This window comes from Diceros bicornis, chromosome 17 (assembly GCF_020826845.1).
Source record: "Diceros bicornis minor isolate mBicDic1 chromosome 17, mDicBic1.mat.cur, whole genome shotgun sequence".
Taxonomy (NCBI): domain Eukaryota; kingdom Metazoa; phylum Chordata; class Mammalia; order Perissodactyla; family Rhinocerotidae; genus Diceros; species Diceros bicornis.
Genome location: NC_080756.1, coordinates 44,515,004 through 44,659,182, shown reverse-complemented (window position 1 = coordinate 44,659,182; position 144,179 = coordinate 44,515,004). Strand labels below are relative to the sequence as shown.

Below are 144,179 nucleotides of genomic sequence, written 5' to 3'. Positions count from 1 at the left end.
AATGAAATATCAAAAAGAGAAAACAAGAAAACAATCCCATTTACAATTGCATCAAAAAGAATAACATACTTAGGAATAAATTTAACCAAGGAGGTGAAAAACCTGTATACTGAAAACTATAAGATATTAAGGAAGGAAATTAAAGAAGACACAAATAAATGGAAACAATCCTAAAATTTATATGGAACCATGAAAGATCCCAAATAGCCAAAAGCAATCTTGAAAAAGAACAAAGCTGGAAGCATCACGCAGTCTGATTTGAAACTATATTACAAAGCTACTGTAATTAAGATAGTACGGTGTTGCCATAAAAACAGACACTTAGATCAATGGAACAGAATAGAGAGCCCCGAAATAAATCCATTAATATATGGTCCATTAATTTACAACAAAGGAGCCAAGACTATACAAAGGAGAAGGGATGGTCTCTTCAATAAATGGTGCTGGGAAAACTGGACAGCCACATGCAAAAGAATGAAACTGGACCACTGTCTTACACCATACACAAAAATTAACTCAAAATGGATTAAAGATATGAATGTAAGGCCTGAAACCATAAAACTTCTAGAAGAAAACATAGGCAGTAAGCTCCTTGATGTAGGTCTTGGTGATGATTTTTTGAATCTGACAGCAAAAGAAAAAGCAACAAAGGCAAAAATAAATAAGTGGGACTATATCAAACTAAAAGTCTTCTGCACAGCAAAGGAAAACCATAAACAAAATGAAAGGGCAACCTATTGAATGGGAGAAAATGTTTGCAAATCATATATCTGATAAGGGGTTAATACCCAAAATATATAAAGAACTCATGCAACTCAACAGCAAAAACGAAACAATCCAATTAAAAAATTGGCAGAAGATCTGAATAGACATTTTTCCAAAGAAGACATATAGATGACCAACAGATACGTGAAAAGATGCTCTCCATCATCAATTATCAAGCAAATGCAATTCAAAACCACAATTAAATATCACCTCACACCTGTTAGAATGGCTATTATCAAAAAGACAAGAAATAACAAGTGTTAGTAAAGATGGTGAGAAAAGAGAACACTTGTGCACTGTTGGTGAGAATGTAAATTGGTGCAGCCACTACGGAAAACAGTATGGAGGTTCCTCCAAAAATTAAAAATAGAACTACCATATGATCCAGCAATTCCATTTCTGGATATTTGTCTGAAGAAAATGAAAACATTAACTCAAACTCATCTTATGATACTATTACTAGACTACGAGAAAAGTACAAGGCTTTAAACACACAGCTGTTTCCTTGGCTTAAAGATATCTTCAAGGAACCAAGCTCCTTTGACTCTTCTACATTGTCATTTTATGGCCTTTGTCTTTGCACTTTCCCTCATGGGAAGTAAGACGGTTGTTGCAGCAAAAAGTCCTGGAGCCTCTTCTCAAGGAACATTTTTCATCAGGAAATTTCTTTCCCAGAATCTCCAAGCAAACTCTCCTTTATGTCTTTTTGGCTAGAAATGGTCACATGCCCATGCTCTAGCCCCAAAGCAGCACTAGGAATGTGAGAATCTGGAACTTTTAGCCTCTGTAGAGGAAGGTGGGCTCTGCCAACAAGGAAGAAGTATAGAGAAAGGTAATTGTGTGAACAGCCATATTAGTAGAAGAATGCTAGTTGCTGTGACAAATAAAAACAATATCCTGTGGCTCAAACGTGATGGAACCTTGTTTCTTGCTTATGTAGCATTCAAAAGAGTTGCCCTTTATGAGTGCTTAGCTTTTTTCTTAAGTTTCAGAGAACTAGGTTCTTTCCATTTTGTGGCTCATCAAGCTTCAACAAATGACTTGTTAGTTCACTGCGCCAGCCTGCATCAAGCCAGCTAAAGGAGAAAGAGAGTGGGGGAGGATACCTGCTCTTAAGCCCCTTAGCCTGGAAGTCATGTGTACCACATCCAAACTCCCTCCATTGGTAAGAGCCAGTCACTTGCCCTGTCTGCTCCCCACCCAGATGGCAAGGGTTTGAGAAACATAAGCCTTCACTAAACTGAACTTCCCAGCAGCAAGCAAATTGTGAACAGAAAGAGAATATGTGAGTAAGATAATCAAATAGTTTGATAGTGAAATGATTGTATTTCAAGAGTTCTGATTATGAATACATTATCACCCCAGAGGGATATCTCTAACAGGAAATTGCAGGGTATATCAGCATTTTTACTAATGACTTGTTTGAGGATATATGATGGCATGCTAATCAAATTTTTAGATATCTTGGAGTTGAGAGGATCTCAAAAAAAAATCATAAAAGACAGAAATCAGGGATCGAATTGCTAGAAATAAATACCAACTCTTATAGTTAGGTCAACATATTCATCAGCACAATTTAATTGGGCAAATATTTATTTAGTTCTATTATATTCAGGGCATTGTGCTAGGCCAAGTACAAAATATAGAAAATAAGGGTTAACAGAAAAACATATGAAAAAGAAAAAAATGCGTCTTAGGTGATAGAAAAACCAATACGCATTATTAATGTAGGGTCTCTCTCTCTCTCTATCCATATGTGAGAGTGTTTGTGTACACATGTGTGCGTATATATGTATATATGTTTATATATACACATTTGGTTAAATTAAAAGATTTATAATATACAGAACATTACAGACTCTTTGTTTTTTATTTATTTTTAATTTTTTTAATTTTTTAATTTTTTTATTTTTTGTGAGGAAGATCAGCCCTGAGCTAACATCCATGCTAATCCTCCTCTTTTTGCTGAGGAAGACCGACTCTGAGCTAACATCTATTGCCAATCTTCCTCCTTTTCTTTTCCCCCCAAAGCCCCAGTAGATAGTTGCATGTCATAGTTGCACAGCCTTCTAGTTGCTGTACGTGGGACGCGGCCTCAGCATGGCTGGAGAAGCAGTGCATCGGTACGCGCCCAGGATCCGAACCCAGGCCGCCAGTAGCGGAGCAGGTGCACTTAACCGCTAAGACACGGGGCCGGTCCTGGACTCTTTGTTTTTTAGATTTTTGTCTTTGTATAACCATTTAAAGAGGAAAATTAACAAACTTGATTGTTTCTGGAAGAGTATGACTAAGATGATAAGTAAATTTGAAATAAATTTTATGTATCCACTCATTCGTTGATTTATTTATGACTGAGTTTCCATTTTTTTGCCTTCAAGGAAGTAGAGTATGTGTATAAGTAACTGTAGTATAAGTTAGAACATGAGACATGCTTTAAAAATGCTGATAAAATTAGTGAAGTGAAAGAAGAGAAATTTCTTTCAGCAAAAAAGATAAGAAAAAGATCTGGAGAGCAGGAGATAATTTGAGTTGTTCTTTAAAGATAGATGGACTGGGACACAGTCAAAAGGGAAGAGAGGTGGGATTGTATTCCAAGAAGGAAGACAAAAACTGTAAAACAGAGATATCAGAATTGTAAACTCTGTTAAGCTACAGCCTGAGTTGCCTGAAGGAAATAATAAGGGGAAATAGCCATTAAATTATTTTGAGATAAAGTTGGAGGTGATCATCAATGTTGGGTTAAAACTTTTGAATTTATTCAGGAGGTAAGCACTTAGCAAATAATTGTTATATTTTTACTATTCATACAGTAGAGGCTATAAAGGTCATGAAAGTTTTACATGTGTTCATATGAGGAATGGTAAACCATAACAACAATAACAAAAAAAACCTGGAGATATTTAACCTATAGAAGAGAAAATTTATGGTCTGAAGGACTATTATGGTGAAGAGAGATTAACCTTAATCTAATTCTCTATTCTTCTTTTTTTGAAAGTTCCTACATCTTCCCATATCCTAAACAAGGACCAAGCATTAGAAATTACAGGAAGACTGGGCCGGCCCCGTGGCTTAGCGGTTAAGTGCGCGCACTCCACTGCTGGCTGCCCGGGTTTGGTCCCGGGCGCGCACCGACGCACTGCTTCTCCGGCCATGCTGAGGCCACGTCCCACATACAGCAACTAGAAGGATGTGCACCTATGACATACAACTATCTACTGGGGCTTTGGGGGAAAAAATAAATAAAATAAAATTATAAAAAAACAAACAAAAAAAGAAATTACAGGAAGACTATTTTTTGGGGGTAGGGTATGTATGTGGGAATCTCATTATCAACAAAAATACCTAAATGTGTAATAACCAAACTTGAGAGTGTCTAAACCTAAGTCTTTGAACTTTTGCCAGGGCAATATAGAAGGGTGGACAAAACATCTTCTGGAAAGCGAGATACAGGATTTCCAAGGTCTCTGTTCCAACTTAGAAAAACTATGATTTCATAAAATATTGAAAGTTTTCTCATATTTCTCCTTTTTGTGAAAAAATATATCATCATGTGGGATTTTAATTCACTTAATGTTTAGGATTTATTCTATCCAAAATGATTGACTGAATATTAGCTATTAACTGAGAGAAGATTCTATAGAGAATTAATAGAAACACGAAAGGAAACATTTACTTAGTGCTCCATCTGCTCCCTTTCTATAATCTGTGTAAAAAAGCCAAACATTACAAAACAAAGCAGAACTATAATATTCAAACCTAAGCAATATAGAACATTTATAGGATGTAAAACTAGCAAATGGTCACTTTTTTATAAGTCTTTTTAAGAGTCAAATGTTTGGAATTATTTCATTGCGTCATTATCATTTTAATTCTAGTTAGTGAAAAGAGGTCATTCACTATTGCTCCAAATCAACATAAACTTCAAACAATTCCTAAATAGTTGTCTTACAACAGGCTCTAGCTTATCATACGAAGTTTGAAGTCTTCATTGTGTTATTGGAGGGTGTCCAGAACTGACACACATCTTGCCTATCAAATATTATTCTCCCAAACTTCCAGCATAAACTCTCCAGTCACATCAAGGCTGCCCATTATTCACGCTAATTCCATTTTTACCTCTCAACATTTTCTTGGAATGTGCTTCCTCTTATTTCCTAAATATAAAAATCTGCTCATTCTGTAAATTTTCCTGAGGTCTTCCTAACTAGTCTAGCTTATGTCAGCTTCATCCTTCATTGACCTCGACATAGTAATTATTGTCTGTACTTCATATCTTGGTACTTAATCATATCTAAACTTATGCAACTCTTTATTTGCTCCCTATTGCTTTTATTTTTCTCCCCAGAGAGAATATATGTTCTACAATGTCAGAAGACACATCATACATCAATTCTGCATTCCCTGTAAGATGTAGAATGGTACTGGGAATTCAGTGATTGTTCTCATGAAATAACAATGAAATAGAGTTGGGTTGAATTGAATAAGGTCTCTTATATTTTCTTTGACTTTGAAAATATTGTCATCACAAAACAATAATTTTTATTTTATATATTCTTACCAAATTATTAAAAATCAAACCACATTTTAAAGACTTTGTTATAACTGTCTTCTCTTTTACCATTATTAATATTTTTTGCCTTTATCTGGTATCACTATCTGTTATCTTACTGCACTCTTGCTTTTATGGTGGACTTCCTCATAGAAGACTAGGATATGGTCCAGAGGGGAGAAGAGAAGAGTTTTATTCCAAGAAGGAGTATGAGCTATAATAAAAACAATCTGTAAAAGATGTCATTTTTTAACTGTTAAAGATAGTAGTAACATGCTTACTTATTTTATCCACAACTATGAAAACCATGAAAGGAATGATTGTCTGTGGGGTGGGGGAGGGGGTCTGAAAATTGAACGTATAACTTTTTTGATCAGGTTATATCAGAGAAAATTTTTTAAATCATATAATGCAAACCAATAATTTGGTTCTCATTTTTGACACTGAGCTTCCATGAAGTTAAATTTCCTGCTACTACATGATGGTTATTTCAAACTCTATGGCTGACTGTGAGCTCATGGAGACCAGAGCATCATCTTAACCACCTTGTCTCCAGAGTATAACAAGATAGCTAATGTATAATGGATCCTCACAAATATATTTGTTGGGTGAGTAGAGTTTGTTATTGCCACCGTTGTTCTACTTATTGATTACTTATTCACTTTTCTTCTATTGGTTGTCTTCCTATTGTTTTTTTATTTGGTTCCCTATCAGCAAAAAACAAAGCCACTTTATAAAAAGTTCTTGTGACTACTTTAAAAATCAGATTCTTAGGTGCTTCTTTGTAAATTTCTTCTATTTATAGTATCTAACTGGACTTCAAATTCCTTGAGGACAATGGGATGTGTCTCATTCATTATTGCATTTGCAGCTCCTAATCCAGTACCAGGCATAGATAAGGAGTTACCCAATAACAGGGGATGAAATAATATTAACCAAACAAATCACCATTTTCCCAATGTAATCATTGAGAAGTGATAATGAATAGTATTAACTGTTTTACAGTCCGATATAGCTGAGAGTGTCATCTAAAATAACATAATTCTTACGGGAAGGACTTGGGACTCAGAAGAATTTTGGATTAAAATTCTGGCTCTAACACTACAAGCGACGTGACAACGGACAAGTTAGCTAACCGCTTTATGTTTCAGTTTCTTCAATTGTCAAGTAAGGATAATAAGAGCATCAACTTCATAGGATAGTTACAAAGATTAAATGAGGTAATGTATGTACAGCTTGTCATATACTACTTGCACAATAAATATTAGCTATTGTTATTATAGTTTTCTTCCCATGAAACAGAAACAATGTGTGGAAACGATATCATACGTGAATTCGTTTATGTACCAGTCACCTCTAATCTTTGCACTTTCTCTACATCATTGTAATATCATGATTTATAACAAGAATATATGTCTAGTCTTCATTCCTTTTCCTGGCACAGAGCTCCTAAAACCCTTGGAATTTCCTAAGTAATAAGAGTGATAAGGTAAGGGAGGGAGGTCTTTCGTTTTTCATAATAAGCCCCTTTAAACCATACCTGAATTTAAGTGGTGACTTTTAGAAGCCCCTGAGGGTGAAGGCTAGTTGCCAGGGGAACTAACCATGTGATTAGAGGGTTCAGCCCCACCCCCTATCTTCAGGGAAGGGAGAGGGGCTGAGGTTGAGTTCATCACCAATGACCAATGCTGTAATCAGTCATGCCTATGTAACGAAGCCCCCATAAAAACCCAAAGGTCAGGCTTCAGAGCACTTCCGGGTTGGTGCTGGGAGTGTGGTGTGCCCAGAGAGGGCATGGAAGCTTCACACTCCTCCCATACTTTGCCTTACGCATAGCTTCCATCTGGCTGTTCCTAAATATATCCTTTTATAATAAACTGGTAATCTAGTAAGCAAAATGTTTCCCTGAGTTCTGTGAGCCACTTTAGCAAATTAATCGAACTGAGGAAGCAGTCGTGGAATTCTCCTATTTATAGCCAGTCGGTCAGAAGCACAAATAACAGCTTGGACTTCCATTGGCATCTGCAGTGGTGGGGGGGAGAACAGTCTTGTGGGTTTGAGACTTTAAAGTGTGGGATCTGACTTTATTTCCAGGTAGATAGTGTCAGAATTGAGTTAAATTATAAGGCACCCAACTGGTGTCTCTAGGACCTGAGAATTACTTGGTGTGATGAAACTCTCTACCAGCCCCCCAAAACACACACACATTTGGTGACCAGAGGTGTCAGAAGTGAAGTATTGAGAGTAGAGCCAGAAGAGTAGTGTGGAGAGCAAACACAGGAGGAGTGTGTTTTTCCTGAATACTCATTAACACAATTACAGCAAAAGGTCCTTAGTAACACAGTAAATAACGTCATCTATCTCAACCTCTTTAGAAACACGTTAATATCAATAAGATCAAACAATTTATCGAGTAACTAATATAAGTCAAGTATCATGTTTTATGCATTTTTTATGCATAGTCTCGTTGAATTCTTACAACATCCTATGAGATAAGAACTGTTATTATCCTAGTTTTACAGGTGATGATGTTTATGATTTCTCATAACATCTCATACGTTTTCCTCCTATCATCTATCACCTATACAGGCATACCTTGTTTTAATATGCTTGGCTTTATTGCACTTCACAGATATTGCATTTTTTTTACAAGACCCTCCACCAGCAAAAAGATTATGACTCGCTGAATGCTCAGATGATGGTTAGCATTTGTTAGCAATAAAGTATTTTTAAATTAAAGTATATACATTGTTTTTTTAGACACTGCTATTGCATGCTTACTGGACTACAGAAGAGTGTAAACATAAGTTTCTACGCACTGGGAAACCAAAAAATTCATGTGACTCACTTTATTGTGATGTTCACTTTATTGCAGTAGTCTGGAACCCAACCTGCAATATCTCAAGGTATGCCCGTACATATTTATATAATTTTTGCTTATTATTTGTTTAACTTTTGTCTCACCATTAATCTGTAAATTCCAAAAGGGTGTGTAGACTATGCCTTTTTTTTCCTTTAAATCACAGTTTACCTAGAGCTTTGCAGTTCTCAGCACATAGTAGGAATTCAATAAATTATGTTGAGTTAATGAATGAAATAAGTTAAGACTACATCCAAGACGACACAGCACTAACATGGTGAAGCAACGGCTCAAATCCAGAGCAGACTCTAGAGCTTGTGCTCTTTGCCATTACACTGATTCTCCTACTTAACGCCTGTGGCTTTAGATAGTCTTGTGCTTTACTTCCCTCTCTGGCAGAGGTGCTTTACCTGGTAGGTGTACTCGACCTTCCTATCTGGCCATTTCTTTTCAGTCTCCTGTGTAGGCCCTTCTTGTACCCTTCTCTCACCTTTCTATCATTGGTGTTGGGATCTGTTCTTAGTTTCTGCTCATCTTGCTCATTGGGACACTTCATCAAGCTCCCTAGCTTCAGTTACCACCCACATTCTGATGACTCTCCCATCTGTATCTCTAGCCCCACCTTCTATTTGGAGCCCCAGATTTCTACATCCAAAATGTATGACACGTTTATTTGATGCTGCATTTTATATTAAACCATGTAAAATTGCATTATCTTCCCCTGACAGACTTCATTTGCTGCTCTCTACCTTTGCGAAAGGTCCTGCATAATCCAGAAGCTTCCCTTTCTTCTTACTAAGACTATTTCTCTTTCTACATTCTCAATGCCACTCCCTTAGTTGCACCACTTGTTATTTCTCCCAAAGTTTACGGTATTGTCCTTCCTTGTGTGGACTTCTACATTTTCTCCCAGTACTCATTTTTCCCTCCTGGCTTCACGACTAATCAATGAGTGACTATATGTCTTAGTCTCTCCAGCAGGGTCTGGCTGGCCATGAGCCCAGGTTCAGTCCAATAGTCTGTGGGCAGAAATGATGTGTACAAATTCTGGATTGTCTCTTTAGGGAGAAATCTACTTCCTCTGAGACTTTCTGTTTCCTGCTTCTGCTGGCAGATAGTAAGAAATGCATCGGTGGCCACTTGGGCTCCCGTGTGACTTAGTGCAGGATGGCTGTCTCCCACCCTAGACAACCTGCTTGCTTTCAGATTGTTAGCTAAGAGGTAAGACTCTTCTATCTCACTTAAAACACTGAATTTTAGAGTCTTGATAGCAGTTTAGACTGTACTCCAAAAACTTCATGAAAATAATTTGCCTAACTCCAGCCTTGCTCTAATCCATCCCCCCACTTTTAAATGATCGTACTCCTTCTAAAATGCAAATACGGTCAGGCCAATCCTCTCAAAATTTGGAAGTGGTATTTGCTTTGTTTTATTTCCCAATTTTCTAAAATAAGCATATATTGATTTTATAATCATGAGGAAATAAATTAAATAAATCCATCAGTGACTCCCTGAAGCCTTCAAAATAAAGTTCAAGTTGCTTAACAGGGCACACAAATCCCTTCATGTTCTGCTTTTTGTCTATTTCTAGAGTCTTGACTTTTGCCACAGCCTCACAGGCCTCCAGGCACATGAATCTTTCAGTCCCTGGATGACGACAGGCCCTTATACACACTGTGCCTTTATGTTTTCTGCTCTGTCTGTCTGGATGCCTTTCCACATTTTCTGCCAGGCTAATGGCTACTCATCCTTCAAGACTTAGGTCTCAACTCAGGTCAAGTGTGGCACTCTCCGTAAAGCCTTTCCTAAGGCCTCAGTATCTATTAAATGCCCCTCATCTGGGTCCCCACAGAATCCTGTCTGTTTTTATCAGGCACCTTTCACATTAAAATCTATTTCCCCACCAGACATTGTCTATTCTTCCACTAAAAATGTACTGTCATTTAACTGGCTTCTATGCCATTTATCTACGTTTCCATGTATGTTCCAAAATTTTTTTGTTGAATGAAGAGAACACATACTTTTTTTTTAACCATCGGGGCAAAAGTGACTTTATCCTTTATCTATAATTTCTACATTTTAGCCCATATCAACTCCTTATAAAGACACAGGAGAGTAGGAATATTTAAATTGAAATTGAGTTTATAATTAATATAATTAGAATCTGATTACGAATGTATGTTTTCTTTCAATGTCAGTTTTCTCAAATGACCTTAAAACTTCAGTGCCTTGAAAGGATTTAAGAAGTTCCTATGAACAATTATTTTTGATTAGATTTTTGAAGAGATAACATTTTTACAAGAAATGGAGATTATAAAAAAAAGTTTGCAGTGTTTTATATAGCAGATAATCAATGAATGCTGAATGCATAAATGAATGGTTTGGCTTTGGTAAATATGTAGTTTATCAAATACTGAAAGACTGAATATAGTTTACAGCCACTCTTGAAAGCCAGTGTTCAGGTCCTTGGAACCAAAATAAATAAAATTTAACATTTAGCCATATTCTTTAGAATACTCTCAGTTCTTAGATATCTTTGGTTGGGAGAGGGTTTAAAAATATCCCACAAATGAGAAAAAGATTGTACTTCTTTTTTAAACATTCATACCCAAATTTTATAAAGATGTTTTTATCATTTATTCTAAAATTTCAGAACGTGAATGCTAAAGGAATTAATATTCCATTATTCAGGATTTTTTGGACATACGATGCTTAGTAGACTAACATATAACTTCGTGTGAGTTAAAAATGAAACTGTCCCAGTTATGGGTTGATATTTTAAAATTAAAAGAAGAATTCGTATTTTCCAAGACCCTTTATCCTTGCCTTAGCCTTGTTTTGTACATAATTAAGAGTTCAGTAAAAGTAAGTTATTTTTGTATGATTTGCATATATTCATTTGTTAAGCTATTAATATAACCACATTGATATGTTTTCTGCTGCAAATATAAAAGTGTATATTGGTCAAGGAGCAATTATAAAATCAGAGCCAGCTTCACGGGTTACAACTTGCGCAGTTACAAACGGATGGTGTTTAGAAGGCCCTTTGCTTGGTTTAATGCTCTGCTATCATCATGTTGAAATTGTTAATCATTTTTGAACAAGGGACTCCAGATTTTCATTTTATACTGGGCCCCACAAATTATGCAGCCAGTCCTATATATAATTTAAATAATTCTCTTGATTTTGAACAAATCATAGGGGAGTGCATTGCTGAAATGCCAATTTCTAAATAGCTACTGTGAACAACAAACCCAGGGTCCTCGCTGTCTGCCAGGTTCCACTCGGCCAGCTCAGCTGTCAGGAGCAGCACGCAGGTTAAAAGAGAAAGATTCTCCTAAGTGTCAATCCCTCCTGCTGGCTCAAGAGAACAAAGCTGGCAGGCAAAGTGAATCAGATAGCATACTGTGCACGCCCAAGCTTCAGAATCAAGCCGATAGGTCTAATTTCAGCTTTACCAGCCTTGGCAGTGTCCCTTTAAGTTGACTAAGTCGGATATACCTGTAAGCAAGCAGTCTAATGTTTTTGTGATCTTGCTGCTGTGAAAGTCTTTAATAATAAGCCTCAGAAGTTGGGAGGTAAGAAGGAAATCTATGATGTCTAATGCCAAGGTGGTGTTCAATGTGTTGAAAGTTGATTAAATTTCCTTTTAACGTCCCTTGAAACTGACATTTTGCTATCGTTTAAAATTTTTTCCCTCCAAACTATTTTTTATACCCATGATTTAGAGTGATATACAGCAAAGCAGTGGCTATGAATTGGCTCAAAATGATTCGAGGGGTAATGAGCAGGGATTGAAAAAAAGTCTGCTCCTGATCATTTAAGGAAAGTAAAGCTAACTTTATCCTGCAATTGCATGCCAAGGCAGGGTCACAGATTTGAGATTCCTCAAATAGTGCCATCCAAATTTTATCAGTTTGAAGTGGTAACTAGGTTCCAGAATCCCATAGACTGATAAAAGGAAAATATATTTAAATAGATTAGTGCGTTCTCAGCTATCAGTTGCAAAATTGCTTGCTATATTCACATGCTTCCATTTTTAAAGTTACATCTGTTTTAATCGAGCTAGTCTAAATTTGAAAATTAATATGGCATGCTTCTATATTTTATAGCTCAAGTATCTGATTTCTAAAGAGGATTATTGTTTCCATATGTGTATCTATCATAGGAAAACGTGGAAGCCAGACCTGAAACCCTACGAATGCCACTGATGATGTATTCATTGTCATGTATGATGTAGAGCCTTGCAAGTACTATTTGAATGTTCAAATAATACAGCACAGAATACGTCATAAATGGAGTAATGCAGTATCTTCTATGTAACTGACCATCAACTGTGACCATGACAAAAACATTTATTTAGCACCAGTTGTGTACATTCTTTTTTCTTGACATCATTCTATTTTTCTCCATATCAATAGTTAAAAAACAGAAATCCAACAAGACTTTCTTATAATAAGAGCGTGAAATGTTAACTACTTATTTTTCTTTTGTTTTTGAGTGTAACGCAATGGTTTTATCTTATTCAACCCAACATCTCCTTTTTATAACAGCTATTTTGAAATGCCATTCTGTGCAGGACACATAGGAAAATAAAAGAGCAGACTATCCCTGGGACACTAGAATTTTAAAAAAAATAAGTCCTAACAAACAAGATATATTTGTATATGATAATAGAAAGTGAGAAATGATCTTAATTTACGCAGAGAAATCACCCCTCCAAAACATTGAACAATGATATTCTTGTAAAATAGTTTTCTATATTAAAAACAGGATGGAATAATGTTAAAGAATCACACATAACTTATCATTTACTTTGAATTTCTGCCACATGTCAAGTCAAACAGTCAGACTCTATTACTTAAACAGACCTTGGGAACCCTAGCCTTTGATAGGTGACAGGAGATAGAGGACAGATTGGAATAAGAAACAGTGATATAAGAATAAGCTACAGTTGTGTGGTAGACCTCTATGGGAAGTATCAGAATAAAAGTGGGAAACCTCTGGTCACACAAGAACAAGTAAATCAATCCAATACATAATCTTCACAATGATTCTTATCATTGTGCAATAAATGAATATAAATGTGAATATGAACTATAAACATGCTTATAGTCTTTATTAATGCATTACCTGCATTTCGTGTATTTCTGCTGTTTAATAATATTCTTACAATACTGTTTAAAAGAGCCACAATTTTTCTTTATTTCATGTTTATATGTGACAGCTACAAAAGAAGAATGATACAAATGAAGACTAGTGACTCAAATACCATGAGTGTCATTGCCATAGGTGACTTAATTTTCAAATGTGGTGAACAATTCTTGATAAAATTCCAAACTAAATACAGTAAAATCTTTCATAGATTTTCACCATAGTTACATATCCAGAAAATTCAGTCTATGTAAAACTGTGTATATGTCAAATGGTGATAAGTTGTAGGCTCAGATAATTATAAATAATTTTTTCCTTATATGTATTTCTGATAGTATATTTAAAATTTGAGAAAAATGTAACGCAGTATACTTTATTGTGTGGGACTATCCTACTCATTGCAAGGCCGGCAGCATTCTGGTCCACACTCATCAAATGCCATTACTGCTCCTTTGTGACATCATTGTGACAAAATTACCTTTGCAAATTTCCAAAATGCCTCCTTGTGGGAGGTACCAGCTCCATCAAGAAAACTAGGCTTCCATCTGTTTAAAAAATAGTTTTGTGATAAATAAATGTAGACATACTTTCTAGTTGAGGTATTTACATTTAGACTAACACATGATTATCATTTTTATATGGATTAATAAGGTATTTGTTCACTTATGAAAATCCAACTTTATTGCTAATGAAGGTAACAAATTTTAAGTTGGAAATGTTAATACTAACTTACTAATTTATATGACCAGAGGTAGTGTAGTATTTGGTTAAACAGTATGATTTCAAGTTAGAGACCTGGTTCAAGTCTCAGTGATGTTTTTTACTAGCTATGTGACCTAGTACAAAATACTTTTCTAATCTCTCATCACCTCTTCTAGAAAGTGGAGATAATGTTTTTATAGAGGGAATGCAGATTTTTAAAAACCTACTTAATAATTAACCAAAATATATTACCTATAGTTATAAAAATAGTTTTAGATTTGGACTATATATTTCTCGACTTTTTGTTTATTTATGAAACAAGGACTTTTCAGAGGATATTCAAATGCATTAATATCTATCAAAGTAGGTAATTCAAAAAACATAGGTAAAATTTGCATTATAACAAAAGTCATAAGAAAATGTGTGAGATAGAAAACTATTTTCCTATTTCAGAAAATTTTTTTCCTAATTGTTACAAATTTTATACAGTCAAGTCTTTTCTTTTCCATTTATTTATTTATTTATTTATTTATTTATTTATTTATTTATTTTATTTTTTTTTTGAGGAAGATCAGCCCTGAGCTAACGTCCATGCCAATCCTCCTCTTTTTGCTGAGGAAGACTGGCCCTGGGCTAACATCTGTGCCCATCTTCCTCCACTTTATATGGGATGCCACCACAGCATGGCCTGACAAGCCGTGCATCCTTGTGCACCCGGGATCCGAACCCTGGCTGCCAGCAGCGGAGCACGTGCACTTAACCACTACACCACGGGCTGGGCTCTCTTTTCCTTTTAGTGTCATGATTTTGCTGTTTTCATTATTGGTTGAAACGTGCCACAGCCAAACTCTGCTTTTGTCTCCACACCAAGTAGGGATTGCACTCACAGCCATTGGTCATATGCTTTTCAAAAGCAGGCAAGTGCCTTAGCTTCCCTAGAGTCTACTTAGTATTTTTTAAACATTTTTTGAGTTAGAATGAACGCATGATTTTTTCTCTACTTTAAATATCTCAAGCACCTAAATCAAATTTATCAACCCAAATTATAGATATTCCCAGATGTGGCACACATGTAAAGTGTGAATCTATGCTTGTTTTCCCCTTAACCCTCAGTATCTAAAGACTTTTTTCACAATATAGAGTCATTTGGAGAGTGGAAGTGACGAAATGAGATACATTTCTCCAATCAGAGCTGTTACTTAAACAGAGGTCTTCTTTCTCCCAGGCCCTTCTTCTGCCCTTAATTCACTTCAAAGCAGTTGGGCTTCAGTTTGTTCAATATTTAAATCTTATGGATTGGTAATATGGTTAGCAATGTATTCTTTTTAACAAAATCTATTACAATAACATTTGAGCATTGTGCCAGGGTCGTTTATCTCTACAACTACAATATGTACTTAAAAAAAAAAACCCATTCTTTTGATGTGCCAATACCCCTTACAATTCTACCACTTTATATGATTAATGATTAGATTCAGAATAAATGAACTGGTTTGACCTGAATGTTAATTTTTAAACAAATCTGTTTTTACATAGACAGATCTCTTGGCAGGTTTGGGATTTTTCTACAAGATGGGGTTATTAAAAGGATCTTGTGGATGGATTTATTAGTCTCCCTTTTTGATCAAGTCAAATATTTGCTGAATCAGATGGCAGCTTTGTGCCCTGCCATCCCACCAACAACCCTATCTCATCGCCCCATGTGAAGGGTATGTGTACCAGCCCCTAACTTTCTCTGCTTTTTTCTCAACCTTTGCTCTCCTTTCCCTATCCCCCAGGCCCTATTTTCCTTATCCCACTTTACTTTTTTTTCATAGCATTTTCACCACCTGGAAACATATATTAACTTATTTATCTGTTTATTGTCTGTCTCTTCAATAGAAAATAAGCTCCTCTGGGATCAAGGCTTTGTTTTGGTCACTGCTCCAACCTGTGCCTGGGAAATAGAACACAACAAATATTTGTTGAAGGAATGAACAAAGCAAAGGCTTTTCTCAGTTTTGATTAATGTAATCAATTTATGAAACTCTTTTGTTGCTGTTACCTCAAGTGGTCCAGTCTAAAACTATACTTAAATAGAGAAGAGAAGATCAAATTAGAGATTAACTGAAGAGCAGATCATTATGTTATCTAACTCTAAGTGGAAATCTGGTAACCAAGAAATCTTGGGAGGCTAATGGAGAACAATCCTTAGGAGCTTTCAATATACTCTTTCTGCTTCTCAGAGAACGAAGATCTGAAACCCTTGAAAAGCAATACATTCACATTTTTATTTCCATCAGATGACTTTTTTAAATAGTAATGTCAATCCTATTTATGACCAAAGACACCCGCTCATATGCTACCTACATGTCTCCTGGGTAAGTTGGGATAGTTACGAATCATTTCCCCTGCCATTTCCAGAGTGGCTAAGGAATAGATAGTTGTTTTCTTCACTTAAAAGCTTGGCTATCAATTTATATTCCCGAGTCATCAAAGACCATCAGAGAAAAAAAACCAAATCATGAATATTGGCTCCCACATGGTACAATTGGGAAGTTAATAAGCGAGCAGAGAACAGAAGTCACCTATTTCAGGACATGGTACCTTATCAATTGCAACATATATTGTCAAAATTTCCTGATGCATTTTGTAAGGTAACCATATTTCCCCAGGAGGTCTGGGGATTCCTAATTGCATAAGCAGCCGTATAATTCATATATATTTGCATGTTATGCTTGAAACTCCTCTTACATTCACATATGTAAAATAAAATATCTAATGAAATCTTACAGTAGTTGCAGTCAGGCCAAATATTCAAGAAGTCTAGAGGAGGTAAGGGTCCAAATGGTCAGTGGAACAATGGGCCAGCTACTCTGATCTCCTTCTTCACATTAGAGACAGTTGCAGCGTGAACCAGAGAGCACAACTAGAAGGAAAGAAAGATGATCAGAATTAAGACTGCTCTTGAAAAGAGTTATGTCTGCTAATGCAGATATATTGAACATTTAATGGGTTGGAGGCACCATGCTAGGTCCCCTAAGAATTGTTTTTGAGATCTTAGATGGTATTGAAGTAGAATTCTGTCTCTATGTAGAGTGTTGGTGCCAGAATCTTTATATAAATGAACTGCTTCTAACTCTTTCCATTGCCTTCTCCCTCTTCCAAATAATACCAACATATATACGTAATTCAGAAAAGCATGCTGTGGTTTAAAGTTCTTATTAAAGCTTAGAAAAAAATTACTGGTATATAATTCTGAGCTTCATAATTTCCCTTTAAATAAGCTATGGGTTAATGTGTAAAAACCCCTGTGGATTTTTCCCTTTGTTTAAATAATATTCTGTAATTCAAGCTAATATACTTTACAATAGCATGTTAAAAGCAAATAGAAAAGCAGTTTAGCTCTAAATTAAGGTTCCTCCATCAGCATTTCTACTCACTCCGGATATTTTCTGTTACAAAGCTTTGGTCTCTCCTTTCATGATGTTATTCTGCAGCAGTAAAGCAAGTAACCACAGCTTCATAATGCTAAGCACTCCAGTGGGAAACACAAACAGAGTGCATAAACCAAAGTATTCATTGCATGAGGCTTTATTAAAAGGCTTCACCTCTAAATTGAGCTGTCATACACTGTTGGGAAACTTTTTACCACAGTTTATTTTAACTATGTAAAACATTAAAGGAATGGAATTTCTGCAGCTTTTCATATAATGGTCATGACCTCTCTTACACACTACAAGCAATCTATACTGCATTTAATCAAATTGGCTGGAGAGTAAAATCAGGCCATATGTTTTCCCACTTTCCCCAATTCTGAGACATGACCCCAACTTTGTTAACATGCTGTAGATTTTCATGTATACCCAGCAAGCTCTTTGGTGTCCTTCTTGAGAAACTATATTGCATGATTAAAAGATATCCTTCAGATGAGAAGGACATTGGGTAATTTATAAATCATTCATTTGTGATACAGCTTTATACAGCATTTCAAGGAATTGCATTAACTGCTTTTGCAGGTTCCTCAAATGTTGTTTTCAGTTGACGGTGTCACAGGTCATTATTGAGTTTTTCCTTATGTAAGCAATCCCAACTTTCTATTAAAAATACTAATTTCCACCCTACTACAGTGTCTTTTGAAGTAGCGTGTATATTAAAAAAAATCAAGTTGCTTTGAAATATTAAAGGAATATATTTAACTGAAGGGTTTTCAGACAGGTTGTTTTTCTGTATTCCTGATGACAGAAAGATTTTAGCCTACAAAGTCAATAGTAAATTTTATTAAAGTCATTATTTTCCTGTTACAGGCCTCATGCTTTAAATAAAGTACAGCTGACAATGCTATCTTACATACTGTCATACTGTAAAATGTCCCCTCTTTATTACCACGGGGACAACTCATTTAGAACTTTGAAAGTGTTTTCAGAATGGAGTTGCTCATTTGCAGAGCTGGCCTATGGCTGTGTTTAAAGAATGTGGTTGATACTTCTCTTGTCCTCTAAGTATTCTAGGGAAAAATATAAACTTGCTAACACAACATTTTTTAGATAAAGATTAATGTCCCTTCTCCATAGATAAAATATATCTCAATCTTTCCATATTAGTGTGCTCTGACAATTTCCGACATTATTTTTCCCATTAGCCCATTGTGTGTAAGGAAGAGCAAAGCACTTGACATGTGTATGAAATGTTTTGTTCCAGGAATTTTTATTTTCCCCCAAATTACATTCTTTAGTGAATAACCCACCTCCCTCTTCATCATCTTCTTGATCAACATCATCTTGATTATAAGAATGTATAATTGCTGGAAATTGAATAATCATGCAGAAAACATTTTTATGAAAACCAGGAGGAATATGTCTATTATTCTCGTGCGATGACATGTCATTTCAAGTTGTGCCCATTTAACTCCCTGTATCATTCACATTTTGTCTCATCATCCTTTAATATAGATTGCATCGTTTTTAAATAGATTTTCTTTTCTTCTCCACATGCGCCCAAACCCTTGTCTACTCACATATACTACTGTGAAGAGAATAGAAACAATCAGGAGAAAAAAACCCGAGAACTTGCCTTTATATTTGAAGTCAGATGTACTCAATGCCACTAAATCCACGCGTATTTCCCAACATTTTTTTCCTATATTAAGATATTTCTACAAAGTACATCTGTACTGTTCAGGACTATCAAAACCTGATGAAACTTTACTCTAGTCTTCAAGCTTATGGTCAGAATTGCTAGCCTCTCCTTTCTTCCCTTTGGAGAAAAGAGTAGAGCAGGAGAGGCCAGGTGCGGCCTCTGCAACTCTCTGCATAGATGTGGTCGGTCTTTTCCACCCTCCAAACCTGGCATTGTTTCATTTTAGCTCATGCTGCACTCAGACCCAGAGGAAACATGAGAAGATGTGTGTAAACCCTTCTCCTAGACTAATAAAGGCTTGATCAATGGTAAGTCTTTGATTTCAAATCCAGCTCTCTCCTGTTCGATCTTCAGACAGTAATCTTTGCTGCTGGTCTCTGCCTATGTTCAGATCTTGTTGGTGTCTATTTCTGTGGCCGTTTACATCAAGTGAAATAAAGTGGAGACCATAAAATGTTCTCCCTTTGAAAGGTGAAATAATTCCTTTCAAAAATATACCATAAATAAATAGCTAATAAGTGTCATCCTTATAAAAGGAGAAATATTCCTTAATTAATAAATGTCTGCAATTTTTTTCCTGGTTTATTTCTTCAGTATAATACTACAACTATGCTACATTTAAGTATTTTGTATTTAAATCACTCTCGCTCCCCACGCCACAGATACATACACACACGCACACACACATTCCACATCCACATGCAACACAACCCATGACCTAGTGAATAACTCTAACAACACTGAATTTTCCCCACTTCTCTTCTACACAGTTTAGAATCTCAGCTAAACTACAATCACTGGAGTTCCTTATACCACATGGTGTGAACCTAGATGGTATCAAAATGCCTGATTTGTGATGTGTGCTACTGTTCACTTAAAAGTGCCTTTACTACCTTTTCTTATCAATGGAAAACTTTCAAGATATTTAAAAGCAATGCCTTTAAACCTTCTGGCTGCAATGAAGCAAAAATGGCAGGTGGCTATATGAAAGAGGTAGACTACATTTAAAGGAAATCACTCATAGGGAAAAGGTGTAACATTGCTTAGAGTCTGTTTATACACTTTCTATTGGGAAGAATGTGTTTTGGGGTGATGTGGGATTCTTTCCATTTGCCCAGTGAGAACAGTAGCTGATTTATAGAGCAATGTTGTTATTTTTAAGAAAGATGGAAAAATGAAACATTAGAAAACTTTCCTAGCAATAAGAAGAGCTGAGTTCAGCAATGACAAATAAAGAGGCCAGAAGGCTAAACTTAAAACTATAAATTACATAAATAGAAAAGATTAAAATGCTTTACCATTAGGCAACCTTTTTGAGGAGCAGAGGAGAGGGAACCTAATGCTAATAAAGCAAGACTTCTGACTAATTAAGGAAACGGAAAAAAACAGATTGTGCTTGCTACTCTGAACAGGTTATCTAATGTGACTAATGCATACTTGTTAAAGACACAGAGAGATGATATTCTGACACTCTGAGAGAAAAAGAAGGTGAATATTCTTAATATAAGTTACTGAGACAAGTCTCTAAAACCTGCTTCAGCGAGCAGTTGGGTTCAGAATAAAAAGTAAACAAATAATACAGCTGGCCTCCTTTTAACATCTACAGTCTCCATTTTACTTCCTTTATGAAGAATAACTAAAGTGCCTCCCTTCTTCCCATCTCTCTTGCATTTAGTGCATTTAGCAGCAGGTGGGAACCTCAAAAAGTCCACATGTCATCAAGGTGAAACTTTTACAATTATGCCCATTAAAGGTAAAAATTCCCAAAACTTATCACTCTCCAAAACAGAAATTACTTATATTTAAGACTGTACTCATAATTGCCATGTAAGTGTGATGGTTGAATTGATAAATACTTTAGAAAGAAATGATTGATTTTCAGCGTGGAAGCTAAGTTTGTCTCTATGAGAGACAATAAACACTTGTACAGCCGCGCATCACTTAGGGACAGAGATACATTCTGAGAAATGCATCATTAGGCAATTTTGTCACTGTATGAACGTCATAGAGTGCACTTACACAAACCTAGATGGTACCGCCTACTACACAACTAGGCTGTATGGTACTAAGCTTATGGGACAACCATCAAATATGCTGTCCATCGTTGACTGAAATGTCATTATACAGTGCATGACTATACTGGAAAACAGTCGACCCACTGTCACGATGTCATAAATTCCTAGAATTTTAGAGCTGGAGGGCAAGTTTTCCCATTTTGCCTATGAAGAATCAGGCACTGACTGGAAGCATGACTTGCCTCAGTGATGGTACCCATCAGCAAGGGAAAGGTTTTTGACATATTTGAATCCCCACTTGAGGTTCTGAAGTTGTCGGAATTAACCCATTCTTCTATATGATTGTTGTTTCAACCTAAGTGCGTTCTAAAAGTGAGAAAGTATACGTGTCCCTAGAGGCAGAATAGGAAGAACGGCCATTTTCAGATCTTTTTGAGCAGAGAGAATACTGAAGCCTGATGGCTGGGAGTGAAGGTAATCTCTTGCTTGGAATTTTTTTTTAATCCCAGAATGATACACAGAGACAGAAACAGAAGCTCCCCTCACTCCTGTCTTGGGTTATACTGTGTCTAGTTATTATCGTTCATCATTGTCAGCCTTCCTTTGTCCTGGTAAACAATTAACCAGTATTAATTTCTAATTGTGGACTCCTCTTTCACTCATCCTTCTGATATTGGTAGCAGAGAGAAGAACATTGAATTAGATTGGCTATACAGCTGATTTGATTAATTGGTAGAAAATATTCATTAAAAAAGCAAAGAAAAAAGAGAAAAATGTTGATTCAGTCTTTATAAATATTGCTAATTTTGCAAATCATTGTGAAATAATTTGCCATACAAGGCATGTAAGAGTTACTTACTGGATTATACAGAAATATATAAGTATTATAATATATACTATATGTATATAGATGAAATATATAAATATATATTTATATTATAGGTAATATAAGTAGTACTCACTGGGTTATACAGAGGTATACAAACTCTAAAAGAAAATATATAAACCAGTTTGACACTGATCATGGGAAATAATGTTCTTCCATATAAACAAGAGGGTCCCATTGTGAAATGAAGAATGAACAGTCTTCAGGGCCAGGGCCCATCTGAGCTTTGCACCCACCCTTATATTTCATGCTCTTAATACCTAAGACCTTGGAATTTCTTGCCCAAATGGTCCTAATTCTGATTCCAGAGCCTGAAAACCCAACTCCCTGGGCCCAACCTTCTGAGGGCAGATTGCACTCCTCCTGTATGCACCTCTAAACCTGAGGGGTATCCAAGGAGCTACTGTCTGCAGAGGATATTGACAGAGTTTGGACTGGTTGTGTTCAAACACACGTGCATGAAACTCCTCAAGGTATAGGACCAAGTCTGGGGTTGCAAGAGACAGGGGGTGGGAGAGAAGAACAGTTGAGCACAGTCAAAGGACTGAGAGTTTCCTCATTCAGCCATCACATCCCTGTAATAAATTCTGAGAACTTTGAGAATTCTACATTTGAACATGGGCTTACAAGTTTTTATAGTGATAGATTTGTCCAGGTAGGTGGACAGAACACAGTATACTTAAGTGTATTGAAGAATTAGGTTTATATAACACTTTTATTTTTTTGATAAATAGTGTATGGGTTTCATAAATGTTAGACAATAAGCTGGCAATAGGTTGGGAACTCTTTATTTTACTTGTTAATAGAGACGCTTCCATCTTAATAATTTTGGACATGATAGATGCACTTTAAAATTTCAGGTCAACATGGAGGAGGCTGAGGAAAGAACCACCCAAAAGGATTAGGAGGGATAGTATCTCGTGCTCACACATGCTTTGGAACAGGGCCTATTCCTATCAGCAGATTGCAGAACCTCATAACAAAGCATGGGCTTTGATGAGGATACTCAGAAAGGTCTTGCCTCTGTAACGGGAATTAATTAGACCCAAACTAAGCATTGCTTCTGCTCTGCCAAACAAATCTTAAAAGCTAGACCCAATGGTACCAAGCTATTTCTAAATAACTTAGCTGCAGTCTTGAAGAAAGCTCAAGAATATTTATAGGAATAGAAAATAGCCAACACTCAAAAATGTAAAATTTATAATATGTGGTATTCAACCAAAAGTTACCACGTGTGCAAAAAACCAAAAAAAGATGACATATAACAAAGGCACAAAACTAGTCATTTGCAACTGACCTAGAACTGACATAAATGTTAGAATTAGCAGACACAGACATTAAAACATTATAGCTATATTTTACGTGTTCAAAAAGTTAAGTAGAGTTATGGAAATCAAACTTCTAGAGATGAAAACTGAGATGAAAAATAAACTGGAGGGAGTTAAAAGCAGATTGAAAATTGCAGCAGAAAACATTAGTGAGCCAGAAGACATAGCAATAGAAACTTTCCATAATGAAACAAAAGAGAAACTATCATTTAAAAGAATTAATAGATCATCAATGAGCTGAGTGTCAACTTCAAGCAGCCTCTTGTACATGTAATTGAGTTAAAAAAGGAAAAAAGACAAGAAAATATTTGAAGAAATAATGCACATTAATTTTCAAAATTTGATTAACACTGTAAACACATAGATCCAAGAAGCTCAATGAACCCCAAACACGAGAAAGGTAAAGAAAAGTACACAAAGGAATATCCAAGTCAAATTGTTCAGACTAGTAATAAGAGAAAATCTTAGAAGCATCCAGAGCAAAAAGGACATGTAATGTACAGAAAAGCAAAGATAAAGATAGAAGATTCTCACCAGAAACAACCAAGTAAGAAGACAGTGGAAAAACATCTCTGAAGTACCAAAAAAGCCCTAAACCCTATCAACTTAGAATTCAATACCCAACGAAAATATATATTTCAAAAATTAAGGCAAAATAAAGATTTCTGTAGACATAAAAAGGCAGAAGGAATTTATCACCAGCAGATCCTTAATATAAGAAATTTCAAAGTCTTTCAGGCAGAAGGAAAATAATACATGATTGAAATGTGGATCTACACAAATAAATGAAGAGCATCAAAAATTGTAACTACCTGAGTAAATATATAACATTTTCTTCCAACTGTTTTAATCTTTTAAAAGAGAATTTACTAAAAAGCACTAAATAATTCACTTTTAAATAACAATTGGGAAGATATCAAGAGGAAATTAGAAAGTATTTTAAATGAAATGAAAATGAAAACATCACATATCAAAATTTGTGATAGTCCTCTAAAGCAGTTTTTGAGGGAAATTTGCAGCCAGAAATGCTTACATTAAAGAAGTTTCAACTCAATGATCTCACCTCTGCCTTCAGAAACTAGAAAAAAGAACAAACGAAATCAAAAGTATGCAGAAAAATATAAATAAACCCAAAGTAAGCAAATAAAAATATAAAAAAGATCAAAGTAGAAAACACTGAAATAGAAAACAGAAAACAATAGAGAAAAATCAATTAAACCAAAAGCTGATGTTTTGAGAAAATTAATAGAATTGATAAACTTATAGTCAGACTGATCATGAATAAAAGAGAGAAGACACAGATTACTAACATCAGGGATGAAAGAGATGACATCAATGAAGATTATATATAAATTAAAAGGATAATAAGGGAATATTTTCAACAACTTTATGCCAACATATTCGACAACATAGATAAAATGGACAATTCCTTAAACACTATTATCAAATCTCACTCAATAAAAAATACATACATCTATTAAAAATTTGAAATCATATTTGAAAACTTTACCACAAAGATAATTCCAGCCCCAAACAAAGAGATTACAAAAAAGAAAAGTACAGAATAATTTCTTCATGAGCATAGACATGAATATTCTAAAGAAAATTTTAGCAAACTAACTTCAACATTATTTAGGAAGATAAATACCTCATCATCAAATGAATTTTATTCCAGGAATGATTTAACATTTGGAAATAATCAATGTAATTCACCATATTAATAGATTAATAGATTGAAAAAGGAAAAAACAGGTTGCCTTTTCAACAGACGCAGAAAAAGCATTTGACCAATTCCAACATTCATTTCTGATAAAAACTCGCAGCAAACTTCCTCAATCTGATTAAGGCCTGTACAAAAATTTCACAGCAAACGTCATACTTAATGGTGAAAGATTGAATGCAGTTTCCCTAGGATCAGTAATGTGACCAGGATGGTCACTCTTACCACTTTCAATCAACTTTGCAAGGCGAGTTCTAGCCATATTTTAAACCAATACACGAAAAAGAATCCAGATTAGAAAGGAAGAGGTAACACTCTTCATTCATCGAAAACATGATCATCTACTTAGATATCTGATAGGATCTACAAAATGCTAATAGAACTGTTAAATCAGTTTAGCAATGTTTCAGGACACAAGATTGACATACAAAAATCAACAGTCTTTCTATACACTAGCAACACACACAATTAGAAAATGAAATTTTGTAATTATCATTTATAATAGCATAAAAAATAAAATACCTAGGAGTAAACCTGATAAAATATGCACAAGACTTGAACACTGAAAACTATAAAACAGTACTGAAAGAAATTAAATAAGACCCAAATAATTGGAAATAAATATCATATTCATGGGTCAGAAGATATAATATCGTCAAGATTTCCATTTTCCCCAAATTGATCTGTTGATTCAACACCTAGTCAAAATTCAACCAAGTGTTTTTGTAGAAGTTGACAAGGTGATTTAGAGTTTAAATGGAAATGTAAAAGATCTATAATAACATAAACAATTTTGAAAAAGAAAAATCGAAGTTGGAAGACTAACATTACTTGATTTCAAGGCTTTTTATTAAGCTGCCATAATCGAGACAGCGTTATAGTGATGTGAGGATAAACAAATAGATCAATGAAATAGAATAGTGAATCTATTAATGGGCCCATATGTATAAGAAGAGCTCATTTTTGACAAAGATGCAAAGGCAATTCAGCAGAGAAATACAATCTTTTCAACAAATGGTGCTAAAACAACTGGGTATCCATACGCAAAAACATGAACTGCAATCCATAGCTAGTACCATATGCAAATATTAACTCAAAATTAATTATAAAAATTCATTTAGATTTTCTAAATCTGAAACAAAAACTGTAAAACTTCTAGAAAAAAACAGGAGAAAATTTTTTGACTTTGGATTAGGCAAATATTTCTTAAATATGACAACAAAAGCACAATTCATTAAAGGAAATACTGACAAATTGTACGCCATCACAATAAATAAAGATCTGCTCTTTGAAAGACACTGATAAGAGATTGAAAAGATAAGCCAGAGACTGAGAGAAACTTAACAGTAACAGTAACAATAACTCAACTGGGAGAACTCAATGACAAGAGTATAAATAACCCAAAAGGTTAGAAAAAAGGTTGAATGGATACTTTACTGAAGAAGATATAGAGATGACAAATAAGCATATGAAAAAGATGCTCAACGTCATTATTTATTAGGAAAATGCAAATTAAAAGCAGAATGAGATATTATTATATACAGTAAAATGGCAAACATTAAAAAAATTGACCATACCAAGGGCTGACGAGGCTATGAAGCAACTGGAATTCTCATAGAGTGCTTGTGGGAATGTAAAATGGTACAATCACTGTGGAAACCAGTTTGATATTTTATTAAAAATGTAAACGTATCATCCATATGATCCAGTCATTACATTCTCAGAGAAATGAAAACCTATGTGCAAACAAATACTTGTATATTAATGTTCACAGGAACTTTATTTACAATACTAGTGCCAAACTGGAAACAACCAAAATGTTCATCAATAGGTGAATGGATAAACAACTTGTGATATATCTATACAATGAAATTCTATTCAACAACAAAAAGGAATGAACACATGCAACAATGTGGGTGAATATCAAAATAATTATGCTGAGTAAAAGAAGCCAAACGAAAAACAATATCTACTATATGATTCTATTTATAAAAAATTCCAGACGATCAAACCTCATCTATCAGAGCATATACATGGTTGCCTGGGGATGAGAAAGGTTGGGAGGGAGTGATTCCAAAGGGGCATGACGAATGTTAAATATATTAACTTTCTTGATTGTGGTGATGGTTTCTCAAGTATACACATTTGTCAAAACATAAAATTAAACACTTTGACTAAATAGTTAATTAGACCTCAGTTGACCTGTTAAAAAATCGTTATTGAAATTGGTTTGATTTATTGCTCTTTCTTTTTTGTGTTCTTTAGACACTTGGAAAGTCAAAAGTTTGTATGCTTATTTTCGGAGTTCACCCTTAAGAGGCCTTGCCTTTCCAAGCTTATCAGAAGAATCCAAGAAGAGTTTATGCACAGAATCACTAGTCATTCTCACTCTTCTCTGTTGCTTAATTTTTATTTGTTATTATTAATGTGCCACATTTTGCGCTAAGTATTTTATTTACATACTTTTATTTAATTTTCTTCTACCTGTCTTTTTTTCCTTGACTATGACTCTCTGCTTAAGTTATTTTCCCCAGTTCTTTAGATAGTATATAGCCAACAATATACATAAAATTTAGGGTACTTTGCTCACCTAACTTTTCCAGGCCTAAGGGTTAGGTCAACAAAACAAGGTTTGGATTTCCTAACAATTATTTTACAAGAAAACCAATCGAGAAAATATTAACTTGTGAAAAAGGAAGATAAAGATAGGATTGCAAAATATAACTTTATTATATTACCTAGAGAGTAATTTAGCATATAGAGATTTCTGGACACATAAATCTGTATCTCTTTTCTGTTCTCATTTTCACTTACTTCTAGTAAGTCTTCCAAAGTGAAGGATTATTGTTATTAGTATTAGCTCTTCCCTTCAATGAATTTTGGCACCTTTTCCTGTTGCTCTATATTAGCATTTGCTTTGACTTTTATTAACTGTCCATGTGGCTTCTAATCATTTGATATTCTCACTTTGGTAACCATGTACCTCACATCTGCTTCTCTTTCTCCCTATTGCAAATGTACATCTTCTGTTTACATTCTGAGTGTCAACTGTAATTATTTACCTTTTGGTAGTATATATTGGTGAGTATAACCTAAATCAGTTGAATTTATCAGTTCTTCCCAATTCAGGTTACACTTGCTATTTCTCCTGGGGTTCTTTGAAGATGTATTCAGATATCCCCCAATTTGAATGGAGCATGAGGATGGTTAACAATAAAAATCAAAATTTTTATGTAGAGAAACACCAGCACTCATATATAATTATCACGTCATATTCCCAGGAAAAATCTTAGGGGATATTTTGCTTTTACTGATTGGTTAAATCCACCAAAGCAAGCAAAATTGTTTATAAATGTAGATAGAACTTTATTTCCTTAGAGTTTAATGTGAGGATGGTACCCAGGTGAACAGTAAAAACTCATGTGAATTCTCTACTTTACCTGCACCCTGTAAGTATTGATGAAAGCCATCAATTTGACGAGAAGTCATCCAATGCAACTTAGTTCACATTTAGTTTTATATAATAATATAGAAAATTTCATCTACAGATCTCTTAGCATTTTCGAGGTAGGCATATGATTGGTGATTGGTTATTTCAAATCTCAAGTGATAAATCTCAGTAAGAACAGCATTAATGAATCTAACTGAAAATGATCACTAAGTGAGGAAAGTATGCTTGCACCACACATCCCCATAGTAATTTCTTGCTATTTATCATCTGGACATTTCCATCATGGTCTAAATATCATCCCAGAATTGGGCCAGGCAATCTAGTAACTCTGATTTTGAAATCGTTTAATTCCAACAAGTAACAACAATCCCCAAATTCTATTCATGGAAAGTGTCTTTTAAGCTGCTTTTATATTTGTATATTGTCATTCTAATACCAACACCCATTTTACTGGTTCTTTTGGATTCTGGGTTTGTGTCAAATGCAAGTGAAAAAAAATACCTCAATATCAAGAAAAATTATGTAACAATGATCCCAAAAGGCACTAAATATAAACCAAAATGATTTAGTGGATTACTCAATAACAAAGCTGCCCTAAATAAGCCAGTATGAATGAGGAAGATTATTAAGATATTATCTTAACAAATATGATGCTAAGTCAGAAAGTCCATTGAGGCATAGGTTCTAAGTCAGCCGTCTTTTATCCTCACCAAAATTTAGCTAGTAATTACTACTTTCAAAACATTTACATTCAAATGTGATCTATACAAAGTTGGAATGCATCATTGGCAACGAATATATTAAAATAAGCTACTAGGTTCACTAACTTTTGTGAAGGCCTTAGATTGAAGCTGCTTCTGCTGTCTTTGCATACATTTAAAACTCAGGTAATTTTCCTCCCCTCTTCCCCATTTTGGCCTGCATATATCTGCATACTTAAAATTTTAAAATGAGTACTTTAATGTAGCATGTATAGACGAGACAAGGCTCAGCGTAAGCTTGTGTCACTGCAAAATCATCAATTGTAGGATAATCCATAAAAATGTAACACGCTGGTTACTTTTTATAATATTGAATTCTATTTAAGGCACTTAAATTTTGTGGCATTTCTTTCTGATGGATTAATTATGAAATTGCTTTAAATACTCCCGTGGCAGGATGACTTGATTAGCTAGGCCAACTTCACTTTTGATCTCTTTTGTCATTATAAAAGCAGGGATGGTTAATATTTGTTTTCTCAGCCTACCTTACAAGTAGAAGTAACCATGTTACATATTTTTAGACAATGAGACATAAACAGAGTTTTTTTCCTAAAAAAAAAGGGACAAATCTTGTTGCTACATACTCTCCTCCCTTCTTCCTGCCTTGATTTGTACATGCTGAATGGGGCTGCAGCAACAATCTTGTCACTATGAGGCTGGGCAACAAAATGTGCATGAAAGATCAATGTGCTAAGGATGGCAGAACAGAAAGACATGAAGATCCTGGGTCATTGGTGGCGTCGTTGAGCAACTGCACCTCAACTTGCTCTTCCAGACTTCTTGCAATATAAGATAAATATCTTTATTACTTAGGCCTTTCTTGGTTGGCTTTTCTAATACTGCAGGCAAAAATATTCCTAATTAATACCGTCATTTGAATTTTTTAAGAAATCCTACTCATGAAATTTCAACTTACAAACTTTCTTTCACTTGAACAAACTATGCCTCAGAGAAAACAAGATAACTATTCATCAACAGATAGAGTAAGTGGTCATACATGGTTATTTTAACATGGGACATAGAATGATTTATTAGTCAAGAATATACTTGTTCTGTTTGTGCTTAGTTTTGAGGTGTAGCATATTTGATAAATGAAAAAGCAATGAGTTACTTAAAGTGTTAGTTGGGAAGGCATATTACAAGAAAAAGAATTAGAATAATGAAACATAAAACTGGTGAGACATTAATAAATGTTGTACGAGGTTAATGGAATAAATAATTTTATAGCAGAAATGACTCTGAAGGACAAATGGCAAATCATGAAAGAAAATAGAAAAAAATGACTAGGTAAATTAAAAAAAAAATTCTCTTGTGTATGTACCAGAGATTTAGCATCAATGTTGGATGCCTCTCAAATACAATTCAATTCAGGAATAAGATTTGGAATTGGCCTGAGAGTGTGGTAAAATAGTGCTGCTGGAAATTTGTTACAAGTTAGGGTTGATTCACAAATTCAAGGCCCATTTGAATGTTAACTATATCAAACCATGGCAGATATGGTAGCTGCAAAATGGTTTACTTCACCCTTTAAGTGATAAAAGACAGTGGGTATGCATTATTTACCCTTCTTTCATCCTACTTTGTGGAACTTTTATGTGATAACTGGAGCTCTAGGGGCCATCTTGGATCATTAGGGTAAAATCATACTGTAGGGGCAGGCCCGGTGGTGCAGTGGTTAAATTTGGGGCACTCTGCTGCGGTGGCCCGAGGTTCATGTGTTCAGATTCCAGACCTACACCACTCATCAAGCCATGCTGTGGTGCCATCCCACATACAAAATAGAGGAATAGGGGCATAGATGTTAGGTCAGGGCCACTCTTCCTCAAGCAAAAAGAGGAAGATTGGCAACAGGTGTTACCTCAGGGCCAAACTTCCTCATCAAAAATAAATAAATAAATAAATAAATAAACTCATACTGTAGGACTGAGTGTACTGTGAGTTTGCAAATTTAGATACTGCTATTATAATTCTGACTCTCTCTGTCTCTGTCTCTCTCTCTGAACTTAAAATGAGAATAGTGTTGAAATCTGTTTTTTCGTGTGTGTGTGTGTGTGTGTGTGTGAGGAAGAGTAGCCCTGAGCTAACACCTGTTGCCAATCTTCCTCTTTTTTTGCTGAGGAAGATTGGCCCTGGGCTAACATCTGTGCCCATCTTCCTCTACTTTATGTGGGATGCCGCCACAGCGTGGCTTGATGAGCGGTGAATAAGTCCACGCTGGGGATCTGAACCTGTGAACCCCGGGCCACCAGAGGCGGAGCACGTGAACTTAACCACTACACCGCAAGGCCGGCCCCAAAATCTGTTTATTTTTTAAACACACAGAAAAGAGTTCATTATGGCTGCATCTCAAGACACTGATTTGTCCGGACCAATCTCAGTTGTGGTGGATCTAGCCTCAGAAATTACTCAATTACCCACTACTGTAACATTTGGTAGAATCCTCACTAATTGGAGATTGACCGATAACTCACATTAATGTCTGTCAACTGAAGAGTAAGTAGCTATAAATGTCTGCCACTAGTGAAAGCAGGTTAAAAAGTTAGGTGAATATGCGAATAGCTTTGTGCACACTGAAGAACGTACAATGGTAGTAACAGCATCAGAATTGTGTCAACTACTCATAAGCACGTTTCAAACTGTTACAAATACACCTGTGTTAAAATTCTAAACATTATCTGCCTGTTCAGTGAGTCCTGGTTGTCTGCACAGCCATCTGGAGGTAGCTGAGGGGGAGGAATGAAAGCAAAAACTTCCATGTGGATATTTGTGGCAAAATCCTAGTTAATAAACTTTATTTTTACCTTGCCTAAGTCTGTTCTTATAATTCAGATTTTATATTAGGAAAAGTATTCCTCTCAGTTATTTTAGAATCCTTGGAATCTCATTGCTCAGCAATCACTCCCAAGTAACACATTTACCTACTAGAAAGTTTAGTATATGGAATTTCCTCTTGTATATAGGTCTTCCATCCTTAAGAATTTTGATTCCTATACCTATGAACTGTAACTCAGTTCTGTTGGTGATAACCAGCAAATGAGGCAAGATTAGCATCAAGATGAAATCTATAAAGCAAATAGCCCAATAAAATAAGACTGTTAGAAGTGGAGCCCTGGGATCAAGGTAGACATGGGAAAGGATACACATATATTCCCGTATGACTTAAGTAGGAGAAACTGAGATGTTTAAGAGAGCTTGATAGAATGTGTTTTGGCCTGAAGTCACTCAGCTAGGACAATCACTCTGTGTTCTAGGGGAGGAGAAAGAGAACTGAGAAATCTGAAATAGGGGAGTGATGCCACTCTGTCCCTAGGACTATAGTAGGACACAGGAAGTATGGCCTTCAAATTCTCAAGTCAGAGAGTCGTTAAATATTGATGAAGACAAAAATGGGGAAAACATCTGCAGTTATAAAAATATTATCTACAACAACTGAAAATGTATGAGTATATTGTTAAAAGTGAGAGGGAACGAGATCTTAAAACAAATTTGGTCATCAAAGGTAAGTAAATTGAAATTGATTATACAGTATTCATTAACATTAATTTAAGATATATAAATTGGCATTTGAAAATTGGTAGGGTCTTAGTGTGTTTTTTTTACTGTGCTATATTAGTGAATATAAACTTTCATCTATATTTTAAACATTTATAGACTTCCATAGGTATACTTGAAATCTTTAATCTTCTAACCCTATTTTTCCCATAGGGTACTAAGTTTCTCATTCAGAAATTCTCCTACCAAAAGATTGTCAGAAACCCAGTTCTTATGGCTGAGAAAGAACTGATACTACCAACTTGGAAGCATCATGTATTCCTAAATAAAATACATCCATGTTAAAAATGAAGGACTGACATATATTCTAATACATATATTTTCTTTGTATTATTTCTTGCTCTGGATTATCCAATATTTTCCCTAATTAGCTCAGAGAGAGGAAAGCTAAGCATGCTAAGGCCGACCTATATATGACACTTCCAAGTGAAGCTTTTAAAGTAGGTTCCCTTTAATAGCAAAAACTATTCTGCTTAAGTCTTCTATGACCATTCTACTTAGGCTAGAACCTGTTTGCTTAATCAGTGGATAAAGTCTTAAGTGGCCTTTTAAAAAAAAAAGTCAGATTTTGTTTTGGTGGGGAGGAGGGGTAAAAGAAGACAGAGCTTAATTAACCAGACTGACAGGCTCCATAGATCTCTCAAGTGTTTAAATTAAGGATTGCAAGTTCTTGAAACTTGACAAGCCAGGCAGGATTGTCACCGCTGCTGTCTGAAGCAGAGGTAAGTACAGATTAGGCTTGTCCTATCTCTATCATAAGCATTTTGCCAGGATCTAAGAACTTCACACTGTGAGCAGACTTGAAGGTTTTCTTTATTATTGGAAAAGGGAGGCAATAATTAAATTCTCACATTTTTCAAATAAAGATTGTTCATTTAGCAATAAATATTTGCTATTTGGCAGAATAGCATAATTACTGTGTTAAATGTATACACACACACACGTATTCCTTTATTAAAGGCAAATACTCATTTGTACTGCATACTGGCTCTCAGGCTGAGGGTATTTACATCAAACATCGAATCACTGGCTCTAGTGCTTAGGGGCTAGTGAATGTTATTAGCTTCCACCCACCTGGTCAGAGCTTTCCTGTGGAATGAGATGTACCCTTTCAGTTCTTTATTTTCTCCATGTGCATATATTCACAAACATAAATATATACATATGCTTGGAGCATGTTCCACTACATTTGACATCTGGCAAGTCTCCATTATGGGATTTTCGAAGCTTCCAATGGGCAATAAAATGGAATTACAAGAAGGGGGCGAAGATGGGGAGTAAATAATGCAAATTATGGCCCACAAGTCTCTGTCTTTGAATTTAGGCAAGGATCAAGTGTATATCTTCTGTAAAACATCTAATTCTAATCTTTAACCAACTCCTGTTCAAATGCTGATTTCTAGAGGATCAAAAGCATTGGGATATTAGAAATACACCTTTCAGATATTTGTATGTTGATACCTCCTTGCAGAGGAAGCTTTTTCCCTGCTTATATTAAACAATGGCCTAAGCCTATGAAATATTTTGAGGTTTGCAGAATGGGTACAGACTTTATTCTTAAAAAGAAAAAAAAAATCTTTATTTTCAAGAGGAAAAATGTTTGGCTCTCTCTGTCACCTGGCTGAAGAATAACAAAAAAAAAGAGGAAAAAAAGTTACTGTGTGCAGTTAATATCGAACAGCAGCCATCTCCAGATGATCCCTGCTGCATCCAATTTCTGCCAAAATGCTTTCTGTTAAACCTCCATCAAACAGACACACGGCACACAAAAGAAAACCTCATCACCAAGGGAAACTAATCCACCGGTGCGCAATGTAAGCCTGTCAACTTTTTATTATAAGAAGTCATCACTCATTTCAGTGAAGATTAAAAGTATGACTAAATTGAGAAAATCCTCTTAGCCATTTGGAATTTTAATAGAGGAGAAAAGGGGGTGAGTAAAATTTAGACTCTGTGTGCGTGCGTGCGTGTGTGTATATATGCGAGGCTGTATGCATATATATAAATGTACACACAGTATACATGCCTATGTGTGTATGCAGATACATATCAACATTTGTATAGACACGTTATTTGGATGAATGTTGGTAATTGTGTATATAACTTCAACCCCCTAAAAAAAGAAAAGCTACCAAAAATTCATACATAAACATGTAGCCTTGTAGTAGGTTTTCTCAGTTACCACAGACAAACAGTTTCTGATTCAGAGGAGCTTAAGAGATAAGAATGGAAAATGAGTCCACACAGCTTTAATTACATCGCCACTGGCAACAAGGTGTTACAGTGGCAGAATGACAATTGCTTTTACTCAGAGTATAGATTCAGGGTCAATATGCTGTTTCATCCTAGTACACCAGAGCAGATGAGCACCATGTTGTTTCTATGTTGGCCTTGCAATACTCTCTCCCTGCAGGTAAAGTTAGTCTGATGTGCAATTAGAATTACAGGAGATGTATGCATCCATAGTCAGAGCTGGGTTTCACAGATTATGTTGAATGTGGTGTGTTTCACTTAAGCTGTCACTGAAAATGTGGGTAATCTTTTACATTTAAAGACCATAATCATCTTTCCATTCCAAAGATTTCACCTGTGTTAAAGCACAAGTATTTCTCCAGTCAATCTGAATGATCAGCTGTTATTCTTAAAGTCCTAAGTTACCTTTTTAAAATACACAGAGGGCTTTAAATTTATATAACTCCTCCCATGCCTTGGTGTATTCCTTTTCCCCTCTATTTTCACAGCACAGGAATAAGGTTACACAAGTTACACATTTGGTTATTAGTTTCTAGAAGTAATCCTCAACATAAGTCCATAGGATCATTGGAGAACAAACAAGTTATTCTCATCACTTGCCAAGAAGATAAACTACAACTGTATCTTACCTTTATGTAGTTACACAGGCACCCACTGGCAGTGAAGAGAGTTGAAATTCTTTCTGCAAATCACTCAAGACCACGCACGGCCAGGAAACCTGCCTCTTAGAGCATAGCAGAGCAGTGATGCTGACACCTTGGGAGAGGATGGGGAATCTGTCAGCAGTTTCAGCGTCTTCTAGCCCTTTGATTAAACTCTTCCTACCCTCACCCCCACTCCCAAACTAACTAAACCCTTTTGCTATTCAAGTAGTGGTAGACAACCACTGAACTGTTTCTGCTTTGAGAGCCTACTTTACTTTCCATAACCTTCCCTTCTATCCAATGAAAAGCAACTGTGGCCTTTTACTAAGTAAATGAGCAAATATTTTCCCAGTGTTCACCAGGTTAGATCCCCATTTAATTAAACTGGCTCATTATGTCCCTATCTGATTAGCAGAGTAGAATCAATTATTCAATGCACAAACATGGCTGCAGGAGCTAGAGGTGTATACAGAGCTGTTCATTTAATTCCAAGGACACTAATTAGGTACAAAGCAAGCAATAACTTTAACAATTGCAGGCACAAGCATACATGCAGTACAGGACAAGGGGAAAAAAAAAAACAGGCCTTCATTTTCTTAATAAGCTGGATTCTCTTCCCCCTAACAGGGTCAAGAAAAAACAGAAAGCGAGAGAGGATGAAATGTAGATCAAGAAAGCTAAGCATCCAGGAAATAACCCTTGGGATTTGCATATGTAATGGTGTGCTGCTACTTTTGTACTTTATAATCAAACAGTAGGCAATTATCCAAATTATTGACAGCAGATTTCTCATTTCAACTGCAAATTAAGGCCATTAATAAAGCTTTCTAATGCAAAAGTGACTAATTAACTAATGGAATGGAACTCTGAAGCTGTGATATCAAAACCAGTCCACCACATATTGTGGAAACACAGGGGAACTAATTAGTTTAATTATCAAAACAGCTAATTAAAATTACACAGTTGCCTAATTAGTTCTTTGCGTTTTTTCTCTGGTTTAATTGACAGGATGGAGTTAAATAGGTAACCGGTCTCAAAGAGGGAAAGGGAAAAAACCAGGAATAGCTTCTGCTGAATATTTTAGCTGATGTTATCTCATTCATGTGGCAGACCAGTAACAGGAAAATAAATGACTCTCATCCTTTTGGTAAGCAACTCCAAATTTTCCAGACATAAATCTGCCCTCAGAGTAAGCTATCTAAAAAGATTTTCATGAAGTTAAAGGGCTGGGATGTCTTGATGCCTCCAAAAGGTCAGGGCAAACACATATTTTGGAGGAGGACAGCGTGTGGTTTTTCTTCAGGAAGTTAATTTTTCACTTAGTTTAATTTATACTGTACTGTATGTGTGGTTCCGTAATCACTGCCAAGGGACATGTAAAAATGGCTTAGACAGCAGAGTTGCTTCTGAGCCTGACGGCTGAAGGTAGTGAGTGCTGGTGGCAGTGGTGACCAAATCTGAGATGCAAAATAGGTGCCTTTCCATGAGATTTGAGAACCTGCTTAAGCTAAATTCCTTGATTCTGAGAAATAATAATAATAATAGTCCTAATTCATGGGCTCTCAGGGCCCTTTCTCCTACAGGTCAGAGGAAATATAACCAGACGAGGCTTTGTCTATCATTTCAGCACTGTCGGTGCTGGTCAGCACCCACAGACCCAAACCCTGGTGTGCAGCGGTCCCAGAACTAGCAAAATCATAGAACTTTTTGACCAGAAAAGAGTTCAAGACACGGTAGAGCCCCTTCTCCTATGTATAAATGAATTGCATAAAAATTTGTCCTGCTTTCTCATATTTTCAGAAGTTATATACTATATTAGTTACTGGCCATATATGGAAAATATTTCAAAATAATATTTTAAAATATAGCATGTCTCTTTTAGCTTTGTTCTCAATGAAGGAGAGCAAAACGAGCAGGTGACCACTGTTTGTTGTTAATGACTTTTGTGAAGCTTTTATTATTCCGTATATGGGCCATGCTTTACAATCTTATCAACAAATCTTTGTTTTCTGCCCCAAGACAGCTTTGTACCTAAAATTATCAAAAATTTGGGAGCAGTTTGCCTTAGAAAAGTGAGGTATAATTAAGTAAGGGGGTCTTCTCATTCCTAGTTTTTGTGCCTTCATGTTAATTTTTTTCCTTTTGTCTATTAATATTAATTTTCAATTCATACATTGGTTGTGAGAACTAATGACAAACTAAATGGGAAACAGCACTATAACTAAAATTATATATATATACATACATATACTTAAAATACTATGCTATATTTGATATCTACAAAAGAATATGGGTAACATATATATAAGTGATGAACCATAAAATAAAATAAACATTCATAAATCCACCACACAGCTTAAAAGATAAAATATGACCAATACCTTTGAAGTTAACTGTGTGCACTGAGATCCCATCTCCCTGCTTCCCACCTCACCCCAGCAAGTTAAACACTACCCTAGATTTTGTATTTCTCATTCTTTTATCACATATGTATGTATCATTAAAATAGATTATTTAGTTTTGTTTAACTATATAAACACAGCATAATTAAGTATATAGTCTTTGGGGGCCTGCCTTTTTTCATCTAACGTAATTTTCTTAAGACTCATTTACATTATTGCATATCACATTAATGCATTTGCTTTCACATAATATTTCTGTACATGGATAAACTTCATTTATCCATTCCTTTGTTGATCACTTGGAGAACAATTTGGTGTTACCCTAAAGCTGAGTATGCACATATCCTGTAACCCAGCAATTTCATTTCTAGGAAAAAAATTCTTATACATTTATGCTAGGAAATACATAAAAATATGTTTATAGTAGAATGTTTATAAGAGTTTTATTCCTTAATTATATTATTATTTATAATTAATCTTTAACATTTATATGCCATTGTTTCAGCCAGCAGGATCAATAGTGTGAATAAGAGGGCAAAGAAGGGTTGTAGAGATGCCTTGCAGATAAAAAGGATTATTAGTTCAATGTTATCTAAATTATTTAACATTCAACATTCAATAAATATTTTTTGAGTACTCTCGTGTATCAAGCACTGTTCTATTTACAGGGGATATAACAGTGAATGAAATAGATGAAGTGGCTGCTTTCATAGGACCTTCATTCTGCTGTGGAATATAGAGATTGAACACATAAATAAATAGCATGATGTTAGGTAGTGGTAGCACTGCAGATAAAAACAGAGTAAAATAAAAGGAGAATAGTGGGTCTTCTAGTCTAGATGGTATGGGCAAGGTGTGCCTCTCTGAAGAAGTGGCATTTGAACAGAAACTTCAGTGAAGGCAGGAAAGAGGTCTTGCATATATCTCAAGGAAGAACATTCTTGGCAGAACTGCAAAGACCCTAAAGTGGGAGTATTTTTATTGGTTTAGAAAAGCAGTAAATATGTCATTGTAGGTAAAATGGAATTAGTAAGAGAAAGAAAGCTTGGACAATGTTGGAGAGTTAGGCCAAGGCCAGCTCACGTATGGATGTATGTCATTTAGTCTAGGTGTCACTGTTGGACTTTCTCATTTAGTCTTGGTGTGAATGAAAGGGAACCATCTGATGATTTTAAACAGAGGAGTTAGTTAAATGAAACATTTTATGTTTTAGGAACATCATATTGGGTAATCAGTGGAAAAAGCCTGTAGCAGGGCAAGAGTAGAGGCAGGGGGACCTCTTGGATAGGAGTGATTGTCATTCAGATGAGAGAGGAAGGTGCCTTAGGCTAGGTGGTAGCAGTGGAGCCCGGTAAGAAATGATCAGATAAGGGATATATTTTCAAAGTGGAGCCCAAAGGATTTGCTCATAGATTTCTTATAAATATGTGAGAGGAAGAAGCCAAGAATGACTCCAATGTTTCTGTTTTGAGCAAGTGAGTTAAAGATGATGCCATATATAGAGACGGAGAGTGATGAAGTAGGGGCAGGTTTGGGTGGAAAAAGCAAATGTTTCGTTTTGGGCATATTAAGTATGAGATATCTATTAGGCATCCAAGTGGGGTGAGCAGTCAGGTAAATATTAGATACATTAGTCTGGAGTTCAGGGTAGAGCTCAGGGATGGAGATTTAAATTTATATTTAGAAGTCAACAATAGAATTGATTATTTAAAGTAACGGAATTAGATGAGATCACCGAAGTGGTTAATACAGACAAAGAAGAAGAAAAGAGGGATGAAGATGAGCCCTGCTGTGGCTGATTGCATTCAAGGCCCCACATGTGTTCCCTTCCCTCCACTCATGTTCATTGCCATGTAATTGGGCTATCCCATCCTGACTCTGGGCTCAGCCCTGAAAGTTGCCTTGGCCTATGGGATGCTAGCAGTTGTGATACAAGCAGAGGCTTGAAAAACTACTTGTACATTTCTGCTGTGCTCTTACATTCCACCCTTACCATGAGAAGATATGCCCAGGTCCCTCTGGTCCCAGAAGAAAGACGGGAGAGACAGATTTAATCCAAGGTGCATGAGTGAGCCCAGCTGAGCCCAGTCTGTTAGTTGAACCCACAGACATATGAGATACGTGTCTATTATTGATTGACACTGAGTTTTAGAGTGGTGTTTTATGAGCATTATTATAGCAATATATTTGGGATACTCCAATATTTAGAGGTCTGGACCAGGAGGAAGGTTTCAAAGAATACTGAAGGAACTATTGAGAAAAACCAGAAGCAAATGGTGTCCAGAAACCCAAGAGACAAATGTGTTTTAAGAAGGGGGAAGTAATCAACTATGACAAATGCAATGAGAGTTCATGTAAAATGAAGACTGAAAATTGATCATTATATTTGGCAAAAGGATTTTATTAAACCTTTGGTAAGAGTGATGGTAAGAAAAGTCTAATCTAAGTAAGTTCTAGGGAGAATGGTAGGTGAGGAAGTTGAGATAAACAAGATTAGTGATATTGCTTTAAAGGGCGGTGGAGAACTGAGGTCAAGGTCAGAAGAGATTGTGAGTCAGGAGAGAGTTTTTGTTTTTCTATGGGCTATGTTACAGATTGTTTATATGTGGATAGGAATGATCTAGTTCAAGGGGGAATAAAATAGATGATGCAGGAGAAAACAGGGATAATTAGAACAGCAGAGACCTTGAGTAGGTAGGTTGGAATAAGATCTAGTGAACAAAAGATGGAGTTGCCCTTAGACAGGAGAATGGGCAATTCATTTGTAGTTACAAGTATGAAGGCAAAGTCTAGGAGGCATTTGGGTGAAGCTTGGCGGGTAGACTTGCAGTGGAAGGATGAAGATTTATTCTGAGTGCTTATCTTTCTTATTAATGAATTAAGAAGTTGTCAGCCGAGAGTGAGGAAGAGCAGTAGAGTAGACAGAATTCTAAGATGACTCCCCGTGATCCTTACTCTTGCATAATACTCTCCCCTTTGAGCATGGGTGGAACCCATGATTTGAAGAAATAACACTCCTGTGATTACTTTATGTTAAATGGCAAAAGGGGGAGTATTCTGAATGGACCTGACCTAATGAGTTTAGCCCCTTCAAAGCAGAATTTTCTCCATTTTTGTCTCAGAAGAGGAAATCAGAGGGATGTACTCTGGCCAGCCTCAAAGAAAGCAAACATTCATTTTGTGAACTGCCTATGGGGGCCACATGGCAAGGAACTGTGGGTAGCTTCTAGGAGCTGAGAGTGGTCCCTGGCTGATAGTCAGCACTAAAATGGGACCTTCATCCTACCACTGCAAGGAAATGAATTCTGCCAACATCCAGGGAGATTGGAAGACGCCCCCAGCCTTGAGTGAGAACTGCAGCCCTGGCCAACACCTTGAGATCAGCCTGGTGAAATCTTGAGCAGAGAATCCAGCCACACCACACCTGGACTTTTGATTATAAAACAGTGAGATAATAAATTTGTGTTGTTTTAAGCCACTAAGTTTGTGGTAATTTGTTATACAGCCGTAGAAAACTAGTATAGGGTGTCAGAGGTTTGAATACAAAGGAAAGGGCATCCCAGAGAATGAAGAGTGAACGGACTGCGCAACACAGGATTGCTGGGCAGCGTGGAGGACCCGTTTGAAGTTTGCAGTCATGAATTTAAAGTGAGACCTATCATAATTGGAAACTTGAATAGAGGCAAAGAATAGGTTTGGTGTTAGATTTAACTCAGATTGTGGATTGACCAGTTAAACACGCGTAAGGAGACGTTATATGCAAAGGAGTGATTACTGCTTTAGACCAAGACGTCCAACAAGGGACAGGAGGGCAGTGAGGGCAAAAAGAGTGTAATACACAGTGAAAACTCAAGTCCAACGGGCTGAACGTCCCAGTGGGGTTTAAGACTTGTAGGAAAGGGATACTTGTGGGAGTAAGCTGAAAAGTGGGAGTTTGCAATTGTAAATTACTTGGCGCTTAGATTTCATTTTGATTAGATCCTTTGTCCAAGCTTACATCACTTATTGGTGTCCTGAGTTTTGACCAAAGTGTACACTAAGCAGACTTCTTTGCCCCTGAGCCTCCCCTGTCTGAGTGCTGTTTCATCATTTATGAGTCCCCTCCCCCAACGTTTGGGATATGTTTCTCTGAGATTCATCCTCTTCTCGAACATGGAAGACTTCTTTCAGGAAAGGCTTGATTATTAGTCACTTGTACCTCACTGTGGATATTAGCAATCCAAATTTTCTTCACAATTTTGGAATAAAGCTTTTGCCTTTGATAAAGAAAATTTTGATCTCATAAGTTTAGAGAAAGAAGATATTTTTGTTTTCTGAAAACCAGAATACCTTCTGGTTCCTCTAAAATGGGGGCCAGCAAACTAGAGCCTATGGGCCAAACCTGTCCCAGCACCTGTTTTTGTAAATAAGGGTTTTTGGAACACAGCCACAGCCATTTGTTTCCATGTGGTCCAAGGCTGCTTTTGCACTCCCACGGCAGAGTTGAATAGTTGCAAAGACCATATGGCACACAAAGTCTAAATTTACAAACAGGTCTTTTTCAGGAAAAGTTACTGACCTATGCCCTAATATCACCTTGCACATGCCCGTTGGGTTTTATCATTCCTTCTCAGCCTCCGTGTTATAAATTTCTAGAAGTGGAGGAATAGGAGGAAGATCAAAAAATAAAAGAGAAAAGCATAGTATAGAAGTACTAAATGTTTTTGCCCGTAACTTTGGATAAGGTGAGGGAAACCAAAGCAAAGCACCTGTGGGCATCTGAACAATTGTACTCTTTCTTCTATTCTGTGCTTTATGAGAAGAGAAAGAATTGAAATTTGTGCAACAAAGAGTAATGCAATCACAACACTCTGGTATGTTCTGGCATGCCTTTGTGATCTGGGATACTGCTAAGGTTTGTTAACCCTTTGTGTAGGGGAGACAGAATTTTGTTTTTTCAGAAATTTATGTCTCACTGGTGACCCAGTGAGTGGCAAAATATAATTCTCTTGTATTTATACCTTATAGATATAATTTTTTTTCTGTTTCTATTGAACCACGAGTTTGAAGCATTGAGAGGAGCTAATTTTATGTTTCCTATGATAAGAATTTAAACACTAAAGAGATTCTCCTTAAGCTGGCCTGAGGCCAGCCCAAAACTATACAGAAAAACCTCAGTCATATCACAGAAGAATTCCAGTTGCTATCATCTTTCTTAAAATAAAGCAAAAGATAGAGAAATATAATTACTGTTAGTATTACTTTTCTTCTCTACTTTTCTGAATCAGTCTTACTAGAGATTTTTAAATATTTTACTAGTATCTTCAGAGAAACACCATTTTAGTTTTCATGATCAACTCCATTGGTTTTTGTTTTATTTGGCTGTTTATCTCTCATTTTCTGAATTTCTGATCTGAGTCTTTATGATTTCCTTTCTCTAACTTTGGGTTTACTAGGCTATCTCTCTGAATTTATTGTGTTGAATATTTTGTTGAGTTTACACAGCAGATGGTCAATGGTCATGAATGTTCCCTGTATGCTTGAAAATAACGTATAGCCTCTCTTTGTTGGTGACAGAGTAAAAAATTTAACAATTTTCATTATATATATATCAATTGTGGTTTGAAGGTTAATCACTATATTTATATTATTTTAGTGATTCCTTTCAAATTTTTGAATGTACGTTTAAGCCTAAAGTTATTTATTCTCTCTCCATTCTATTCCAAAATAACGAAAAATCCTTAAATATTTTAACTCCAATATTCCCCCCTTCCATCTTCTATGTTTCTGTCCAGCATTTCAATTTCACCTTGTTTTCTGAACTCCACAAAACTAACTTTTGTTTTACAGTCAAAGGTAGAAGCTTCTGTTTTTTTCTGTAGTCTTTCATTCTGTGAAAGTTGGGAATCTTCCATGCTTTCTCTTTCTTTTTTTTCCTTTCATTTATCCTCATATAAAGTCAAAATCACTCTTGATTTTATTTCTTCATATCTCTTGAATATATTTCTTTTTCTCCACTGTCACTTCTCCCTCTTCGACACCAGTAAAGGCTACCAATATCTCTGGCCTGGACCACAGTCGAGATTCCTCACTGGTCGCCTGCCTCCAGTCTTGCCCCTTTCTAACCCACAAGCAACCAGAGTGGTACTTCATAACACGAACATGACTTCTTGCTTAAAACCGTCCAGAGATTCCCACTGCTTTCAGAAAAATCTAAAGTCTTTAGCATGGCTTAACATGATGTTATCTCCATTTCTACAGCCTTGTTTCTATCCGCCTCTTCTTTTGTTCACTCTGTTTCTTGTTGTTCTGGGCATCTTGCAGTTTCCTGAGCACAGCAGGTTCTTCCCTCTCTGGGCTGCTACATGAGTAGTTCCTTCTAACTGGAGCACACTTGTCTGTTTTTGCTTGGCTAATTTTTATTCATTCTTCAGACCTCAGCTTTGAAGTCATTCTTTTAGGAATACCATTCTGAAGTAACTTCTAATCTAGGTGTCATCTTCTCTGTAGTTGTTTAGTATTATACCACCTCTTAGCAGCCTTTGGCTGACTTCGCTATAATTGTTTTTTAAAATTTTCTGTCTTTCCTGGTAGATACCAAAATCAGTGATGGCAGGAATCAGATCTGTAACGCTTGACATATAAAATCACTTAATAAATATTTGGTTAATTAATATTGAATGGATTTTTTTTGTGTGTGTGAGGAAGATTAACCCTGAGCTAACATCTGTTGCCAATCCTCCTCTTTTTGCTGAGGAAGACTGGCCCTAGGCTAACATCCGTGCCCATCTTCCTCTCCTTGATATGTGGGATGCCGCCACAGCATGGCTTGATAAGCTGTGCATAGGTCCGTGCCCGGGATCCAAATCCAAGGACCCCGGGCCACTGAAGCAGAGCACGCAAGCTCAACCACTATGCCACTGGGCCGGCCCAGAATGGATCTTTGAAAGCATAAATTATTAAATATAGGTGTTATGCTGGTAATATGCTTATATTGGAAAAACTTTTACTGAGAAATGCACTGGGAAATTACTCTAAATGGGCATTTGGTAAAGGGTGGGTTTATCTTACATCCTTCAAAGGGGACAAAATGGAAACTTCACAAGCCAATAAGGTGGCTAGGTAACCTGCGAGCTAGCTAATGACCCTAAACAGAGAGCACAGCACATTTTCTACAGTGATACAGTTGGCAAGAGAAGGTTGAGAGCTATAGCAAAAGATACGGAAAATTGTAGGCGACTCTTCCCTCTGGAACTCAGGGAATGTGTGATCTTGAGATAAATCACTTAATCTCTTGATGTCTCATTTTAACTATTGAGTGTATAATGAATGATTATTCTTAACTACTGCATGGGGTATTGTGAGACTTAATTTGCTAATGTTTAGAGAGTGCTTCAGAATGTCTGATTAAAAGTATGAAGTATCATCATTATTATACTATAAAAGAGTATGTGAAATTTTATTTTAATTTCATAAATATGAAATTATACCTTTCTACTTTCACTTAAAATGTTCTGAAATTCATACACGTAAATTGGTGCTTGTTTAAATCTAGATTCTCCAGGCACTGATGTTAGCTGTTCTTATTACTGCCTATAGACCTCGTCTGCATTTCTATTGTCCAGAAAGTTCACAAGACTTTGGCTAAAATAGACTGGAAAGATCACAACTCCTTTTTGCTAAATTATTGCCCATATAAGTCAAGAATGGTGTGTTATGATTACTTTTTCTTTCTTTTCAACCTTTTATTTTTTTGATGAATAATTATCTCATTTCTAAATGTGATTAGCTTTCTATATATGGCAATATTATTTCTACGCTTTTAAATATCTTCTCAACTACAATTTTGTGCCCAGTCGGTGAAAGTCTACAAGTTCAATTATTTTTCTGGGAGCTCCATGCCCCGTGTTTCCCTGTCCAGGTCGCTCTGCATGCCTGCTGCAGACCTTGGGAATTCAGTGTGACACTCTTGTGGTGCTTCCATTATTTCCTACATGCATTGCTTTCATGTTTCTTGGTTTCCTATCTGTTCCTCTAGAATCTTCCTTAGAAATCTGTATGGAAGAAATTTTGGTAATATTGCCTGTCTAAAAATGTCATCATTTTGTCTAAACTCTTAATTGATAGTTTGAATATAGGATTCTGGCATGAAGTAATCTGCACTCAAAATGTTACAGAATTTCTCCATTTTCTTCTAGTTTCAGTGTTGCCATTTTTATTTCTGATCTTTCATACTTTTTTTTTCCTGGATGGTTTAGGATCTTCTTTTTGCCCTCCATGTTATGAAATTGCATGATGATGCATATGGGTAATATTTTGTTGTTTATTGTCTTTGGCACTTAATCTGGCAAGTTATATCTTTTAGTTCTATAAATTTTATGTATTGTTTCTTTGAATTATTGCTCTTTTTATAATTTCTTTTCTTTCTTTGTTTTTTTTTTTTTTTTTTTCTGTCTGAAGTTCTTGTGGCTGGATATTGGAACCTCTGGACCTATTCTCTAATATTCTTATCTCTCCCCTCATATATTCCATCACTTGGTATTTTTTGGTAAGGAAGAGTGGCCTTGAGCTAAGATCTGTTGCCAATCTTCCTTTTTTTGATTGAGGAAGATTGTCCCTGAGCTAACATCTGTGCCAATCTTCCTCTATTTTGTATGTGGGATGCCGCCACAGCATGGCTTGATGAGCAGGGTGTAGGTCTGCTCCGGGATCTGAACTGTTGGCCACTGAAGCAGAGTGCGTGAACTTAATTACTGTGCCACCAGGCCGGCCCCATCACTTTGGCTTTTGCTCTTCATTCTGAATAGTTTACCCATGTTATCCAACTCTAACTTCTTTTTTTTAATTTTAGTAACTGAATTGAATACAGAAGAAATATACAAGTTTTGTCTGGTGTTTATTATGACATTTTGTTATTTAATGATTACATTAACTTTTCTTAGGATATTAAATATATATGTATGTGTGTTGTTTTGTATACACACACACACATATATACATATACATATGTATATATGCTGTACACTTTGTATGGTATATACTAATCTCAAATTTTTTATTCTCAAAAACCCTTTGCATTATTAAAGACTATTGAGGATCCCAAAGAGCTTTTATTTATGTAGGCTATCTATTAATATTTAACATATTAGGAAGTAAAGTGGAGCAGTATTTAAAATATTTATTTATTCAAAAATATCAATAATAAACAATACATGTTAACACAAATATTATTTATAAAGCACAACTGTATTTTCTAAAATAAAAATAATACAGTGAGAATAGTATATATATATATTTGCAAATCTCTTTAATATCCAGCTAAATATAAGATAGCTGGATTCTCATAGCTACTTCTATATGCAATATGTTGTGATATTACATATTGTGTAACCTCTGAAAAACTTTACACTCATGAGAATATGAGAGCGAATAAGGAAAATAATGTCTTACTATTATTATGAAAAGAGTTTTGACCTTACAGACCTCCTGAAAAGGCCTTGGGGACTCCCTGGGAACTCCAGATCACATGGTTTAAGAACTGCTGCTGTATGTACAAACACACTCATGTGTGCATGCACACATACCCTAAGAATTATTTTAAAGTTACCTTGTTTCCTTTGTTTTTTTTCCCTCTAGATTTTCTTTTGCAGCTCTCCTTTTTTTTTTTTTTTTGTTTTGGTCTCTCTTGTTTTACGCTAGAGGCTTTTTTCAAACATCTGATAACAGTCAGTCGAGAGTTCACATTTAAGGGTAAACTACTGAAATCCTGTTTGGACACCGTGTTTGGGGAAAGATTTGTCAACTAGTTAAGTTCATCCTAGGGCAGTGGCTCTCAACCCTATTAGATACAATGACCTCTTTTTTTTTTAAAGCAAATATTTTATAAATCTGCTTTTACTACCCTGACATGGAAAGCATAGTTAGTATAACTTTACCTATCAACACATATAATTTCACCAATAACAATGTGATGTCATAACTATAACGTAAAAAGGAAATAGCGAAAAGTAATTCATAATAAAATAATGTATATTTCAGCGTGTAAACCATCAGGCATGGCTACCCTACACTTCCCTGTGGACGTAATGAGGTAGTTGACTGCTTGCACATACTTGTAGAATCTCTAAAGGTGACAGCTTTACATACAGCCTGATACAATTGTGTTGGTGAGCAGTATTGACATCTTAAATACCATGAGCATTAATGTTCTTGGTGATGTGATTTTACGAAATAGTGAAAAACTCTTGGTTAAACTCCAAACCAAACAATATGCCATCTTGCTTCAATTTACAATTGCGTCCTTGAAAAATTCGGTCTATGTTAAGGCCATGCCAAAATACATTGTGTCTATATGCAAAAAAGTGTATTGTTTATATGCAAAATGCAGTTAGGTCCTAGATTCACATAGCTTTAAACATTTTTTCTTTTCCCTACGTGATTGTCTGCTGTAATATCCGAAAGTCTTTAGGGATGTGGGATAATTCTTCACTGGGAGGGAGTTTCATACATAGGAGGATGTCTGGAATCTGAGACTCTAACCCATTAAATGCCAGTAGTGTTCTTCCAATTGTTTCAACAACCTACAAATTTCCAACTCACCACTCCTCCAGGAATTCCCGCTCTGGGGTGATCCAATCAAGAGCCAGAATTGTGTCTGGAGAACCTTAAAGCCTGAGTCACCCAACAGTTACTTCCTTTGTTTACAAATCAGCCCCTCACTCCCTCTGAGACTTGTGTGCCTGGCCCTGAAACTCTCTGGTTCCAAGTCTTTGGAGAATGGGAGCTGAGAATGGCTGACTGTCTGGGTGGAGGTTAGTGTTTGAGAGGTCTGGATGCTAGAGAAGTGGTCAGGATTTACTTAAATGCCCAACTGTTTTTATATAAACTTTCAGACATCTCTCTGCTTATAAGCCCTTATGGCTCCTGCCTTTTGTTACACTTGGCACTTTCCAGTGTTCTGCAAGGAAAACTGGCTTCTTTCTCCTCACTCTCCTTCTGTAGGCACACAGTCTTAGTTTCCTCTGATCTTCTTAGTCGGTTAGCTCTTCTCCATTTACTTTCATTTTCAAAAAAATTGTTGACCTCTCTTGTCTGCTGTTGTCTTTTCTCTGAGTCTCCTCCTTGAAGTTTTAAAGATTTTTATTCCTTTACGCTTTGGGAAGGTCATGAAGTTTAAGAAACAGCATTTAATCAACCATGTTGAATTGGAAGTCCCCTGTACTAATTCTGTAATTAGAAAAATAAACATTGTTAAGACCTGACTGAGACAAAGGATTTATGAAAAGGTAAGCCTAAGAGACTTTTAAACTATTTCTCCGCATTCTCAAATATCACAAAGCTATATGTCTTGACCACATCATCACTGTCTCTATTCTATTAGAAGTGTCTTTTTAATAGAACTATGCCTTAAAATTACTATTTAAGTTTTCACAGACAGCTGATAAAAGACAACGGCCCTTTGTGGAATGTCTCTGCATTGTCGTAAAGACCGCTATCACGGCATTAATTCATTCCATTGATTGTTGTCTACTTAATTATGTTTTTTTTTTTATGCAGGGACAAGAAAACTTTGTACTGGTAAAAAGAAACTTACAATTTTCCTTGTGGTTTTTTTTTTGTTCTGAAGAAAGAAAGTTTAAAGATTGGTTTTGAACTTAAGTTTCTATATATTTCCTAAATCAGGATATTTTGAAATAGAATATTTCCCTGACTTTTACCCTTTATATTTTATGGACTTTCTTTTGTCTTTTTCCATACATTTTGTAAACTGCAGGAAATTCCACCATTAGAAGTAAGAGGTAATTCAAATAAATCAATAAAAATAATAAATAACTAAAATTCTGAAATAGTATGCAATGTTAAAAGACAGGTAAACAGAATGTATTTAAAGTAAAAATAAAATTATTCTTATCATTATGATTACTAATTGTACACAAATGGGACACAATCTTATTGATAATTGGAAATATTGTTATTTGCTACGTGCCTCATCTTCTATTATCTCTCTAATAATTTTCTGCTCACATTAGGAGTGAAGTAGCTACAATTAGTTTTGACCTCAGCAGTTCCTCCTCTTCTTTAGGCCCAGTCTTTGCTTTGTTCCGTCTCTGACTGTTGTTCCCTACTCCCAGCCATCTGGATATTTTGTGAAATCAATAGGGAGGTAAGTATATTTCAGCACTCTGCATGACTCTCATGAAATACAAAGGAATAAAGTATTTTTACACATACAGTGTACCATATTGACTAGAAAAAAATCCAGTCAAATTTAAGAAGAAAATAGTATATAGGCACAAAAGCTTTGCTGATCTTGAAACCAGTAGAATTATGGGATACTACAAATGTTCTTCCAGTTAGTGGAAGATTTTGTCCAAAAAGATCCTATCTCTTAATTCTTCTCTACTTGATCTAGAAAGAAACAAAATATGAAATTATACACATATTTCATGCTCACATATCTTTATCTAAAATCAGGAAAATGTACTTCCTTTATGGGGTACTTCATTATGCCAATAATGTGCCTTGCTGTTTTACAGTGCATTACTTTTTTATCTACATAATACCAATACAATCTAGAATAACATTTCAAATATTAATCAAGTTATTTTACTTTTATTATGTCGAAAGATTAAGAATGTAATGCTTACCAAATTGACCGTCATTATAAACAAAAGAAAATATACAACTCAATAGCAAAAAAGCAAACTATCCAATTAAAAAATGGGCAGAAGGGGGCCGGCCCGGTGGCGCAGGCAGTTGAGTGTGAGCGCTCTGCTGTGGTGGCCCGAGATTCACCGGTTTGGATCCCGGGCACGCACCGGCGCACTGCTTGGCAAGCCATGCTGTGGCGGCAGCCCATATAAAGTGGAGGAAGATGGGCATGGATATTAGCCCAGGGCCAGTCTTCCTCAGCAAAAAAGAGGAGGATTGGCAGATGTTAGCTCTGGGCCCATCTTCCTCACCAAAAAAAAAAAAAAAAAAAAAAATGGGCAGAAGATCTGAATAGACATTTTTCCAAAGAAGCCATATAGATGACCAACAGGTAGATGAAAAGATGCTCTCCATCATCAATTATGAAGCAAATGCAATTCAAAACCACAATGAAATATCACCTCACACCTGTTAGAATGGCTATTATAAAAAAGACTAGAAATAATAAGTGCTGGTGGGGATGTGGAGAAAGGAAACCCTTGTACACTGTTGGTAGGAATGTAAACTGATGCAGCCACTATGGAAAACAGTAGGGAGGTTCCTCAAAATATTAAAAATAGAACACCATATGATCCAGTAATTCCACTTCTGGGTGTTTATCTGAAGAAAATGAAAATACTAATTCGAAAAGGTATATGCACTCCCATGTTCATTGGAGCATTATTTACAATAGCCAAGATATGGAAACAACCTAAGTGTCCATGCGTGGATAAATGGATAAAGAAATTGTGGTATATATATATATATATATATATATATACACAATAGAATATTATTCAGCTATAAAAAAGAATGAAATTTGCCATTTGTAACAATATAGATGGACCTCGAGGGCATTGTGCTAAGTAAAATAAGTCAGAGAAAGACAAATATTGTATGATCTCTTTTATATGTGAAATCTAAAAAAAAATAAAATAAAATAAAAACCCCACAAGTTCATAGATACAGAGAACAGATTGGTGGCTGCCAGAGGCAGGAGGTGGGGGGTGGGAGAAATAGGTGAATTATTTTTTTGTTTTAGTTTAAATAAATTGAATTAAACAAATCTTATAACATAGCTACGGGAAAGCACTTAATTGAAAAGCATAAAAACTGTTACTCTAGAATTCTGCCAGAATAAAATCTTGCTTGATTATAACCCCAGAAAATTCACCCCCCAAATACTGACCTGAATGATTCTATAATTTAAAATTTTTAGATATTTTTTAAAATAAATATTTAGCACCATACCACTTTTTTATTTTAAAGTTAAATATCTATGTTAGTTCTGTGCAACAAAGCTGGTCTAAATTCTTATTTTTGCACCATCTAGGGAAATGCGTCAAAACAAAAAGTCCCTAAAGATTTTTGCATTTATTAAAAGGGACATTTAAGGTATGTCAAAGGATGATGAGACCATCATTTAGTATCCAATATCAAAAGGCAAAGCTGAATTTTTTGCTCACTATTGTAAGGGAGCTATGCTTGGATCAGGCAAAACCTCTCCAGTAGAGTAAACTACTGATCTTATGAAGGGTTTTAGGGAAGCTTGGAGTTCAGGAATTAGCAGATGTTCAAAACATGAGTGCGTTGATGTCATCTGTAGAATTATGGTTACTTGGGTGTGACTACCGCTGTTTGGTTGGTCCTCAGAGGTGTATTAGTTGGACTGGATTTGTACGTAATTGGCTACTTCAGAAATAAGGACTGTCATTGATTGGCTGGCTTTTAAAGTGTATTCAATAAAGCAAGCTGTTTATTGATTGAATGAATTTAAAATCAGTTCTAGTGGCTTGTTGTTACCATGGCTAAAGAACAATGAGTCTTTTCCTAGAAGTGTGGGAACATTTTAAATTCTCAGTTCCCATTTTTTTTTCCCTCAACCAAAACTGCAGGATAGCATAAGACCTTTCCATTGTTCATTCTTCTTGAAGAGGAGGTTTCATTCTTCTTGAAGAGGAAGTTTCTTCACTTGATAATCTGATTTTCAGTTTGTGTCAATGGGCATAATTTCATAAGTTTTTTCTTTGAATCATTTATTGAAACTCTGGTGGAATAGTGTCTGTGTCGAAGAATTTGAGAAACTGGACAATAAACATTAAATGACTATGAGATAAACAATAATTAGAAGTACTGTAAGAAAGGACCAGAATACACTTCACTACCATAGCCTAACATTTTTTAGGCATGACCAAGAAAACAAGTCCCAATGATTCCCTAGGTAGCCAGGCTGCCTTTTCTTTTTGCTTAGATACAGATTGTCTTATTTCACTTGTACTGTTAATTCAGGTATAACATGAAGTGTTAGCAATGGTTATAGTTGGCCAAAAGAAAGTCCAAAACTGTTCTATTATCTATAACTATAAGTATTATTTTGGTGGTCTGCAATGAAAGCTGTCTACTTTGTGTAGTCATCACTTTGTTCTGAGAATCTTGGGTTAATAGTCAACTTTCATGAACCATCTGCTTCTGGAAGTACTCTGGAGACCCTCAGTTTAGGTCCTCTAATAGGTATTACTTTCCACTCTGCTATTGTCCCTTCCATTTTTTTTCCAGAGGATAGCAGAGGGTGTTGCTAGTTCAGGCTAATTGAGGGATTATGTTTTATTCATCATCATAGACTCAGCATCAGCCCCTGCCTGAAACCGTAAATTAAAAAAAATAATAATCTTTAAAGTATAATTCTAGAATTCCCTCTCTTAATTTTTCAGATGAATTACAACAATATAGTTTGTTTAGTATCAATATTTTTTAGATATTGAAAAATACCTAAGAGATTTACTTCTTCACTAGATTTTTTTTATATGAATTTATCTTTAAATATTACTTAAAGCCCTTCTCAGTAAATCATGATTTCTGAAGTGATGGTTAGCATTACATATTTATTTACTAGGATTAGTATGAGTTGATTATTGGCAAATTTTTATATTACTGTGCTTTGAGTTTTTTGGAAATAACTATTTAGTTTAAAGCTTCTCAAATTATTTAAACAATAATACATTTTAATAAGTAATATTTCATATACTTATCATATGCTAAGGCTCAGAGATACACGAGATGTATCTCTGCATCTTTAGCAAAGATAAAACTGAATAAAAACTTAAAAAAAAGAAGTGCTTAAATTGAATGAATGTTTTTGAATTAGTGAATTTAACTTTTGTAGGTATAAATCCATATGTCTGTAATGCTCTTCCTAACTTTTTGCTTTAATCATTGTGGCTATAACCATATAATCGTACGTTTCTGTCTTTTACCCTGCTTAAAATTTTAGGAATAATTTTTATTTCTAGAAAATAAAACTATAAGATTTAAAGTAACATTTGATCAGTTTTTTTTACATTTACACTCAGTCCAAATATCCTTCCTTGTTACACTGTGAAAGTCCCTGCTGAGTATCAAAATATTTTATCAATGGCTGTTTTATCCATGAGAAGTTTCTCCAGGAAAGCAGAAACCATCATAATTATTCCAACACAGTAATATAGTGAAGTGATTATAGAGGTAAGGGGAGAGCTGAGAAGCCAAACGGGAAATGGTGAGACAATCCACTGATTAGGAACAGGAAGAAGCCACTACTAGAAGGTCAAAGGGAGGATGTGATGTTACAGCCTAGGGGACAGTTTCACTTACAAATGCTTCATCAGTGGGGCTGTGTGGGGGAAGCAGGAGCTGCTGAGGAAATGCAGCTGCTGCCAGAGACAACACTTTAGGCAGACAGGAAGGAGAACCCTGGATTATTCTTTCCTTCTACTCACCAATATTTTGCCGAGGATGCCCATTGGTTTAACTTAGCTAGAAGCCAGCAAATGTGGAATCCTGGGAAATGAAACCTGTAGATGTCAGCCTTCTTGTGAGGGGAGGCTGAGAAATAAATCTTACTGAGAATAGGCCCAGGATCAGCACTAGCCAGCACTCCTCCTGCTACTCAGCATCGATTCTCACCTTTCTATCCACATTTACATCTCATACAACTTCATAATGTGGCATAAGTGAGTCCATTTTAAAAACATGAGTCAACTTTCTACCATAAATAGAAACATGCTGTCAATCTCTCCTAAGGCAAAGACCTTACCACATCCACCCTTTGACCTTTTAATCTCATTCCTGATGGACAGCTCAAGTCACTCAGTGTCTCATGATTAATCTTTAAAAAGGTCCACTAGAGGCCAGAAGGTGCTTCTAAAAGGAGATCATTTATAGTGACAGGAAACCATGACTTTACTCCAGAATTTTAGCATCACAATTCTTCTTCGGGGGTTTTCCAGATGCTTCCTATAGGTTTTTATTTACTACCAACACTTTGAGCATCATCAGTATCTGCTGGATCATAAAGCTTGAGTGGTAAGGCAGTGTGGACCTGCTGGAGAGTCTTTTCCTGCTCCGGCCTCAATCAAAAAGTAGAAACCATAGCTTACTCAGTGAATGGATTAGAGAAACACACAAATGTGTGATGTGTATTGTTCATAACCAGCAAAACATCATATTCTATTCCTCTATGATCAAGTACATCTGAAACTCTTGTTCTTTTAGGAACTGTATTACTCAACCCTGGTTACTGGATTATGATAGATTGCGTTAGTCTTCCCAATTCTTCACCCCTTTCTGTAGGCTTATCCTTTGACTTTGCAGTTTTTGCAGCTAAATACAGGGTGCACTTCTAAAGGAAGATCCCATTTCCTTTACTTCTCCAGAAGTGTTCCTACTTCAGGTACTCCCCAATAAATTCTCTGTATGCAAATCTCCAAAATAGAGTTTCTTTCTCTGAGAAGTCAATCTAAGATGGTTGGTGTCTAGAGTGGTTCAAAGAAGCAAACTATAAAACGAGATTTTGGAACTAAAGCGCTGGAGATAGGTAAAGCAAATGCTGTAGCAGTGCAGTTGCTGAAAATTTCACTGGTGGTGACCTTGTATGAGATAACAGTGCAAGGGGATTCACTGGTGGGTGCAATATCACAGAATCTTGAGAGGCTGAGGGGAGCGCTAATTACAAGGACAATGGAATCAGAGGCTCTCTCTGAGGGCCAGTGAGGCATTCAAAAAAGACAGTGAAGAGTGAGGGTGATTATTCCACAATTGAAGAAGTATGAAAGTTAGAGGACCTCCTTAGTAGCATACAAAGAGACTCATCTTCTGCAGCCAGAGTGCAGAAAACGAGATGAACAGGACTAGGAATTAACTATAACAGTAGCAGAGCTCCTGAGAAGGTTGAATTCTCAACCCTGGACAGTCTACTAATTCTAGGGAAGGAAAAAGTGAGAACCTGAGAATTGAGATTGGGATATCTGGATCAATGCACACATAAAACTTGACTCTCCAGAACCCCCAAACACTTTGTGCTTTAGAAGTGGCCCCATATGTCATGTTAAAGGCCAGTGTTTCCTCTCAACATCGCTTGCTTGAGGTAGATGCAGAAGATTCTGCTTTGCAAGGAAACAAGTACTACGCACCTCAAGATCTACCTTCACTCACCTCTGTCCTGGCTACCAGACCAATAACTAGGGCTGAGGTACAACATAATTTAGCTGAGAAAGTTCTGTGTTTATTAAAGGGAAAGGAATTCAAAAGGAGTGGTAGAGCCTAGCCAACATGCATTAGCAGAAGCTGGGAGAATATATATGTGGTCTGAGGGTGCAGGATCAAGGGAACATGGGAGAAATCACTTAAACTGTGGGCGTGCTTTAAGTCAGGCTGGCAGGCCATGTGAAAGCTGTCAGAGGAGGCTGGAAAATGATGAGGAAACTGTTGTAGGAGGTAGGAAAATGTCAATCCATGAAATCTGGTTGTGTAACGTTCGGAAAGCTTTGGCCTATGATGATCTAGAGAATAGAAAATGGACCTGATCTGCAAGCAGAGTAGTGAAGGATTTCTGGAATCTAAAAGTTGAAAGCTTGACTGTGGTCATGCTGTAGTTGATAAGCGTCTATAAGAAATTTATGAGTCCAGAAGAGAAAGAATTAGTTATATGCCCTATATGTGCAGGGCGTATAGAAAGACCCAAAAAAGAAGGATTTAAAAATGAAATTGTTTCTCATGAATTCAAAGGCAAGACAATTAAGAGGCAGCCTTTAGGAAAAGACCAAATCCAGTGAGTCATGGCTACAAAATGAAGACCGTGTCATGATTGTGGTTATGAACTGAGAGAAAAAGGAAGCTGAGAGTATACGTGAGGTCAAAGAGCTGGTGTGGTTAGAATGAGTGAGAACTGAAAGCCCACAAAGTTTGGTTCTCTCCTCATTGCCCTCATAATCATGTCCAAACTTCTGAATATCACTTATAATGCCCTTCATCAACTTGTTTAAGCTTGGTTCTCTAGCTTCATCTCTCACCATTCTTCCTTTAAACTTTACGCTCCAGTCATACTGAACTCTCTGAAATTTCCCCTATGTGCCATTCCTTTTCACTTATATTGACCTCTGCACTGAGTTTGGACCATTATCTGTCTCTCTTTCCCACTTTCTCACTACTATTTGTTCTTGTCCTACACATTTAAACCAGAGTGATGGAAAATAGATTTTATAATCTGTAATTCTGATAGATTGACCATGGCTTCTTGGAGGGTTAGCTTAAGGAGTGTAAGGACAAGTCTCGGGTTCATTAGATTAGCAACATCCACCATATTGGGAGAATGGTGGCACACATACTATGCATTTTCCATCTGTTGTTGCCTAGATATTGCTCCTTCTCATAATCTTGCCTGATGCTATTCCAGGAATTGGAAAGTGCTTTCTTATGTGCTTGTGTACTATCATTTGCTTAGTTCTCTCATAGCACTCACGTTGCACTATATTTTCTCGTTACTGTATATATTTTCTCATTAATCAGAATTTTACTTGATAAAGAGATGATATCTTGTTTACTGGTATTTTCTCAGTGCCTGACACAGTGCTTTGCACATAGGAGTCAGTACATAAATGCTTGTTAACTTAATGTGCTACTGAATTTGAGAGAGTTAAGAAATAACCAGGCTTTGTTGTTGGATGGATTGTTCATATGTACACAATATCTTCTAGGTAATCAGAAAGTGTAATTTATAGACACATTGTAGCAATCTAATATGTATAGTGCAAGCACAAAGAACATGAATGAGCCATTGGATCTTTTTGTGCCTCTAATTATATTTGCTTGGTGTCTTAAGAGGAACAAGCATAAGTAGCTTAGAGATGCATTTCGAGTACCATTCTCTAATTCATGTCTATGGGTAAAACCCTTAGAAGGCCTGTTCTGGTGAAGATTATATAAATGACTCCATTCCATGAGGGCTAAACAAAGTGTCAACTTCCTAATTAGATATCCTTCTTTCTCTCTTCTTCTTCACGTTTATACCATAACCTTAAATTCAAATATTTTGATCATGTAACTAGCAATAATTTAGAAGTCATGATGTTATTTTAATTTTTTTCCTATCTGATAAACTGAAAAAAAAAGAGAAAAACCTATAAGCTTTATTAAACTAATTAAATTAAATTATTGCAAATAATTAATTAAAAAAATTAAAAATCAAATTCACAGTAAGGAGTGGTTGGTATTACTACCTAGAAAAATTAACTAGATGACCTAGTAATTGCCACTTTGATTTCTTTTTCTTTTTTTATAATTAAAATTATAGTCTCTTGAATCACTCTAATAGTTCTTCAGTTTTTTATATACCAAAAAAGCATACATGCAGACATCTTTATTTTCACTCATTCATTAATTCATAATTAAAAAAATGATACTTTTTGAATGTCTATTGCAATCCAGGCACTCTTCTAAATGCTAGGGATACAGGGACAACAAAACAAAGTATGCTCTCATGGAGTTACATTCTAGGGGTGAGAAATAGAAAATAAACAAATAAATCTATGCTATTACAAGTGGTGAAATGATATGAAAAGTCTGTGATCCACAAGGTGATCCCAGAAGACCTCTCAGAGGAGTTGACTTGAGCGTAGACCCACTGGCTATGAAGAAGCGAGGGAGTGAACCAGGAGCTGAATCAGCAAAATAAATTAGGTTTACCCTTTGGTATTTTAACCTTGAGTAATTTGATCAACTTGAGTCCACTCTAGTAGACCAAGGAAAAAAAATGATGTTAGCATCATTATTGCACAAGATCCTGAATTATAAGATACACAGGGAAAACCAAGAGTTTTCACAGTCATTCATGTTTCTTACTATGAAGTTGATTATGAAGAAAGTCACAGTTTATCCTATATCCTACCTTAATTATATATTAGATATTTAATACCTATTATTCAATTCAACACATATTTATTGAATTCTTGTGTATCAGGAAGATTACTTAAAAGACAGAGAGATTAAGACACAATGCCTAATGTCAAGAAAGTTACAAAGTGAGTAGAGATGCTGACACGTGTATGCAAATAATTGATAAAAGGATATAGCTAGACAGAAAATGCTATGGGAACTTAAAAGAGAAAATAAGCACATCAATAATAATAACAGCAAGAATTGTATTAATAATAGAAGCACATCAATAATAATAATATCAGTAATTGTATTAATAATAGTACTACTAATGATAACCACCAACTATTATTATTCTATCTATTATTATGCGCTAGGCACTTTGCTAACGACTATCTCCAAGTCCCAAGTCTGCAAAATTTCTCATAATTTTGTGTAACGTATAATATTAAAAACACTATTTGTTTTATTTCCATTGTATAAATTATAATTTACTTATGGGAGTAGAATGCCCTAAGCCGATCTTAGACATAGATTACCAATTCCACGTGTTCACAGATGGAAGAAGCATTGTCATTTGGCAAATGGGCAAGAAGCATCCTTGACCTATTGAGGATCATGCCTAATTAGGCATCACCATTTATCTATTTTACAAATAAAGAATCTAAAATTTAGAGAATTTGTGACTTCATCCACTTTCAAGTGTCAGAGTTACACTGTAAACCTGAGTCTGTCTGAAATCAGAACAAAAACTTTATACTTTGGAAGATACTAAAAAAAAAGCTTTATATTTGATATGATAGATTGATGAAAGGGGAAAAATCTGAACAAAATTTTAGAGAGGAGAAAATTGGGAAATAAGAGGTTAGAAAGCATGAGGTGTGCTTATGGATCATAAAATGGCTTTGCTTGGTTTGAGTGAAGCAAGGATGTGGTAAAAGATGACATTGAGAAACTTTGCAAAAATATATTTTTTTAACTTAATTTAATAGGCTTTTGGGGGACCACTGAAAGATTTTGAGGTGGAGTATTGACAAAACGAGAAATTTCTTTTTGTGGAAATGTATTGTGTATAAGATAGATTAGTGAAAGAAGACGTTAGAGGAAATATGCTTGATAACAAATGCCATACTGCAGCAGAGCAGTATTCTTTTCTGACATAAATTTAGGGAATTTTATTTTGGTTCTGGGGATAAATAGATTACTAATGTGTGACACCTCTTAAATATAAAAACATGCTGCCAATGCCTCTGTGTTGATTCTGTAATCTGTGACTGTACTCAAACCATACTGAAATGATTTTTCAATTTGATCCAAGGCTTAGGGTTAGATGGTTTCATTAGTTTGACTGCTAGGTGAAATCATTCTAAAATTCCTTATCCAAGTCTCAAACTGTTAAACATTCCAGATTTTTATGATCAAGTCCATAGTAACTACATCCTTATCTCTCATGATTTTTAAAATACTGCTCAATTATTGCCTTCTCTAGTCCCCTTCATTTTCATTCCTTTTGCATGCTGAGAGAATCTTGTTTACTTTCTCTCTTTTTTTACTTTTCGTTTTGTTTTACTATTCCTATTTTTGTTTGATCAGAGTTTCATAATCCTTAACTCTTATTGTACTTGTCATCTTGAAATTTTAACACCAAGAAAAATCCAATGCCATCTGAAAATATGCAGATATTAATATTAGATAATATTCCTCAGTTTCTGAGGTTACAATATCAATCTATACACTTTTTTGATCAACTAACATTTATTGAGGGCCTATTATATTATGAATTACATTGGAGTACAAAGGTAAATAAGAAAATCCCTAAGGCAAAGACTTATTATATAGAGAAGGAGATAGACAAACACATAAATTATTGTAATATACCATAAATGTTATGATAAGGAATGTAGAAAATGCTAAGGAAATACAGGCATGGGAATGTCAAACTCTCCCAGGAGATGCCAGCAAAGACTTCACAAAGGAGATGATCTGATCTTAAAATATAAGGGTCAATTCATGAAGCAGAAGTGTAGGGTAGGATACACATAGGGGAAATAGGATGTGTAAATGTGTGAAAGTCCTTGGACAAAAAACTTATGGAGATTTTGGGATATAGTGAAAAGCTTAGTGTGAATGCAGTGTGGAGACCCTGGAAAGATTGTCCTGAAGAGGGACTGAAGGAGAGGATACGGGTCTTAGAGTTGGCTTTGGACTTAATCCTAATTGATATAGAATTAATAGAAATTTGAACGGTGGAATAACATGATCATATTTTTTAAAGGAAGATAACTTTGGAATCCATTTGGGGACTTAATTAAGTATAAAAGATTAGTGAAAGTATATCAATTATGAGGCTATTGGAACAGACTAGGTAAAAAATCCTGAGGATCTTAAGGGAGATGGTTAAAATGGGAGAGGTGTGTGGAAAAGAAAAAATAAATTGACAGGATTTCATCATCACTTAGGTATAGAGGGAACAAGAGAGTAAAATTTCCAGGCTGCTTCTGGAATTTTTAGATTGAAGGAGACTGTTTAAATGCTGTGCTTTTAACCAATATAAAGGAGTAAGCATAAATGTGAGATGGGTGAAAAAAGTCAACCTCTCCTGGGACAGGTATTTGTAAGGTTTGCGTGAAAGAGATACACATTAAGTAAGTCAGAAATATATCTCTAGGTTGGAGCAAGTTTGAGATTTTAGAGCTATCAGTGTCATGGTTGAAGCAGGAGACTTGGTTGAGAGCACTGATGGAAAGCAGTATTTATTTATGAATAGCTTATGTTATTTTCTCTTTCATAGTTAGTGACAAATCTATGATTAAAATTCTTCCCAAATACCTTGGTGACTTTATAAAAAAATTAACAATTAGTGGTAACATTAGTAAATAATTTTAAAAAGTCTAAATAAATTAGTTCACTGAGTTTTCTTCATTTACAGACATTCTTCCTCAAAGGTTTCTAGCACTGAACATGATTTCCCCTTACAGAACCATTATAGCCTCTTCTCTAGATGAAGTTTCCTGCTCATGCATTCAGTTATGACACCCTTGATTCCATGAATTTTCACTTTCAACAAATTTCCTACTATCATTGTGAAATCTCCAGTTTGTAATTAATTCACTGTTCTCTGAAATTCTTTGTATGCATGGCCTACAGAAAAAGGTATGTCTTTCAAAGTGGATTTTTTTCTGGTGGCAGTTCTGTACTTTACACTAATCCACACCCATAGTCTAACCTGATTTCTCTTAGAACAATGACTTACACAATGCTGTTAGCTTGAATTAAGTGTTCTGACCATGGCACTGGATAAACTTAAACTAACGGGCTCATGGGGGGACTATAAACATTACTTTACTGTTATTAGTGTCTTCCTCCAAACAATTTAACTTATACATATCAGTATAGTCAGTAAGGTACTGATTAAGAACCAAAGATTTGAGGTTGAATTCTGACTCTGCCACTAACTACTTATGTGATTTTAGGTCGTAACTTATTCAGCCTCTCTAGGCATGAATTTACTACATGCAAGTGTGGATATTATATGAGACATTCATATAAGAAGACAATTTTTTGAGAAGTTATTCAGTTATTTAGGAGTGAATACATTAATTTGGAAGCCTCGTTTTTTCTTATTTATTTCTATTTTAATTCCATTATGGGCTTGCTTTATGTTCCAGCATATTGCCAGTTTTAGTAAATTTCTCATTTGTACCTGAGAATAGTATGCATTCTGTCATTTTTGGGTTCAAGATTTTATAATTGTCTCTTAGATTCAATAGTATGTTTCAGGCCTTCTATAATTTTTTTTTGTTGAGGTGCAAGTCACGTAACATACAATTAACTGTTTTAAAGTGTACAGTTCGGTTGCATTTAGTGCACTCACAATTTTGTGCAACCGTCACCTCTCTCTGGTTTCAAAACTTCTTCATCACTCCAGAAGAACACCCTTTACCCATTGAGTAATCACCCCCTGTTCCCAAGTCCTTTCATCTTCTGGTAACCACTAATCTGTTTCTGTCTCCATGGATTTGCCTATTCTGATATTTCATACAAATAGAATCATACAAAATGTGACATTTTGTGTCTGGCTTCTTTCACTTAGCATAATGTTTTCAAGGTTCATCCAAGTGGTAGCATCATCAGTACTTCACTCCTTTTTATGCCTGAATAATATTCCATTTTACATATATACTACAATTCGTTTATCCATTCATTCATTGATGGGTGCTTTGGTCATTTCTACATTTTGGCTGTTATAAGTCATGCTTCCTGACATATGTATAATGTTGAGTAAATAGGAAATGTCAATGAAGAGAGAAATTATAAAAAGGAACCAAACAGAAATTCTGGAGATGAAAAGTACAATTGTGGAAAAATTCACTAGAAGAGTTCAACGGCAGAGTTGAACAGTGGCCAGGTGAAAGAAAGAATCAGTGAACATGAAGATAATACAATTGAATTTATCCAGTCTGAGGAGCAGAAAGAAAAAAGAATAAAGAGAAGTGAACTGAACCTGAAAGACCTGTGGGACACCATTAAATGTGCTAACGTATGTATCATGGGAGTTCCAGAAGAAGAAGAGAGAGAGAAAGAGGCAGAAAAAAATATTTGAAAAAATTATGACCAAAAATTTTCCAAATTTGATGAAATATATGAATATATACATCCAAGAAGCTCGATGAACGTCAAGCAGGATAAACTCAAGGACAGCCACATTGCAACACACTACAAAAACAAAACAAATCTTGAAAGCAGCAAAAGAGAAGTGACTCATATCATACAAGGTATCCTCCATAAGATTAACAGGTCATCTTTCATCAGCAAACATGGAGGCCAGAGGCAATGGGATGACATATTTAAAGTCCTGGAAGAAAAAACTGTCAACCAATAATTCTATACCTACAAAACTATCCTTCAAGAATGAAAGAGAAATTAAGACATTTCCAGATAAACAAAACCTGAAGGAATTTGTTACTAGTAGACTCGTCCTATGAGAAATGCTAAAGGCAATCCACCAGACTGAAATGAAAGGACACTAGACAGTAACTTTAAGGCATACGAAAAAACAAGGGGCACTGGTACAAGAAACTACATAAGTAAATATAAAAGCCAGTATTATTGTACTTTTGGTTTGTAAGTCTATTTTTCCTATACAATTCAAAAGGGAAATGCATAGAACAATAATTACAAATCTATGTTAATGAGTGCGCTATGTATAAAGATGTAATCTGTGACAAAAATAACATAAAAGGAGAAAGTCTAAGATATATAAGAGCAGAGGGTTTGTATTCTATTAAAACTAAGTTTGTACTATTCAAACTATATTGTTATAAGTTTAATATGTTAATTGTAATACAGAAAATAACCATTAAAGAATTAACTATAAAACATACAGAAAAGGAAAGGAGACCAGAATGGTACACTACAAAAAAGATGAACTAGATACAAAAGGAAGGCAGTAACAGAAGAATTGAGGAAAAAAGCGTATAAAACATACAGAAAACAAATAGCTAAAAGGTGGAGGTAGTCCTTCCTTAGTAATTATTTTAAATTTAGATGGTTTAAACTCTAATAAAAGGCAGAGATTGGCAGAATGGATTTAAAAAAATGACCCATCTATCTGCTATCTACATATATATGTTGCACATGTAGATACAAAGACATGAAAAGGTTGAAAATAAAAAGATGTTCCACGCAAATAGTAACCAACAGGGAGCTGGGCTGGCTATATTATTACGAGACAAAATGGACTTTAAGTCAAAAAATTTACAAGAGACAGAGAAGGGTATTACATATTGATAACAGTTCAACATACAACAATGATACACTCCCTTCCAACAGAGCCCCAAGATATATGAAGCAAAAATTGACAGAATTGAAGGGAGAAATGAACAGTTCTACAATAATACTTGGAGACTTCAATATCCCACTTTAAATAATAACTAGATCAACCAGACAAAATATTACTAAGTGTGTAGAAGAATTGAACAACAATATAAATCAATTTTACCTAACAGACATATACAGAAGACTCCATCCAACAACAGCAGAATATACATTCTTCTTAAGTGGATATAGAACTTTCTCTAGGATAGACCATATCTTGGACCACAAAATGTCTTAATACTTTAAATAAGTTTGAAATCATACAAAGTATATTTTACCATGATGGAATGAAACTAGAGATCGCTAAACAACAAAAACTGGAAAATTCACAAACGTGGAAATTAAACAACATACTTTTAAACTACCAATGAGTGAATGAAAAATCACAAGGGAAATTGGAAAATATCTGAGACAAATGAAAACACAGCATACCAAAACTTATGGGATTCAGTGAAAGCAGAGCTAAAAGGGAAATTTATAAATATAAAATCTACATTATAAAAGAAAAAAATATCAAATCAATAACCTAACTATACATCTTAAGGAAGTAGGAAAGCCAGAGCAAATTAACCCAAAGCTAGCAGAAGAAAAGAAATAATAAAGATCAGAGCAGAAATCAATGGAATAGAGAATAGAAAATCAATAGAGGAAACAAACAAAACTGACAGTTGATTCTTTGAAAAGATCAATGACATTGACAAAACTTTAGTTATATTGACTAAGACAAAAAGAAGGAAGACTCAAATTACTAAAATTATAAATGAAAGTGGAGACATTATTACCAACTTCACAGAAATAAAAAGGATTATAAGAAAATATTATGAACAAATGTATGCTAACAAATTAGGTAACCTGAATGAAACGGAAACATTTTTAGAAAGACATGAACTACCAAAATAACTCAAGAAGAAAGAGGAAACCTGAATAGATTTATAACAAGTAAGGATATTGAATCAATAATCAAAAACATTTCCACAAAAAAGGCCCAGGACCAAATGGCGTCACTGGCAAGTTCTATCAAACATTTAAAGAATTAATACCATCACTTCTCAAACTTTTCAAAAAAATTGAAGAGGAGGGAATGCTTTCTAACTTATTCTCTGATACAATCATTACCATGCTACCAAAGCCAGACAACAACAGTACAAGAAAACTACAGGCCAATATCTCTTATGAATATATATGTAGAAATCCTCAATAAAATACTTAGCAAACTGAATTCAGCTACGTATTCAAAGGATTATACACCATCACCAAGTGAGAGTGATCTCAGGAATGCAAGAGTGGTTTAATACACAGAAATAGAATGATGGACCACATAATTATCCCAACCAACGCAAAAAAAACATTTGACAGAATATAACACTCTTTCATGATAAAATACTCATAAACTAGTAATAAAAGGAAACTTCCTCAATATGATTAAGGTAATATATGAAAAACCTATAGCTAACATCATACTCCATGGTGAAAGACTGAAAGCTTTTCCTCTAAGATCAGGAATAAGACAAGAATACTTGCTTTCATCATTTGTATTCCACAAAGTACCGGAAGTTCTAGCCAGAGGAATTAGGCCAAAAAAAGTAAATAAAAGGTCAGCAAAATAGAAGAAGTAAAATTGTCTCTATTTGTGAACAACGTGATCTTATATGCAGAGAGCCCTAAAGAATCTGCAAAAAAAACATTAGTGTTAATAACAGACTGCAGCAGGGTTGCAGGATATTTAGCATACAAAAATTAGTTGTATTTCTAAACTGTAGTAATGAACTATCCAAAAAGGAAATGAAGGAGCAATTCCATTTACAATAGCACATCCAGATTGTGTCATTCCACCCCTTTAATGGCAGCTTGTGATGCTGGAGCCCAAGCTCTGCTATGTGGTTGCCAGTGGAAGAAATAGCTAGAATCTTTGGGCATTCACTGATTGGCCTGGCTGTGTAGCAGAGGCTATGGGGGAAGAGTCCTATATTAGTAGTACAACACACTGGTTGTCACCAGGCAGCAGAGCTATTTGGGCCTGAGCAAGAGGCCATAGGGCATGGTTGGTGGCTGCCACAGAGTAGGTGGTTGAGGATACATGAGATGGACAGTACTGAAGAAATTAAGAGCTGGTAAGTGATATTTGTGTCAAATCTGCATATATACCTATTGGCATATAATTATAAACTTAGAAAATTATTGGGAAAAATCCACACAAAAAGCTAACCTCTGGGAAAAGTATGGCATGAACAGAAGAGACAACCGTTACTGCATCGCCTGATTTTTAGTAGTGATATTATGGGTATTTGCTGCATTTTTTTTTTTTTTTTTTTTTTTTTTTTTGTGAGGAGATCAGCCCTGAGCTAACATCCGCCAATCCTCCTTTTTTTTTTCGCTGAGGAAGACGGCCCTGGGCTAACGTCGGTGCCTATCTTCCTCCACTTTATATGGGACGCCGCCACAGCATGGCTTACCAAGCAGTGCGTCGGTGCGCGCCCGGGATCCGAACCAGTGAACCCCGGGCCGCCGCAGCGGAGCGCGCGCACTTAACCGCTTGCGCCACCGGGCCGGCCCCTATTTGCTGCATTTTAAGTGTGTGTTAGCAAAATTAAAAAAAGAATTGTTAGATTGAATAAATTATCATGCACACATATGATGAAATTACTTGTAACCATTAAAATGCAAGTTGAAAAAGATTACTTAATTATATAAAACAGCTTCTTGTTCATGATAGTAAGTGAAAAAATATTAAACAACTTATAAGGAAAGTAAGAATGTAGTGATATATAAGGATTTTAAATAGAACTGGCTTAAATGTCTTCTATTAGTGTTTGAACATGTAAGTGAAGCAATTGAAAAGTAAGACGAGAAAGAAAATAATAGAAGAGACATAAGGGAAAATACACAATTTACATGAGACTGAGTTGATAGCTACCATAAACAAAATAAATACATTTTAGAGAAATAATTCCATATGAAAAGAAGTTATGGAAAAAGCACTAGTTTTGGAAACTGACAAATATGGTTTTGAATCCTGCTACTGTCATCTTGGAATTAATCCTGTTTGAGTCCTAAATTTTTTACCTGTTAATAAGAAAAACAATACCTTGTTTTTAGAGGATCCTTATTACGGTGAATAACAACGATATACTTAGAAGACTGAATACATAGAAGGGGTAAGAATGTAATAATAAAGGAGAAAGTTTAAACAACTTTGGTGATAGGAAATGAAGAAAATTTGCTTACGCTGCTCTCGTCTTTTCCCATTTTAATTTCTTGATTGTTTTGGTAATTGCTTAGTTACTAGCGCTCTCTAGAAACTCCAAGAAAAATTCCAGGATTCAAAGCTAAGGCTCAGTATTTACAAAGGTAATGAGTCTGTCAGCCACGGGAAGTCAAGTGCTCTTGCTGTTTGGTATTGCTAACCTCAAACCTAACCTAAAGGGACACCTGTCTTGGGGGATAACAGTTCATTTGTCTTCATGCTAACTCTATCAAGGAATTTTCCTGTGCAGAAAGCAGCTAGTTTCACTAAGCTCCGCGTGCGCAGTGTTTTTTATGTAGTGCACTGACAGCCAGTAACCGAACCTAATCCGTCAAACTCATTTCACCTAAGACCTCAAGTGTAACTCCAATTCTGATCCTTAAGGGAAAGGCATCACTGAAGTACTTAGTTCCTGCCCTTTTGTTTTTGAACGTGCAGTACTCTGGGGTTTGGCGTAAGGAAAATGTATATTTCTATTTGTACTGAGAAATATTGTCATTATTTGGGGGTGTTGCATTTAAAAATATTATGTTTGCCCTATAATTTTCTCATAATAGCTGCAACATTGCTCAAGCAGCATTTGATGTAATTGCTTCTTTGTACTAATAGATTTACAGTTTAGTCAAATGCATGCATGCTTTTTATTCATTTTACAATTAATAGTTGAATATTTTAGAAATATTACATTATTTTTGGTAAGATAAAAATATCAGATATTTTAATTTTGTCTAAGTTTCAGAAAATAACCATAAGAATTTGGATGTATAGCATTGATTTAAAAAAAAAAAAAAATCATGGGCCAGCCCCATGGCTTAGAAGTTGGGTGTGCGTGCTCCACTACCAGTGGTCCAGATTCAGATCCGGGTGCACACTGATGCACTGCTTGTCTGGCCATGCTGAGGCAGCGTCCCACATACAGCAACTAGAAGGATGTGCAACTATGACATACAACTGTCTACTGGGGCTTCGAGGAGAAAAAGGGAAAAAAAGGAGGAGGATTGGCAATAGGTGTTAGCTCAGGGCCGGTCTTCCTCAGCAAAAGACGAGGATTGGCGTGGATATCAGCTCAGGGCTGATCTTCCTCACACACACACAAAAAAATCAACTCTTCTAATTGTGCCATGTATCTTTAAAACACGTTTTGTGCAATAGATGAACGTTAATACTTGCTCAATATTACTTCTGCCAGCTATTTAAATTTCTAATTATTGAGAAGGCACTAAAAGAAGCATTTGAGAACTATTTCTGCATCACGAAGTGGTTGCCCTTTGTTTTCTCACGTGTTTGTCGGATAATTTGGTGTTTTCTGGGAAACAGAGAGTATTTACAATATAGAAGACATTCAGTAATATTTGCTCTGCAAGTAGGTACTATGGAACAACAAAAAGAATGCGTAAAATCATTAAAACCTAGGCATTTCATCTATCAGTAAGTTAGTCGAGGTTACTCTGTTGTTAATGGTCCTACTTCAGAACAGTAAGACTCCTACCGTATAACTGACTACTGTTTCATGTGGGGGAGTTAATAACAACTTAGAAAGGAAACTGAAGACTTTTGGTCAATGCGTAAGTGTCTTTTTGATAAAAACAGCATTATATTACAACAGAAGCTTTTCGTTTTACTTTTAACACTCAAAACCACATGATGGATCAACTTTGACATTCAAAATTAGTCTCTAATATTACTTCAAAGCAAATGAGAAGAGCAAACATTCCCAGATTCAAACAATTTTTAGAATTTTATTAAAGGAAAAAGACATGATTGTAACTAGCATAAGTCATGTTACAAAATGCTGTCTACTTAAATTTCTTGGATATTTAAGGAAAATATAATATTTTATTTAAGGTTTATGTAAGAAGAGAGTTTTCTTGCCTTTTGATGATATTTCAATCTCTAAAAAAACTGAATTTTATATGGGTGTCAAAACTTTGGCATAATGATTATAAGAATAGAAGTAATTCTTCAGACAATAATATCTGACCATAGTTGTAACTTTCAAATCAATTACATTATAGTTATTACGTCTATCATCAAATTTCAGCTAAAATTTATTTTAATATCTTCAATATGAGTTGGAAATAAGTGTTTGCAGAAAGCCAAATTTGAATCATGAACATGCAAGTTCTTACTACATTGGTATTTCCAAATTTAAGTGTCTCATTTAAAGTAGGCATACAGATAATTAAAGCTTATGTAAGTTTTCCCGAATATGTGGGTCAATTTGGAAAATAGTAGGTATTTATTGTAAATAAATAATTTAGTCAATTAGTTGCTTCTTTTTCTTTATTATGATAAAATGACAGTTTAAATGATCTTTTACAGATGAATAGAATATTGTTTTGACTGAACAAACCCATTATTTTGGCATAATGTTCGATACAGCCTCCGAATTCTGTACTTAAATATAAATCTGTACCTCTAAACTCTTCCTCAGGATGCTAGTTTTCTAACTGCCAGATTTCAGATTTTGTTCACTGTTGCTTTGCCTGGATAGGTATAGTCTCAACTTTTATTTCCAGTCAGCCTTATTCATAAACTGACTAAATGATCTTCTAAGATATTTTGAAGGTAGTGGGGAAAGACCTTGTTGACCACTAGCTGTGATTCTCCTGTTTCTCATTCACAAATTCCTTTTTGTGGGTCAAAGCTATACATCTCTGAGAATTGCTTATTATCATGTATGTATCAGTAACATCAATAAACATGTGCTAAGAGCCTTTTTCTTTGTAGCAAACATAGAGTGCTGGGGGAAACAAAGAATGACGTTGTTTCTGCCCTCAAAGAGCTTACAATATAATGAGGAAGAAAAACCTTTAAGTGGATAATTTAAACATTCAAACATATACTATAGGAACACAGAGGAGATCCACTTATTACAACCTGGAGCTGGGGGATGCATGTTTGAAGACTGTGGAAGATGTGACCCATGATACCTGGGCTCTTAAAGGATGAGCCTGGTGTCAAGGGTGTGCGTGTGTGTGTGTGTGTGTGTGTGTGTGTGTGTGTTGCAGGCAGGGAAGTTGGAGCAGAAGGATGGTAGAGAGATGAAACACATTCCAGCCAAATTCATGTAACTCTTATTAACGTGCTTTAAAATGACGTGAGGTAATAGTGTATCTGAGGATTGAATTATAATTTTATTTATTTATTTTTCCCCAAAGCCCCAGTAGATAGTTGCATGTCATAGCTGCACATCCTTCTAGTTGCTGTACGTGGGACACGGCCTCAGCATGGCCGGAGAAGTGGTGCGTTGGTGCGCCCGGGATCTGAACCTGGGCCGCCCGCAGCAGATTGCGCGCACCTAACTGCTAAGCCACGGGGCCGGCCCTGAGGATTGAATTAAAAAGTCATTTAGTTCTAAGAAGAAAGCAGTGGGAAAAGGAACTAAAGAAGCAGATGAGTGAGGGTTCAATAGGCTTTATATTCCATCCAAGGGATTGTGGCCTTAATCCTGTATGTGGTGGAGTAACATTAAAGTAGTATAATGACAAGGTTAGATTTGTAGTTCATATCAGTCATTTTAGCTAAAATGCAGATGAATGGATTTCAGAAGGGCAAGTCTGGACTGTGGTAAGTATGGATTAGGAGGCTGTGGCAATAGTCTAGTCTTGAATAATGGCAGTGGCCAAATATAAGGAGAGCAAACGACAAATTTGAGAGAGAAAAGCCAGTCATGCTTTCTTTCCACCATTAACCTTTTAGTGTAAATTAATTTGTTGGATTAGAGGAGCACGGGACACAGAGAAGCGAAACAGTGTGCATGTGATAGAGTAGTGGTGAAGATTAAGTGAGTTAATATACATGGACAGTGCTATAAATTTTTTGCTACCATTATTATCATCAGGAGGCAAGGAAGAGTAAAAATCTGAATGAGTTACTGACCTCAACAGACAAGCATCAGTAGAGAGCTGCACTCATGGTTTGGACCCTGGGGACACGGATCTACTAGAGGGACATGTACTGAAAAGGGCAGCCATGCAAAAGAAGGAGTGTCAGTAGCTGTGGACAAATGGCAATTGTCTTACAAGATAAAACCAGTGCATCAAAAGAACACAGCAGAAGTAGGGTGTGCTCGGTGCCATTTCATGTAGAGATAAAAAAGGAGAGGTTTGGATTAACCACAGCTTCTGCCTCTCCCCTAAATTGCAGGAGGGTGTCTTCAGAACCCCCTGAAAATAAGTGTCACCGTATTCTGTCTTCTCCTGCCATGTTCTGAAAGTATACTACGAAGATGCATGTAGATAGAAATCCATAGAAGTGCCTCATGTACATTCCATCAGCATTTTGCTTTGCTCAAGGATTTTTGTTGGACCTAAAAAATCTCTGATCTGTTTGGAAAGAGGATTTGCATTTGCAAATAGATTTGCAGTGTGATCCAACAGGCAGCACTGTGCCATTTGCAAATCCACTTGAAACATCTGGGTCCCTGTCCAGCCCCCAAATGTTTATGTAAGTGGACAACCCTAAGATCATAGTTTGGACATGATTTTAAGAATCAAGATAAATGCTAAGTAATTTGCATAACTTTCGTTTTGAAAGCGCAATCTATCCTGTTAACAAAATAAAACACCAAACAGAAACTAAGCTTTTTCTGTTAAAAGAGAATAAGTGAAATCAATAAAGAAACAACAGTAAAAGCACCTTGACTTTGTTAACTGGAGAAAGACTGTGTGACATTTCAGTGAAACAAGTTTGCTAGTGAGAGTTTTAATTTAAACTTAAATTCTACCTATTCTTCTAATGGTAAAAGAAGTTTTTTAAAAAATGTATTGACCACCTATTTATTGTAGATCTGAAGCTATATTCCTTATGTAACTTTTTTTATATATATAAAAATAAACCAGTGAAATTCTTCTCTAGTTTAAAAAAATAGTATTATAATAAAATCAATATAAGATTTACTCAGGCTAAATTTAAACTGTACCAGTAGACTATGAGAATTCCATTAATGCTCCATTGATACCATCAATGAAGAAAAGGCAAAATGGATGCATTGCTTCTGCTCCACTGGGTCTGTAATGAAGCAGCATTATAGCAGCTGCTGTCTTTTAAATAGCTTTGTTTTGTTTTTTTCCCAAGACATCACTTGGCATATTGCAAGACTCTCCAGAAAAATATCTTTTGACCTTGTGGCCCTTCCCTTTTATTATTTGTAGTTTTTCAGGAACCGTGGCCTTCTATTCGCCACTGTGATGTTATGCGGTGATTTGAAATGTACAATGGAATTTTCAAATAGAAAAGAAGAATTTGAGATTGATACTGCCAAAAAAGCACCGGTGCCAATGAATCCTAATATTTTAGGAATGTTGTCCGTTAGAACGTCTCTTCGCCTTTAGCGATATGATGGAGATCTTGGAGAGAGGAGTGGAAATCTCAATCATTTTTTTTCATTTTCTTGGTTTAAAAAAAAAAGTACATGGAGCTTTCTACAAAGGTACGATTAATATTTTGCCAAACTGCCAAACTATGAGGATAGAACTGGATTCCCATCCAGATAACCTGTTTGTTTCAGCTGTTGGCATGACACTGATTGTCATCACCAAATCTATCGTGCAGCAATCCACTCCGCCAACGTGGCCTACGTGAACAGCTGGGTCTTTGAGGTAGTTCATTCTGTTCACACCTGCATGTGTGCTTGTGCATGTGTGTGTGTGTGATTTGATAACTTCTACACATCCACCTCAAAGGATAAAAGGCTAAGATTTTTAAATGAGGCTACCATTTAAGGCCAACATTTTTAAATTTTTACACCTCTGATATTACCATGCCCTGGCCATTCACATTAATAAGAAAAATGGACAATGACATGTAAAGAAGCACACTAAAAGTATAATGAATGCACTCAATTAGCTACAAAAAAGGAATAAAAGCACTGCTTGAACAGAGATCGCACTTAAGTTACCTTTCTAAAATGTAACCTCTAAAAGGTGAAGTTCTGGTTTTCCCATGATCTAAAAATATCTGGCACACTATAGATATTCAAAACATACTCTCATGATTTGCAGCCCTAATGCCCTGAATTCCCAAATTTCACATTGATTACTCATGGGATATTACTCTTAGATGATCTGGCTTAGAATTAAGATGTCCAAGAATGATTCTTCCCCAACCCTTTTATCCACTAAAACCCCTGCTTTTCTCCCACCTGAACTCTGCCAATAAAACATATTATTTCAGTGAATGGTACCACCATTTATCTATTGCCAACACCAGCCACTTGGATGCCATCCTGGATTTCTTCTTCATACGCCACATCAAATCAGTCACCCTGACCTACTAATTTTCTATCTGACACAGCTCTCAATTTCATTCATTATTCCTCATCATCCTGTCATTCTTTAAATTTAGACTCTCAGTACTTTCCTTTTCCTTTTGATTATTGATTATTCCATTTGATTATACATAAAAAGTTTATCTTTCTTAGTCTTGCTCATTTCTTTCTAACTAATTCTTTACACCATTGTTAATGACCTTTCTAAAATGTCAAACTGAGTATGTCACTCATCTACTTTAAAAGGGATCAATGATTTTCCCTTATGTTAAAGATAAAATCAGAAGTCTAGCTTATGCAAGGCCTTTCATGATCTGCCTCCTGGCCCTCTCCCAGAATTACCTTTTTCCCTATTCTTATTGGTTCCATACCAAACTACTTATAGTTCCTCAAATGTGCCATATGTTTTCTTGCCTCTTTGCATTTGAATGTACTATTCCTTATACATGGAATGTTCTTCATCCTCCATGATCAGTTCTAACATTTTAATACTCAACACAAGGCATCATCTCCTCTATGAAGAGTTCCCTGATCCCCACATTCTATGTTTAGTTTCTAAATAGCATCTAGTATATACCTTTGGCCTAGCAGTCATCATATAATGTTATTTACTTGTTTCTTCCACTAGAACATGAGCTTATTGAGAGTGGAGATTGTGTCTTAAATCTCTATCTCCAGCAGCGATTGTTATGCTTAACTTATTGAATTCATTCTTTCATTTATTCATTCATTCGAGAAATATGAGTTGAGTAATTATTATTTGTTAGGAGTTGTTCTAATCATTGAACAGGCAATGAACAAAACAAGCCCCTAGGTTATAGGTTAAATTTTGTCTACCAAATTTTAGGTAAGATTCTTTGGTTGGCAATCCACTGTGCACGTTGTCACACATCACATGTGGGAAAAGTTAGTGCTACCCATGATTCCACTGGGGGAGAATAACTGGAAGATCTGTACATGGTACTCTCCTGGACTCTGCCCCATGCTCCTCTTTCCCTGGCTGATTTTAATCTGTATCCTTTCCTTGTAATAAAATGTAACTGTGAGCATTACAGCTTTCAGTCAGTTCTGTGAGCACTTTTGGCAAATTATTGAACCTTAGGGTGGTCTTGAAACCCCCAAACTTCCAGATCATGTCAGAAGTGAGAGAGATCTTGGGAACTCCCTAACTTTTCAAAGGCTAACAAATGTAGGAGGCACATTAAATATTTGTGAATATCACTGTGCCTGCCACTTTCCACAGTCTATTTTCCTCACAGAAGCTAGAGAAATCCTTTAAAAAATGTAAATCATTTTACTTCTCTGCTCAAAACTCTCCAACGACTTCCCAGGTTTTATAGGATGAAATACAAATGTGTTAATATGGATTACAAAGGATATATTTAATATGACTTCTTGCACACTGTCTGATTTCACAGCCAACTGCTTTTCCTTACCATGCACTGGTTATAGCCCAACTGGCCTTCCTTGACTGTGCCAAGTGTGCATCTGTCTTAGGGATTTTGAACTTGCTATTCCCTTTACCGTTAATATTCTTTTTACTGTTTTCCCCGTGTATCACTTCCACAATACCTGCCCCAATACCTCCTACTTTAATGTACCCCTTAAATTCCCAAAATAATTTCTATAGGCCCTCACCCCATCACTTTAATAGTGTGGTTTCCCATTGCCCATCTGCCTGACCATTTGGCCAAATCATTAGCCACCACTTATGAGTCAGTAAAAACCCAAACATAGTGGTATTTCATCATTATTCAATTCTCCAATCACTACAAGGAAAACAGCATGCAAAATCAGCCCATTGAACTGATTTGTTTTTACCTTCTTCAATCAGTCTTTGCATCTGCTGATCTTAGTGCTGCAGTATTTCAAATTGGATGCTGTTTTTCCACCTTGAAACTGTCATTCATAAACCAAGCAGCTTTTTTTTGGTCAATAGAGATCTGTTCATAGGGCACCACCCATGTGATTATAGGATCCAGCAGCTCTTCATGTGGTTGCAAAGTCAGTCCTAGGAAAAAGAGGCTACCTGCTTGAGGATACAAGTACTTCCCTACATTCCCTTGGTAGCATGTGTCTGCACAGACCATTTCTATTTTATTATAAAATTCTGGGCACTGCCTTCTGCATGAGAGCCTTTCCCCAACATTACCCAAGACATTACAGGTGTTTCAGTTCTCAAGTTATTTTATGTCTTTAAGTCATTGGAGCAGTTTCGATTAGTGTCCAATAGCAAGCCAGGTATTTGTTCCACAAATAATTATATTGCATGGTTATGTAATATAAGAAAGAGGAAAATGTCATTAAAGAAAAAATAACGAACTTCACTTAGGAAGAGGAGTCTAAAAAGGCTTCCCTGAGAAACTGAAATCTCTGCTGATATCAGATTACTTTAGCCAGATGAAGAGTGTCTCAGGCAGAAGAAATATGGTGTGCAGAGACCCTGAACAAAGGGTGTTTAAATCTGGGCACACTTAAGGATCTGAAACAACAGCTCCAGTGTAGTGAATTTGGGAGAGTGGCTCAGCATGAGTCTAAAGAGATACAAAAGCCAGAAGTTTTGGGAACCTTATTCTTATTGCTATAATTTTTATATCAGCAACTTATTTTTATGTGCATTATAATCAATTCCAAAAAACATATTGTGACAGGGAGAGGCAAAATTAGGAAGTACATGCTCATGAATAGAATGAAATATTATTTCCTAGATGTTACTTATCTTCTGCATGGCAGACACATTTCTACATAACCCTGATCAGAGAGCTACAGAGAGAAGGGATTTTTGCAAGAACAAGGATATTGCAGATTCTCCTGGTGATTAGCCTGACTCCAGAAACTGTAGAATCCAAGAAGGGCTACGTTTTTAAAATTTGAAGCTTGAAGGCATCTTCCAAGAGTGTCTCTTGAAGGACAAAAAAAAAATTGAGAGTGAAATGTGATACAAAATCCATCAAATGGGTTTATTACTTCTACTTTTCCTTTGAACTTCTCCGTGAGTGAAAATGCATGGGAAAAAAATAAGCAATAAAAGAAAATAAAAATAAAAAAATGAAAAGGCATTAGGTCTATACTAACTTTGTAAATCTAAACTGCTCTCTATATATTTCACCTTTAGCTATTATAATGCTCAGCAGTCAAAATGAGTTATCAGTAAAAACAAGATTATCACTATTTAAATCAGTTTGATACACTTTTTACGTAATAGAAATTAGGCTAAATATTATTCTTGAAACAGACTGAAATTCTTTAAAATTATAGCCTTGAACAAAATCGTCCCATTTGCAACAACATGGATGGGCCTGGAGGGTATTATGTTAAGTGAAGTAAGTCAGAAGGAGAAAGACAAACACTGTATGATCTCACTCATATGTGGAATATAAACCAACAGATGGACAGAGAAAAGAGTATTGTGGTTACCAGGGGCAATGGGGGTGGGGAGTGGGCACAAGGGGTGAAGGGAGTCGTATATATGGTGATGGACAAACAAAAATGTACAACCCAAAATTTCATAATGTTAAAAACTATTAAAACATCAATAAAAAAAAAGTATAATGAGAAAAAAAAAATTATAGCCTTGAAAATATATGTCTCTTTTGCATGTTTACTTCAGCAAGTCTGTGGCTGTTTTCCACTCAAACTCTTTCTATAACCCAAGAAGCCTAATTCCCTTAATTCAGTTACTTTAATTAATTGCACATATCTCGATTATTCTCTCTCTAATTAACTAGTTTATATATATATATATCATAAATATTAGGTTCTTTACATTGTTTTCCTTAAAAAGTGGAAACATTACAAAAGCAAAAAAAATTAGATTACATTATCTGCCTGAAAATGGGGAATTATAGAACAAAGTGAATGACAAAAAAAAAAAGATAGAATGTAAAATGAAGTTGTTTTTAGATGTTTTATGATTAATAATCAAGAAGCAATTAGAGCATTAGCCTAAATTTATTCACTTATTCAACAAATGTTTATTAAATAACTACTATTTGCCAGAATTTGATCTAGGCACATGGGTTCAATCAGAGACCAATAAACAAAGACTACTGTCTTTGTGGAGGTTACATTCTGGTGGGCAAGGAGAATCAACAGATAACAGATATATTTAAAAAGTAAATTACATATTATGTTATAAGGTAATAAATGCTATGGAAAAAAATAGAGAAGAATACAGGGATACAGAGTTGTTAAGGGTAGACTACATTGAGAGGGTGACGTTGGAGCAAAAATTTGAAAAAGGGAGAAATTAGCCATGTTTACGTCTTGGAAGAAGAAGATTTCAAATAGTTAGAATAAACAGCTCAAAGTCCTTAGGATGGGACTGTGCCTGGTATGTTGGGGAACAGAAGAGGACAGTTTGCCCAGGGAGAGAGCAGCAGAGGATGAAGACAGGTCATAGAGGACCAGATCACTCAAACCCTTAGATGCCTTTATAAGGACCTTGGATTTAACTGAGAGTGATTTGAGGAGCCATTGGAAGGTCTGGAGGAGAATGACATGATACTGCTTATTTCTTAAAGAATCCCTCTTGCTGCTAGGTTGAAAATAGATTGTAGGGAGTAGGACATAGAAGATACAGTAGAACTAGTTAGGAAGTGTGCTGGTTAGTTTTACGTGTAAACTTGGCTAGGCTATAGTGCCTATATTTCGTTATTTATTCAAATACTAATCTAAGTGTTACTGTGAAGGCATTTTACAGATGTGGTTAACATCCAAAATCAGTTGGCTAACTAAAGGAGATTACCCTCAACAATGTGGGTGGGCCTTAACAGCAAAAACCGAAATTTTGCGGAGTAGAAGAAGTTCTACCTCAAGATTGCAGCATCAACTCCTGTCTGAGTTTACAGCCTGCTGGCCTGTTATTTATATATAAATATAAATATATACTATATATAAGTATATATAAATATATATTATGTGTAAGTATATATAAATATAAATGTATATTATATATAAATATATAATATATAGATATATACATAGAGAGAAACAGAATCAATAGGATATATAGGTATATATACGATATATACATATATGTTGACATATGTATACACACATATATGTATGTATATGTTTATATATATGTACACATAATATATACAAACATATTGATTATGTTTCTCTAAACAAACCTGACTGAAAAAGGAGGCTATTGCAATAATCCTTGCGAGATACAATGGTGGCCGGGAGCAGGATGGTAATAGAATGTGTCTATTCTATTAGGATGGTAGTGAGAATCATCTGGTTCTGGATTTATTTACCGGCATGATATCTACAGAAAGTACTCTAAGTATCATCTTCAGAAGTACTCCAACCGAAGTCTGGGAACAATTTGCTATGACGCCACAATTCCACCTTTTTTTCCTGGAAGGTGAAAGACGGGCTGGGCATTTTCCAGGCTGCAATTTGAAAGGCCCTTGGCGTCTACTCAGAATTGGTAGTCCTCCTCCCAACTCCCCGCCCCTACTGCTGAGTGAAAGGGAGAGGAAGGAGGCTGAAGGTATAACCTACGGGTGTCATCTGTTACTTATTGAACAAGAACGTGCATACACCGTGTCAGTGATGTGATTAATCACTCTCTGGTCCAAAAAGAAGGTTGTTCATGTTGAAATTGTGATTTATGTGTGCTCTTGCATTATCTCCTAAACCCTAGCCTCTTGCCAGCACGCGCACTGTAATGAGTTTGGCATTTGTGTAGGACTTTAGAAACATTAAATAATGAATCCCTTTAGAATATCTCCTTGTATTACTATATCCTACTCAATTTTTAAGTGGAGAGAATAAAGATGGTGTATAATTTAACTAAATCTTCATTTCAACTTAGTAAAGTAGAGGAGCAGGAATAATTAAATGTATTCAAACATTATATTATGGAATGATTAAACATGCCTCGTAGATCCCAACTGGACACTGTAGATCTAAATAACTGATGATTTCAAATTTATCGAGAAAAATTAGAGGTAGGCTGATCGTCAAAGGAATTTTTCTTTTTTATTTACTAGTATTAATATTATCCAATGTTCCTTGTGGCTTAGCCATAATCCTTCAGCTAGTGTCATATGCACTCAAAAATTGACTACTTTTTAATGGATTATAATTTACAAGTAAATTTTGATTCCTTTCTTTAAAATGCTCAAGTGCTCAATTTTAGAATACTTTTTGCTGTTTTTAAAAATGTATCTTTGATTTGGAGTTAAAATTCTTTGCTGTACTAGTAGGGTAAAATGCATTGTAGCTCTTGTGTCTGGCTTTGATCACCAAATACTAGTAAACATATCTGTGTGTCTGAAACTTTGCAAAGTTATGTTATAACCCAAAATGTTATAGTAATAATCTATGTGAAGACGGCAGCTGCTGAGATATTAAGATAAATTTTCTTTAAAAAGCACCGAGTTCTTTCGAGCTGATAAAGCACCTCATAGTCCAGAAAAAAGAAATTTACACAGTCGTAGCAGACAAAGAACATGAGATTTTTACTGGAAAAAAAATATGGATCCTGGAGCACCTGCTGATTTAGGCCAACTTGGGCTTTGGTTTTGGCTACTTCTCAGGTTTGGTGGTGAACAGAAATCAAGGTCCAGTTTTTTTGCAAGGTAGACACTCTAACATAAGACTGTACCACATTAAGTAGAGACTCCGGAGGACTTTGTTCTTAGGGTAACTATGGGCCAAACAAAACAAAAACGAAAGAGAATAATAAAACAAAAACAATAGACATACCCCCTTTTGAAGATGACTGTGAGAAAGGTTACATTGGCACTAAATAGAGTATGAGGAAAAAATTTTTTTAGTGTCCTGGAGAAGCGTTAATTACGGGCTGGCCTCTTATGGATTTGCAGCCTTGTTCACATCAGCTGAGGGCCAGGAAACGTCAAGCCTTACCTTGGTTTGTGGTGCTCCTAGATTGGTAGTGCCCCCTGGTGCCCAGCAGAAGAAAATGCAAATCCTCTAGAGTAAGGCTGTATCCATATTCCAGGTCTTCAAATAATTTCATGAGTGCCATCACAATAGAAAGTAAAAGCTAACTAGGTACCAAGGAAACAAGGCATCTGAATGAGAAATGAGAGAAAACAAAGTTGAAAAGATCCCAGCTACTGAAAATATCAAATATAAACACACATTAAAAAAATTGTATTTACAAAGTTTAAAAAAGAAAAAGGTAAGCTTTAAAATATTTTTAGGGTACATGAAGGAATAAAAATTAGCAGAATTAAAAAAGAGCAAATATAATTTCTAGAGAGGAAAAGAAAAATAATTAGAATTAAAAACTCAGCAAGTGCAAATGTACCAGATGAAGCACAGCTAAAGAGATAATTAGTGACTGGGAAGATAGGAAATCACATCCAGAATGCAAGATGGAGAGACTCCCTGCCCCCCCCAAAAAAGGAAACTATCTTGAAAAAGTAGGAGACGTGGTAGATAGAAGGAGAATGCTTAACATGTCTTTACTGAAGTTCTAGAAGGAGACAAGATAGAGAATGGGCTAGAGGCAACATTCATAGAGATAAATAGATTAGAATTTCTCGAATTAATGATAGACTAATGTACCAATCCAGATTTAAAAAGTCCAACAAATTTGCAATAAAAGAAATTCATACCTAGACAGATTGTAGTGAAACTGGAAAACATTAAGGCAAATAAAATGAAATTAAAAACAGCTAGAGAAAAAGAGCAGTTGCCTTCAAAAGACTGACAACCGACTTCTCAAGAGATGATGGAAACCCAAAGACAGGAAAATCATATTCTCAACATATTAAAGAAAAGAAAAATATGGAATGATAAAACCAATCAATCCAAAAGAAGAAAAGAAAGGAGACAGAAAGAGACACAGATCAAGTGTAGAAAAGAAAAAGGGTAAAATAGGATTGCAGATCAGTATGTACTTCACATTTAAAGAAATCCAATGTCTACTTAAAAAATAAGGATTGCATGACTGAATTAAAAAAGATTTTATGATGTTCACAAGAGTCACATCTAAAACATAGACGTAGAAAAAGTAAGAGAAAAAGGATAAAGAACATATGCTGTGAAAATACTAACCAAATAAAATTGATATGGTTGTATTAACATCAGAACTAAACAGACCTTAAGGTAAAATTTTTTTGATTGATCAAGATATGATAAATATTAATTGTGAAAATATATGAAGTAAAACATGACAGAAATGTAAAGAGAAATAGACAAGTCATTAATTGTAGTGGGAGATTTTTAAATACTTTTAAAAAAAATAGTAGGAAAAATAGACAAAAAAAAATCATTGAATATATAGGAACCTTGAATAACAAAAACATATCACAGACTAGGGGGCTGGCCCTGTGGCTTAGTGGTTAAGTCTGATGTGCTCTGCTTTGGCAGCCCGGGTTCATGAGTTTGGATCCTGGGCATGGACCTACACCACACATCAAGCCACGCTGTGGCAGCAACCCACATGCAAAATAGAGGAAGATTGGCACAGATGTTAGCTCAGGGCTAATCTTCCTCAAACAAAAAAGAGGAAGATTGGCAACAGATGTTAACTCAGGGTGAATCTTCCTCACCAAAAAAAAAAAAAAAAAAAAACCCCACAAAATAACATATTATAGACTGGATATCTCTATCTTTCTATCTTTATAGTTATGTATCTATAAATAGTGAATATTTATATTTTAAAATGCTGTCTCTAATAACTGGAGAGTGTACAATCTTTTTAAGCACATTTGAAACAATTATGAAAATTGACCATTTTCTGGGCTGTAAATCAAATTTTATCTAATAGCTAAGAACTGAAGTAATGACAATTAAGCTAGAAATAAATAGAAAAATGATAATTAGAAAAATCTTTTATTTGAAAATTAAGAATTAGACTTCTAAATAATCTTTGTGTCAAAGAAGAAAATAGGAAAAAATTTTAGCTGAATGATAATAATAATGGAAATTTTAACTTATTTAAAATTTGCTGAATGCAGCTAAAGATACATATAGAGGAAAAGTTATGTATATAACTTTATATATATATATATAAACGTTATATATACTTTTTATAACTTTATGTTTATATTTATATGTTTTTATGTACATATATATAAATGTATATATCTGAGAGAAAGAAAGAAGCATTGAAAATTAATGAGCTAAATATCCATCTCATGCAGTAGAAACAGAACAGGGAAAATCAAAAATAGAAGCAGAAATTAATACAACAGAAAATATACAATAAAAAGGATCAAAAAAGTCAAAAATTGCTCTTTTAAAACTACTACTTAAATTGATTACCTCTCAGATGAGACTAATTATGACAAAAGAGAGAAGGTCAGGTAAACAATATCAAAAACAAACTGAGAACATTTCTCCAGACCCTAAAGATATTAAAGAAATATTAAAAAGATAATATTAACAACTTTATAGTTGTAAGTTTACACCTTTAGATAAAGTAGATAAATTTCTGAAAAAAATATAATCATTCAAAAATGATTTTAGAAGGAAGAGAAAAGGTAAATAATGTATACATAGATATTAATAAATTAAACCATTAATCAAAAGCCTTCCCACAAAGAAACTCCCGTTCCAGATGGCTTCATTAATGGGTTCTGCCAAACATTCAAATAAGAAATAATTCCATCTTCTCAAACTCTTTTAGAAAATAGAAATAGAGATAACACCCCCCCAAACTCATTGCACGAAGCTAGTATAATCTTCACAATAAAACCTGACAAAGATATTTCAGGAAAACTAAAATAATGCCACTTTCATTCATGAATATAGATGCAAAACTCTTAAACCAAATATTAGCAAATGAAATCCAGAAATATCTAAAAAAGAATACTATATCTTCTTATGGTAGAACCCCAGGGGTACTGCAACACAGTAGTGGCACTAACCACCTGGAATTGGCGCAGACTCCAGGTTTAAAAAGCATGGTTCCCAATAGGACTGCCTGCACTGCAGACACCAGCAATACTTCAGAATCCCAGGCCTCCCAAATCCATACCTATAACTGACTACCTATAAATATGGGGGTTTCCACAAACGCTCTCAGGTTCAATAATTTGCTAGAATGTCTCAAAGAATTCAAGAAAGTGCTATACTTACAATTACAGTTTTATTATGAAGTATACAGATCAGGAGGCCCAGCCAAAAGAAGAGACACAGAGCAGGAAGGGAGGTTGGCTTACCATTAAATAAATCAAAGTAGTTTACCACAATAATAGGCTAAAAGAGAGAACTTAATTTTCTCAATAAAAATTTTCTTCAGAAAGAAATGCATCTTCCATTCATGATCAATTCAACTACCATTCATGGCAAAACCCTTAGTAAATCAGAACCTATTGAAAGTCATTGAAGACACCTCCCTGTCCCATGTTCAGTATATACAATTGGTCATTAAATTCTATCATTTTCCCCCAGCTTTATTGAGATATTATTGACATATAACATATGTAACTTTAAACTATATAATGTGATGATTTGATACAGGTATATATTGGAAAATGATTACCACAATAAGGTTAGTTAACACCTCCATCCTCTCATTTAATTACCATTTTTGTGTGTGTGATGATAACTTTTAAGATCCTCTGTCTTAACACCTTCAAGTATGTAGTGCAATATTGTTAATTATAGTCACTATGCTGTACATATAGCAAAACTTATTAGCTCTGTCATTTCTAAGTGCCTTTCTATTGGTTGTTTCTTTCTGTTCTGTTTCCGGCCTTTGTTATCTTTCATTGGAACTACTTGAATTATCTTTTTGTTGATCTATTTTATTTTAATGTTGCTCATCTTCAATTCATCCCTCGAACTTTCTAATATGTGTCTGTTCATTTTATGCCTTTGCTCAATATTTTTCATCAGATTTCCATGGTTTACAGCATGATTTACAGCTTCCTATACCACTGGACAAATAGTCTTCCCTCATATTAATTATAAGTTAGAAGCATCAAACTTCCAACTTGAAAAGCTGCCATACCTACCCATATTTTAGGAGTTTTTAACAGTTAAAAGCAATCAAAATAATGGCTTACATTTCCACAGTACTTAACATTCTGTAGAGTACTCATATTTGTATTGTGATATTTTATTTTATAACAACAAGTATTATTATAATTCCTTCTTTCTTTTTTAAAACTATTTTTTTACAGCAGTTTTAAGTTTGCAGCAAAATTAAGAGGAAGGTACAGAGATTTCTCATATACCTTCTGTCCCCACACATGCATAGCCTCCCTCGTTAGTGACACTCCACACCAGAGTGGCACATTTGTTACAATTGATGAACCTACCTTGACACATTATAGTCATCCAAAGTCCATATTTTACATTAGAATTCACTCTTGGTATTATACATTACATGAGTTTGGACAAATGTATAATGACTTGTATTCTTCATGATAGGAGCATACAGAGTATATCCACTGCCCTAAATATCCTCTGTACTCAGCCTATTCATCCCTCCCCTGTTCCTCCAACACCGGCTAACACCGATCTTTTTAAGCTCTCCATAGCTATGCCTTTTCCAAAATGTCATATAGTTGAAATCATACCGTATGTAACTTTTTCATATTTGCATTTTTCACTTAGTTATATGCATTTAAGTTTCCTCCATGCCTTTTCCTGGCTTGATAGCTCATTTCTTTTCAGTGCTGAATAATATTCCATGTACCACAGTTTATTTATCTATTCACTAATGAAGGATATTTTGGTTGCTTCCAAGTTTTGGCAATTCTGAGTAAATCTACTAGAACAGCCCTGTGCACATTTGTGTGTGGACGTGTTTTCAGCTTCTTTGGATAAAGATCAAGGAGTACAATTGTTGGCTCATATGGTAAGAATATGTTTAGTTTTGTAAGAAACCACCAAAATGCCTTCCAAAGTAGCCATATCCCTTTTTTCTTGATGAGGTAACCTTGGAGGCACAAGATGTAAGTCATTTTCTCTCACTAGAGGCAGATCTGGAAGTAGAACTCAGCTCTTGTGACTGCCAGTTTAACGCTCTTTCTAAATGTGAGTAACCTTCTCTGCATGAAGTTAGCCTCATCTAGTCGTTCCTCAATATCACTTAACTAATGGTATTTTGGCCACTCTCTGACAGTTTTTATTTTTTTTAATTTTATATTTACCTTTTCCCCTTGGCCATGCTGTCCTCTCATCCAGTTACTGGACACTTTCTCTTGCTTATCTTTTTTGTCTGCGCATGTGTCAGAAGAATCGTGGTGGAAGACAGCAGTTTGCTCTGCTCTTTTCTCCTTCTCTTAGTCTGGCACCACACACAGAATGTTTTACTTGTATCCACCCCGGAGAATCTGTATAACCATGCTCATGGCTAACTGATAACCAGATAAGTTCATTTTTATAATTTATCTAGACTACTTCTCTTTTCCTGTTAAAAAAAAAAAAGAGAGAGAGAAAACTTTTTTACCAATACATAAAGTTAGGTTTAAAATAATTTCACCAAGTAATATCTCTGAAAAGCATTTATTATCTTCTATCTTATTCATATTTACCTGTATTTTGGTAAATTGTACCTATAGGTAAAATTTATTGTTTTTAAATCTAAGAAGAGTTTATAACACGTGCATAGTAAATATACCCAAAAGAATTAAGCTCATACTTCAAGTCATTGTGTGCTGATGTCAATTTTCTAAATCAGCCGTTTTCATAGCATATTACTATTATCTTTTCTAATGTTTTAATAATCAGTTGGCAGAATTTCCTTGCATTGTTACTGAAATTTTCCAACATGTAGCTAATTAATATTTGAATTTTGATTGATTGCATATTGCCCCACATATGCATTTCAAAAACTTGAATCCTTTTAGTTATTTAGACGATCTTTAGTATTTTCAATGGTTTACTGCTAAGTGTCTATATTGCACATTATTTCATGTTCCAAATGATAGGAAATAAGAACAGACATGCGAAGTGTAAATCTATAACTTTGTTTATGCAAAAGTAACACACTGAATCATCCAAAAAGTACATTAAGTAAACCTGGATTGCACATATTTTTAAATTGAAAATATAAGAATTAATTTACTGAAAACCCCCATGGGAAGTAGCTATATGTCACAGGTGCCAAATTAGAAATCTCCAGGTTATAAGATCATAACCCCTAGAGGAATATTTATCTGTATGTTTACTTAATATCTAACAGCATGTGAAATTTATTTATTAATATGCCTGCAGGTTTCTCTCTAATCCCACTTCTCAAGGATGCACACACATAGATATCAAGCCAGGAGGGGGTGAATTGCCCTAGAACTGTTTCCATCTAAGCTGAAAAATATGGTTATAATGGGAAAAGTAAAAGTTGCTCTCCTTCTGACCTTGAAGATTTATATACACCCAAAGTAAAATATGTGGACAAATTCAAAGACTGTCTCTTCCATGGCATCTCCCTTGCAATACACTTAGTCCAATCTAAGGTAGCATTGATTGTGCTCTCTTTGATTAAAATTTACCTTATTTTATCATCCCGTCAATTATAGTTTATGTATATCCCTCTATTTCCTTTGAATGTTCTACATTGATAAAGATCTGGATGTGATAACTTGTTTTAATACATAGTATGTGGCAAAGTGACTTTGTACATTGTCATTTACAAAATATTTTGTTAAATGTATTTGGTTTGAATTGAATTATATTTACACGAGTGAAAACCTAAACATGTAAACCAATTATTGAGGGAAATGATATTAAAAAGGAAGAACAATTTTTTTTAAAAACTGGCAAAGAAATACATTTTATAAAGTTTTAGAATGGAATTTTCCAAAGTACTTTCATTTTTCAAGGGAAGCTATGATACATGATGGTATTAGATACATGATTATCTGACATAATTTTTATCTAAACAAAATAAAGTGTAGAATTGAAGCAACTGTCTGAATAATTTAAATCAAAACACTTTTGCTTCAATTTTCTATCTATTTAGGGCATAACTATTGATCTGGCCTGAAATATCCAGTGATAGCCTCACTGCTATACTTCATTTAGCATGTATGGACTTAGCCATAATGAAAGAAATCTGCTTGAGGCCGTAAGAGCTAGACTGTGTGCAATCCTAATACCAGACATTTGTATAATGCCTTACACTTATCATAAAACTACTTTTACATCAATTATTTCATTAGGTCCTCAGGCAAGGTGAGTGGGGGCAGGGAAACTGTGAGATAGGTGGGAGAGTTATTACAACTCACATTTAATGGAGATAGGAGAGGATTATGTTTGATATGTCTCTTGCAAATAGCTAAATATTTTGCACAAAAATCTCTTGTCTATAGAAATCTAATTGTTTTACAATGAAGGTAAAGCTTGCTATATGTAAAACCTATTTGTATACATATGGGACTTGCTATTCGCCTAATGTTGTCAAGTAGTAGAGGGTTCAAACTAGACTTTTCTAATTGTTAGCATATAGTATTTGTAAGTGTACGATGAGAATGTAGAAAAGAAAGTTATTTGTTCCAACAAAGAGATTGAGCGGAGTATGCACAGAAGAGACGAATTTTATAGGGTGAGTTCGACAGTCAGAGAAATGACTAAGGCCGTAAGCATCAGCTCTCAAATGTAAAATTACCCATCAGAGGTGACAAACAGTCTGTGGTGTGCTATAGCTTGATGGTAAGTTACAAGGGAGAAAATTATGGAAACTACAACTAGAATTGGGCCAGATTATGAGTAGCTTTGAATTCCAAACTAAAGATTTGGCTCTTCTGTTGTACGCAATGAAGAAATTTTTAATTTTTTTTCCCTCAGGATATAAAGGTAGGAAACATTACTCTGACAGGAGATGAGAAGGGTGTTGAGAATGGAATCTTAGGGCAGTGTTTTCCAAACAGCTCACAGTACACATACAAAGTGTTTACATTTGCATGGCACACTGGGCCAGACTGCCAAGGCTGCTCCTGGCTGTGGGCTACCAGTTCCCTGAGGTCTGACGTCCCAGCCTCCCTGATGGCTGAGAGAATAACTATAGTTTCTCTCACTTGAACCCATTAGCTCCACCAGCAAAGTGCCTTTTATCTCTGCTGGGAACTTCTGCTTTGGCAAAGGAACGAGGAAGAGGAGTTGATGAAGAAAGGTGAGAAAGGAGAAAAAGGAAACAAAATCAGAAAGGAAGCAGAAGAGAGTGGTATCAGAAGTCAAGAGAGGAGAAACTTTTTAAAGAGAGAGTGAACCAAAGACACTTGACTATTATTGAAAAATCATATGGTAGTTCAATTTTTACAGCCACTGTGGAAAACAGTATGGAGGTTCCTCAAAAAACTAAAAATTGAACTACCATATGATCCAGCAATCCCCTTCCTGGGTATACATCTGAATGAATTGAAATCAATATCTTGAAGGATATATGCACACCCATGTTCATTGCAACATTATTCACAATAGCCAAGGTATGGGAACAACCCAAGTGTCTGTCAGTGGATGAATGGATAAAGAAGATGTGGTGTATATGTATACACACATGATGGAATACTACTCAGCCATGAGAAAGGAGGAAATCCTGCCATTCGTGATAACATGGCTGAAACTTGAAGGCATTATGCTAAGTGAGATAAGTCAGACAGAGAAACATAAATGCTGTATGATCTCACTTACATGTAGAATCTAAAAAAACTCACCTTGTCAGAACAGAGAGTAGAATAGTGGTTACTGGGTTGGGGGTGGTGGGAATTGGGGAGGTGTTGTTTAAGGGTACAGACTTACAACTAGTAGATAAATAAGTTCTGGAGATCTAATGCACAACATAGTGATTATAGTCAACAACACTGTATTATAAATTTCAAAGTTGCTAAGAGACTAAATCTTAACTGTTTTCAACACAAAAAAGAAATGAAAATATGTGACATGATAAAGGCTTAGCTAATGCTACTATAGTAATCACATTGCAATATATAAATATATCAAACCAACACTTTGTATACCTTAATCTTATACAATGTTATATGTCAATTACATCTCAATAAAAACAAGAAAAATCAAATTGTGTGAGAGCTAAGAAGAGGACACTGGGTAGGACAATGTCATCCCTTATTGCTTGTTAGAAAGCAGTTTGAGCAGCAGAGAGAGAATGGAAGGCAGATTAAACAGTGACGAGGAGGTTCTGAAGAGGCGTGTGTGGGTTACTGTTCTTATAAGAAGCTGAGTGGGGGGAGGAAGGAAAGCAATGTGCTGGAAGGAGAGGCAAGGGCCTTTTGGGAAGTTGAGGACCTGAGTACGTATGTAAGTCAAAGGGAAGATGTCAGAAGAGAGAATGGGACTTAAAACATAAAAGAGAAAAGGAAATAATTGATGAAGCAAAATTTGGGCAAATGAGAGAGAACAGAATCAAATCCATGGGTAGAGGGATTAACCTTGCATCGGTTAAAAATATACGTTCCTTTTAATTGACAGAACAGAGGGAAGTATTGCTGAAGAGAGAGAGATTTTGAAGGATGCTGAAGAAACATGAGAATATTCTCACTGAATAGATTTTGTTTCCTCTGTATGATAGGATGTGAGAAGGATGGTCATCATTCAACAACTCCTCTTGGAGAAAAGGACAGGTGACAAGGTAGAGTGAGGTTAGGATCAGATGAAGCTATCAATCATGTTCTCAACATTGTGTTCAACAGTGTGCTAGGTGCTGCAGGGGATATAAAATATGTATGATGTGATTCCTGTCCTCAAAGGGAAACGCACACACATGAATGCCTATAAAAATAAGGAAATTTTTTTACCAACTAGACTATTATTTTCTGAAAAGCATAAAAAAGTCTTATGGAAGAATTGGGGGTGTGGGGGGTGAAGAAACTGAGAAAAGCTGTATATGTTGTTTGGATAAACAGAGGATTAGACTGTAAAAAGAAGCAGAGGCCAACATAAGGATGGCATGCTCACCAGTTAGTTGGGAGACCATCAGATAGTAGAGGAAGTGAGCGATGGAGAGAGGTAGGCAACGTGACTAAATAAATAGGAAGGGACGAGAGTATAGAGTGTCTGTAGGGAAGATAGAGATGTATGAAGATTAATTAGGTATTTACATGCAGGATGGAGGAGAGTGTGGAGATAATAGAAGTAGAAACATAACAAGCCAGGAAACTGTTATAGCAAACCAGATGTGAGGCTATGCAAGAGTAATGCCAGTGCGGGATTGAGGAGAAAGGGATAAATTTGAGAGATATTCTGAAGGAAGATTTGCTAAAATAATGTGACAGATTGGATATTGATTGGGATGAAGAAAAGAATAAACTCTGCTTTTAAGTTTTTCCTTCTAGGAGATAGAAAAATGATGCTATTGCTGAAATGGAACATCTGGGAAATCAAGGCAATTCTGGGGTAAAGATGATGAGTTTCAGTTTGCAACTTTTTGAAGTTTGGGGGGATAGCAGTGAAGATAATTGTGAGATTTTCAGCATTTCAAGTCTATGGTGGGGAAGTGTAGAGAATTATAATTTGAATTACTACCAAGAAGTCATAAATGAAGCTTTGGGAAAGGGTCAGCCCACTGAGAAAATGTGAGGAGAGACAGAGAATCAGAGAATTAAGACTTGAATCTCAAATGACGTTTCCAGTTATAAATGAAGAGCAGGAAGTCAAGCCTGATAAGGAGGCAGAGTAAACGGTCGGAGAGTATGGGGAACTAATGAACTGACATGTTCTGAAACAAGAAGAGAGAAGAAAACTTCAAGGAGCAAAGGATTTAATTGCAGTAAAGGCTGTAAAGAAATAGAATTGATAAGAAAAAGTCCACTGAATTTGACCAAAAGGAGATCCTCTCAAACATTCCAGAGATCAGTTTTACTGAAGTGATAGGAGTAGAAGAGAATGAAGGCGCCAGGTAAAGAGCCAGTTGGTATATAAATATGCTCAACTCTTTCCAAAGGAAAGCGTATTAGAATTTCCAGGAGAGTCCTGAGGAAGTGCTTTAGTGACCATCGCTGAAACTGACAGAGTGTTAGATCTTGCCGGTCCCTCACCACTTAGGCATCCACAGCAGCTCCATTTATATTGTGTGTGTCTATGTGTGTGTGTGAGCACATGTGTCTGTGTGTCTGTGTATGTTTACACGTATATAGATTTAGAAATTGCACATAATATTTTATTTTAAGAGGTGTTTGATGCTAAAATAAAATATAAAATTTAATAATTTGCTATAGAAGTTTGGCAATTAAAAAGAGAAAAATATTAGATGAGTGCTAGAAAAGATAGCAGGGTAATTTTAAACAGGATATTAATAACTCCCAATATGTTAGAGAAAACTGGCTGTGGATTCATACATCTCTCATTTTAAATTTTGGCTCTATTTGTGTGTGAGTTACTTAACCTCTCTTAACCTCAGTTTTCTCCAGTCTAAAATGTGTACAATGGGGGCCAGCACCATGGCTTAGCAGTTGAGTGCATGGGCTCTGCTACTGGCGGCCCGGGTTCGGATCCCGGGCGTGCACCGATGCACCGCTTGTCCAGCCGTGCTGAGGCCACGTCCTACATACAGCAACTAGAAGGATGTGCAACTATGACATACAACTATCTACTGGGGCTTTGGGGAAAAAAAGGAGGAGGATTGGCAATAGATGTTAGCTCAGAGCCGGTCTTCCTTGGCAAGGAGAGGAGGATTGGCATGGATGTTAGCTCAGGGCTGATCTTCCTCACCAAAAAAAAAAAAAAAAATGTGTACAATGGTATTCACGTCATGTGTGGTTGTTAGGATGAGACTGGCAAAGGCAAGGGTACTAGTTTTCTCTGTCTCTAATTTCCATTTCAGTGAGTGTGGTTTTCACAACCACACATTCAGGTGTATAGGAAATGAAACTTCATATTCCATAATGAAACTTGATCTCCATCTTGAGCTCCCATTCCTACTGAGGGCAAAAAACTTAGTTTAGTCATTTCCAGGTGAACTCAACAGTGCTTTTTTCCCCCCAGAGATTTCAGCTTTAAACCTAGGAAAATTCATGATTTACCTCTCCACACATTCTCTCCAGTGTGGCATCTAAGATCTCATGGATGCTTTTTGGCTTCTGGGTCAGGCATTTGGTCCTTAGCCATTTGGTCCTTAGCCATTAGCATCCATTGGGATTTGTCTTGAGGCTTCCTCCTGGTGCCCTTGGTGCTCTCTCTGCAAGGCACTGGTTGATGTGTAAACGTGGCCTGGTGCACCTTCTGATGCTGATGTATAAATATGCCATGCTTCATCTACTGCTGTGTAGCATCTTCTTACCCTGAACAAGTCTCCTATCTGTCCACAGACTGTTTCTACTAACTAAAATATATTTGTCTTTTCAGGACCATGTGAAAACATGGGTCTCTTCTGGAAACATGCTGAGGTTTGCATTGGTTTGGGGGATTGCCCTGAGCCCCTTTGGACCTGACACCTCATGTCTAGTCATTATTGCTGCACCACCTTTCAGTTCCCTCCTAGACACTTTTCTCTGAGACATATGTCCTTCCAGACTACACTTTGGGAAGCTAAGCCCTGCTCTTGAATTTGCAAACCAGCCGAGGTTTCTCTGCTTATCCCCCCTGGGAAACAACAGCAACGAGGGGACAACTTACACAGTCCTCTCAGAAACCCACACCAATGCTCAAAAGCTATTACTCTTGCTCTCTCGCTGTGACCTGCACCCACCCCTTCCCTCCTACCTATAGCATCTTGTGTGGATTGGGGCAAAACTCTGCTTGCACCTGCTCACTCATATTTACAAAACCTTTCTATCCTCAGCCTGGATCTATAGCAGGTGAAATGTCCTTGGATATTTCGCTGCCTTGGCAATCTTCTTGTAAACCTGCCCTTTGGTTCTTTGATACTGGATGAGTCAGCTTGACAAAGACCTGTCAAGTTGCTCTAGAGAGGCTGAGGTCAAGTTTGATGCCAAGCAATGGCTCTCAAGTCTTCGTCCCTGAATATTGTGTTCTGTTTTGTTTTGTTTGTTTTTATATCAAGCTACTCACACAGGCATGGCATAAGAATGAAACACATTTACTCAGATCTTGAAGGTTTGAAAGGTAATTACAGGTGCCCATAAGGGCAGCCTAGGCCATCCTACCTGCCTGGTCCTGTCATCCCAGTATTATTTAGTCCCTCTCCCAACATTTTAGGCAGATATGCTAATTAAGTTCTTAGTAATTATTCAAATGGAACATCCCTACTGGACTGCTTTTAATTCAGGCATAGTTTCCCAATATGGTCACTTGATACCAGAATAGCTGAGAAAAAGTGCCTTAACAGCTTCCCTCAGAGAGGGGCATGGAGACCGCTAGTTATTCTGAAATTTCCCAGGCTACTCACTGAAACTATGATGGTGAGTTTCTTACTTGGTTTGTGGAAATCCTACACACACACACACACACACACACACACACACACACACACACACACACGTCTTTGCTCATGTTTAAGCAATATAGAGTCATCACCCCTCCTGGTGGTATAGCCCTGGGGGCAGCTCATTCTTATGTTTAGCCTTAATTCTAGTTGTCTAAAAAGTTTGCTTTGCAAGACTGCCAGTCAACTCTCTAAGGATCAAATTCGTCCCTGTACCACAAGTTTTCTAAACCACACTGCTTGCTAGCGTTCTCTCTCTGTCTCTGTTTCTGTCTGTCTGTCTGTCTGTCTCTGTCTCCATCTCTCTCTCCCTCTGTTAGAGGAGGTCATCAAGAGGATGTGACCGCTGTTTACCCATGAGCTGAACCCCAGCAATTGGAAGCTCTTTACCTCCTTCTCTGACCTTGGAGTGTACATTCTGCCCACATTCTCACACTAGGAGCTGTTTCAGGGACTCAGCCTTGAAAGAAGAATGTATCATTGAGACCATCTGGACAGTGTACGTGACTTAACCTCTTTAGGCCTCTGTATAAACTTTTAAGACTCTGGTAAGGTGGGTGCAAAAATCTGCTGGTTTTGTGGCTGCCCAAGACAAGCCTCATATGTAGGTTTCCTTGCTTATTAAAGGTGCCACCTACCAATCTGGAGTGGTCTGCCTCTTTCTTGGGTCTCTCCTTGCCCTCTGTGTTCAGGGGCTAATGTCAAATTTTACCTGGGGAACTCGCTTGCTGGATCTTTTGGGACTGGCTCAAGGACTAACTCAATAGGGTTAATATTTGCCCATCAATCTATAATTTTTGTAGGATTCATACCAACTAAACTAAGTTTACGATCTCTTATTGCTTAGAAGTCCCTTTTCATGAAACAGGCATCTTTCTCTACCATCCAAATGCACAGTTTTTTAAATAGTACGGATATTGCTCTATAAAGACTTTCAGAACTCATTTTCCTTATTGTTCTAGATTTTTGGGAAAAATATTGTCATGAACTCCCTGAGTTTTTTTGTCCTGGAAGACCAGTGCGTTTAAACTCATGTTTCAATGCCTTTGGATTGTGTAAGGTTTGTTTTAAGTCATTCTTATAAAGACCACAGCCTAATTATGTTTAAGCACCAAGGATAAGACAATAGAGGAATGAAAGAAATGAAAGACACTGGGAGTAGGCCTCATCCCAAAGGAATTATGAAGGCACACGTTCTAGTCCTCAGATAAGTAGGCTTATTTGCACAAGAAAGAATGTTTTCCCTCCGATAGCTGGAAGGAAGAATGAAAGGCCAGAAAAATGGGAAATCAAGATTGAGGTAAAGACAAAGTGTTGAGGGCCTACTCATTGGATAGTTTCACTCCTTTCTCAGAAGAAGCATCAGAGAGCAAATCAGCATGGGCTTTGGCGTCAGATTGAAATATTTTATATTTGGCATGACACAAATGATAACTGAAATCATCATAATTTCCTGCCCCTTTGTTAAACAACACTGAATAAGTAAAAGTAATTTAATTATATGCTCTAGGAAATCCTTGCTACTGGAAGATAAGACTATGATCCAATGACAATAGCTTACTTATCAAGACTAACAGCTTGCTAATCAAGACTTGATTTAGGAATTTCTCCTTGCCCTTCCCACCAGCTCAAAGCTGCTTTGTCATAAACTTAACCCCATTCTAACCAGTTCACCACCTTTCAATATCCACCTTAAAATCACCCAATCCAGACCCTAAAAACCTATAACTATTCTCCCTTAAATCCCCATTTGGAGGTGCAATGAGATTCTGTCAAAGTGATGTTAGCCTTTTCTGCAGTAGATCTAAGAAACTTAGCTTGGCTTTATCAACAGGTTCATCTTTTGGCCTTTTAGATGGTTGGCAGTCAATCCAAAGTGGATTTCAATTGCTCCTTTAGATAACTAAAGGTTACTCATTTAACTGATTCCACATATAAAATGTTCATAGGCCGAGGGTTTTTCCCAATAACCTATACATATGGATTTCATAGTATTACAAGTAGAACTTGTATGAATGAAGTAGCAATGCACTTACGAATAATGTTCAAACAGTCTGAATTTCCTCATAATCCCAGTAAGGAGTTTATTATGATCTACTTCCAGGCTTTACAAATAAAAAGACCTAGACATATGCCTAGGTCTCCTTATTGGGGTGCTATCTGGTCTGCAGTTACTTCCTCTATAACCTTGGGTAATTCGCTTATCTTCTCAGAGCTTCAATTTCTTCGTTAGTAAAATGGGAGTAATTACTATATCACAAAGTTATCGGGAGGATTAAAGGGGTTCATGTAGGTAAAGATCCTAGAATAATCCCTGGCGTATAGTACAGATATAATCAGTGATGGTTCCATTCTTCCTTTTGTATATTTCCTTTAACTTGGAGATGTGTGATATGCTGAGAATAAGCAGAACTAGTTCTTGTTTTTCTATGTTGGCTGGGCAGAGAATCCAGGGAAGTCAAGACTCTGCGCATCTCCAGCATCCAGCAAATATTCCACTGCTTTTATTCCACTGTTGTTCTCACTTTGGGGGAAAAAGGCAGAATTTCAGTAGTGAGTGAGGGCAAAACAATAAAATGTTCTATGGCTCCTTAACTGCTGGGAAATAGCACCTCTACCTTTTTAATTCAGTTAGGAGCTACAGAATTTAATACTATTTTCTGGTAGTTGATAGTTCCTATCACATGTAGTGTTACTTGTAAACACTAAGAATTTGAACTACAAAATGACTTGTAAAAATTTTTTTAATTCAAATTAAGAATTTAACTATTTCTGAGTGAAATTCTAATTCCTCTTATGTTTGACTTACAGTGGGTTAATAGCTAGTAGGAAAAATTGGATGTTGCCATATTTTTGTATCCAAATTTGAGAATGTTTTTCATAGCTGGAATTTCCCTTTCTTTTCCTCTCTGTCCATTTGTATCCATCTGCCTCTTTCTCCCAAACACCTATCTGTGCCTGTACACACACACACACACACACACACACACACACACACATACTTGTCTTTCCTCCCTTCCATGTTTTCATGTCACTGAGTCTGAGTCTTACAGAGTCTCTGCTTAGGCAGTCTGGACAGCAGCAATCTAAAGACAGATTCCATCAAGTTCCTATCTGCTAGAACCTGCAGTGCTTGCATTTGGATCTGATATCTAACAATAATGTGGTATTTTATAAACATTAGTGAGGATGATTTTGCACTGGTCAGCAAAGGTAAAAAAATAGGTGCTTTGGGAAAACAAATAAAAAAGGAATTGGATCTGTCTCAATGAATTGCACAAATTGTAAATATCTCAAAGATGCCTCTGCTTACTCTGGCATAGGAAAATAAAGCTGACAATTATGTTTTAGAATGAATAGGTAAGTAATAACAGTGGCTAAAATTTTTCTTTACAATCTTTCTTTTATTAAGTACAGCATTGCATTTGTTTATTAAATATAGTTTCTGTTTCATCTGCCTGTTCAATTCTTCAGATATGATTTTAATAATTCCAATTAAGATTTACATTCAAGTCATGATTCTTTTCTATTCTGGTTTGTGTCTGCAGGTACACTTGTTCCATCAATTTAAACATAATTATAGAATAATCTTTCACAAATATTGTAGTTAATAGCATTAGGGCACTTATAAATTCTGGTCCTTAATTTATACACATTAAAATTTCATTTGAAATTAAAGAACTTTGAATATGTGAATACATTTTTAAGATATCCCCATAGGGTTTCAAGCATAGTGTGCATCAAAACCCTAGAATTGGCCGTGTTTGGTTGGGATTACACGGCCTGGACAAAGTCAGAAGCAACTTGAAAGGAATTATTTCCGGATTTAGTGAGGCAAAACTTAGTTACAGAGGTCCACATTCCTCTTTGGTTTTAGAGACCAGAACCTGTCAGTTTACTCAGGCTAGGGTCTGAGCAGAGATTTCTCTAAAGGGAGAAGTTATAGTCCTTTTAAGTTTTACAAGTATATGCTGATGTGCAGAAACTCTGTGTACAGAAACTTGCCGTTACAAAATGGATAATTCAGGGCATTGTTTTAACATGATTTAATGGAATTATCACATCAGAGAATTTTTAGTCTCCTCATTGAATAGAGGGTCCTAAAAATCTGCTGCTTAAACCAGCACTCAGGGCAAATGTAATCTCCCATTACTTTATTTACAGTTATATAAGTTCCAACAATTGTGAATGTGCAAAGGAAATTTATTGCTGTATTTTGAGGGACTGTCTCTTATTTTTGAAGCTTTTCCAACATTTAATCTACATCAACCTTTTTCATTTCTTTATGTCAGCACTTTTTATGAACTGTTATGAAACAAAGTCTCATAAACAAAAGAGAAGACATGTTCTGTTGTATAATGTTGGGTGAGAAATTTGATAAAACTTATTGTTTGGAACAAAGTGGTCTGTTTGATTAAAATGTTATTTCTTTTCCTTTATGCCTTGAAAATAATGTTCTAAATATTAAAACAAACCTTAAGAAACTTTGCACAATGTTGATTGTTAATGTTAGTTTGGTTAAATTTTCAGTAGATATATTATTTTTAAATATTTGGCATTTATAGAAGTAATTTTATTAAATGTGTGGGACTAGATATTTTTCAAGATTCACATCTGCTTTCATAATTACAATAAGAAGATAATTAAATTCAATAAATATTCACTTCATCCATGTCTTTTTAGAGATACATTTACTTCTACAAAACAAGATCCAACTATATTTCTCTAAAAACATCCTATAGTACCTCTGCAACTTGGTCAACATATTTTAACTTCATATGCTATGACCTTGATCTTTTGTACTGCCTAAAAGTGTAATTAGGTTTATTTTTCCTAATCATCTTTGTGAACTATATTTCTATATTCTCTGGGGCATGTTGATTATGCATTCTCCAGTGAAAGCACCAAAACATCACTCCCAACTTCATGCACTTAATTATAATACCATTTATTGATAAGTGACCATGTATCCAATATTGCCCAGGATAGTCTCAGTTTATCCTTTTTGTCCAGCCTTAATTATCAATTATGTACCTACTCCCCTTTCACAAATGTCTGGCTTTCAATGATAGGATCATCTATTTTGGACCTGTTAGGACCTCATCAAGATGGGTAAGATTTATATATTATAACAGAAATCTTCTCTTTTCCTCCTTCTAAAATTTTTCTCTTTTTTTTCTCTATAACTACACTTCCTGCCTACTTCCAGCTGTGAATAAACGTAGATATAGATAAACATTGTTGACGCACGACCTTTGTCCAGATGTGACGGTAGGTAGATGACATTGCATGGAGCAAATGAAGAAACCGCTGCTTGGAGCAGCACTCACTTAAGAGGAAAGAACATTTCTCCTTTCTTGCTATTTAGCCAAGTATTTACTGTGGGGATTTCCAAAGACCTAGTATTAGGGTTTCTGTCAGAAAGTTGATGGTCATACACACATATCTAGAAAGCAAATAGTTTGAAGTCAAAGGGCATAACATTGCATTTATTCCATACATGTTGTTAATTTAAGGTGTGTTTTCTATTTCAAAAGGTCAGGAAATATCAATTTGATAGCTCATTCTTGTTATACGTAATATTTTCTTTACTTTACATGCAAACACATCCAAGAGCCCAAAAGGGGCAAAGGAAAATCATGTAAATTGCCTGATCTTTGCTTAGTGCAAAAGCTGAACTTAGCAGCTCATCCAGCTTCGCAGAGAAATCAAACACCACGGGAAGTTTTGCCTTGCTGAATGGCCTTTCTGGCCTTACTATTGGACAACAGAAAGATATAAAAGTGATGAGGACTGAGAGCAGAGATCATATGCCCTGGTAATACAAGCCCTTATCTTGTGGTTATCCCCAATGGTGTGTGGGAGCTGGCTCCTTCTGGCCAGGGAGAGCAAATTGTGAACAGCTTTTTCCCATTCTGAATTCAGTGATATTATATTTCTAATGTGAAATCAGCATGGTGGGAATGTTTATTCAAAGATATTGGCAAATGCTACAAATCAAAGGTTTTTTTTTTCTTGAGGAGCCAATTGTTAAACATTTGCTAGTACACCATGGGTTACCTCTCTCATTAGTTTAAATTTACTGATTATTTTAATTCACTACATGATACTTATGATTGATAATTTGTATTTAGTTGTGGAAGAAGATATCTATACATTGTCCCATATTGTTTATGGATATTTTCCTTTGCACAAGTGGGATCGTTCCATTTCTATCTTTTTGCACCTCACTTTTTCTCACTTAATAATACGTCTTGGGAGATCTTCCTAAGTCAGTACATGCAAATCTCTTTCTTTTTTTTTTTTGCTGAGGACGATTTGCCCTGAACTAACATCTGTTGCCAATCTTCCTCTTTTTTTGCTTGAGGAAGATTAGCCCTGAGCTAGCATCCGTGCCAGTTTTCCTCTATTTTGTATGTGGGTCGCCAGCACAATATGGCTCATGAGTGGTGTAGGTCTGCACCCAGGATCTGAACCCACGGCCCTGGGCTGCCAAAGCAGAGTGCACCAGATTTAACCACCATGCCACAGAGCTGGCCCCCATTTTGGTGTTAACAGCTACAGTACAATCCATTGTATGGCTTCGCCAAAGTTTATTTACTGAGGTCCCTTTAATGAAAAAAATAGATCATCTCCAGTTTTTAGCTATTATAAAGAATGTTGCATTGACTATTTTTTTAATGCTCTATCTTTGTAAAAGCCACTTTTATATGTCTATAAAAGTGAAAATGCTGAGTCAAAATGTAGGTACATTTTAAGTTTTGATAGATATCATTAATTTGCGCTCCTAAATATATAGGTACAATTTGGCATCAAAATATCATTTAAAATGGTAACTCAGAATTTTCTTCTCCTTCTTCTTCTTCTCCACCTCTCCCTCCTCCTTCTTCACTTTCTTTAGTGGGAGGCTAGATCAGATTTGAGAATGCACTGTTAGGCATGTACTTTTCATCATTTCCAGGAGGCATTTCCAGTCAGAAGATAACAAAGATAAAAATGTCAGTGTTCTCTTAAATTTCAGAAAATAATTATGAAGTGCTTACCTATGTATTAGGCTCTATGCTTATAAGATTCCAGCCACTCAATAGATTAAAAAGGCAGACCTGTTCTCTGCCCTCATGTAGCTTACATTCCAATAGGAGAGCCAAAACAGAGAGAGTCAAGTGTATTTGATATTCTATTTTCTCCATATATTTGTTAGACTATTCTTTCTGTAACACCCCAGTCTACTTTTCTAAACTTGTTCTAAACCAGTTGCTCTCAGATATAATCTCATCCTTCTCTACCCTGGAAATTGCTTTTTCTTATGTATTGCATCTCATCTTCCTGTTTCTTAGTTTTTTCCCTCATTTTTGATACAGCACATCCTCCAATAGCTTCTTGAGAAAGGTGCATGGAAAGCACATTTTCTGACAATTGATTGTGTTAAATGTCATTATTCTCCCCTCATCCTTTCTATATTATAGCTTGGTTAAGAATTCTGGTTGGGAATAAATTTCTCTTAGAATTTTAAAGAATTCACTCTATTATTTTCTAGCTTTCATTGTTGCTGTTGAGCAATCTGATCGGTAGCATATGGCCTGTATTTTCTCTCTTAACTTTTTTTATCCTAAGTATTCTGCAATTTCCAAATGGCATGTCTCACAGTGGATTTTTTAAATTCATTTTGCAGAGCCTTTGGTAGATTGTTTCAATCTGGAAACTAACATTTTTCAGTTCTAGGAGCTGGAGTACCAAGAATGGGCCAGCGGAGCAGTCTACTTCACTGTAGGCAATAAGGAAGTGTCTGAAGACATTTTAAAAATAATATTAAAACTGACCAAAGATGCTGTGTTTTGATTACCTTGTGCCAGCAATTCTCCCCCCACCCCAATCTATTATTACCTTAAATTCTGAACAATCGCTGGTACTGTTGAGTTTTAATAATATATATGTAACCTGCAAAGTAGCACATTTGCATTACTTATCCTGTATTAAATATTGTATTCTGCATGAGGATTAATGTGGAGAACTCCTAGTTATAGAGTTGGCTCCCTCCCTCCCAACATGTGACGTAACTGCACTCATTCATTTCGAGAGTTAGTTTATAAGGTTTGGAATCATTTGAGCTCTCTTTGGGTGTAGTTTCTGTTTCCAGCCCCTACTGTACTACATATATCTGTATTTAAATAGTAGATTCAAAATAAATGTTGATATCATAGTGATTGTAAAGATGCAGAAATGGAGCTTGAATTACTTTCATCCTGTCATTCTATGAGACCAGTGGAATTTTTAATTTGGAGTTTAAAATTTTAAAAAGCAAAGGAAAGTGCGACATGTGAGGTGTAATATTTTTGTTTTGTAAGTGCAGATTTTAGTCCATGTATAATATTTTACTAAATTTAAATCTAGTAAGTTGACATTTCTTCTTCTTTTTAAATTGCTATTTACATTCAAGCAAAATAAATCAAGAAATTAATGGTTACTTATTATTGTATGATTCTGACCAAAAATAAATATGTTGGAGGCTGGCCTGGTGGTGTAGTGGTTAAGTTCGGCATGCTCCACTTAGGTGGCCCAGGTTCACAGGTTTGGATCCCAGGCAAGAACCTACACCACTCGTCAAGCCAACTGTGGCGGTGTCCCACGTACAAAATAGTGGAAAGATTGGCACGTATGCTAGCTCAGGGCAAATCTTCCTCACCAAAAAAAAAAAAAAAAATTAAAAATAAATAAATATGTTGATTATAGGAAGGTGGTATTAAAATGACTTGTTCCAGATGTCAGATAAACTAGGTATGCCAATGACTCTAGGAAATAGTTTTGTATTGTTCTCTTTGATATTTTCTTCACTTTTATTTTCTGTCTTTTTGTAACACTTTTTATTTAGATGTTGGAGCCCCTGGGCTTATCTTCTACTTCTTATCTTTCCTCTTAGATATTCTTTCTCTCTTTTTCTTTACTTACTTTCACAAAGATTTCTTCAACTTTATATTCTCATCCTTGATTCATTTTTTAAATTTCTACTATCACATTGTTAATTTCCAAGAGCTCTTTCTTGTTCTTCGCATTTTCCTTTATTAATAGCATACTGTTTTCATTTTATGGAAGTTTTCATTTTATGGTATATACATATTATACCATAAAAAATATATATATATATACATATACCACTCCAAGGATAGTGATTATCCTTTACTCCCTGCATTGTATCTGTTTCATTAGTAATTGTTTCAAACAGTTTGTTTGGTCTTGTTTCTCTTGTTCGAGTTTGAGGTTTCCCTAAATTGGGTAGTGATCCTTGTTTCTCTGTTCACGTTTAAGATTGAGGTACTAAAAAGCTAATTTTCAGGTCAGAATGCATGAGTGGAGCTTATTTTGGTGCGTCTCACAGAAGGATAATTGAATAAGAACCCAGCGTTTTTGTCAGAGATCTCAAATTGTCATATCTGTGGCCATTTCTCCTAGCTAGTCAATTTCCCCAAAGAGGAATCCTTTAATTCCTTGTTAGCAGGAGTGGAGAAATAGAGAGGTGAGATGTAACATGAGGTCAGCCATCTTTCTGAAAGCTTTAGGTATGAAAGGGGTGGGTAATCTTTTTGCCTGATGTCTTTAGAGTCAAGAAATGCTCTCATTTCAGCTCTCCAGAAAAATCTTGTCTTCTGTCAGGCTGTACAGTCTAGGAAAGAGCGGATCTGAGGTCTAACAGCTTATACACATCTCTAATAATCCATCTGTTTTTGGCTCCATCTTCAACTGTTCCTCTAGTTCTTGAGTTCTGTGGTGTGAATTGTCTTGCTTCTCACTGGGTTCCCTTCTTGCAGATGTGTTTCAGCACCCTCAGCTCTGATTCAATTATGGCCCATCTATCCTCTCAACATCTTCAAAATTTTGTTGACAACTTTCTTCTGCTGAAACCTATTTTCCCTTTCTCTGGCCTGTATACATATACATATATTATTCTGTTAATGTCGTTTTATGCATTATTGTAAGATAGGAAGGATAAAGACCTTGTTAAATCTGCCAAGCTGAACCACAGAGCTTTCTGATAACACACCCAGGCAGCCAGAGCTCAGCTTGCAGTGGACACGGCCAGCTTTCAGGAATGGCAGAGCAGGAAGTACTGTGGAAAATGGAGCTTGAAGAACATGCACACATATTCCTTCCTGCACCACAATGGGGAGGTTCCTTTTGTCCTCTTAAAATTCCCTGTAATAGAAAATATTTTCCATTTAACTGAAGGAAACCTTCCTTAACTTTTTAAATTTGTTTGTTTTTGTTTTAAGAGTTATACATAACTCACTATAGAAAATTTGACAAGTGAAGAAAAATATAACCATGTGTAAATTCTTACATTCTTGGTTCTAAGCTTTTTTCCAAAACTATAATTGCCATGTACACAGTCTTTCATAATAATTTTCTCATGTCCACTATATTTTTAGAATAATTTTTATTTATTATAAAATAAATATGAATACAAAAGAGTTCACATACACAATTTGAAGACAAATAATAAAACGTTCATTTACCCACTCCATAGCTTATGAATTAGAACATATTTGTATTATCTTATTGGCCAAATTATAAACTCCTTGAAGCTGTATAACATTGGATACTTAGGTTTGCCAAGTATTTTACACTTGCATGTATTTTTTAATTTAATCCTCATAATAGCCATATGAAGTAGGCACTAATATTAGCTCCATTTTACACATTAGGAAACTGGGGCTTAGGTAGGTTAAGAATTTTGGCCAGTTAATAAGTGGCAGAATGTGAAAATTATATATATACACAAATATAATATAAATATAAAATTATGTTACATACATATATGTACATTATATATATGTATATATAATTTTCACTTATCTGCCACTTATTATATATACACATACATATACGTTTATATATAAGTAGAGTAGGAGGCAAAAGGCAAAACCACAAATCAGTTATTTGAACAGAAAGAATTTAATATAAAGAACTGTTACCTAGGTATAGTTGTTAATTAGGTAACTAAAAGGATCAAAAGAAAACTCTAAGATGTCAAGCAAGTAGTAACTGTAAGAAACAGCTACCACCGCTAGAACTGAGGGAACAAAGAAAAGATACTGGAATTATTACAACCTAGAAACTTAAAGAAAGGCCTCTGTGGTTCCGAAACCCAGATCTCTGAGGAGGAGGTGCTGCTCAGCTGGTTTCAGTGTCTCTGACCATAAACGAGGGGTCCCACTGGCCTGGGACCCAGACCTCTGAGGAGCAGGTGCCAGCAAGGTGCTGGTATCTCTGGGGAGTGTTGATGAAGTTGGTTCTGCTAGTGTTAAAAATCTGCAAATTGGATTCAGCTGCTGCCATGGACTGGACCTGGGGCTACAGGGGTGAAAAAGTGTGGCTGGAATGATGCTCAGGAGAATTACACACAGAGAGCCGACAGAAAGTGAACAGTAAGAAGCAAGGAACATTGCCTTCTTCCTCCTCTAGCCTCCTAGTCTCCCTCTGTCACCCTCTCTTGGCAGAGTCTAATATGGAGCTACCTGGCAAAGCAGAAAGAAGTGTGGCTGGGTAAGTCTCGGTTTCAGCATCACAAAGTTGCCAATAGAAGGATGGACTTGGGGCTGAGAGACAATGAGCTGGCAAATGGTGTATTGGTGCAAAAGCTTAATTTGCAATTGAGGTGAAATTTGCATAAAGTGATGTGTGTGCTGTGTTCAGATCAGTGAATTTTGACAAATACATGTAGAGTATATCCATGTAACCAATATCTCAAACAAGATAGAGACTATTTCCATCACCCCAGAAATTTCCTTTGTGCCTCCTTTTAATCATTCTCACCTTCCATATGTCAACCACTATTTTGATTTATATTATCATAGACTAGTTTTGCCAACTTTTAAACTTTTTATAAAGAAAATTAACATAATATATACTTTCTTGTACCTTGTAATTTTTGATCTGCTTTTTTTCTTTACTTTCAAGACCCTAGTTTAACTATTATTATTTTTACAAATATTAAGATTGTTTCTGGGTTTTTTTTTGGCTACTATTAATAATACATTGAACATCCTTATTTTTAAATTTATTATGGATAATATAATGAACATCTTCATCTATAAATCTTATATCTCTAGAATAGATTTCTAAAGAAGTAGAAATATCTACTGTTTTTAGATTCTTGGTAAATATAATAATATTGCTTTATAGAAAGGCTAAGCCAATTGAATATAACTAGTTATTATTTTAAGTCATTCGATTAACAGCCATTAACCAACATATTAAGAGATTAAGTTAATATTATTATTCAAGAATGCACATCAGAGTATAGCACTGATAAGTTTTTTAAATTTTGTTTTGCTTGTTTTTTGTTGTTGTTTTTGTTTGTTTTGTTTTTTAAATTATTATTATTATTAATTTTGAGAGAAACCCCTTTTTTTATTTTTGAGAAAGATTGGCCCTGTGCTAACATCTGTTACCAATCTTCCTCTTTTTTTTTTTCTTTTTTCTCCCCAAAGCCCCAGCACATAGTTGTATATCATAGTTGTAGAATTGTAGCTCTTTTATATGGGATGCTGCCTCAGCATGGCTTGATGAGTGGTGAGTATGTCCGTGCCCAGGATCCGAACCAGCAGACCCCGGGCCACTGAAGCAGAACGTGCAAACTTAACCACTACACCACCAGGCCAGCCCCTTAAATTATTTTATTGATGTCATATTGGCTTATAACATTGTATAAATTTCAGGTGTACATTATTATATTTCAGCTTCTGTATAGACTGCATCGTGTTCACTACCAATAGTCTAGTTTTTATCTGTCACCATACATATGTGCCCCTTTACCCCTTTCACCCTCCCCCCACTGCCTTCCCCTCTGATAACCACTAATCTCTTCTTGCCCATGTGTTTGTTTATCTTCCACATATGAGTGAAATGATATGGTATTTGTCTTTCTCCTTCTGACTTATTTCACTTAGCATAATACTCTCAAGACCCATCTATGTTGTCGCAAATGGCACAATTGTGTCTTTTTTTATGACTGAGTAGTATTCCATTGTATATATATACCACATCTTCTTTATACATTCATCCATTGATGGGAACTTGGGTTGCTTCCACCTCTTAGCTATTGTGAATAATGCTACAATGAATATAGGGGTGCATAAATCTTTTTGAATTATTGATTTCATGTTCTTTGGATAAATACCCAGTAGTGGAATAGCTGGATCATATTTAATTTTTTGACAAATCTCCATACTGTTTTCCATAGTGGCTGCACCAGTTTCCATTCCCACCAGCAGCGTATGAGGGTTTCCTTTTCTCCACATCCTCTCCAACATTTTTCTTGTCTTGTTAATCATAGCCATTCTGATAGGTGTGAGGTGATGTCTCATTGTAGTTTTGATTTGCATTTCCCTAATAATTAGTGATGTTGAACATCTGTTCATGTGCCTGTTGGCCATCTCTATATCTTCTTCGGAAAAATGTCTGTTCATATCCTCTGCTTGTTTTTGATTGTGTTCTTCATTTTTTTGTTGTTGAGTTGTGTGAGTTCTTTATATATTTTGGAAATTAACCCCTTGTCGGATATATGATTTGCAAATATTCTCTCCCATTTGGTGGGTTGTCTTTTCATTTTGTTGATGGTTTCCTTTGCCATGCAGATAGCTGTGGTAAGTTTTAAGTTGTCGTCGTCATGGAGGACATAACAGAAGATAAATGGAGGAAGTCAGGGATCTGAAATCCTGTTTATTGGGTGCTCTGTGTGAAAATGCTGAATGGCTGGTTAGTGAGTAGATATCTAAAAACACAGAAGAGTCCTTATCTTTTGAATTATGTCAAGAGAAGCATATAAATAAATAAAATTGGCAATTACAAGACCAATACTGAAAAATAAGCTCACATTATTTAGAGAAAAGATCTTCAGATCATATGACCTCCCCCAAAAGTGCTCAAATAATTTTCTCAGGTGACTAAAATAAGTAGCTTTGACTTTGCTGGCTTCTATTTCCCACTATTCACTAACTAAACACATTACTGGTTGAATGTAGTCTGTGCTTATTCAACTGTCCTGAATTGTCATGTTTAAAAGTTGTTTACTGATGAAATAATTAGATGTACAGAGGATTCTGCTTGTCGGAATCCCTTTGGAATATGGTGACTTGAATCCATTAACTAACTCATATAGTGACAAAAAGCCTTGAAAAAAACATATTAAAGAGGCTACTTTCACTTTATATTTCCTCATCCAATTCAAATTTTGAATCTGTAATAAGTACAATCTGAGAATCTCGATGAAGAGGGTGTTTTGTATATAAAGATCTTGGCTAACCTTCAGTCATTGTTCTTTGTTGATTTAGCAGAAGCATAGCTCCTTTGACTTTCTGTTTGGTCTCTTGGGACTAAGCTCTACAGGGATTACTTGAACTCTCAAGTTCAGAGCTCAAGTGGATATTGCATGTAAATGCAGAATCACATGGAACAATGGGGTCTTGGAGTCCACTGGGGAGGAGCCTGAGCTCAGAATTAGTTCCTTCCAAACAAGCTCTCCGAGAGACCTTCTAAGATAGCAGTGTCCCAACACTGTGACATCTAGGAGGGAGACACTGGTTCATTGCTTCTCTAAGAAATAATTATAGAAAGTTACCAAATAGCACAAAAGATCTAGGAAATGATTTTCCTAAAGAGATCTGAATACCATGAAAGTTTATACAATACTAAATTCTAAATAATACCTTTCATCTTTCAAACTAATAATGATGCTTCTTACAAAGATTTTTTACACGAAAAAATATATATATACACAATTCATATTGGTGAAAATAAAAAATATTTTAACAAACATATTTTATAATTTGGAATTTATCATCTTACTTTCCCCTTTTTGTACTTATTGTTTCACTAATGGGAAGGACTGGATCAATGCCAGGCTCAAGGTTGGCACCTAATAAATATTTGATTGATAGGTGGATTGATTGATTCTGCCAACCAAGGAAAACAAAGGCTGATATGGCTTTACTTAAGATGTCTTTCAAATAAGATAATCTATGCCCATAATATCAGTTTTTACCTCCACTTAAAAAAATAAATATCAAAGTTACTGAAGAGTAGGATTGTTTCTGTTTCAAAGGAAGTCATAATTTTATAAATAACACATCATTCCAAAAATTATTCAAAGAAAAGTGGAGTGATTTGGTTTGCTCTATTCATTAAATAACAATCAAGATAAATTCTACATTGGCCCAACAGATAAATTATTTGCTATAAAGTTTTCCTTAAAAGAACATTGAGATTGAAATGAAAATTATATATATAAATAAAGCTTTCTTTATTATGACACATTTATTTAGCACAAATACCTAGCATGGCCCATACAAAGCTACATTAGAGAGCTGATTTTTCAGTGTATTCATAAATCATCAGGACCTGGAAGTTAAAATTAAACTTAATAATTTAACAAATAGTATAAAATAAGAACGTACGACAAGCACAAAGAATGATAGAGAGAAAATGAAAGCAGTATTTCTAGGATGAAAAAATATATGCATAAATTGATTGGATCTGCTTGGTCTATTCCAGCTGGTGCCAGCACATTTCACATTATGGTGATGAGCTGTAATGAAAACTTTTGAATATTTGGGGTGTTCACCTAGGTCTCTTTCCTCTCCTTCCTTTACATAATTCTGATTTTGACTTGGTCTGTGTCAGTCCCCTGGACTTGATTTTGGTAGATGTATAAACAGGACATTCATTTTGTAGGAATGGAGATCCACTGAAAGATTTTAATCTAGGAAGGATCATGACAAGATTTGCATTTTAGAATAATTTGCCTTGTATTTTGGAGGTGGATTGTAGGGTAGCCTGGAGGCAGATTGACCAACTAAAAAGGTATTGTAATGCTAGAGATGATAAGGACTTGAACTAAAGCAGATAGAGAAGGAATGGAGAAAATGGGGTGAATTTAGAGTTTATAAGGGGAAGTATTTACAAAACTAGATTACCAACTAGAAACAGGAAGTGAGAAAAAAAGAGGATTCTTAGATGATTAAAGATTCTAAGATGAAGGTAAGCAGGTTCTGTTTTTTTGGTGTGTGTGTGCCCATTTTATATACTGATGTACCTATTCCAAGTTCCCAAAACAGTGCCTGGCACATAGAAATCACTCAATAAATATTTACTGAAAAAATAAAGAAATGATTAGATGATTTAGGTAACTAGATGGATGGTGGTGCCATGAGCGATATCAAAACAGAAACAGGGTTAAGATATGAGGAAAATTGAATGTTTAATTTTAGAGAAGTTTTAGAGAACTTGGAAATATCAATTCAGAAATACTGGGCATCTAGATAAACAGCTTTAAACCATGTGCTGGAGAAAGGTATGTGCTGAACAGTTTGGCAGTTATTAGCATATAGGATTGTTTGACGTGGTGACCATGGTTCAGACTATCTTGGAAACATAAAACGACTAGGAAGACAAAAGGGCCAAAGATAAATCTTCAAGGAATGTTAATATTCAGGGAATGTTTAGGGGGAAAGGAAATTGCAAATGACAGTAAGTGTTCCAAGAAGTAAGAATACCAGCAGTGCATGATGTTGCAGAAATCTAGGTTAAAATGGTTTCAAGAAGGAAAACTTGAACAATATTGATAAATGTTTGAGATAGGATCAGCAAAATTAATGCTATATATTTTGCAATTAGCGTGTTCATTTGTTCATTCTTTCATCTTCATTCATTATATGAGCTGGCATTTTGGACCATGTACTAGGCATTTAGTTAGGTATTTTGCTAGAGACCGGTGCTACAATGTTATACAAGACAGACATTGTTCCTAGGCCCCAAAGATTTTACAATCTAGTGAAAAAGAGATAAAACAATGAGTGGTGAAATACATTAATGACATTGTTTTATTTATGCAACTTTATTATGAAATAATATATTTTATTAAGAAAAAGATATGATATAATACAGGTATGGAGGGAGGGCGAGGTCGTCAGATAGAGCAATAAAAAAATTTTCTCTAAGGAGGTAGCCTTCAAGCCAAGAGTTGAAGCATGAGAAGGAGCCAGCCTTGCAAAGATCAGATAATAGAGCATTCTGAGTTGAAGGAAAAATTAGTGCAAAGGCCCTAAGGCAGGAATGTCTTTGGCAAAGTTCTAGAAAATGAAAGAACAGTGTGGCTGGAAGCATTGTAGGCAAGGGAGCAAGTGGTGGGAGATGAAGTCAGGGACAGGTGGGTGCTCTGCCTTGTAGAGGTTTATAGGTCAGATTAAGGAATGTAGCTTTTATTCCAAGTGCAAGAGGAACCAGGGGTAAAGCATCATTTTTGTAATATTTTGAACATGATCACTAGGCTGTTGTGAGGAGAAAGGCTTAAAAAAAGACAAGGTTGGAAGTGAGGAGACTGGTTAGAAAATGGCGGCCATCTTCTAGGTGAAATGATAGTGGCTTGGGCTAAGGTGGTCCCAGTGCAGAAAGAGAAGAATGTATAGATTTGAGCTCTATTTTGGAGTAGAGATTACAGGATGGATAAAGGTGGACTGAGGGCCAGATTAATTTAAGACAATTTGCCAGGTTTTTGACAGCACATTTCCAAATGCCCAATTTATAAAACGTTAGAGGAGTAGTCAGTAGAGGCAGAGTACATGGCTGGTCTGGCCAAGGGGTTCAGGATGGAGACGAGGGCAACACAATGGAGGCCACTGAAGGCTAGTGGTGAAGAAGTGAACCTGCTGCCTCTAAGAAGGAGACTAAACTGAACAAGGGTCACCCTCGTAAATGGCTGAATAGATGGCTACCTCCTTGCCACATCTGTGCAGCAAATTCCAGCACAAAATAAATACTCTAATGAGCTTTCTTTGACCTCATCCACGAATATTTGAGGTCTGTTGGATACTACTGTATCGGCCCCATTTACCAATACCACAAATCTATGCTTTGAAAAATCTACTTGACCTCCCTCTCTGCTCATCAGTGTTTTACTTGATTGGCTCCCTTTCACATTTTCTTCAAAGACTATTCCCAAAACTTCTCTTTTCTTAATCTCCCTACACAGATTTCTTTCCTCTCACTGTTGGCAATCACTGAAGTCCTCAGGTATGATGCTGATCAATTTCTCATCTCACTTATTATAAATTCTTCTGTACCACATCCATTCTCTCATTCGTCCTTATAGTCTCAGACGCTGATATGTTTTTCCTCCTGTTCAAGACCAACAACTTCATCTTTGCCCTTAATTCTACCACCTTATGTCTTCTATCTATAATTGCTGTACCCCACCTGGCCCTGTTCTTCAAACAATAATCACCTCAAGTCTTTCTCATCAACTACAACAACACTCCGTCTCCCTCTGCTTAATTCAAATTAGTTACTTCAAAATTCATCCAGAATTTTTGAGGGATGTATATATTCACTTCATCCACAACCTACTGCAATTTGTTTCCTGCTCATACCTGTTTCTTACATCTGGTCTTGCTACAATCAATAAGAGTTCCTAGCTGCCAAATGTAATAAGTAGTTTGTAGCCCTTATTTATCAGATATTTTTGCTGCAAATTCTTGACTCTCCCTTCTATATGAAGTTATTGAAGTCCTTGTATTCTATGATACCAGTATCAGACTTTTCAGGCTCCTCCTTAGGCAACTTATTCTTACTATGTCCTTGAAATATTGGTGTTCCCAACCTTGGACTGTGACCTTTTTTATTTTACACACTTCTTTTGGGTTACTTTGTATAATCTTAGAATTCCAATTATTGTGTATATATGGTTGACCATATGGTTGAATTATATATAATCTGCTCCCTTAAGCTTTAGATTTTTAATGGACCTTACTATCTTGGTATATCTTAACATATTAGCCACATCTGAACTTAACATCTCCCATGAACATACTTTCTCCTTTAGGTAGATACTATCTTAACTGATTGCCTGTCCAGTGGCCAACATTCGATATTGGAGGCTAACTCATGATTTCTCCCTCACCCTTGTCACACGCCACCTGCAGGAATTTCTACTAGTATGTCTTGGCTGTGTTGCCATCTTACCATAACTGTGGCCACAGCTCTCGGCCAGGCCTCCATTATCTCTGAACTGTAATAGGGGCCTCCTGACCATGACTTTTATGTCTTTCTCACTTCCCTTCTTTTCTTGGACTGTTTATTCCACTGCCAGTCCCCACCACCACCTAGAGCACACTTACTCCATGGCCTACACAGCAGGGCCTCTAAGGCTCTCTCTGATCTGACCTGGGCCTTCAATTGTACCTTCATTCTTTGCTATTCTCTACCTTGCTCTCTATGCCGCTACAACCTAAATCACTTATGTTCCTCACAGAAGCTGAGCTACAGCTGTTACTTATGGTTTCCCTCTACTTGGAGAACTGCTTCCCACTCTTCATATAGGTCAGAGCTGAAGTATCATCTCCAAGACAATTTTCCAACCCTTCCTACCATATCCCAGGTTGTTAGTACTCTTTGTCTGTATTTCCTATAACACCTCTGTAGAACTATATTTCTTTATTCACCATATTCAGATGTGCAATACACACATACCCACACACACTTGACCCATTAGAGTGTAAGGACCTTGATGGTAGGAATTGTGCATTTTCCCCAGAAAATGCCTAACAGTTGATGAAGGCTCAAAAATATTGATTGAATAGACGCATGAATAAATGAATATATATCTGTGGTTGCTAGAGCTCTGGGTAAATACTCTGCGAAAAATACAAACCCAAAATCTTTTCTGAGTACTCTATGATCCCTGCCTTTTCACAATTAGAGGCTCATTCCTTTAGTTTATGCTTGTATTTCATGTTAAGAGCCTCATGGGTACAGTAGGCACTTAAGGTCAGAAGGAAAAGCATCTGGGAAAAAAAGATGTCCATGTGGAAAGTGATGACTCCTAGGGATGTGTATCAACCCTAAAAGAAGCAGCATTGAAGGAAGGAAATATTTGCTAAATCCTAGCGTATGTGGAAGTGTGCTAGGTCATGTTCCACCGGATGAATAGGGAGAACCGCAGGATCACAATTGCACTCTTCCTAGACCATTGCTTTTCTGACTATTTTATCCAGGCAACAAGGTTCAAGAGTCTTGTTTGTTTCCTTTTGATTATTAGCCATTGCACTTCAATTTTAAGCAGCCCAAAAGGAATGCAATGCCCTACTTCTTTTGTCACTTTTTGTAGTGCTTCCTGTAGAACTGTGGATTCAATGATACATCAATAAAAAGATGTCTCTCAGACAGATGCAGACTGACTGATGGACAAACTGGCAGCAGGCTCAGATTGTGCAAGTTTGAAGGAGAGGGATAAGAAGGTATGAAACCAAGAAAAATGAAAACAGAGCTAAGTACCTGCACCTAATAAATATATGCATACATATCTGGGATGAAAAAGAGACCCTCAGTCTAAAAACGTTTAGTCTTAAGTGTCTGCACAAATCAATAAAAAATGTAGAGCCTGTGCTAACTAACGTCTTCACAAAGGCTCCAGTGCCCCTCCCTCTCAGAGTCCCAAACCCCACCATCAATGGCACTAATGTCATGTATTCTGTCTATTAAATTTAGAAAAGAATTGTTCTGTCTACCTGCATGAAAAATTCATTGCTCCCTGTACTGTAAGTGGCTTTGTGTTTAATACAGGTATATCTTACTTGTCAAATTGCTTTTTGGGTTAAGAATTTTTTTTTTAATTCCCTGCTTTTATTTATTATCTTATTACATTTTTAACTGTTGATGTTTATTTTTTATTTGACATTCAATGAATTTTCTCTGGGCCTGCCTTTTTAGTCCTGGCTGATGTTTTATAACATATTGATTCCCAATATTTTAAACTGACCCACTGTTGATATGAGGATCACACTGGGAAGTAAGATGTGTACATCTCACTATGAATAGCAGATAAATGAAATAATAAAGGTTGTCAAAAGCTGAGGAATAAAGTAAGCCAGTTCTTGTTTGCTCTCAAGGATATATTGCTACGGAGCTTAGAACCAGCTAACTTCATAATGCACAAAGAGTGAAGAGTTTCTGAGCAGCAGGCTACGATTTTAGGCATTTGAGATATTGAAGAAAAATTTTACAAAAAATACTATTCAAAATAGGGTGCTTAATACTGGTCCATCATAAAGTACTTTCTTGAAAATAAAAACCTCACTATATTGGGCTCTGGAGACTGCTTAAGTTTGTATCCTCTGTCTGCTTTCTAGTTCTGTGACCTGACATTGAGCAAATCATTTAGCCTGTCAGTGTCTCCGATTCCTCATATATAAAATGCAGATAGTAATAACACATCTATGATTGTTATGAGGAGCAATAGAGTTAAAGCAAATAAGCATTTAGAACACTGCCTGGTGCATAATAAGTGTGCAATAAATGTTAGCTACTTTCATTACTATTATAATTAGTCACAAGGGAATTGCCTGTATAAAAATTCTCTAAGTAGAGACATATTCCTTTAACCTTATTTCTGTATTTTTCTTTTGAAATAAGCACCACATTTAACCCATAGGATATCATTTATTGTCTACTTCTTTTGATTCAAGAAATAACTATTTCTTCAAATACCTATTTCATCAAACTAGCCTCAATTTTCCAGGTAAAGTTTAGTTCCCTTTTTTGGTCTCTCAGAGAACTTGGCTCATACTCTCTCTTGGCTCATGGCACTTACCATGTTGTATCATAATTATCTGCTCACATATCTATTTCCCCAGGTAGAATGTTGATTTCTTAAAGGACAAGGACCATATATTATTCTTACTTTTACCTCCAGGATTGAGAAGAAGGCTTTCAAATAGTGGTTGTTCACCATATATCAGCTGAACAATACATGACTGACCCCGAATGAAATGAGTTCTTGTATTGTTCTTACTTGCACTTTCATTTTTCCTGACCCGTTTGTGTATACTAGGCAATGGTTTCAAGTGCTCTGTGCTGACACGTGTTAGATTTTTAAAATTTAATTTACTACAATAACAAAGTTTAAGATAAAAAGGATGATTGCATAGGTGTATTCTGTAACTCTCTTCGAGTACATACCAATTCTGACTCCACTTCTGGCCTTTGTGTAACCTTCTTAGCAAAGACCTTGTATTCTGTTCTTTACAGTGAAGCTATTTTTATACCCTTTAAAATAGTACTGAAATTCAAGTTAAAAAAAAAAAGGTACAAATAATCCAATATGGCCTTTACTTCTCTAAATCTGTTTGTAAAGGAGTACTTTTGTTTCTAAACGTTCTGCTGATTTTAATATCTTATGACATACACCGATTTAGGATAGTGGTCCGTGAGAAACTGGTCTGAAATGCCAGCCATTCCCTAGGAATGGAAGATGGTAAGTGAGAGGACCAGATCAAGCAAGTGACCTTCCTATACATATATTAATGGGCAGTTTCAGCCAGAGACCACTCTATGCTGTGATGAATGAGAAAAACTGTGAATTTAAACATAATCTCAGACAAGAATTAACTGATGTTGACCCTAAGAAATTATAGCTTAGATATAGTATGTCTTAGTTCTTTATGGCATTAGCTTAAAGCTCAAATATCCTCTTTCTATTCTGAAGATGTTGGTGGCATCCATGTTCACATACGGAAGGAAAACATCCATTCTAGCTCTCCTTAAATTCCTTCTTGGAGCTCATTTTTGGCAAAGGCATATGTTAAAACTTATCTCACTTCAAAAATGAAATGCCCCAACAAGCAGATATAGAATTTATCTGCATACTTATAACGACCAGGTTTTAATGAGATCCAATCTTCAAAAAGCGGCAAGCTATGCTTATTATGTGTAGTTGAATTTACTCTGCTATAAAAGCAGTAATAATAAAAGTAATTTTAAGGTAATATAGGAAATCTCTACACATACAAATAAAAAGACATTGATACTGATTGTGCCTCGCTAAAATATATATCGATGTACATAATATGTACATATTCTGTACGTTGAGGTTGGTAGCCAGTTTAATTCACGTTAGACTTTATTCAGTGTTTGGTTGCCAGCTGCTTTTCTATTGTCCATTGTGATTAATTTCATTGTCACTAAGTTTTATGTTTCTGAAAGAGTCTTTTTACTGAACCTAGTCAGAATCCAGGAAGGGAACTAGGAGTCCAAGTTGTTGGAGCAGTCTCTATTGTCATCTAATCTACTCACTCAAATTTCATGGTCAGATGGAAACCACGAAAGAAGAATAAAAATAATGACAGTATTTTTTGCTTTTTCAATGAAATTCCTTACAATAGTACTTCAGGTTTTGAAATATTTTATTTGTTCTGTGCTAATATACATTTCCGAGCTCTTAAACTTCTGAGAAAATGAATTAAAAGGGATATGCTTTCTTGATTGGTATGTGAGAAACCCCACGGAATGTGTAATACAAAAAGCTACACAGGCAAAATGTTTTATAAGCATGTTTAAAAGGGGAATCTATCAAGCCATTTCTATATGCTCCTGATTGCTGGCTTGTGTGCTGTGAAGAACAAAACTTCAACTCAAAATGCAAATCATACAGGAATCGTAAAAAGGCAGAACCCAACCCTGCTATCACAGTAATTAAGATTTTCAAAGTAAAATTATTTTCTCCTTTTTCCCTTCTGTCTCTCTCTCAAAAAAAGAGAGGCAGTTTAATGGGCCTAACAATTTTGGGATGCTTTTAGTCAAGGACGTTGCAGGTAAAATTTATGCCACATTTGTCAAAAAAAAAAAAAAATCCCCTTTTTCGTACGTATTAAGTCCCTCCCTTAATTAAGCCTTCTGGGGTTTCAATGTGTTGATCTCATTTTAAACCAAGCTCAGCACAATTAGACACACTGAGGAGATGGGAGATAAGCAGTGTATACAAAAACAGTTCACACACAAATGTTTCATCCTGCAAGGCCCCGATTTTCTCTTTCCATTTCTAAAAAATCTGGGCTCAAATAAAGAAAAGAAAAAAATTGATTATTTTCAGCTTGTCATACATCTCATTTGGAGTGGGTCAGACCTCCCCATTCACAATTACCACTAGTTAATCTTATCAGAGAAAAATTCAATTACATTTATCAAGGTTATTCCATAGACTCAAGCTATTGCTTCACAAAAAATGGATTTTAGTGTTAAGAATGTTAGCATTGTGTGTTCCCTCAACTTTAAAATGAAAATAAAAAAATAAATAATTAAAGCTTGCTTTACATCCATATTGTTAATACAGACTGGTAATAAAGTAATATTTGACAGCTTTGTAAAAAGGATTATTAATACATAGATTATGGAAGTTTAGGAGGGAGGCTCATAACTGTTAATAGACTTCAATTCTCAGCCTACACTGACATTTTAAAAAATCTAGTTTCAAATTTGATAACAGATTACCAGCTAGGCTGGAAGCCAACCACCTGATTAAGGCAATTTAAATGCTTGCAAAGTGGTGAGATTAAAATCAAATAAGTGCCGATTTTTTTTCCTGCTTCACTTATCTTTCCCTGGATTCGTTCCTTAACTACCAGGTGGTGGAGGACTCTGGGTAATTTTCCTCTGCGCCAATTACCCCAGGATGGTTTTTAGGGTGAAGCAGAATAATTACTGTACTATCAATCCAAAATGGGCTGCTTAATGTGTTTAAGAGAGATTTTGAGCCTTAGCAGGGAAGCTGCCTGAAGCGTGCTCTGCTCGCGGTGCCAAAGCCCACTCGGCCTAGTCGGATAGTTAACCGTTCAGTGAGAAGGCAGCCCACACCCAAGGTGAAAGAAAACAAGGAAAACTCCTGGGAAGCTGTGGGAAAGTTAATGAGCTGCTTCCAACGTGTGGCAGGCTGCAGTCGCAGGTGGCTGACAAAGCTAGGCAGGTTAAGAAAATAATATTTATCATCCAGCTGCCAGGACTGTCTTTATCAAAACTCTTTCTAAAATCCATACAAGAAGAAGAAAAACGGGCTTGAAAAAAAATTTTGAAGAGAAACAAAAACAAAAAGCCCAAAGCAGCTGTGATTCAAATGCTCTTTCCTTGCTGATGGGTTAGAAAGAAAGCCGGAGAGAGCGATTGAAACTGACAGCAATTTTTATCCATTTTCCTGCAAATAAAATGGAACATAACAAACAACTAAATCAGATTATTTATTTAAAAATTAAAATGAAGCTGCAACTTTGAAATGACACTCCTAAATTCTATTTTGTAGCAACCTCAAATTAAGTAACATCTTCCATCTGTTGAGCACTCTCAGAATTTCCTTAATTATCATTATTTGAATGTAAATTTTGAGTTTTAGCCAGTTTGTCCAAAGAAGCACCATGCTAATTTAAAAGTAAAGAAATCGTTATCTGTAAAGGGGCTGCTGCTGTTTCCTCTATTTAGTTGTTTCTTTATATTGGTCTTTAAGCTATCTGTGCCTTTTCTGTTTTCAGTGTGGTGAGGGTTTTTTTATTTTTTAAATTATTTAATCAAAGACTGATTTATAATTTAGCTTAACAGATGGTTTGTGATAATGTGAGTCAAAGTGTTTTCAGAGAAATTCAGCATTTGAAATTGTGTGTGTGTGTGTGTGTGTGTGTGTGTGTGAAAGTGTTTGTGTTTTTGTGGATCCGCATTCCTAACTGTGTGTGTATCTGGAAGTCAGAGCTTCTGAATGCTGACCCCAATAGGGTAGTATTCCATATGAAACTGATTTATCAATGCAACCATTCCTGGTTCCTTACCTTGGTAATCTGTTTCATCTGCAGGGAAAAAAAAAAGATAAATGAGAATTGAGGGAAAGGCATGCTGTCCTGTGTTCTAAGTACATGTGTTAAACTACATGTTTGAAAGAATATCATGCACTTCATATTGCTAGGAAATGAACTCCTATCCGTTCTGACAGATGCTCTGGTTTATACGGTAAAGTATTTTGTAAGGCTCACACACAATCCATTTAAGATTATCACATTAAACCATATTTACTTCAGAGGTCTGTAATAATTACATATGCACTTGAAAATCCCCAGGACTTTGGCTGCTGTGTCACAGATTTATACTCAAACATTTTCATTTGATGTGCAAAGTGAGAAGTACTCTTTAGTGGCAAGACAATTATCTGATTCTGCTAATAAATGACTGCACTAGTAGTCATTTTTAATTGAACAATTATAGGATATTGCACTGTCAGTTGATTATAGAAGTCATTTCATAAATGTCAAAAATCTCTTTAAATGAATTATGAAGCTCCAAAATAACTCCGGCAATCAGCCAGCAATAACACAATAATCTGTTTACCCTGTTGTCAGCTGAACTCTTACCATTTTGTTGAGGGGAAGGCGCTAAGAGGAAAAGCAGAGCACAGTGCAAGGAGTCCTTTCCTAAGGATTGTGCTTAGCTCAAACTGAAGGAACCACCTAGACTTTGATTAACATAGATTTTAAGTGTTCTTAAGAGCTTGCCTATGTAAGGAATGGATTGCAAAATTAAAGTCATCCTACAAATGCAGACATTACAAACATATACGTGTGTTCCATACATGAAAAATATTCAAGATAACTTGATCCATGGGCACTGTGTTAGAAATTCTGGGGCTGGCCCAATGCTTACCAGGACTCTGCCCCACACATTCGTTTGCTTTGGTTGCTCCACCACCACCCTTTCTGCCAATTATACTTGAGTTGAATCTCCTAAATGCTTATCTACTATCCATCAAATTTTATTTTAAAAATATACCCAGAAGGAGTGTTATTCTTAATATCACATAACAGACAGAATGCTGCCCTGCTGTTTTCAGTTTCTCGTACTTTGCTATCGGCATGGAATGAGTGTGGACGCCTGTCTGGATATAATAATATCACGTTTTCAGCTGGTAAGAGTGAAGCCAGAGGTGAATTAATTTTTACTTAAAGGGAAGTTGCATTGACAACAGAATATAAATTTCTAAGATTTACTGTGCAATTTTATTACAAAATAAATATTTTTATAACAAACAACATGTTTCCTAAAGAACAAGTACACTCTAACTTTGCAAACCAAATTTTGGTTAACACATAATTTTTTGATATGTCATCTTTTCATATTTATTGCTTTCCACTTAATAGCATTCTTTAATATGTTAGCTGTGCATTTATTTTTCTATGGAATTCCATAATTTTGACTTACAAGCAAAAATGTAAATGTTTGTTTTCAGATAAAGATATCATTTGTAAGGTTCTTTGTGGAATAAAAATTTCCAAAGCAAGAAATAAAACCTTACTCTTATTTCATCAGTTTGAAATTATTTAGTTGAAGCTCCTTTGAATGGAATCCACTCACAAATTTTACCTTAAAGCCATCTGAGGAATCATTTTACTGTCCCTCAATTAATATATATGGAGGACACAGGATAATGCTTCATTTGTTCTTTTCAGGTTGCACATTCGTCAGTTAATGATAACACAGCAGACAAATTTCTTGGTCCCTAAAATGTTCTCTCGGGTTGCCTTCCCTAACTTCCTTAGCAGGTCTCAAGATTATGCCATGTATATTCCCAAATCTCTAATAGAGATCAAAATGGTTCTACCAAAAAGGAAATTATAATACATTGAGACAATCCTAAGAACATAGAAAGGAACATTACTCAAAAGCTTAGAAAACTGATGTACAGCATCTACTTATGGATACGATTGGATGACATCCTTATTTCTAACAAGACTAGACCAACTACCTGTGATCTTATAGTTCTCTTATCATGCTTACCCCTGGTGGTGTAAGCAGTGAAAACAAAGGAGCAAAGAAAAACCTCTGGAAAGCCCACATGGTGTCTTGAGAGAGCTGAAAGAAAAAGCAAAACCAAACAACATGTGAGGGTGTGTGGTCGTCAGGACTGACTCAAAACTGGCTGAATGGCTTTGCTGGTGACATGCGTCATGCCCTTAGATGACATGTTGCTCACCTGACCTGTCCCTACATTTTTATTCAATGTTGTATAGAATGACTATTGCCGCAGAAAAATCTTTTGAAATTGGTTGCTTAAAGAGTTCTTGCAAGGTTTACACAAACTTAGATGAAAAACAACACGCCTAAAGTAAACTATTTACCAACAATAAAAGAGGGATGTTCTGTTACTGTTACTATACGATATTGTTTTCTCTGTTTTCAAAGAAATGAAATATACTCCTCTAGGATTCTATTGGATCTAAAAATGTTATTTTACGTATCACTAAGAAGGAAAAAATGCTGCTAGTTAATCATGTCAATTCTAACACATATTTTGATATAAAAGATGTTAGAATCTGAAAAAAAGTACCCCTTAGCTTCACTGAAGTAAGGTAATATTATCATAACATATAATCTTTAATAATTTAAAAGGCATTTCAGTCTCCTGGAATGCGTTCAAGTCACCATTATCACCAAAAAATATTATTGCAAAATAGAATAAAAAATACACTGTTTTAATATATTTTTATAGGTAATACTTTACCTACAAAAATAAAATTGGATATTATCATAAGTTATTTTTCTAGTCTTAAATTATAAATTATATTTTTCTCTTTTTTTTCTTTTTTTTGGTGAGGAAGGTTGGCCCTGTGCTAACACCTATTGCCAACTTTCCTCTTTTTGCTGGAGGAAGATTATTGCTGAGCTAACATCTGTGCCAATCTTCCTCTATTTTGTATGTGGGATGCTGCCACAGCATGGCTTGATGAGTGGTGTGTAGGTCTGTGCCTGGGATCTGAACCTGTGAATCCTAGGCCGCCGAAGCAGAGAGTGCAAACATAACCACTACACAACCAGGCTAGCCTCCTAAATAGTGTTTTTCTTTATTGCCACTGGACAACTGAACAAACACATACACATATACAAGCAGACATGTGTATGTATGTATGTGTACATACACAAAGTCAGAGACTTTTCACAAGTTTTAATGCAATGAATTGAGTCAGATTTTAATAAATCTCTACTGACAAATAAATTGTAGAAATAGGAATAGAAAGTAATTGACATACAAAGCAAAGAAGAGGCAAAATTGAAAAAATTGAATTTTTATTCTAATTAATATTTGTCTGTTTTTCTCCTTCACAAGATGTCTTTTCTTTAGTATTCCCTTCCCCACTCAGATGTAGTAACCTCAGATAGGAGTCCAATGTATGCTTATTTATATCAATATTAAATTCTAGTCACGCTGATGAAGAAAGTATTTTAAGACCTAGAGGATAGTAATAAAAAATTTTTGAAAATACAATTACATAGAGTGTTGCCTTACAATTTGAGCATTAAAATATCAGTCAGGGATTCAGGAAACATAGACTGATGCAATCAAATAGTTACTATATAAACCTTTTCCTAATCTTTTAAGGGCAAAAGAAAATGCATATATAGAAAAAGTTATTAAGAAAAAATAGCTAGGATAGATGGGATTTTAAAGCATTTATAAAAAGCATTTATAATACACAATGAATCGTGTATTATAAGCAATGTTTGGAGAGCCTTCTGCATTATCTAAAGCTACCAAAGAACATTTTCTTTCTAAAAGTGAATTTTTTAATATTTTGGTCATAAAACTGAAAGAATATAAGAGAATTGAGCTGGTTGGTTTTTAATTTCTGAATATTTAATTGAAACTCAAATGTATCATATGCTTTCATTCTAAGACTTTTTAAAAGGGAGCAATGATTAAAACCAAACCAAAACAAAACACAAGAACACTTGATACTTTCAAAGAACTATCCTAAACTGGGAACTAAGTAGACTTTGCCCTTCTTTCCTTTCCACCTTCCCTTTTTCCTGACCCCTTTTCCTGCTTTTCTACTTCTTTTCCCCTCCCCTTGACCACGCCTAGCCTCTCTGCTTTGGTACGCTACCGTACTCATGTTGCTTATGTCTACCTCGTGTTTCTGACTTTTTTTCTTTATGTGTCATCCTCTGTGCCCTAGATTCTGGGTTTGTAAAGCTTTCTTTAAATAACTAAAGTCTATCAGTAAAGTAATTTTAGATAACATATTGGTGTGAATCAACATTTAATATGTTACAACATTTAATATGTACAACATTTAATATGCTAAGCAACAGCTTAGCATTTTGACAGAGGATCTGTTAAGAATATGTGCTTTACCTTGAAAAATAAATAGTTAAGCTAGCTTTGCAGAAACAGGGACAATCTAGTGGTTGGATAAGTTTGTCTTCAAGTTTGTTCTATTATATTTCTCAGTCTGTAGATATGTTTCCTTATTCCTGTTTCTACCATAAGTATGACTCTAGTATTTCCAATTGTCTCCTGGACATTTTCATTGGTCATCTTGATTGTCTTGAAGGCATTTCAAGTTTAACATCCCAAACAAGCTCATTCTCTTGCCTCTTGAAACCTTTTATTCCTTTTGTGGAAGGTTAATTTCTTGGTTAATAGCACCATTGCCTGCTCTGTCAGCTCTGTTAGACCTGTCAGATTTGCCCTCTACCCATCTTCCTCTCCTCCAGCCCCTACCCACTTTCAACTAAGTAGACCACAAGTCCTGTAGATTCATCTCAAAATCATCTCTTGAATCTGACTCCTTCTATCTGCTTCTACTGACACTGACTTAGTTTAAGCAAGTAACTTTTCTTAATAGATTACTACAATGGACTCCTAAATTTTGCTTGTAACAAGATTTTTTCCTCACTGTGTGACATGCTCACCCCCTAATTATCACTATAAATATCTTTTATAAATGCCAATCATATGTTTCTCTCTTGTTTGAAAATCAGGTTTCTCATTATTTTTATTATGAAATCTAACCACTCAAGCATGGCGTTAAACAACAACAGACTTTTACATCCAGGCTTGAGTTTTTTTTCAGCCTAAATTTTTGCAAATAGCTCCCCCTCCCCTTATTCCAACCTTACAGAATGCTTACCATTTTCCAAAAATATATTTTTCTTCCTTTCATTCTAGTCCTTATACAGGCTACTTGCTTGCCTAGAATATATCACACTTACTGACACTGACAATTTCTTTCTCATCTTTTAAGATTTATTTCAGATGTCACTTCCTCTGCAAAGGCTTTTCTGACTCTCCCAGGCAGTTGAGATCCCTAACTTAGGCATTAATCTTATTGTATTTGCTATGGGAGTATGTCCCACTGCAACCAAATCCCACTCCCCAGTACAGACACTGGGTTTTCTTTTTTATACTAAAATGATATCTCTTGGTACCAAAACCTCACTCCACGTTTAGGAATTATGAAAGAACTGAATCATTGAAACATTGAGAGTATCTACACAAAATAGTTTGGATGAAGCTAGGTTCACTCACGTCTTAGATCATGGTAGGGGGCATAATGAAAACTGTCTTTTGTCTGGAGAAATGATGAGTGACACAAAGGCAACTGTTGATGGAAGACTTCACCTACAATTGTGAGAAGCATGGCTAAGATCCTGAATTATGACTGTGATCATAGGGTTGGAGAGAAGACAAATATGAATGATGTAAATCAGAGCTTAGTGATCAGCATGATGTGAGGTGAAGGAAAGAGCAAAGTCTCGAATGACTCCCAAGTTTCTGGTTTTGTTAAATGCGGATTCTCAGTAGGAGAAAAATTGAGTGTACGAGGAGCAGCAGGTTTGAACATCTGGATTTAGCTGCTTTCAGAACATCAAAGTGTGTATTTCCTTTAGATAATTAAATATATTAGACTGAAAGTTTCATCTTAAGGACTAGATCAGATGTTGGCAGTTTTTTTTTTTTTTTTGGTAAAGGGCCAAACAGTAAGTATTTTCAGATTTGAGGGCCTTATGTTCTTGATTGCAACTGTTCAACCTTGCCTTTGTAGCATGAAAGCACCCATAGACAAAACGAATAGGCATGGTTGTGTTCCAATAAAACTTTATTTACAAAATCAAATGGCAAGCTAAATCCAGCCCACAGGCCATAGTTTGCTGACCCCTGATTTAAATAATTGAGATCCTCAATGTATAGGAGGATGAATGCCATAAGAGTGGATGAGATTACCCAAGGAAACTATGTCGAGGGAGAAGATCAGTGTGTCATTGGATCAGGAAGAGTAGAATCCATGAGGAAGCCAGAATAAAATGGCCAGAGATGCCTGAAATGGAGGGAAACAAGAAAGAGGATTGTTACAGAAATGGGAATGGAATGTTCAAGAAGATTAACTGTGTTAAATGCAGTAGAGAGCTTCAGTAAATATGGGTAATAAAGAAAGAAAAAAAGATCCCTGACTTGATTTTGTAATGAAGCGATCATTAGTGATCTTAGAGTGAGAAGTTTCAGCAGAAGGTGGAGGCAGATGTCATTTTGTTGTAGGAGGCATGAATGAAAATGTAAAAGGGAAACCAATGAATATTCATTACTTTCTCAAGAAACTTGGTTCAAGTGAAAGACTGGCAACCTAGTCCCAGGGACAAAGTTTTTGTTTGTTCCAGTTTTGCATTGTTCTTTGACGGTATAGATTTAAGTAGGGAATGAGGTATATATTAATAACAATACATTGTTGTAGCTGTTAAAGTCTTTAAATCTATCATTAACATCTGTGTTAAGCTAGTATCCTCGCAAATTGAGTTTTGGAATTCTAAGAGTACAGGTTAGATCTCTTTGTCAAAGCTTGTTCACTGCTAGTCTTTCCTCTTTACTTCTCTTTCCCGGTTGCCCTGAGTTTGTCAACTTTTCTTTAAGCACATTTGATACCCTTTTAAAAGTCTTTCCCTTTTTATTCCTCCAGAATTGGTGTGATTCTTTTCTTCCATGACATCCGCTGCTTGATCTGCTTCTATTCCTGTATTTGCTCGAGTTATTTTAGTGACGATTCATATGGATGCCACATCTGAGACGTCAGTCCCAAACTTTGGTACTTGAGAGAAAGACCATACTTACCTAAGAGAGGCCATATGCACGTAATCAGTATAAATGTCAACTTGTATGTACAATAATTTCAAAAATGTATTAGAATCCTGTGAAGCAGTTTCAAAATGTTGAAATAATCTGGAAGAAAATGGTTATATATTTAATATTCAAAATATACTTATGAAATGAGTTTTACCACCATCCTGCCTTGTCCAAATATGAGCCGAAGTCCAAAGAAGTTGTACATTGGAGATGGCAGTGAGATATCAACGTTATTCTGTGCCCATCCTGTGGAAAGGTAATATATACGGTAGTCCTCCCTTATCTGCGATTTTGCTTTCCACGGTTTCAGTTACCTGTGGTCAACCGCAGTACGAAAGCAGATGATCCTCCTTCTGACGTATTGTCAGAAGGTTAATAGTAGCCTAACGCTATGTCACGATGCTTATATCATTCATCTCACTTCATCTCATCAAGTAAGCATTTTATCATATCATATCATCACAAGAAGAAGGGTGAGTACAGTACAATAACATATTTTGAGAGAAAGAGAGACCACATTCACATAACTTTTATTACAGTATTTTGTTATAACTGTTCTATTTTACTATTGTTATTGGTGTTAACCTCTTACTGTGCCTAATTTAGAAACTAAACTTTATCATAGGTATGTATATGTAGGACAAAACAGTATATAAAGGGTTTGGTACTATCTGCAGTTTTAGGCATCCACTGGGCATCTTGGAACGTATCCCCTGCAAATAAGGAGGACTACTGTATATCATCTTTGAATCATTCATTATCTATGAATGAAGAGAATTGTGGTGAGCATTTGTTGAGTACTTAAGTCTGTGCCAGGCCCTATTCTAAGCACTTAACAGATGTTAACTTATTTAATCCTCATAATAGACCTAAGAGGTAGTTACTATTATTATCTCCATTCTACAGATGAAGAAACTGAGGTCCAGAGATGTATGTAATTGGCCCTAGGTTACATGGCTAGAGAGTGGAGCCAGGATATGAATCCAAGAAGATGGATCTAGAACCTTACCTCTTGACAACTAAGATGATATGGTTAAGTGTCAACTTGAGAATAATGCAGGTCAATTCCCACTGGAATATTATTAATTCATTTGAGAAAAAGAATCAAAAATGATTCTTAAATTCCTTTTTCAATACGTAATATTTCTTATAGCAATAAATGTCTAGGCTATTCCTTTCATCTCCTGAGTCTCTAAGATACCCCTAAAGGTCTAGGCAGTATTTCTTATCACATTGTTAACGCAGCAAGATGCTTTCAAGATTTCTCAGTCACACTTGAATCAGAATTCTTGTTAGAAAGTACACACATGGGCTCGCCCGGTGGTGCAGAGGTTGGGTGCGTGCACTCTGCTATGGCGGCCCAGGGTTCACGGGTTCGGATCCTGGGCGCACACCAACGCACCACTTGTCAAGCCATGCTGTGGTGGCATCCCATATAAAGTGGAGGAAGATGAGTGTGGATGTTGGCCCAGGGCCAATCTTCCTCAGCAAAAAAAAGAAGAGGAGGATTGGCAATGGATGTTGGCTAAGGGCTGATCTTCCTCACAAAAAAAAAAAAAGAAAGTATACATAATGCTCCAGGGTGCTGTAATCCCAGTGGGAATTTTCTGGCTTCCCAAACTTCAGAATAAGTAGATACCATTTGAGAATTACAGAAAAAGTGACCTCACCACAGTCCCCACTCCTCTAGTCTTTCTCTCCCCATCACACTTCAATTTTTTCTTTTTCCATAACATAATTTTGTTGATTTTTTTTTACTGTGTCATCTATTGTCCAGAAGATTGTGAGGAAGTTTAGAGGAACCACGAAACAGCAGCGCTCAAGAATAAGAAAGAAGGGACCAAGTATCAAGGTGATTCTGGTGAGATTGCCGTGCAAGGGGTAAGGAGTGGAGGTTGTTCCCCTAGAGCCTGAAAAGTCCATCTGCTTGTCTTCATCTTGCTGTCTCTTGTTTCTAGAAGCAAATAAAGCACTAATGACTTTCAATGTCTCTCCCAAGCTTTTTCTCTTTCTCATCCACAAGTATACTCAACACGTCTACTACAATATGTTCTGTTGAGATTTCCTCTAGCTTGTAGCCTCAGAGCTACAACTGATTAATTCATTCAGCAAATTTTTCTTAGAATAACTTTGTTAGAGAGTACATTTAAATTACTCATGTAATGGCATCCTTGTGTAAATATCCTAGTCATTTGGAACACTGCCTTTCCAGGCCATTTTCTTCCTCTCACTCAAGGAAATATCTGTTACATGAAACCAACTCCTTTATTTATGATACTATAGAAAGAAATTTAATTAACAGAAAATATCAGAATAACGTATAATTAGCATTAAGCAAGTAGGCAGTCAATGATACTGAGAATTCCTGGGGATGTAGAAGTCTCTAAATGTCCATTCACCTCATTTAGGTCACTGATGATAGGAAAGATAATTTTTTGTGTGTGTGTGAGGAAGATTGGCCATGAGCTAACATCCGTTGCCAATCTTCCTCCTTTTGCTTGAGGAAGGGTGGCCCTAAGCTAACGTGTGCCCATCTTCCTCTATTTTGTATGTGGGACACCGCCACAGAATGGCTTGATGAGCAGTGTGTAGGGCCATGCCCGGGATCCGAACCTGCTAACCCCAGGCTGCCGATGTGCAGCACGTGAACTTAACCACTCTACCACTGGGCCAGCCCAAGGAGAGAGAATTCTCGTTACCTTAACAGTGATCTTAGCCACATTTGTTATTTCCTGGTTTAGACATGTATCTCCTGACTTGCCTGTTTCTCCAGTGAATAAGTGACACTATTGTGGGTCTGAGGTATGGAGGTGAATTGCCCATGTGGGTGCCCAATCTAGTATATGTGCCCACTCACTTCTGTGGCCTCTGTTGCATGAAGTATGTGTTTAATATAAAGAAAGTAGAGAAGACTTGCTCATTGACCCGGTAATATATACCTTATTTCCTTGTAGGAGTCTATTTTATATACTAAGGAAAAAAAACTACATTCTAGACATCACTCTCCCAAAGAAAAAGAGACTTAATAAATTATGCCACATTTGTAATACATTACTTCAAAAACAGTAATACAAGTTTATAGGCTTTATATTCTAATATAAGCTTACATTCTAGCTGAAGATTGCAGGAAACTAGTGGAGAGAAGCAGAATGACCTTCTCAAAGAGGTGGAGAAGAAGAACCAAAGATTACTCGGTAAACGAAAGATCAACAAAAAGAAAGATAGAAGAGACAGGAATTTGACAGTCAGTTAGGTGTCTGTTACAATGAGAAAAATGGAAATCAATAAGGAATTTATTGTGAACAAGGGGACCGCACTACATTCTCAATATTAATGGGTACAAAACCAAAGCAAATGACAACACTGGAATATTTCTGTATATTGATATTAAAACAGAAATACCAGAGTGAATACTTGTATTTTATATGTGTTTAAAATTCATAAAATTTAAAACTCATGAAATTTAAAACACCAATGAAACTAAATGCTTACATAATTTTCAATTTAAAAGTGTGTGAATATATTACAAAGCCTCAATGAACAATGTAAAGATGTAAAAATACACAGTAAAGATATATTATTATACTATATACTTGTAGCAAATACTGAACATACTGCTTCTTTTGCCTTCAGTCCCCTCCACCGAGCAATGCCCTCAGAGTGGACACTGATGTTGCTGATCAGCTCCAGCTTCAGCCGCGTCCAAGTCCTGTTGAGCATCTTTAGTGGAGTGTTCGGGTTCACTGCCTCTGGCTTCGAGCTGTGGCGGTATATATTTCCCAACCATCAACTTGGAAAGGGGGTGACCCTGTCCTCCATCTAATTCCTGGTGTGATTCCTCCCTTCATCCCTAAGAGCATCAGGGGAGTTTCTCCCCAAACCTGAGCTCAGCCTTTAATTGAATGAGAGAAGGGGAGCAACATGGGGATGAGGAGGATGGTAGTAGTAGGAACTTAATAGTAATAGGAGGTTAGAAAGGTATGTGGAGAGGCGTTTTGAGACGTAGTTAGTGATATTCAGGAAAGGGGAAGAGTGTAGGGACACGAAGCTGAAGAAAGAAGAGTGAATAAAGCTGTTGCCTGGTGACTGAATGTCTGGAATAACATTGTACATGCATACACACACATATACACATCGGTATTTTGATACTTAAAAATAGCAAGTTATACCAGAATATTGAAAGCTAGAATTCAATCACTAGCTACAATATATAAGGGCAGAAAACTCAAAAATGGCAAGGATTACCTGAGGTTTTAGATTGTAAGCATGCATGTGAGAATGTAAGATTTGATGATCTTGAGCCTAGAGAAGAATTAATGTTTGGGGCCAGCGTGCATCTGACAATTTTTCTTCCAATCAAAGGATCGCCTCAAATAACAGTGTATCTTTCCATGTGATAATGATTTAGAAAACAATTTCTCTAAAAAAAAAAAAAGAAAAAGAGAGAGAGAGAGATTGTACAGGATCAGGAGCACATGGTTAATTGACATTCATATTCCTGAGCAAACTTGTAAATAGTACCATTCTCACAGGAATTAAATCGGTTGCACTGTGGGTAACTTTAGAATTCAAAGGTGCCACGGTTCCTCACTCTGTGTTGATGGAACTGAACGGCATTAACCTTTTCACTTGCACTAACAAAGACAAGTGAAGACAAGATGCGCTATGACTCCGGCACATCTATGTTTTGTTTTTTGCCCAGGGCCCTCGACAATTATCCCACACTTCAGAACTAATTTCTCTACACGTTTACCTACATTGTTTTTGCACTATTCCTGCAACACCACAATCTCATTAACTCTTTTCTTTTTTTTTTCCAAAAGGGGGATTTATCAGGACATAGAAGAAATAATTATTCAGTGATATAATATTGAGCAAATCTTTGTAGCTTTTGCAAATATGTTGGCCATCATCCAAAGTAAATGTTTTTCACCCGTTCAGTCTTATAAATAAGATAACACTCTACTGCTTCAATCAGCAACTCTGACTATTGTTCTCCTCCTCCTGAATTAAAAAATCAAACTTCTTATTTTTAGGTGAGAGCAAGAAGGAAAGAGAAAACCAAATTGAAATTTAGAACTTGATGAAATTTTTTACAATAGGATTCTCATTACTTAAATGTTTATTTCTTCACTTTTTTAAATTAAAAAATATATGTATATATGTGTACACAAAAACACATATATCTATGCATATATGTAATATATTTTTGTTTTGTTTTACTATGCATAAAGTTGGCAAACAACCATTTAGCACTAAGAATCAGCTATTTTAGATGTAGAAATACGTGCCTGTCTTTTTGCAGCTCACAAATAATTTGATCATGCAGAGGGATAGAAAGTTGCATCTTAAGGCAATCTATAGTATGAGATTCTCTTGACTACAATGAGAAATGATTACCCACAAAACTTAACTGCAAAAAGTTAACTATGTGGCTACAGATGGGGAAATCTCATTTAGCTATAGTTGTTATTTTCCTTAACTGTAATTGAGCTTGATAGCAGACAACAATATGCTTCTATAAAAAAACAACACAGCCCAGATAAGGAGTAAGATTTATGAATGTCCAAACGTCATTAGGAAGAGTTGAATGATCATGTTCAGTTGTGCGACTCTAGTGTACACAGGGAAAGAGAGCTGATGCAATGGGGAGTCTGATACTCCTTTTTATGTGGTAGATTTGTAAGAACGGGGTGTGCTTATCTAGAAGAAGAAAGGATCTAGTAGAGGACATGTAAGCTGTGTTCAAATATTTGAAGAACTGTCATGTAGAAGAGGGAGCAAACAGAATGAGGACCAATGAGTCATATGTGGGCTTAATAAATGGAACAACTTATTAAGAATAGATAGGATTGCCATAGAATGTAGTATCATGAAATAGAGACTTAAAACAAAATCTGGATGACTATCTGTCAGAGGTGCCATTGAAATGATTTTCTGCATGGAGGTTGTAATAGATGGCCTGTAAGATCACTTCCATCTCTAAATCTTCCGAGTTTGCTCTCTGTTGACTATCATTTTAGTCATGAGAATTCTACTAAAGAATGTGCAGAGAATTTTCCAAGCCATGTTTCGCAGAACAGTAGTTCTGGTGGATGTTAATAGGTGCTTTGTGAAAAAAAAAGACTCTGTGGTCAAATTAGTTTGGGGAACATTGTTTACCATACCCTCTTCTTGGAGAATAAAAATGCACATTTGCATAGTAAAAGTTCTGAGCAGTCTTGCATTAAAAATCCTTTTTTAACTTGAAATAAGCCAACACTCTCTGAACTTAATTGAATATAGAGCACTTTAACGGTACACCTATTTGCAACCTGAAGGAATAGTGATCCTTGGAATATTAGTTTTGGAAACAACAATTAATATACAATAAAAGCAAACCCTTCAATCGATGCATAATGCATTTTGAACACATTAACAAATGTTTAATACACAAAGGAGAAAACGTACATGTAGAGGAAAGATTCTTTTCCCAGAAAGTTAAAAAGTTATTACAAAGTTCCCCAAACGCCTGCCTTTTAAATATAAACCAAACATATATTTCAAATATTTTGTATATATTTTTAAATGTTGTCTTTAGTCCTTATAATTAAATATCCAATTAATGAACCTAATTTTGGAGAGTTTCTAATTGAGGCTAGAGAATTGCCACTTTTATTCTGTCTGGTGATTTCTATCTCCATAAATCAATTTTATTAAATTTGTAAGAATTACTCTTCTTTATACGTGTATCATTACTTTCACTTCTCCATTGTAAACTCATCTTTATGAGAGAATAAAGATAAAATATATGAAATTTTCAAATAATTATATATGCATTGTTGTAAGGATGAAGATGGTGGCACTATTGATACTAAACTGTTGTCTGTGAGACAGTGCCCCCATGTGATAGCTCAAAATTCCCATTCATTAAAAATGTTAAACATCCAAATTTAGTGTATAAAATGTGGTTTACAGCTGTCAATGTACAAGAAGTAAATCTTAAATATATTAAGTTTCACTAGTATACCTTTGAATCACATTTTATTAATTACTTTAATCATGAACATATAAATTCAAAGCTGATCATAACAGTCTCAGATAATGTAGATTAAAGAATTCATTGTTTCACTTATAATTTTCATTCTTTTTTTCTCTGGTTTGTCTTTCCCTGGATCCATTCTCAGAGCTTACAAATGTGCTTAGGTCATTTCATCTTAAAAATGAATAAATAAATAAAAATAAAATCCTTCAATAATTCTACTCTCATAATCCTATAATTCTATAGATACTCTTTTTCATCATTTTTGAATTCCAAAGGGAATTTTTTAAAACTTATTATGCTTTGAAAAATAAAATTATATATTTCCTCTATTGTGCCCTATAACATTTTCTATGTGCTATAACTTGACCAGTTGTGTTGAATCTTTATTTTTATCCATTTGCCGGCTTTATTATTAGAATGTACACTCCACGGAGGTAAGGATTATGTTTTATTTGTCTCTTGTGTTTCCCATTTCTAGTACATAGTAATGTTTGTTGAATGAATGAATGTATGATTGAAGAGAGAGCCATGTCCTCCATTGAATCCCCAGTGCCTACCTCAGTCCCTGATACGTTGTTGGGTATTCAGATTTTTTGATTAAGTTTCTCAAGGTCAGGATTTATCTATCATTTTTGTATGTCATCCTATCATCACTATTATTCTGTTATGTACTTTATATACATTCAATAACATTTGCTAAAAGAACGAATGAAAAAATTAATATTGTAATCTATATCTTGTGTTTCCACTCTTCATTATCTACTCATGTTGGAACCCTAGAAACTTGGTTCTGTTCACACTCTTTTACAAAACTTTCCTTTTCTAAAGGTCAGAATAGTCTCTTAGCCCTCAAAACCATTGATACGCAGCATACAATAATGCTGAATAAACCATCCTTCTTACAACTGTTCATGGCTTCTCTGAAAACATTCTTCTAACTTTCTGATCACACCATCTTCTTTTTGTAGCTCATTTTCCTTATTCTTTAAGGTTTATTTATTTGTCTTGCTTTCTACATATCTTTGGACATTTCATCAAACTCTAGATTTAAATGATAACCCTCTTGTCACCACCCCGCCACATTTCATTCCCACAGTACCTGCTACACATCTATCTATGGTACAGGGTAGGATATTAACTCAAAATATGCGATATATCTCCAATATATCTCTTCTATTACATTTCCTTGATTAATATAATTGGTAGAAACATTCTTCAAATCACTGTGGCTCTTTGGCTTTTTCCATTATTCATTAATCCAACTGATATTTCTTGAGTGCTTACTGTGTTCCAGGAATTGTTCTAGGTCCTAGAAATGTAACAGCGAACAGAACAAGTTCTTGTCCTCTTGGACCTTATATGCTAATGGGGGAGACATACAATGGACATATAAACAAGTAAATATAATAAATGAGATGAAGAGAAGTGCTATAGAGAAAAATTAAGCAAGATAAGGGGAATAGGAAATGATAATGGAGATTGACAACGTATTTGGGATAGTCAGGGAAGATCTTTTGGATAAGGTGATATTTTAGCAGATATCTGAATGAATAGGGGAGAAAAACATGCATATGTGGATATCTAGGGATAGTTGTCTAGACAGAGGGAAGGGCAAGTGTGAAGTTCCTCAAAAAAAGCATGTGGGGCACGTTCAGGAATAGCAAGGAGGTAGAGTGGGGAGAGAAAGAAATAGAAGATGAGATTTGAGAAGTTGAAGGAAATCAAGTAATGTAGGTCTTTGTAGGCCATTGAGTGGACTTCGGATTTTATTGAGTGCAATGGGAAGCCATCAGAGGGTTTTTTTTTTTTTAATTGAAATCAGTATATCTTTAATGACATCGTTCTCTGCACAAAGAGGCACATTCTTTGCCACAAGCTTTCACATTACTATTCTACTTATTCATAAGGCCGTTAGAGGGTTTTGAGCAGAGCTGTGATACACTGATTCTGGTTGCTGGGTTGAGAGTAGACAGTAGGAAGATAAAAGTAGAAGTTGTTTAGGAGTTATTGTGATAATCTAGGAGAGACGTGATAGTGTTTTGGATGAGGGAGGTGGCAGTGGAGATGGTAAAAAGTGACTGTCTTTTGAACTTCAATTAAATATAAAGCCAATAGGATTTCTCTACCAAACCTAATACGCAATATGAGAGAAAGAGTAAAGTTGAGATGGACTAATTTTGATCCTTAACAACTGGAGAACATAGTTAACATTTACTGAGCTGAAGGCAACTGCAGGCAGAGCAGGCTTGGTGGCAGCCACATGCAGTGTGAGATGACTATTAAGTAGCTAGTGGACATCCAGCGTAGGCAGTTAGATATAAGAGTCCATAGTTCAGTTCAGTACAAAGTTATGTAGTTGGGAGATCATTTTAAAAGCGTGAGACTGATTGATATCTCCTTCCTCTTCTATTGCCTCAATCCTACTTCTATACAGTCTCTTTTATCTCCTTTCATTTATTTCTTCTTCATTTCAACTGCCATTATCCCAGTCCAAGATCTCGTGATCTCTTCTGAACTACTGCAAAAACTTGAACTAGTCTTTCTCTTCTGGTATCTTTCCATCTCCAATCTACCTTATCTATCTTATATTCTATTGTTAGGTTAATCTCCCTAAAGCACAGCTATTATGTCTCTCTTTTGTGCAAAATCTTCACTGGTGCCTCTACTCAAAATAACATTTAACTATCTTAATCTTCCATAATCTATAACCAGCTGTATTATTTCCTACCTTCTTCTGTATATTATATGTTTTATCCAAGCTAACTTATTCATTATTTTGTGATATGACCTGAAACATGTCCTCAAGTAACTTATTTCTACGTGTACAAATTCTACAGATACATTATGCTGTCCCTCAAACATTTTCTAGATAAATCTTTTCCTCATCTAACCCTGAAAGAAACGTCTCCTTCATATAACCTTCCATAGTACATTATTTTTGGCAATATAAATTTTCTACCTTGTGTTATTCTTATGTGTGCATGTGTGTGTTTTATCTATCCCAATACATATAGTGTACTCCTTTATCTATTTATATATTCATATTATAAACAGATATGTCTATTTATAACTTACACACCTTTAAGGAGTGTAGGGAGGCACTAAGAAGGCACAAATTTGTCAAAACAAGCCTCAATGTCTCTAGCATTTTATCTTGTATCTTATGTTACATACATTCCATAAATAATTTTTTTAATAAATGAATCCCTCCCTTGAGTTCATTCAATCTTGAAAGACTTCCTAAAGAAAAGGAGCTTGAAGCAGGGTTCTTACTAAAAGGAGAAACATAAAATAGTGGAAAAAGATGAGCCAGGAATTCTAGGTGGAAGAAACTGCGTCTTCAGATATGTATTTCCATGAACACATACACAATCTGTGGATGAGAGTAGACAGGTTTGCTTAAACTGTATAGAGACACAAGTCAGGGAGTCTGAGAAACTTGGTTATTAGCACAGAGTTGAGTTGCTGAAAGGCTCAAAGGAGAGGTCAAAATAGCTGGATTTCATAAGAATAATATGGATCCCTTATAGGTGCTGGAGCAGTGGCATAGCCTGATGAAGGTAGGAACTAAGAAAGGTTATTTTTTAATCTGAACATCTTTTAATATTATATTTATGATGATTATCACTCATTACCTAAAAGGATAAAATTTCTTGATTTATGTTATGCCTAAATTACTACCAGGCACTATATTACTACTACTAGGCATAGGTAGATATATACACGTAAAATATATAATGAATATATATAAATATAATATATATATTACATGTGTAAGACTTAAAGACTCAGAATATTTTACTTTTCTGGATTACTTTTCCCACTACGGAAATACATCATCAGCCAGAAGAAAGAGAATAGCTGGTTTGTAGAACAGAGCATCTTGATAACACAAGTGATGAAAAACTATGGGAACCAAAGCCGTGTGGGAGATTTAGCCCCAAATAAGGACATTTTAGAAAAATGGATTTTCTGGTGCTGGATCCCTTTTCCCAGAAGCACCCAGCTGAGGAACAGCATGCCTCTGAAAAACTTAAAATATGTATTTTTAAGGATATTGGGTTGACTATGAGGGCAGCAAGCACTTGTCACTCAGCTCCTTTCAACTTTTGAATTGAATCTAAAAGACTCTGAACATTTCTTAATACTTGTCATCTGCCTCCCTCACAGGGTTGTAGGCAGGATTAATGAGATAATGTTCTAAAAGAGATTGAGCTCCTTGGCAGAAAGAGGCTAAATATAGAACGATGTTTTTGTTATGATAAACTATGTAAGATTGAGCACGGAAAAGGTTTTGCAATTTAACCCATTTTGAAGAAAAATGCATCAGTAGAGCTTGATTTCTTTTTGCTGAAGTTATATATCGTGTGAATATGTCGAAAAGAATATCTTACATTTAATTTTCCAATATTCTGAAACAGAACTTAGTCATCCACTAAAATCATTTTAAATCAAGCCATGTAGTATAATGTGTTAGCAGAGGTTTATGCACCACACCTATAGGCCAAGTCTGGCCAGTCCTGAAAAATTTGGCCAGTCACTTGTTTTCGTAAATAAAGTTTTATTGAAACACAGGCGTACTCATTTTTTCATCTATTGTCTCTGGCTGTTTTTGCAGTAAATTATGAATATTCTGAGTAGTTGTTACAGAGAGAGTATGGCCCGCAAAACCTAAAATATTTCCTATCTGGTCCTTTATAGAAAAAGTTCCCAGACTCCTGATTTAGAGCAGGGGGTTTCCATAGGACAGACATGTGTTAAGCATTCACATGTTCCCTCAGTAACAATATGATTTTCTAGAAGTTTCTTAGCATTTGTAAGATTCAGTTTTCAGTTTATTCATCTGTAATAGCACTTGCTTGATAAGATTTTAGTGAGGATTAAATTATAGAAAGCTTGTAAAAACACTTAGCACAGTTCCTGGCACATAAGAAAACTGTGATAAAATAGTTATTATTGTCATTGTTCTATAACACTAATTTAGTAAGCAGATTGAGCTCTTGCATCCCTAGATATGTACATGAAATACATTTTCTCACGCATTCAGGTAATAGTTTCCCTGAGCTCCACTCTTATTTAGTGGTCCCAATATTCCTATGGGCCTCCAGTTTTCATGGATGGGCCTTGAGAGTTTTCTCTCCCAGTCAAACAAAGATGATGGCCGACAAGGTTTTGTGTGACCTGTTAGTGATAATGACCCTCTCCTATACAAGAGGACAAAGGAGAGTTAAACAAGAGAGGTGTAAAATTGGCAAAAAAAGAAAGGTTTGAGTTTAATGATATTATCAGAGATTTTATAGGTAAATGAGGTATCATGGCATCAAAACCTCCCTTCTTGTTTTGGCAGCTTCAAATAAGAACAAAGATTTTGATAAAAGTAGTTAATATGAAAAAGCAAATCAATTCTGAGACATCCTGTAAATACCCACAAGTGTATATGGATTACTGCAGTGTATACAGAATGCACAAGAGTCTGGAGTCGTGATGGTTGAGCATTGAGACATTGTGCATGGCACATGCAGGGTGCTACAAAGGTGACAGAAATAGAGATTTTGAGTCTACCTGCAGGATTTCTGCCAACAAAAAGCAGAGTTGGAGGTGCTTCTGGAGCTCTTGTTAGGCATTACAAAATGAGATGGACTTTGAAATTACTGCATAAACTACACTTAAAGGAATATGTGACAGATGCTCGGTGAGTGTACCTTAAGCATCATGGTTTAAAGGAATAATGAACTGACATGATGTGGGGCTTTCGATTGTTAGAATTTTAATCTTGTTTATGAAAGAACTAATGATTGTTGCTTAAAAAATAAACTAGTCTTCTTTCATATATTGAATCCATACTTGATGAAGATAACATCAGTGTGATAGATTGTTTTTTATAGAGATTCATCTATATTCAAATGTAGAGTTTCTGTCAATAGAAGTTTTCCCTGTTATATTTCATTTCCCACCACATTCAATACATGTCTGTTGAATAAGTGGATGGATGAATGAATGCATGAAGTGGTGGGATATCTTCGACAGCAATCAAGTCTCAGAGATGATATGCTGGGATCCCTTGCCAAGGTGGGAGCCACAGTCAATTGCACCATTCAAAAGGGCTAAGAAAACATTCTTTCAGAAGAAGACCTCAAAAACCGTGTCTTGGTCCATATGGCACACAAGAACAGTTTGTTTTAGGGGCAGTTGAAAGAAAGAAGTCTGATGTGTATGGTGATGCATTGTAACTAGTATTTGGGTGGTGAACATGAGAACATGATGTAATCCATGCAGAAATAGGAGTATAATGATGTACCCCTGAAATTTATACAATATTATAAACCAATGCTACCCCAACAAACAAACAAAAAAAAAAGAAGAAAGAAGTCTGAATTGAGGAAGATAAATGACATATGAAGAGACTAAACAATGGACTAAACAAACTACCCAACTGATCATGGATTTCATAGGAAACAGGGTAAAGGGGCGTTGAAACAGGTTCTCTATGTGAAATGAAGAAATTAAGTCAGGAGGATCAAATCTGGTGCTTACTGGTCAATTAGAGCCTAGTAATACACATTTGGCATACAGCAATGAATGATTTTTATTCCTATTTTATCAGTAGGAAGAGATCCTATTATATTCCCAGGTAGGGTTTTTGTTGGATTTACAGTATTTAAGGTTAAGCGTGATCTTGGCAAATTTCGTGCAGCTAAAACTGAACAGGGGCAGGGACATGGCACAATTAGAGATAGGCTGATATTTTATCCTACATGTTTATCTCAACCAGGACTTAAAACTGCACTTGTATAATCTATTAATAAAAGTGCAAAAAGGTAGTCATATTGAATCATGAAGGCAATTACACATTTTTTTTTGCCATTCCTCTGAAAGAAATAGTTGTTCACACTAGATGTGCTAAATATTAATGTAATTGTAATGATTCAGAAAAATTTATTTATCAAGCATCTCTTTTCTGCTGGCTACTGGGCTTATCACCAGGATAGAAAGATGAATAAGATCCAGTGATGAGGGGCAATATTCTGAACTAGGATATTGAATTAACCTTCCTGCTGAGGACACCTATACTGTCTGGATGAAAAATTTTAAAAATAATCTTAAATATTTAACATTAGGGAGCTAATAAATCAGGAAACATCAAAGTGATATTTGAAGAGAAAGGAATGCAGGAAGTGAGCTAGTGTTTGGAGCTTTTCTTACCGTAGAGGTAGGTAGTTCATAGATCTGCAAGGAATAACTGAAAGATTGAGAGGCTGAGGAGAAATTTTTGACAAATGTATCAAAATTGAGAGATGAGGAGTAAGTGTAAAGTTAAACATGATGTATATCAGCATTTGCAGGAAACAAAGTATACGTTGAAATGACTCAGCTTTTGAAATTGGAATGAAGTGATCCTGGTGTGCTAATCCCTCTAATTGCTTGAGTACAGCAAATATGGAAACCTTCTGAAAGAAGAAAACATCATCTTATGCCTCCCAGTGTTATTATTTGTTTTATATATATATTTATATGTAACATATATAGTAATATAATAAAAATAGAAATATATATATATGAAATACTTTTTATGTACCATGTCTGACACTCAGTCAAAAGTAACCAAGCAAATGAGGAGACAAGATCACATGAATGGACTTTCAGTTTTCAGTTCAACATGTAAGGAGCTCGGAAGATGCCACTTCACCCTAACAACAAGTAAAACACTGAACAGACTAAAAAAGCAAAAATTCTTTTTGAATGCACAAGAGATGGGAGGATACAGGGCAAACTGCTTCTCACAAGATTAGAAAGACAGGTGAATACAAGGAGTCACGGTTTATTGGAGTTGAGACTCAGGAGCAGAAACAGCTGCAGGAACCAGTGATGGGGTTGGAAACCTGAACTAGAATTAACAAATTGCTAGAGTCTCAGTATGGACAACTTTGAGAGTTAAAAAATTCAGGGGTACACCGTCAGAGGGACCCCCCCACAATATTGTGAGCTATACTTCCAGGAGTTCAATCACATTCCCGTAGTAAACATCAGAGGAAAATACACTCAGACTTTGGGCAGGGGGAGAGAAAATGAACCATTTTGAAATATATCAGAGCACTCTGTTCTTCTTAATAAGACCTGCCTTTAGAGGAAATTAGTTAACTAGAGCCTAACCTGCTGGAATATTATTAGAGCCTAACTGACCTGGCAAAAGGAAATACCCAAGTCCAGCTGATTCTAGCCATCTTGCCCCATCTAAGGGAAGAGGAAAAAGTCCTGAGAAACATGTATGAAGTTCACAGTCCAGAGGCATGACTTACTAAAAGACTGAGGTCTAACCATAGGACAACAAAATGCTTCCCCTCCCCCATAGCTCATGACCACATTACTACAGTCCTATGTACAGCAGTTCCTCTTTAGCTAGCACATCATGTCCAGCTTTTGAGAAAAAATTACGAGGCATATCAAAAGGCAAAAAATACAATTTCAAGAGACAGAGCAAGCATTAGAACCAGACATGCAGAGATGTTGGAATTATCAGACCACAAATTTAAAACAATTATGATTAATATGATAATGGCTCTAATGGATAAAGTAGACAGCATGCAAGAACAGATGAGCAATGTAAGCAGAGAGATCCTAAGAAATAATAATAATAAAAAAATACTAGAGAGAAAAAACACTGCAACAAAAATGAAGAATGCCTTTGATGGGCTTATTGGTAGACTAGAAATGGCTGAGGTAAAAATTTCTGAGCTAGAGGATATATCAATAGAACCCTCAAAAACCAAAAAGCAAGGAGAACAACCACTGAAGAAGTCACAGCAGAGTATCCAAGGACTGTGGGACAACTACAAAAGGTGTAACTTACATATAATGGTAATACCAAGGAGAGAGAAAGAAACAGAAGAAATGTTTGACACAATATCACCGAAAATTTCCCCAAATAACATCAGATGCCAAATCAAAGAACCCAAAAACTCAGAGAACACCAACCAATATAATGCCAAAAAAACTATATTTAGGCATATCGCTTTCAAATGACAGAAAATCAAAGACAAAGAAAAAACATCCTAAAAAAGCCAGAAGAAAAAATGCCTTATCCATAGAGGAACAAAGATAAGGATTATATCAGACTTTTCCTCAGAAACCATGCAAGCAAGAAGAGAGTGGAGTGAAATATTTAGCGTTGAGTGAAAAAAAATACCAACTTAGAATTCTGTACCCTGAAAAATTATACTTCAAAAGTGAAGGAAAAATAAAGATTTTATCTGACAAGCAAACTGAGGCAATTTCTTGCTAGCAGATTTGCTTTGCAAGAAATATTAAATGTTTTCTAAATAGAAGAAAAATAATATAGGTCATAAACCCAGATCTACATAAAGAAAGGAAGAGCATTGAAGAAAGAATAAGTGAAGGTAAAATAAAAACTTTTATTTTTCTTATTCTTAATTTATATGACAGATAACAGTTTGTTCAAAATAATAATAGCAGCAATGTATTCAATTGTATATAAATATTTATGCATGCTTATATATAAGTGAAATTAATTACAGCAATGATGCAATGTATGGGAGGAAGTAATTAGGATTATTTTGTTATTATAAAAAAACACTCACACTATGCGTGAAGTGGTATAGTGTTGTTTGAAAGTAGACTTGGGTTAGTTGCAAATGTTTATTGCAAACTCTAGGGCAATCATTAAAAAAAGGTAAAAAAAGGAAGTATAATTGATACATTAAGAAA

General features: G+C 35.7%; 1 long non-coding RNA gene and 1 pseudogene across 1 annotated transcript; both read right to left on the bottom strand.

The window, feature by feature from the left end:
• Nucleotides 1–24,455: 24,455 nt before the first annotated feature.
• On the bottom strand, nt 24,456–24,710 carry LOC131415569 (KANTR integral membrane protein-like; annotated as a pseudogene).
• A 22,593-nt stretch (nt 24,711–47,303) lies between these two features.
• On the bottom strand, nt 47,304–81,456 carry LOC131416273 (uncharacterized). Its single transcript, XR_009222571.1, has 2 exons — nt 81,294–81,456; nt 47,304–49,365 (listed from the first exon to the last, which is right to left on the bottom strand). It is a non-coding gene; the product is annotated as an uncharacterized LOC131416273 (long non-coding RNA).
• Nucleotides 81,457–144,179: the final 62,723 nt, after the last annotated feature.